The 140,196-nt window shown below is 47.3% G+C and overlaps 10 protein-coding genes, 4 long non-coding RNA genes, 1 other non-coding gene and 1 pseudogene across 19 annotated transcripts; 8 read left to right on the top strand and 8 right to left on the bottom strand.

Annotated features, from left to right (window-relative positions):
* Nucleotides 1–15,161: 15,161 nt before the first annotated feature.
* On the bottom strand, nucleotides 15,162–18,370 carry LOC120683377 (F-box protein PP2-A13-like). Its single transcript, XM_039965454.1, has 3 exons — nucleotides 17,484–18,370; nucleotides 17,169–17,287; nucleotides 15,162–15,884 (listed from the first exon to the last, which is right to left on the bottom strand). Exons 1-3 carry the CDS (start codon nucleotides 17,847–17,849, stop codon nucleotides 15,458–15,460), a joined length of 912 nt encoding a protein of 303 aa, XP_039821388.1. The 5' UTR covers nucleotides 17,850–18,370; the 3' UTR covers nucleotides 15,162–15,457.
* Nucleotides 18,371–21,326: 2,956 nt separating this feature from the next.
* LOC120683164 (E3 ubiquitin ligase BIG BROTHER-related-like) lies at nucleotides 21,327–24,994 on the bottom strand. The gene is made up of 8 exons (XM_039965193.1): nucleotides 24,812–24,994; nucleotides 24,090–24,245; nucleotides 23,313–23,538; nucleotides 23,159–23,223; nucleotides 23,041–23,085; nucleotides 22,574–22,698; nucleotides 22,124–22,232; nucleotides 21,327–21,764 (listed from the first exon to the last, which is right to left on the bottom strand). The coding sequence occupies exons 1-8, from the start codon at nucleotides 24,977–24,979 to the stop codon at nucleotides 21,726–21,728; spliced, it is 933 nt and encodes a 310-aa protein (XP_039821127.1). The 5' UTR covers nucleotides 24,980–24,994; the 3' UTR covers nucleotides 21,327–21,725.
* Nucleotides 24,995–37,096: 12,102 nt separating this feature from the next.
* On the top strand, nucleotides 37,097–38,098 carry LOC120681277 (tol-Pal system protein TolA-like). The gene is made up of 3 exons (XM_039962790.1): nucleotides 37,097–37,589; nucleotides 37,659–37,734; nucleotides 37,840–38,098. Exons 1-3 carry the CDS (start codon nucleotides 37,097–37,099, stop codon nucleotides 38,096–38,098), a joined length of 828 nt encoding a protein of 275 aa, XP_039818724.1.
* A 3,837-nt stretch (nucleotides 38,099–41,935) lies between these two features.
* Nucleotides 41,936–42,501, bottom strand: LOC120682171 (annotated as a pseudogene).
* A 5,395-nt stretch (nucleotides 42,502–47,896) lies between these two features.
* On the top strand, nucleotides 47,897–52,063 carry LOC120681898 (probable methyltransferase PMT15). Its single transcript, XM_039963555.1, has 6 exons — nucleotides 47,897–48,832; nucleotides 49,770–49,980; nucleotides 50,066–50,363; nucleotides 50,452–50,844; nucleotides 50,950–51,027; nucleotides 51,561–52,063. Exons 1-6 carry the CDS (start codon nucleotides 48,107–48,109, stop codon nucleotides 51,787–51,789), a joined length of 1,935 nt encoding a protein of 644 aa, XP_039819489.1. The 5' UTR covers nucleotides 47,897–48,106; the 3' UTR covers nucleotides 51,790–52,063.
* Nucleotides 52,064–55,238: 3,175 nt separating this feature from the next.
* On the bottom strand, nucleotides 55,239–61,463 carry LOC120682351. 3 transcript variants are annotated; one of them, XR_005678374.1, is made up of 5 exons: nucleotides 60,225–61,462; nucleotides 59,929–60,094; nucleotides 59,312–59,415; nucleotides 59,169–59,225; nucleotides 55,239–55,620 (listed from the first exon to the last, which is right to left on the bottom strand). It is a non-coding gene; the product is annotated as an uncharacterized LOC120682351 (long non-coding RNA). The 3 variants fall into 3 exon arrangements; XR_005678373.1 differs by having other exon boundaries at nucleotides 59,169–59,415; nucleotides 60,225–61,463; XR_005678375.1 differs by lacking the exon at nucleotides 59,312–59,415 and having other exon boundaries at nucleotides 60,225–60,945.
* LOC120682350 lies at nucleotides 55,701–59,554 on the top strand. The gene is made up of 13 exons (XM_039964199.1): nucleotides 55,701–55,769; nucleotides 55,859–56,323; nucleotides 56,414–56,529; nucleotides 56,604–56,685; nucleotides 56,775–56,913; nucleotides 57,023–57,177; nucleotides 57,248–57,542; nucleotides 57,618–57,743; nucleotides 57,832–58,284; nucleotides 58,362–58,616; nucleotides 58,694–58,981; nucleotides 59,057–59,245; nucleotides 59,334–59,554. Exons 2-12 carry the CDS (start codon nucleotides 56,262–56,264, stop codon nucleotides 59,243–59,245), a joined length of 2,160 nt encoding a protein of 719 aa, XP_039820133.1. The 5' UTR covers nucleotides 55,701–55,769; nucleotides 55,859–56,261; the 3' UTR covers nucleotides 59,334–59,554.
* Nucleotides 61,464–61,849: 386 nt separating the features above from the next.
* Nucleotides 61,850–63,983, bottom strand: LOC120682283. The gene is made up of 2 exons (XR_005678340.1): nucleotides 63,074–63,983; nucleotides 61,850–62,873 (listed from the first exon to the last, which is right to left on the bottom strand). It is a non-coding gene; the product is annotated as an uncharacterized LOC120682283 (long non-coding RNA).
* A 6,279-nt stretch (nucleotides 63,984–70,262) lies between these two features.
* On the top strand, nucleotides 70,263–72,905 carry LOC120681276 (ATP-dependent DNA helicase PIF1-like). The gene has a single exon (XM_039962789.1). The coding sequence runs from the start codon at nucleotides 70,263–70,265 to the stop codon at nucleotides 72,903–72,905; it is 2,643 nt and encodes an 880-aa protein (XP_039818723.1).
* A 3,683-nt stretch (nucleotides 72,906–76,588) lies between these two features.
* Nucleotides 76,589–80,105, top strand: LOC120682665 (cytochrome P450 87A3-like). Its single transcript, XM_039964643.1, has 9 exons — nucleotides 76,589–76,912; nucleotides 77,029–77,353; nucleotides 77,454–77,600; nucleotides 77,693–77,977; nucleotides 78,046–78,144; nucleotides 78,976–79,054; nucleotides 79,374–79,480; nucleotides 79,572–79,702; nucleotides 79,827–80,105. Exons 1-9 carry the CDS (start codon nucleotides 76,686–76,688, stop codon nucleotides 79,915–79,917), a joined length of 1,491 nt encoding a protein of 496 aa, XP_039820577.1. The 5' UTR covers nucleotides 76,589–76,685; the 3' UTR covers nucleotides 79,918–80,105.
* A 180-nt stretch (nucleotides 80,106–80,285) lies between these two features.
* TRNAV-UAC lies at nucleotides 80,286–80,358 on the top strand. The gene has a single exon. It is a non-coding gene; the product is annotated as a tRNA-Val (tRNA).
* A 6,882-nt stretch (nucleotides 80,359–87,240) lies between these two features.
* LOC120683186 lies at nucleotides 87,241–87,748 on the bottom strand. Its single transcript, XR_005678697.1, has 2 exons — nucleotides 87,551–87,748; nucleotides 87,241–87,450 (listed from the first exon to the last, which is right to left on the bottom strand). It is a non-coding gene; the product is annotated as an uncharacterized LOC120683186 (long non-coding RNA).
* A 166-nt stretch (nucleotides 87,749–87,914) lies between these two features.
* LOC120681275 lies at nucleotides 87,915–89,964 on the bottom strand. Its single transcript, XM_039962788.1, has 2 exons — nucleotides 89,587–89,964; nucleotides 87,915–89,501 (listed from the first exon to the last, which is right to left on the bottom strand). Exons 1-2 carry the CDS (start codon nucleotides 89,962–89,964, stop codon nucleotides 87,915–87,917), a joined length of 1,965 nt encoding a protein of 654 aa, XP_039818722.1.
* A 51-nt stretch (nucleotides 89,965–90,015) lies between these two features.
* Nucleotides 90,016–91,417, bottom strand: LOC120683187. The gene is made up of 2 exons (XR_005678698.1): nucleotides 90,587–91,417; nucleotides 90,016–90,471 (listed from the first exon to the last, which is right to left on the bottom strand). It is a non-coding gene; the product is annotated as an uncharacterized LOC120683187 (long non-coding RNA).
* Nucleotides 91,418–101,264: 9,847 nt separating this feature from the next.
* On the top strand, nucleotides 101,265–106,804 carry LOC120682218. Its single transcript, XM_039964025.1, has 3 exons — nucleotides 101,265–101,335; nucleotides 104,898–104,963; nucleotides 105,063–106,804. Exon 3 carries the CDS (start codon nucleotides 105,083–105,085, stop codon nucleotides 106,601–106,603), a length of 1,521 nt encoding a protein of 506 aa, XP_039819959.1. The 5' UTR covers nucleotides 101,265–101,335; nucleotides 104,898–104,963; nucleotides 105,063–105,082; the 3' UTR covers nucleotides 106,604–106,804.
* Nucleotides 106,805–119,130: 12,326 nt separating this feature from the next.
* On the top strand, nucleotides 119,131–121,886 carry LOC120680554. 3 transcript variants are annotated; one of them, XR_005677711.1, is made up of 5 exons: nucleotides 119,131–119,246; nucleotides 120,294–120,465; nucleotides 120,672–120,804; nucleotides 120,901–120,995; nucleotides 121,526–121,886. XR_005677711.1 is itself a non-coding variant. In XM_039962054.1 (4 exons), exons 1-4 carry the CDS (start codon nucleotides 120,452–120,454, stop codon nucleotides 121,806–121,808), a joined length of 525 nt encoding a protein of 174 aa, XP_039817988.1. In that variant the 5' UTR covers nucleotides 119,718–120,451; the 3' UTR covers nucleotides 121,809–121,886. The 3 variants fall into 3 exon arrangements, 1 of the variants encoding a protein (XP_039817988.1); XM_039962054.1 differs by lacking the exon at nucleotides 119,131–119,246 and having other exon boundaries at nucleotides 119,718–120,465; XR_005677710.1 differs by lacking the exons at nucleotides 119,131–119,246; nucleotides 120,901–120,995; nucleotides 121,526–121,886 and adding an exon at nucleotides 120,996–121,230 and having other exon boundaries at nucleotides 119,718–120,465.
* The last annotated feature ends 18,310 nt before the right edge of the window (nucleotides 121,887–140,196 follow it).

The following is a 140,196-nucleotide window of genomic DNA, read 5'->3' as shown; positions in this document are numbered from 1 at the left end:
ATCTGTTCCGCGGCGAACTCTTCGTCGAGAACACGCGGGGCGAACCGAAGCGGTTCGCGCGCGCTGGTGGCCTGACATTCCACATGCGTCACTCCTGGAAGAACCTCTACATCCCCAGCAAGATGACGACGAACAACGCCGGGTGGAGCCGAGGGTGGTTCTACCTTCGGAACTACAGCGGCGCGCTCTCGGCGTTCACCAACAGAGTTCTCCGGGAGCGACCGCTGAAGTGGGACTGGGGGGTGTCGCCCCCAGCGCAACAAGCCAGCTCGAAGTCCTCACCGACGCGCTGGCGCATCTGGCGAAGAAGGGGTTGACGGCGGCGGCCGTCATCGCAAACTTCCACCGGCAGATGGTGATCCCTCTCTTGGAGAGGGCCCTGCCGATCTACAAGCTCACCCCCGGGAGTCAGGCTTCGGGCTCGAGGACGGCGGACGAGCTACTTCCCCGCAACACCACCACCCGGAGAGCGAGGTACGCGGTGGCGGAGTTCCCCCACGACCCCGAGGATCTTTGGAGGATCAAGATGCGCCCCGAGGCGCGGTACATTTCTCTGGTGAGTTTCGATTCCGAATTTGTGGTGTCTTACATAGTCCCTTTCCTGGCCCCTGACTTCAACTCGGTCGCGCTTCGCAAGGGTTGAAGTGCCACCCCTCAAGGCCTCCGGTCCCTGAAGAACGCCAGATCAACTGCCTGCACGCAGAGAAGTTGAAGAGGCGGAAGGACGCGGCGGAGGCGAAGGCCGAGAGGAAGTGGAGGAGGAAGGCGAAGCACGATAAGGCGTACAAGATCGCTCGCGCGGAGGGGAAGCCGCGGCCTGCCACGCCCGAGTCCACGGACGAGGAGGAGGAGGAGGCCTCGGACGCCGAGGGCCACCTTCTGGGGGACGACGGGGCGGCAGCGGGTGCATGTTCCCCACCGACCTACCGGTGGGATGACGGCGAGGGGGCGCCGGCGGTGCCGGAAGAAACAAGGACCGCGGCGGAGTCGTCGGTGGATCCGTCCTTCGAGGGGGCGGAGCAGGAGTCGTCCCCTCCGGCGGCGAGTGAGGAGACACCCGCACCCCAGGCGCTGATCCGTGGCGACGAGTCTGCCGCGGGCCCGAAGAAGCGCCACGAGGAAGCAGAGCATGAGCGCTCGATCCGGGTAAGTAGACTTGGAATTCATCTCTGTTGTGTGTTTGATCGATTTCTCAATCCCGTTGTCCTCAGCTTTTGTTCCTCGATTTCCAGCCCCGGGGCCGTCGCCAAGGACGCGTTGCAGCTCGCCCCGACTAAGGCCCTCAAGACCGGGGCACGCAGTACGCCGCACACGGCGCCGCAGCCCCTGCCTGCCGTGGACCTCGTGGCGGAGACCGCGAAGTTGCGGGAGGTGATGGCTCGAGGAGCCCAAGCGGCCCAGCAAACTCGAGCGCAGGAGGAGGAGGGTGACGTCAGCTGTAGCGGTGCTGAAGCAACCGCTCCGGATAACGACGCTGAGGAGACCAGCCGGGGCGGTGCGGATGGCGCCGCCCGGCCGGACATCGAAGTTGAGGCCGGTCAGGGCGACGCGGCCAGCGCCGCCCGGCCGGTTACAGAAGGAGAAACTGGTGGGGGCGCACAGGAGCACCCTGCCGACCATGCGGAGACCCTCGTCCTCGAGTCCCCGAGGGCTGAGGCCGAGGGCGTCGCAGAGGAGGAGACGACGCTAGGGGCGCCGGGGGTGGAAGGAGCCCCCATCTCGGAGCCCACCGAGGCCCGGGACGAGGATATCGTCGCGGTGGTGCCAGTGCCGACGGCGCAAGGGAGCATGGTGGCGGTGGTGGAGCTGCCGGACAGCAGCGAGGGATACGGGGATTCGATGGAAATCGACCCTGCTGCTGCGGCAAGCGCCGCCACGCACATCGCCGAGTTCGCATCGGCCAGCGCGGATGTGCTTGAGGCGGGGACGTCCGAGAGGCCTCATCACGGGGCGATCATCCCGTCCGGGCTCCCCTCGGAGTTCCTCCGCAAAGAGCAAGAGGAGGAGGAGGCCTGGAACGCGCAGCTCGGTGTCGGCCACGAGATCCTACAAGCCCTCGACCACGCGTTATAGCTCCATTAGGGGACGGATTACCAGGTCAGCAAGGTAAATATTTTCCCTTGATGATTGCTTGGATTCGATTTGGCTTTAACATGCTTTTACCCACGCCCTCCCACTTGCAGCGGCTGAGGGAAATCTCGCGTGAAAAAAACGCCGAGATGACCCGGATGTACTCCCAGATGAGCCAGCTCGGACAGCACAATGCCGAGCTGGTGCTCAAGAACATCGAAGCCAACACGAAAATGGTGGATCTGGGAGCGCGTCAGCAGGCGCTGGAGGAGGATTTGGCGCGGGCTACCGGTGAGCGGGATGTCCAGAGGGCCGCAGCAGAGCAGAAGGCTCGGGAGGCCGAAGCGCAGGCTGCCGAGTTGCAACGCCTCCGAACAGCGCTCGAGGAGAAGGCTCGGGAAGCCGAGGAACAGAGCGCCGAGCTACGGCGCCTCAGGACATCGCTCGAGCAATAGGAGACCGAGCTCCTCCACAAGGAGGTGGCCATTGTCGCGCTCACCGGAACCCTTCGGGAAAAGGGCGAGGCCCTCGAGGAGAAGGAGGTGTCCCTCCAGAACGTGGGGACCGCCCTCAATGAGAATGAAGACTCCTTGTCCTTGCTCGAAGAGGCCGCCCGAGTCCATAGGGAGGAGGCGCAGAGGAGCATCATGGGTAAGTACCATCGAATTTTCGTTGGTTTGTTTCTTTTCGTAGCTTACATTGATTTCCTTTGCTCAGAGCTGAGGCAGAAGGTGGCGGACGAGTCCGCGGCGAAGGAAGCAGTTCACACCATGCTCACGGAGGCACAGGCGGAATTTGCTGAGCTGGAGCAAACCGCCGTGAGTGTGTGCCAAGGGCTCGAGGGAGAGGGTGCCGTCTCGGGCAGTTCGGTGATCAGCCGCCTGCACGCGTTAGGCGGGCGGATTGCCGAACACGCCAAGAGCACCTTCCGCCTTGGTGTCCTGCGGGCCCTCGCCGTGGCCTCGACACACTACCTCATGGATCTCCAGAGGGTGTCGTCGGGGTACGTCGTTCCCGATGACGCTGATGCGGACGCCGCGTCGACCATCATGGATGAAGCCGACGCAGCGGCGGAGGAGTTCGCCACAATCCTTGCCGAGAAGCTCGAAGCCGACATCCCTCCCATTGCTGAATTCGACGCCACTGAAGACCCGCAAGGGGGGGATGGTAGCCTGTAGGAAATCTGGGCCTCGAAGCCCATGTAATCGTATCTTATGAATATAAGAAATTTATTTTCGTTAAATCGACTGTGTGGCCCATCGAGGCCTTGTGCGTTCGAGCCTTTGTTTTCTTTACTTTATTTCCATGTTCTCGTATGCGACTTAGATAAACTTCTGCGAGGAATTTCGCGTTCATAAACAATGTAGTCGTGGGGTGGTGAGGGGGTGCCGTATCCCGGAGGCGTTGGCGGCCGCACGACTCGGCCGGCCCGTACCGTAGTTGCTTATGCCTTGCGTCCGTTTTTTCCAAGTATACGAGAAGCTTAAGGACGAGACGGAAATATTTCAAAAAAACATTGGCGATTTTTGGGGACGTTCGGGGGTTCCCCCCGTGGTAGCCCCCGAGGGAGGCTTGGCTTTGCCGAGGGTAAAGCCGAGCGTACCACGGTGTCTCTGCGCGTCCAGGCCCTCGAGGGTCTAGAAGGTTCCCAAAAATAAACAAGTAAAACGTACTTCTTTATTATTTCGGGAAATCGAAAATGCGAGTACAAATGATGTACAAATAGCTCGGAATTCTAAGGGTAGAAGCGACGTAGCTGTTGTATGTTCCAAGCGTTGGAGTGGACTTCACCTTTTTCGTTTGCCAGCTTGTACGTGCTGGGTTTGAGCACCTCGGCGATTATGTACGGTCCTTCCCATGGCGGTGAGAGCTTGTGGCGGCCCCTGTTGTCCTGTCGAAGCCTCAGCACCAAGTCCCCCTTGTTGAGGTCTCGGCGCCGGACTCTCTGCGCCTAATATCTTCGTAGAGACTGCTGGTAGCGCGCAGAGTGTAGGAGCGCCACGTCTCGAGCCTCATCCACTTGGTCCAGCGAGTCCTCGCGGGCTCGCTGGTTCTGCTGCTCTTGGTATGCCTTGAGCCTCGGCGACCCGTACTCCAAGTCCGTGGGGAGTATAGCCTCGGTTCCATTGACGAGGAAGAACGGGGTAAAGCCCGTGGCTCTGCTCAGTGTCGTCCTCAGGCTCCAAATGACCGAGGGTAGCTCCGTGAGCCACCTTCGGCCAAATCTGTTCAACTTGTTGAAGATTCTTGGCTTCAGTCCCTGGAGGATCATGCCGTTAGCACGTTCTACTTGCCCGTTCATCTGTGGGTGTGCCACAGCCGACCAATCCACACGTATGTGGTAGTCATCACAGAACGCCAGGAACTTCTTGCCTGTGAACTTGGTGCCGTTGTCGGTGATAATCGAGTTCGGGACCCCGAACCTGAAGACGATATCGGTGAAGAATAGAACCGCTTGCTCGGATTTGATTTTGCCGATGGGTCGAGCCTCGATCCATTTGGAGAATTTGTCGATCGCCACCAGCAAGGGTGAAGCCCCCGAGCACCTTCTGTAGCGGACCAAAGAGGTCCAGCCCCACACAGCGAAAGGCCATGTAATGGGGATGGTCTGCAGAACGTGCGCGGGGAGGTGTGTTTTTCGAGCACAGAACTGGCAACCCTCGCAGGTCCGCACGACGTCGGTGGCGTCGGCGACTGCGGTGAGCCAGTAAAAACCTTGCCGAAACGGGTTATCCACGAGGGTGCGTGGCGCAGCATGGTGGCCGCAGACGCCTGCGTGGATATCACGGATCAGCTCCTTTCCCTCGGGGATGGGAATGCATCGCTGCAGGACTCCTGAGGGACTGCGCTTGTATAGCTCGTTGTCGATCAAGACGAATGACTTGGCCTGCCTAGCGAGGCGCCGCGCCTGAGCGCGGTTCGAGGGTAGGACCCCTCGAATCATCCAGTCAAGGTACTGGACGCGCCAATCTTGCGAGGTGGGTGCCTCGTCGACTTCCATTGCTTCGATCTCATCCGCGGAGGTGGTCCCGAAGTCAATGTCCATGGGCTTGGCCTCGTCCGCCGGGGGATTCCCGCCGGAGGGCCCGGCGGACGAGGGGTCCGATTCCGTTGGGTGCTTGAATTCGACGGAGGGCTTGGTGATATCGCGAGCGAAGATGTTCGGGGGGACGGTGGTCCGCCCCGACGCAATCTTGGCTAGTTCGTTGGCGTCCTCGTTATACTTGCGCGGGACATGATTGAGTTTTAGGCCATCGAACTTGTCTTCGAGGCGGCGCACTGCATTGCAGTATGCCTCCATCTTTGGGTCGTGGCAGCTAGACTCTTTCATTACTTGGTCGATGACGAGTTGAGAGTCACCGCGCACGTCGAGGCGTTTGATGCCGAGCTCGATGGCGATGCGGAGGCCACTGAGGAGGGCCTCGTACTCCGCCATATTGTTAGACGCAGGGAAATGCAAGCGTATCACGTACCGCATGTGCTCCCAGAGGGGTGAGATGAAAAGGAGGCAGGCGCCGGCGCCGGCACCGGTTTTTATCACCGACCTGTCGAAGTACATGGTCCAGCATTCGGCCTAGATTTGCGGTGGGGGTAGCTGAGTGTCCGTCCATTCAGCCACGAAGTCAGCCAAGATTTGGGACTTAATCGCTTTGCGGGGGGCGTAGGTGAGAGTTTCTCCCATCAGCTCCACAGACCATTTGGCAATTCTACCCTCGGCTTCCCGGTTGCGGACTATCTCTCCCAAAGGGAACGACGAGACCACGGTGACGGGATGGGCCTCGAAGTAGTGGCGCAGCTTGCGTCGAGCCAAAACCACTGCGTAGAGCATCTTCTGAATCTGCGGATAGCGCGTCTTAGTTTCAGACAACACCTCGCTGATGTAGTACACCGGTCGCTGGACGGGCAGAGCATGACCCTCCTCTTGTCTTTCAACAATGACCACCATGCTGACCACTTGGGTCGTCACAGCTACGTACAGAAAGAGGGGCTCACCGTCCGTGGGTGGTGTGAGAATGGGGGCTTGACTGAGCGATGCCTTCAGCCTGTCGAGGGCTTCTTGGGCTTCGGGGGTCCACATGAAGCGCCCGGTTTTCCTCAAGAGTCGATATAGGGGTAAACCTTTCTCGCCGAGACGCGAGATAAACCGACTGAGGGACGCTAGGCATCCCATGACCCTTTGTACCCCCTTTAGGTCTCGGATCGGTCCCATCCGTGTGATGGCCGAGACTTTGTCAGGGTTGGGTTCGATGCCCTGCTGGGAGACAATGAAGCCCAAGAGCATGCCTCGAGGCACCCCGAACACGCACTTCTCGGGGTTGAGTTTTACCCCTTTGGCCCGTAGGCAATCGAACGCGATCCTGAGATCGGCAACCAGGTCGTCCGCCTTCCTGGATTTTACAACGATATCGTCGACATATGCCTCTACGTTGCGCCCGGGATGGTCCCCGAAAACGTGGAGCATACACCGCTGATATGTAGCCCCGGCGTTTCTGAGGACAAAGGGCAACGTAACGTAGCAGTACATGCCGAAAGGTGTGATAAAAGAAGTCGCGAGATGGTCGGACTCTTTCATCTTGATTTGGTGGTAACCGGAGTAAGCATCAAGAAAGGATAAAAGTTCACACCCCGCAGTAGAATCTACAATCTGATCAATACGTGGCAAATGAAAGGGAACCTTCGGACATGCTTTATTTAAACTAGTGTAATCTACACACATCCTCCAGTTTCCGTTTTTTTTCTTCACTAATAAAGGATTAGCTAGCCACTCGGGATGGAATACCTCCTTGATGAACCCGGCCGCCAGAAGTTTCTGCAACTCCTCGCCAATCGCCCGGCGCTTGAGCTCGTTGAAGCGTCGCAGGCGCTGCTTCATCGGCTTGGAGTTGGGTCGGATATCAAGGGAGTGCTCGGCGACCTCCCTCGGTATGCCAGGCATGTCTGAGGGGCTCCATGCAAAGATGTCTGCGTTGGCGCGGAGAAAGTCGACGAGCACCACTTTCTATTTGCTGTCGAGGGTGGCGCTGATCTGCAACGCCTTGTCGTCGGAACGATCCGGATCAAGGGGCACCTTTTTTATACCCTCAGCGGGCTCGAAGCTGCCCGCGTGTCGGTGTGTGAAGTCCAAGACCTCGCTTGCCATTTTGTCGAGGGTGGCTGCGAGGGCCTCGTCCTCCGCCTGAGCCTCCGCGTGCTCAACGTACTCGACGTTGCACTCATAGGCATGCTCGAACGAAGAGCCGACGGTGATGACGCCCTTCAGACCCGGCATCTTCAGCTTGAGGTAGGTGTAGTTGGGGATGGCCATGAACTTGGCGTAACAAGGACGGCCAAGAATGGCATGATAGGATCCCCGAAACCCCACCATCTCAAAGGTGAGTACTTCCATACGGAAGTTGGCTGCCGTGCCGAAGCAGACAGGCAGATCGATCTGGCCGAGGGGTTGGACGCGCTTCCCCGATGCAACGCCATGAAATGGCGACTTGCTGGGGCGAAGCTTGTCCAATCCGATCCCCATGAGCTCCAAGGTGTGGGCGTACATGATGTTTAGGCTGCTGCCTCCGTCCATGAGCACCTTGGAGAAGCGAGTGTTGCCGATGATGGGGTCGACAACAAGTGGGTACTGTCCCGGGTGCGGGACGTAGTCGGGGTGGTCCTCGCGGCCAAAGGAAATGGTATCCTTTGACCAATCGAGGTAGGATGGCGTGGCCTTGGTGACGGAGAAAACTTCCCGGCGCTCGCGCTTGCGCTGCCGGGAGGTCATGTTCGTCGTTGGTCCTCCAAAGATGAAGAAAGCGTTCTCCACTGGGGGAACTCGTCATCTCCACCTTTGTCGCCAGCATCCTTTTTCCTGTCCTCGTCGCGATGCGCGACGCGGTTGTAGTACTTCTTGAGCATCTCGCATTGCTCGAGGGTGTGGTTGACCGAGCCCTTGTGGTAAGGACACGGCTTCTTAAGCATGTCGTTGAATAGGCCACCACCGCCTCAAGGGGGGCCTCGAGGTCCTTTGCGGTCCGGGGCGGCAGTGAAGGCCTCCTCGGAGTCCTCTGCCCGCCCCGATGCGCGCTGGTTCGGTGGGACCGGCTTCTTTCCCTTCCTCCCCCGCTTCTGTTTCTTGGCGGGGGCGTTGGGCTTGACGTTGCTGCCCTCCGCGGGCGCATCGTCCTTGCGCTTGCTCGACTTGTCTTAGAAGATGGCACCAACAGCCTCCTCGCCGGCGGCGTAGTTGGTGGCGGCGTCGAACAACTCGTTGGTGTTGGCCGGTCGGCTTCTCGCAAGCTCGTGCACCAGGTTCCTGCACATCGTACTCTCGAGGAAGGCGTTGATGACCTCGATGTGGGTGACGCTGGGGAGCTCGGTGCATTGCTTGGAGAAGTGCCGCACGTAGTCGTGCATGGACTCGTTGGACTTCTGGCGACACCCTTTGAGGTCCCAGGAGTTCCCAGGGTGCACGTATGTGCACTAAAAGTTGCCCACGAAGATCTTGACTAAGTCGGCCCAGTTGTGGATCTGGTCCGCGGGCAAGTGCTCGAGCCACGTTCGTGTGGCATCGGCAAGGTGAAGAGGAAGGTTGCGGATGATGACCGCATCTTCCGTCGTGCCGCCTAGCTGGCACGCTAGGCGGTAATCATTGAGCCAGACTGCAGGATCGGTCTCGCCCGAGTACTTGACGAGGGTGGTGGGTTGTCGAAAGCGTGGGGGGGGGGGGAAGAAGCAGTTCGAATCTCCCGGCTGAACACCCGGGTGCCCGGAGGCTCCGGTGACTCACCCCTGCCGTGCTCGGGGTCGAAGCGTCCACCCCGCCGAAGGGTGTACTTTCTGCCGCCGATGATGTAGCGGGCATCGCCGTCTACGGCGTGCCCGCGTGTGTCGTGGAACCGTTCCCTCGCGGGAGGCCTTCCGATGCGGTCGTGCACCGAGGGTGCCTTCGTACCGGGCGCCACGGCTGCCTTGCCCTTCGCAGCTGGTGGAGTGTTCACCGAAGCCTCGTGGTCCTGGTGCGCAGTCCCACCGGGCTGCTCTGGGTCTTTCGAGCGCATACGAGACGCAGAGCTCTCGGCTTGCTGCACGGCAGCTTGCTCGACGAGTGCCTGTGCCTCGCGGCGCAGGTTGCTTCCCGAAGGCATCGATGGTTCGGGCATGGCTTGGAGTAGGTAGGCCGCAGCGACGAGTTTCTCGCCGGTCGTCTTCAGTTCCGGAGGTTTGTCGACGTTGTCGTCGGCCAGGATGCGCTCCCGGTCAAACCGACCGGTAAACCAGTAAAACCGGCCGGTAAACCGGTCAAACCGGCCGATAAACCGGTCGGAACCGGTTGCACGGGAAAATTTGAATTTATTTGAATTTGGATTTGAATTCAACCGGTTTCCACCGGTTACCGGATGGTTTTACCGGTTTACCGACCGGTTTGATCGGTTTACCGGCCGGTTTGACCGGTTTGATCGGTGGGCCTTCATGGGCCGACCCATTTTTTTTCTTTTTCTTTTTTGATTTAACTTTAAATTCTCACAAACTATACTAAATGAATGAATTTTTGAGAAAATTTGACACCATTAGATTCATCACACCTTGAAGTATTTTTAGGAATTTTTTGGGAATTTTTCATTTTTTGAATTCAAATTTAAAATTTGAATTTTGGCCGGTAGGGTACCGGCCGGAACCTGTCAAACCGGACCGGTTCCCACCGGTTAGGTTAACCTTGTGTGCACCACGTGCGGAGCGCTGCTGCTCGAGCGCGGTGCGCAGCTCCTGGGTCTGCCGACACTGCTCGTCGAGCTTGGCTTGGAGCTCTTTGAGCTACACCAGCTATGCTTGCCGCGCCGCCGAGCTTGACGAAGAAGAAGGGGCCGCAGGCAGCACCATCAGTTGGTTCGCCTGCGCGTCCACCCCGCCGTCCCCGTCGTCGCCCAGGGCGTTGTCGTTTTGCTCGTCCACAAGATCTGCCATGAAGCACTCCCGAGTGGGATTGTACTCCCCCTCACTGGAGTCCTCAGAGCAGGTGAGGCAATAAGGCGTCGCAAGCTGGAACAAGCGGAATGTGTCGGGGTCGCGGACCCCGGAGTAGTCCTCGGCCTCCTCGGCCGTGAAGTTGGTCATGAAGAAATTGATGTCGTCGGCGATTGATCTCACCGTTTCGGGGTAGGATTCGTCAGGAGACGACGCGATGAGGCTGCGGATCGACAGAAGATGATGACCCGGCAGATCCTCATACTCGGTGAAGCTAGTGCTGATTGAAGAGGCGTAGGTCGCAGCATTGCGCATCCCGAAGGGGAAAGGCGATGGCGAGGTCGAGCCCCCCTGGGAGGCACTGGTGCTGCAGCAGCTGATGGTGCTGGCGCAGATGGCGCCGAGGCACGTGATGACGAAGAGGTGGCCCCGTTAGCCATGATGCTGAGCTCCGATATGCCAGCCTCAACCCACATGGGGGAGCTGGGCGTGACGCACGGCGCCGGTCCGCGCGTGCTTGTCGCGAATGCTGGTCCGAGCGCCTGTTGCCGGTTGCTCTTAACTCGAGACTCCCGAACCAGATCACAAATCCTGCTGGGAGTGGATCCGAAACACCCATGGGGTATGGGTTGGATCTGCTCGCCATCCCTGGAAGTCAAATGGGAACAAGAGAGAAAATGTCACGCAGCGTGCCCCTACCTGGCGCGCCAACTATCGGTGTCCTGACCCGGGGGTCCGGATCCCAACTAGTAAATGCCGCGTGTTTCCTCGTCCCAGATATTGATGCAAGAGGCAACATAGTAACGCACATGTTTATCCTAGTTCCGGCCACGGGGCCGTACGTAGCAAAGGGGTGTGCGAGGGCACTGTATTATCTTGCACCCGGAGTGCTTGTAGTAGGGGGTACAAGCGAGGCGAGAAAGGGAGGGAAGCTCCCAAGTCTCCACTAGAAGAGGAGTCGGATGAGGTGAGAGCTCAGTGGTGCTGAGAGGTGACGACGATCGCGAATGTGGATGACTGTGTCCCTGATGTCCCGAACGTCCCCCCCTTAAAGGAAGCCCGCCTTCTACTTTTATAGTCACAAGGAGGGGCGGTATACAAGAGTAGGGAAACGTGGAAGTCGTCGTCCTCCCCCGAATCGCGGGGGTATAGTAGTCGGACACTGTAGGAAGTACACTATGGGGCGTGGCGGTCGTCCTGGATGTCGTCCATGATCTTGCGGAGATTGCGCCGGCGTCCAGCCAACTCCAGCAGGTGGTGTGGTCGTCACTTTGGAATGTTCAGTCCTCCGGATGTGGCATTCCGTGGGCCCTGCAGGGTCAGGGTCCTGCGTGCTCTAGCGGTGACGAGGCACGCGGCGGTCCCGGACCCCTCGAGGGGGGAGGTCCGGGACTCCGGCTGCGTATGCTGTGCGTCCCTCTCGGAGGGGCACGTGGCGTCGCCCGACCCTTTCCTAAGCAGGAGGTGGGTCCGGGGCCATACGCGTTATGAGGTGGAGTCCGGACAGCCGGAGTTGGCAGGATAGTACGGGGAGCAGTGCCGAGCACGCCCCGTCCCGCGTTGCTGGTTCCACAGTATCGCCACAGTACCTGGGATGGCGGAACAGTGACCGGAGTTGGCGGATGGGACTCCGGTCACAACCACTGTGGGGAATGGCGGTCTGACACCGTCTGTCTTGAGCACTGTGGAGGAGGGGTTGGCACTTAAAGCCTCCGTACGACAGGCGGGTGAGCGGCAGGGCCCTTTGTCCCTTATGCCGAGGGGTGGCCTCGAGCGAGGCGGAGATGGTTTGCCCGCCCGAGGGTAGGTTCGCTACCCTCGAGCGAGGCGGAGATGCGAGGCGCAGTCGAGGGGTCTCGACGGGAGCCCTCGAGCGAGGCGGAGATCGTCCCGCGGGCCCGAGAAGGGGGCTAATGGGCCGTATGCTGGGCTTCTTTGAGTTCTTTCATTTCTTTCAGATCGGAAGGAGGCCGTGGGCCTTCATGGGCCCAATTGCCTTAATCATGTGTTTGCGTTTTAGAGTGATCTTAGTACCCCGATTAGGGTGTCCCTAATTGTGGTACCCGACAATTTGCCACCTCCCTTGCTTAGAATATGCATTCATCATCAGTAGTACAACAAATGAACAAGAATACTGAAAAGGACAGATCCGAGGAATCAGGATGTCCGGTCATGCCTTTTTTTTCATTTTTATATTTTAAAAAAACAAAATTTCAAAAATATATGCCGAATAGGGAAATTTTCAAAAATGGGTGCTTGTCGCCCCCCTAATGGGCAACAGGGGGGCTGTCGTCCATCCAGTTGGCGACAGGACCTAAATGTAAAAGAAATTTACATTTAGGTCCTAGCGCCCAGGTCGCATTAAACAGTAAACTTGTAAAATTGATATAAAATCGTAGAAAAATCGGAAAAAAATATAAACTAAACTGTTCTGCATTCTATGAAATAAGATCTACAACTTTTGTCATATAAAGTTTTTTATTTGATCAATGTATCTTGCTCTATTTTAAATACCAATTTAATCCACTTTTATTTAAATCTCAAGATCCATCCTTTGGATGCATGTCATCTTTGGCCAGAGTGTTGCATGTGGTGAGTATAGGCTTGTGTAAAATTTGTAGGCCCAAAAAACACTTCTAGAATAAGTTTTTAAATTAGATCTTGGAATATATATAGTTTAAATGAGTTTTTTATCCATACTGCTATACTAAGTTTTACGAGCCATAACTTTTACAGTAGCCTTATTTTATTTTCTAATAGCTATAGAAAAAGTTTGGTAAATTTTAGATAAGCACAACTGGACCAAATGAATTATGACTAAGGTAAATGCACTAAATCAAGAAAAATAGTTTTTGTACCTAGAAAAATCTGAAATAATTCATTTGGTCTAGTAGTGCTTATCTAAAATTTACCAAACTTTTTTTATAGCTCTTAGGAAATAAAACAATGGTACTGTAAAAGTTATGGCTTCTAAAACTCAGTATAGCAGCATGGATAAATAACACATTTAAACTAGACATTTTGCAAGATCTAATTTAAAAACTTATTCTATATATGTTTTCTGGGCCTACTAATTTTGTACATGCCTATGCTCACCATATTCAATACTCTGGCTAAAGATGACATGCATCCAAAGGATGTATCTTGAGATTTAAATAAAAGTGCATTAAACTAGTATTTAAAATAGAGCAAGATACATTGATCAAATGAAAAACTTTATATAAAAAAAGTTGTAGATCTTGTTTCATAGAATCCAGAACAGTTGAGTTTGTATTTTTAAATTTTTTTATGATTTTATATCGATTTTACAAGTTCACTGTTTAATGCACCCTAGGCGCCAGGACCTAAATGTAATTTTTTTTACATTTAGGTCCTGTCACCAAGGGGGCGACAAGCACCCATTTTTGAAAATTTCCCTATTCGGCATATATTTTTGAAATTTTGTTTTTTAATATAAAAATGAAAAAAAGCCTCCGGGCACGCGCATTTGGCGGGTGTGCGGCCCAAAGGCCCCGACGAGGCGCCGGCCCACCAATGAAAGTGATTGGGTGCTCTAGCCTAAGAGGGGGAGGGGTGAATTAGGCACTAATAAAAACTTTGACCTATGGCCCCAACTAGTTTGCACAAAACTTAAACTAAAACATGCTATTTAGATGTGCAACTAGGTTGTTCTAGTGTGAAACCCCTATCCCAAAAGAGTTTAGCAACCTATAGCATTTTCTATCAAGAAACTATTCTATGAAAGTAAAGGCAGACAAATTGCTAGTATGAAATGCGGAAGCTTAATGAGCGGGATAGGAGATAGCAAACTCTTGACGCGGGTGTTTATCCCGTGGTTCGGTTAGCCACAAAGGCACACATACATCCACGTTGTTGTAGCACTCACTAAGAGTATTTGCTACTCGGTCACCAAGTCTATTCCGTGAACACAATCACGGTCACCTTGGCCTCGGGTTCCACTAAGGAGCTTCTCCACAAAGGATGGGGGTCTCCACGTCCCTCGCACAAAGATGTCGTCGCCGTTCCACACCAAGTCGGAGGGTCGATGACGTTGCCGGCGAGCTTCACGCTCCAAGGTGCCGGCGCACCAAGCTCTTGTTTTGGTTCGCTAATGAACCACAGCACAAAGGCTCGAAGCCTTGCAATCTCACTCACTAAGAGCTAATCCTTTACACAACACTCTCAAAGTGTGCTAAGGGCTAAGGATATGATCTTGATGCTTTTGTATGGCTTGGAGATGTTCTTGGGTGTGTGTGGGATGTCCAGCAACTCCAGCAAACTTCAAATGGCCGGGGTGAGGCGTATACATAGGCCACCAAGTCTTGTAGCCGTTGCTCCAACGGTCAGCTGAAAATCTGCGTATCACCGGATGAACCGATGCCTCTGGCTGGGGTAGCGTCGGTTCATCCGGTCACTCATAACCCGAAGTAGCCGTTGAACTCCTGACAGCTGACGCAGTGATCACCGGTTGATCCGATGCTTTGTACCGATGCATCACCGGTTCATCCGGTGCTTAAGGATCTTCTCCTAGGCGCTGACGTCATTACACCGATGGTATGCACCGATGCTTCACCGGTTCAACCGGTGCTGAAGACTTGGCTCTTGCGCGACTTGCATCGTCTCTGGAACATAGGACGCCCAATGCACCGATGCCCCTTTTTGACCCGTCGGTTCATCCGGTGCTCATAAGCTGACTTGGCTTTGATTCCCTTCTGCTATGGCGTCGGTTCTTCCGACAACCATCGGATGCACCGATGCTTCATGCGTCGGTTCTTCCGGTGCTTCAGACTGAAGAGCCTGAGAATGATCATCTTAACAATTATATTAGTTCAAGTGTTGTGTTGTCATTCGATCACCAAAATCACTCGAAATGGCATAAATCACTCGAAAATGGCATAAAATGTGCCATGTTGGTTACAACCAAGCGATCTCTGCGTCCATGGGTGAAATCGGTGAAGAGGGCCGGTCGGGGGGGCTTGTTTATTTGGAATTTGCTGCGTCCTGAATCTGGCCTGCCACGGGATGGGTAGTTTGGAGTGCTCCTTTTTTTAGACTGGAAACACCAGTCTACTCAAATTCCAATCACGTACAAACACAAGATCTCTGCACAGCTTACAGGGAGGATGTTTTTTTTTAAACAATACATATTATTGACCTGAACATCACAATTATAATTTCTAATGGATAATAAATGAAATTATTAAACACCTCTTTCTACATACAGGCGCAAAGCACTCGAATCACTATCGCTATACCTACATCCAGTCTTCCTCACCTCCCTACTTATTTGACTAGAACTACAAAATAGAAAATACACATAAAGAACTTGTGTTCATGCATAGCTCTCGGGAACATAATATGCACAGTAAGCTTTTGGACAAGAATGACCATAGCGAAGAAGAAGAAACAAGCTAGCCAAGCCATGCAAGCATTCCTACAAAATTTTCTAGCACAGTACGCATTCCTCCTCATATCGGTGATCTTTGGGGAATATAAAGACCGAGTCAACACAGAGGCCGCCTTTTGTATGTGTACAATCAATCTGCATCATAGAGAACTTGAGTTCCGTCACCTCATCTGAACTCGATACCACAAAATCCCCGACGTGGTAAAGGATCCATCTTCCCGGTTTAGATAGGTAACATTCAGACTCTGTGTGCTGATCATCTGAAGTTGAAAGCTGGAACCGTGTTGGTTTGATGTCCCAACCATGAATACTCTCAGAGCCATGGCCTCGGCGGCCCGTACACTTGTGTGGTCGACCCAAATGCAACCGGAAGAATAGGCTGTATGAACCAGCAGGAAAGCAGAAATCAATCTCTCCGCACACCTCAAGCCACCAAATCTGCTGAAGGTAGGCAACACTGTGAAACCTGCGATAAAAGCCATAGCAATTTAATCTGGTATTCAGTGACTTCAGAAATGATTGGATACAAAGATGATAGAGCTCAAACAAAAAAAAATGATAGGATGCACGAAGTTACAATACCAGATCATGCAAGGTGAATTTCCTTTTATGAAGATATCTGAGGTAACTGTGTTACCAATAAATCAGCTCTCAATAGGAAGTGTTTTGGATAGGGGGTTAGCAATTTTTTAGATTCAGTTCAGATGTTCCACTATGAATTAAATAATGAATATTTAAATTCAATAACCTGTATCTTGATTATAGACATGCTCTAAGTTGCAGTGATGGAAACCTATAAAGGTATCACTCAGATATTGTGGTAGATGACAGCAACTGATAATACTGCTGATTACATGCACGAAGCTTTGAAAAAGGACAACCGACATAACTCAGCACAATGTGTAAGCACAATCAATCAAATCACATCAAAACCAATATTCTGGATGTGCAATTTGCATCAGAAATTATCATGCTACTAAAGTGATTGGGTTTGGCTTTATGCAGCATTGCAGCATGATGACTATCATCAGGGTTTTATATGTCGCACAAATCAGAACAAAGTAGCATAGATGCTCAATTAAAGGTAACATCTGCCCAAAAAGATATTATAACCAATGAGCTTAGTAACGTTTAGCATATCACACAGCCTGAATATATATACATATATTGATCTCCACTCCTACATGAATCAACTACGAAAAACCATAGCTTATTCAACCACTGGTGTTGGCATGTGTCAACCAACCTCCATGTATGTACTTGACTGGCTTGCAAAGTTGTCAGTTTGCAAACAGTTTGGGTAAGTTATCTGGCACTACGGGCATTCTGAATTTGTCCCACGCCTATTGGTTGGGGAACCACACCAACAATCATCGCAAAAGTAGACCATGACCATGCATTTCTTCATGGGTAGGTATGCGAAAAAGAAAGATACATGTACTAAGCAAAGTCATTTTTAAGCTTGGGAAAACAAAACTTCAGGTCAATAACAAAACAGAAACATTAAAGGATCCTTAGAAAAGAACAACAAACATCAGGAGTCTATGAGATTATAAATGAAAATCAAGCGATTAACTGCAAACTTCTAATCAACCAGTGATTATGGACCATATACAACTATGACATGACAAGTATTACATGATTTTCATTTCCTCATTCTGCTAGCATTTTTATGGAATTCAATATTAAAGTTCCTGATTAGTGATTAGTACCTTTATTACTCAGAAAAATAGAAACAAGAGGGAAGTACCTTGATTCCTCCGTTGATAGGTGGCTCCAATACCTCCGATCATCTCTGCCAGTGATCGTCATAGCCCTTGAAGAGATGGACATGCAAAAACCTCCCTTGTCCTTCTCAATCCAAAATTCCTACTCACATAACTGCTTTCAATTAGATCGTTACAACACGGATAAAAACAAAAAGGAATGAACCAACTTCACTGGAGACAAGCAGGTTGTAGTGATCGATTTCTTAACTTTTCTTTTTTTTTCCTGCTAAATCCTCTTGACAAAAAGCATTCTAGTTGGTGGATATATTATATGATAGAAAAGAAAAAGGAGATACCTTGGTGCCGCCGTCGAAGGGGGTGGGCCGGCACAGGCGCGCGTATTTCTCCTTCTTGATCGTGGCAGAGGAGCAGCACCTGCCATTGCCCTCGGCCGCGCCGTCGCAGCCGCAGTCGTCGTCGGCCGCGGCGGCCAGCGCGGCGAGGTACCTGTGGTTGGCGGGCAGCTTGGCGGCCCAGATGCAGTCCGCGGAGGCCGCACCCCGGAACGCCCGGTTGAGGCGGGCTACCTGGCAGATCTCCAGCGGGTCGAGGTAGAGCAGCACCGCCGCCACGCAGCTCTCCGGCATGTCGCCCAGCGACGTCTGCTCCCACCCGCGGCCGTACCCCTCCGGCCCCACCATGCTCGACGCCCCCGCCCCCATCCAAATTGCAAAATTTCGACGCTGGCAATGCGGGGGAGTTGTGCCGTTTCCACGAACCCCGCTCCAATGCGTGGACGCCTTTCTCCTCTATCTGGTCGGGGGCGGTTGGATAACCGCCAGCTCCTCTTGAATTCAACCGACTTGCAGCCGCGAGAAAAATCAGAACCTCATCCCCAGAGCAGCCGCCGCGACCAGACTCCCTGCCAGCCCTGACATCACCTCCAGCCCAAAGACCAAGACCAAAATGCTCAGGATTTTCCCGCAGCTCGCCTCGGATAGAGCATCAGAGGCGGGGGGAGGAGACTTTTGGAGGGGTGGCCTGGCCTGCGACGGAAGAGAGAACGAACTCGGCGCCGGGTGCCTTGCTGACCTGGTGGTGGTGGCCGGATAAAATAGCGCGCTTTTCAGGGCGAAGGTTTTGGGCAAGCAAGGAAACTGGGTCAAGCGGATTATTTGTTGCTCCGGCACATCACGGCCACGTCGTCCGCGGCATTGTTTTGGCTAAAGATCAGGTGATGCAGATCCGAGCGGGAGTTGGGGGACAAGACTGATTAGGTGTAACCGCGCAATCAGTTTGGTGGCTCTGGTAGCTTCGCTACATAAGGTGGTTCGTATGAACAGTGTTCATAGCGTGGTGCCACAAAAATGCTAGCTACAGCTAGCATCATGGATATCATCCCTGAACAAAAATATCGTGAATGATCCAGTTCGGATAAGTTGGTACACACTCGTTGTCGTGCAAATAGCGTTGTGCCACATGATGTTAACATTGGTTTTGTTGTCACCGTGTAAGTTAAAAGTTCACTTTAAAGAAATGGGATCGCCTTATGTGACGTGGCCGGTATTGTTAGCACATCAAGGTTGGAGCTTTATACTTAACGCTGGCGTCCAAGGATTTTGAAAGCACGCACACACTTAAGCGTCTAGTGGAAAAGCGCATACCTGCCTGTGTTACGTAGGACGACCTTTTGTGCCTTTAATTACACACGCCTAGGAGGTGCACATCTTCAGTGTATGCTCGAGAAACATTCTGAAGTCTGTTCTTTTTAATTAAGGAAAAATGGCTCATCGTTTTGCATCATCTGGCGCATGCACTTCTAATAAAGGACAAATGTTTCATCCTTCTAGCGGGCAATATCAAATCATCTCACTCTCTCAACCCGTTTGCTTGTCTGACGTGGGCAAAACTTAACACAGACCGTGCCCCCCTTATTTTCAAACAAAGTTAGTGCACTACTACATCATAAATCAGCCCATTTTTAGCGACGACAACGCCATCATCGTTGATTCTTTTAATCGGTAAACAGTGGCCGCACAGTGGTAGCTAGCGACGAACTTATCGCTAGCTCGCACGCTTGCCGAGATAGCGCTCTCACGCGCGCTCTTCCCGAGCGTCTGCCGCCCTCCTCTCTCTCCTCCAAATCGCCGGCGCAAATCGCCGGACCACTGCGGACGCCCTAATAATAAAAACTTCCAGCAGAGCAGAAGAAAGGCGTCCACGTCGACACGCCTGTCTGGGTCGACTGCGCTTTGCAGTCTCAGAGAGCCCACTTTGGTTCCCCAGCGCTAGGGAGTAGCGTAAATTTTGACACACTACGCTACTTCGCGAGACGAATCTAATGAGGTCTTTGACCACATGATTACATGATGGTTATTATAGCATTACTGTAGCAAAGTATGGATTAATTACCATTATTAGATTCGTCGCGCAAAGTTGCACCGTACCCATCCGTGAAAGATTTTGCAAATAAATTTCTCTTAGAACTTCATGCATATAAGATTTTTATAAAAAAAAAAATTAGCGTGAGTAGCGAAAAAAAAAACCAAACAGGGGACCACATGATCTCGTCTAATTGAAGAAAGCCCAGATAGATTGGAAAATATCACCGGTCGCATCGCCATTGGCGCAGAGGGGACACTGTGCGCTTTTCGATTCGTCCGACTGTGCAGAGCAGCGACGACCAACAGGGGGTGTCGTCGCCTCGTAGGTCGTGTCGTCGTGATGCCCAACAGCTAGCATCGTCGAGGCCTGGAACTGGAAGGATCGGCTCGTGCGGTTTCGAACAGGGCGGCATCGAGCGGAGCCGGAAGTGGCGCGCTCAGAGGGGAGTGGGGAAACGGCTCGTTCTCGGACCATCGGACGGATCATGACGAGGGCACGAGGCTGTCGGTCGCCGCCGTCGGTCGCCGCGGGAGACGATAAGGCTGGAGGCGGAGCGGCGGCCGCATGCGTGTGCCGTGTGCGGACCTGGTGCCACTCAGGTGTTTGGTGCAAACTTCCCTTCGATTTTGTGGTGGTTTTTTTTATTTTCTGGATAGCTTCGGCCCATCTTCCCTTAGATTTATAACACCATATTATAGTCTAGTACTCCCTCCATTCAGTTTTGATAGATATATTTCCATATGACACAATGACCAAGGGCACCACAAGTGTGCTTATCAATCTAATAAATGTCACAGACTTTTTTGTTGGTCCTCCAATGTTTTAACTAGGAACTCCTTGTAACTAGTGCTATTTATTGCTAATACCCATGCTAATAGTAAATATAGCTATCATTTTTGAACATTTAAGTTTTTGAAATATAGCTATCAAAAGTGAATAGAGGGAGTAATATAGTATACTGGCCTGTTTGCGTCTGCTGTGCTGTTCTGTTTCCCTAGAAGTAGTTGAGACCACTGTCAGAATGAAAACTTGCAAGCCTTGCCATGTTTGGTTTTTTAAATTTAAGTCATAAGCCCCGTCGATATTTAAACATCAATTAAAAGCACTAAATATTAATTTATTATAAATCTAATTTCGTGACTTAATCACGAGACGAATCTATTAAGCCTAATTAGTTCATAATTTGACCACTAATTACTACAATAACCATCCGCTCATTGTGCCATTAATTATACTTAACAGATTCATCTAGAATCCTAATATTAAATTAACATCCGAATATTTGATGTGATAGTTACTTAAAAAAACCAAACGAGCTTCACTGGCTGCGGTTGAGTGATGAGATTGGTGTGGTGAGGCCTACATTTGGAAGACGCCCCCGCTTTCGTCATCTTGATAGAAGGCTAGAAGCCTCGTGTCCGAGATCCAGCAGTCGCCATGACAGTTCGGCAAGAGCACAGCGTCAGGATTTGCTCCAACACACCAACCATTCAAAGCCAACTAATTAACAAGCTGGTGTTTTGGTCACGATTAGCGTCAGTTACGTGCATGGCATCGGCTTTCAGATGAGCGTGACGCACACTTGAGGTTTCGTACCGGGCTCTCCTGCGAGCCGTTATTATTCAATGGGTTGCTTTGGTGTGTACTCACTAGTTTGTCCAAAGCATGGGCTGGTTGCTCGAGGAATTCCATCACCCGGAAGTCCGGAACGACCCGCCCAACCGAAGAAGATAAAACCCTGGTGCAAGTGCAACCATGGTCCAAAATGGCTGCTGGCTGAGGAAATCAGAAGTCAGGCTCGGGCAATCTGACCATTGGCTAATCACAGCGCAATTGCTTTATAACAATTCATCAGTGCCTAATTTTTCGTACCATTACTGATCCAATCCAAGTTGCAACATTCTAGAGAGTATGCCTGAATGAGGTGGAGCCAAGAATCTGAAATGAACCGGGCAATATGCACAATGAGATGATGAAAAGGACTACAGTGTCACATCAAGTCTGAATGTCCCAGTGACTCTAAGTTCAGAAACAGAGATCATATTGATTTTCCTTGAGACATCACTTGTTTGGGCGGCGGTACGATCCTTAAGCACTACAGTGCACTACCTTTCAGCAACCATGCATCATGATTATACCAATAATGCGCATCTAACTGCGGCAATTCAGATGATCGCTGGAGCTGGCCATCAGATGAATCTGCAATCCTCATTTTATGAGCCGAAAACCTCCTTATTGCAAACAGGGCATACCTGCAGCATAATGCATGCCAGTAAAGGCTTAGCAATGACCACACTTTCTCAGGATAACAAGTGTAAAACTGCAGACATGATTGCAAATATGGAAGTGCGGAAGCAGAATCCTTTTGTCTTAAAATTGACACATTTCCACAGGCTGAATTAAAGAGAAAAATATACCAGATGGTTATTCCATAGCCGTAAGGAATGTGTAATATGATTGCTCAGAAGTTCTCCCTCTCATTTTTACCTTCGTCATTTTTAATATTTTGTGAACTTGCAGTTGCTAAATCCATTAAAAAGCGAGAATAATGGTACAAATTCCCAATGCTAAATCCATTAAAAAGCTAATACTACTAGACTAGGTAGCTTACCTTGTTGATCTGTAACCATTTGGCGACACAAGCTTGATGATACTGATGTCCACAGGGCAATTGAGTCAGCCTATCTCGGTTCTTGTAAGCCATACAGCAGATCACACACCTGCATAGACACAAACAGAAATGTGTCAAATTTGTTTGTTACAAACATGCAACCATATACCGCAAACAAAATGAACTGATACTCGAGGAAAAACACCTAGTGGCACAATGTCAAAGGTTGCAACTTAAGATTACAGAATATTATTCTTCAAAAAACAACTTAAGATTACAGAATATTATTCTTTAAAAAACCTAGACTATAACTAATCAGTATTAACAGGGTGTTGCATATTAGGATAAAATTTGCGGATGACCCACGCACCACCACACTTACAAATATACAAATTTGTTCAGCAAGAAAAAGAAAAAGGCAATGATCTCTTAATCAGCTTTAAAACATACTCATCATGTTTTTCCTTTCTTGAGAATATCCTAATTTTGTAAGTTGAGGTCGGTAAGAGTGCTATGACACTTTCAGGCAGCCCTTTGCTTTCAGTACCAATGGCTTCCCCTAACTGTTGTAGTTCCTGAAATTATAAAGAGTCCAACAAACGAAATGCAAGTTAGCAAGCAGCACCCTAGTTTACCAGTGTATATTCCTGAACTGTTAATCACCTATAAGCACATCATGCCTAGACAATTTCCACGAGCAACCAATCTAACTGCTAGCATGTGGGTAAAAAAAGAAAAGTCCATTTCTCCAATACTCAACCATAAATCACTATAATTAACACCATTACCACAAGGCAACAATAAAATAGAACATGCAATTCCTATAAAAAAGCTAGTGGTTATTAGAAACAAAAGCTAGCTGGCACACACAACTGATGGAAGACCAAAATAAAAACAAACGACTTCATAAAACGCACCTCGTAAGTCATATTATCAGGATCAATTCCATCCTCCTCCACTACCTGTATATTGGTGCTTGGCACAATAAATCGAAGAGCATATTGATTGACAAATATTCCTGCCGGAAACAAATACCTGAGGAGGTCTGCTTGCAGAACTATTGCCTCTATCAGATGCTGAAGAGGATGTCGGCTTTCTTCCTAAACAGGTAATTTGAGACAACAGATTAGCACTTAACCTGAGAAAAATATCGACTCCGACACCAAAAGAATTAAAGTATGCAACTAACCATTATTGTCAGTAAGTGACGTTTTGGCTAGTTGGCCCTCCATTTCTTGCAACTCTCTAGCTAAAGCTTCATCAACCGCCAGTTGCAACTCAGAGTCATAGTTTACAACTCCTGATGGTTTTCGTTCATTTGATGTTCGATTATGACCATAGCTAGAACTGGGAATTGGATGAGTTCTTGATGAGCTGCTACCATTATTTCCTTGAAATAATTGATACAGTATTTCCTGAACAGTGTGCACAAAACAGGCAAGGTAATATAAGGTTTTGTCATATTTGTAAATAATGCTGAACAGTTTCACTACAAGGGAGAACAATGGTCATAAGCATCATGCATCAAAAGATAAGCAATTCACACTGTCACCAATTTCATGAAAATTGTATTCCGTACGATTCTAAGTTTGAGTTCAGATCTCAACCTTCCAGCTTATGGCCTAGTAAACCAGAAATTTATGAATCAGCCATGACAAACCTGAGTGAATACATATTATCTGCAAAACAACAATAATTGTTTTATATTTTCTCAGCCAGCCCATTACAGATCTAGAATTCAATAACATAATTAGCAAAGCATCAACTAACCATTTCTGATAAATGTAACCAACACTGGATTTTTTTTTTGTCCCAGCTACTTTATAGCGATAAAGTTCAGGAAAGTGTTGTAAGTTTTGACTAAGTTTGGTTAAGGCTTCCCATAACACATCAGAAGCACACATATGACTTATGAGGAACACAAGGTCAACCAAGTAATACAGGGAAAAAGGAAATGGCATCCAACCTGATCTTGAAGAACTTGTGCAAGATCATCGTCGTCATCAAAGAAGCATCCCCCATGATTCTCTTCAATGGCGTACGGTAGAGAGGCATTCATATAACAGACAGCCGCATCCTTCTTTCCAGTTGTGTTGGTTGGCGTGTACATGCTCACAACCTCCTAACAAAGAAACTCGCCGAGTATAGCTGGATCAGGCCCCCACACAAGCATACCACATTGCAATCACGCTATCCCACACATGTATACTAGAAAATACCCAGACTGCAAACTGAGTCCTTAGCCAATCTTGGCAACTTAGAGATGGACTCCTCATGTCCTCATAAGTCATGAGCATTGTTCTACAACTACAAGAAGGCTATTTCAAACTACTAGTATAAGAACACAGTTGATTGATCAGCTATAAGAGCACAACTGCAATCTCCTCTGAAGCTACCCGAGATCCCTATTTCCGGGGCCAAAACAGGACCGACACCAACGATGATTTTCCTACAACAACTTACGGGTTGATCTCTTCCTAGTTCCTATCAACAAAAAAAAACAATCCAGATTGATCCCTTCCTGTAAAAGAACAGACTAATCTACGCCTAATTCCTCTGATGAGGCACCACAAAACCACCCGAGTCGCGACAAGACACAGATCAAGCATCCGAACTCCATCTCACTCTCAGCACATTTCGAGAGCAAACAAATCTGTCAGAACTTGGGAAGCGGAAGAGGAAGCTAACCTTCGCGCGCAGCAGAGAGATCGCTGCACAGGGCACAGATCGGGGAATAGATTTGGCGAAGGCGCAGCCGGCCGAGCGAGGAGTGAGGAGGCGCGGTCCACAGCTTTGCCTTTGGTGGCTAATGGGCATGGCCGCCTCGCCTCCAGTCCAGTGGCGGCGTCGCGTCATCACGGTCTTGGTGGACCGACACCACCCGGCGTCAGCCCAGAGGGGCCGGCGTGCGGGCGCGGGGCCCGCAGTAATGAGTAGTTTGAGGTCCCACCTGTCGGACCGTTAGGAGTTGTCGCCGGACCCGGGCGGCTGCTTGGCGTTGTCCGCCGCGTCGTCGTGCACGCCGGCCGTTCACCAGTTCAGACGGTGATACCGATACGGGAGTAACGTTTGTAGTCCATGCCGCACTGGTAAGTCTTCGTTGATTTACGCTAGTCCCCTGATACAAAATGAGCACTGGAATTTTTTTTTTTGACTCGAGCACTGGAATTCTGGAAATGGGGAAACAGAAGGAAAATGAGAAAACATGGCCCGAAGACGCGCGCATCAACGAATTCGGCCCATAAGCATCTCTGCTCACAGGCCACGAAGCAGGCACCTAATAGAGTGGGAGTGTGGGACGCCGTCCTGGCCCATTACCGGCCCGGCTACCCACGATATTCGTCCGTCACGACGGTATCCGATCCACGATAATTCCCTTCTATGTTTGTCAGTTTGCAGGTGCAAGGCCGCAACGGTTGCCGCAAACTAATCACGTGGGTTAGTGGCTGTCCACTAATTTTACTGTCCGGCTCGTTAGTATTAGATGGGCTTTGCGGAAAATACATATTGCCCGCATGACCCGCAAACTTTCCGCTCGCTCCTCTGTCGTCTCCCTCTCCGAACTGCGGCACCATCCGCAGGGCGCAGGTGCAGGAGCCGTTGCGCCGCCTCGTGCGGTCGCCGCTCGCGACTGGTTGCTTGACGACTTTCCCCGCCTCGCGGACGCGCACGGCAGCTTCCGCCAGACGCTGGTCGCTCTCGCATCGCTCCAGGCCGTGACACGCGTCGCGCTGCACTGCAACACAGCGACCCCGCCAGGCTCCCGGCCGCGGCTGCCATGCGCGCCGGCGCCGTGGATGGCAGGGCCCCCGCGCCGCTGCCCATGACCGCGCATGCTGGGGCCACGAGCTCTGCCGCCGCCGCTGTTTTGGCGTTGGGGGCGAGCACCCCGTTTCCGTCAGTGGGACCCACGGTCCACCATCGTCGCCGCTCGCCGCCCATGCGGCCATGCCCCAGCAGCATCCTGCATCCCTGCGTCCGTGCGTGCATCATGGCGCGAGTGGCCCTGTCGTCGTAGCCGATTGCCATCCGCATCGCATCCGTCAGCAGCTTCCGCATCTAGCTCAAGCACAACAATCCCTCTAGCATGCCATCCATCTTATATTTTCCACTCTCCACCAATCCAAGCCTGCTCTTCAATTCGAGTCCCTGCGAGATGCAACAAGCAGTATCCGCAGAAGTAAGAACAGGTGCCAATGGGCAGGCAACAGCCGAGCGCACCTGGCAAGCAAGCTCACCGAAGATTTGGATATTAGAAATCCCACCATGAACCAATCACATTAGTGGGATCCAGATGAGCAGATCCAGCACTCACCTTGGGGGGAAGAGGAAGGGTGCGCCGGAGTGGAGACTTTAGATGACGACGAGAAGGGCTCCAGGGAGGGGTAGAGACATCCGGCGATGTGCGGCCGATGCTGTGGGTCACGGCTGGGGCGAGAGCAGCAGGAGGTCGTGCGTGCGCTCCTGGGAAGAGGACGGAGCGGCTGAGGGAGAGCGATGGCGGCGCGACGTGAGACTTTGCGGGTTCTTGCGGGTTTTTCTTTTGCCCAGCGGGCTTGGTGACGTGGACAACAATTATAGTTGGCCAACCGGGCTGGGCCCGACGGGCCAGCACGGGCCCGGTCCGAAGAAGCACGGCACTAACCTGGCCTGGCTCGTTACCCCGCGGGCCCGTGCCGTGCCCGTGCCAGAGGCCGGGCCGTGCCTGGGCCGCGATCCCGGCCCGCGGCACTAGCACGAGCACGGCCCGGCTAAAGGTCCAGCACGGCCTCGGCCCGGCGCCCGCCTCCCCCCTCCCATCCCTACCCCGTAGCCGGCTGCCGCTTGTCTCGCCTCTCAGTCTCTCACCTTCTCGCCTCTCGTTCTCTCCTCGATCTTCCTCTCCTCTCGGCCGTTCATCCTTCCTTCTCGGCTCTCGCGGCCTCAACAACCCCGGCGGCGACCGACGGCGCTCGCGTGGCGGGCGGCAGTGCTCGCGCGGCCTCGGCCACGGTGGCAAGCGACGCGCGGCCTCGGCCACGGCGGCGCGCGCCCAGCGGCTTCCTCGACCTCGAGCTCTCCTCTCCGTTTCTCTCAAGCGTGGGCGCGTGGCCGGCGGCCGGCGTCGAGCTGGCACGGCGGGCCGCATGGCACGGCACGGCACTGCGAAGCTGCCGTGCCTGGGCCGCGACCTCGGCACGGCAGCCCTACGCGGCACGGCACGGCAGTGCCGCCGTGCTCCGGCGTGCCGTGCCTCGCCGTGCCCGTGCCGTGCGACCCGGTTGGCCAACTATAACAACAATAGGTTGCAAATAATTTGCAGCTGAACCGCTTGCGTCACGAACAACAATTTTGCTGGGCAGATTTGCGGGTTCTTATAAGAACCCGCCCGGCCTGCAACCTGATTTGCGTCCGAACCAAAAAAAAAAAAAAGTCCTGCACAAAGGCACCACGTATCTCAGACATTCAACACGTACTAGGACTGGAAAAGGGCCTCTGTCGACAGTGCTAGGTAGGGAATTTTAGCCCGCGAAGATGCCCCGTTGCTTGTTCTTTGCCGGGCCCTGAAGCTACGTATACAAGCTCCGTCCCGTCGTGCCCTGGCGGCGAAGAAAAGTGAAACCTGCTTCATACTCCAACCCCAGGTTCTGTATCGCGCCGGGGGCCGCGGCGCCGCCGTCAGCTGGCGGTCATCATCGAGGCCCTGTTTGGTTTGTACAGTAGCACACACGTAGCACAAACAATGGCACTGCTCCGAATCAATGGCCAGAGTTCGTCGCCTCGTGAAATTCACAAAGTAAAAAATCAATCGCTCCCCAGCCGCCAGGCTGCAGCCGTGCTATCACGGCCTGAAGGATAAAAAGTTTAAAACCTATAGATGGACTTCTATTTTCTATCTCGTAGAATATTTTTTTATGAAGAAGTTATCGCGTAGAATATCTCATAAGCACATCGAGGAGAGCTGCTTTTGCACCAAAGCAGCAGGTGACACCAGGAAAGGTTAAAACAGCCGCGGACAGTGTTAGAGCTCCCTCCTCAAGTGAAGCACGTGAGCGCGTGCACGTTCAGGCCTTTCTCTGGGACCGTAGTTTCCTTGGTCTCATCATTTCCGGTGAAAAGGTCTGTATTTGTAGCAGTGCGCTGCGAGATCCAAGGAGCTAGAGCCTAGAGGGGAAGTGTGTACCTGCTGACTCCGGCTGGTGATTGTCCCTGGCCAACCTGACCAGCCCATGTGCCCCCTCGATCGAGCGCTCTTATCGTTCAGGAGCAGTGTTTTCTAGTGCTCCGGGGCCAGGCCATGGCATAGTCGCGAGTTGGTAATAGCACTCTATCACGTGGCATCATTTCATAGCACCATACACGTACTGAAGAACGAAAATGCAGAACCACCTCCTTAATTAGTAGTTTAGAGGCAGAATTGTTTCTTACCAGATGTCATGGACACTGTTAGCTATTGCGCATTAGTCTGTACTGACGAGAGCCTGCTTCACTCTAACAAAAAAAAACGATGGCGAAAGTTGCTGAAACAGGAGCGCGCCGACTAGTAGGCACGCATTTTTTTAGGTAGGCTGTTAGGTAAAGCCACAGCAGTACAGCACGCACGCTACTCAGACAGGATTATCTGGAACGCCGCATACCAGGGCAGATGATTACCACCGTATGTACGTCCGTACCCATTGCCTGCGGTCTGGCGCGGGGCCATCCCAGCTCTGCTCAGATCTCCTTTTTTTCGAACCTGTTCTTTTGGCGGGATGTCGTACAGCTGAATCAATCTACCCGCCACTCATCAGCACTTTCGCAGTGCAGATCAAGTCAAACCCAGTTGTGTACTTCTCGCCTGGGTGTCCAAGTCAAACCCCAGCAGCGGTAGGGGACTGTACCCCCAAACTGCACGAGTGCACGACAGTTGCAGTTGCAGGCTTGCAGAGAGGCATCTAGGATCAGTATTTCAAGGGCTGTGTTTAGTTCCTCTAAAGTTTTCAAACTTTCCGTCACATCGAAATTACATCGAAATATTAAATAGAGTTAAATACACCAGCGACCCTCGAACTTGTCCCCAGGTGCCACTTAGATCCACGAACTCGCAAAATCGAAATCTGGCTCCCTGAACTTGTTAAGTTGTGCCACTTAGGTCCATACCCTTTCAAAGATCATGAATATATGCAAAAAGGCCCTTGAGTTTTATCGTCTTCTATCTTCACATCCTTGAGGGATAGAAGGCCAGCCCCCATGGCGCTCGCGACCGGCGCCCTCCCTGCTCCCTCTCCGCGCGGAGGCACGACGCGGGCCGGCCGTCGGCGCTCCTCCCCCTCCCTCGCCGGCGCTCCCTCACTCATCGCCGGGGCCGGTCCTCCCCCTCCCTCGCCGGCGACTGGATCGGGGCGCCGCCGACCCTCTGCCCCCTTCCTCCCTCAGCCCCCTCCCTCCCTCTCCGCCCACCCTCGCCGACGCCGGATCTGGAGTGGCGCGCGGCCGGCCCCTCCTCCTTTCCTTCCATGGCAGGCGGCCGGATCCGGAGGCGCCACGGCCGCGCCCCCTCCCTGCTCCCTCTCCGCGCGGAGGCACGACGCGGGCCGGCCGGCGGCGCTCCTCCCCCTCCCTCGCCGGCGCTCCCTCACTCATCGCCGGGGCCGGTCCTCCCCCTCCCTCGCCGGCGACTGGATCGGGGCGCCGCCGACCCTCTGCCCCCTCCCTCCCTCAGCCCCCTCCCTCCCTCTCCGCCCACCATCGCCGACGCCGGATCTGGAGTGGCGCGCGGCCGGCCCCTCCTCCTTTCCTTCCATGGCAGGCGGCCGGATCCGGAGGCGCCACGGCCGCGCCCCCTCCCTGCTCCCTCTCCGCGCGGAGGCACGACGCGGGCCGGCCGTCGGCGCTCCTCCCCCTCCCTCGCCGGCGCTCCCTTACTCATCGCCGGGGCCGGTCCTCCCCCTCCCTCGCCGGCGACTGGATCGGGGCGCCGCCGACCCTCTGCCCCCTCCCTCCCTCAGCCCCCTCCCTCCCTCTCCGCCCACCCTCGCCGACGCCGGATCCGGAGGCGCCACGGCCGCGCCCCCTCTCTGCTCCCTCCGCCGGTGACCGGAGCTCGGCACGCGTGAGTGCGGGCGGGCCTGCGCGAGCTCGGCTGCTGGCGGTGGGGCAGCTGCGGCGGGCGGAGGCCACACGACGCGCGGCGTGTTGCCCTCCTCCTCCGGCGCGCATCCATGGCAGAGCGGCGCGGCGCGCGGGAGGCCGGTCGGCTGCGGGCGCTCGCCGGCAGCAGGCTGGGCGCAGGCAGGGCCCTGGCCCCAGCCTCCCGCGGTGGCTGCTCGGCGGCGGCGTGGCTGTAGGGCAGGTGATGGGGCGGCGCCGCTCTGGACGTCGGGGCGGGAGTGGTTGCCGGCGGTAGGAGCAGCGTGGCGGATTGAGAAAGAGGTGAAAGAGATGAGGAGGATCTACATATAGAAGATGATAAAATTCAAGGGCTTTTTTGCATATATTCATGCCACGTGGCGCCACATCAAGTGGTATGGACCTAAGTGGCACAACTTAACAAGTTCAGGGTGCCAGATTTCGATTTTGCAAGTTCGTGGACCTCAGTGGCACATCGGGACAAGTTCGAGGACCGCTGGTGTATTTAACTCTATTAAATATAACAAATGACGCATGCATGGAATATTAAATGTGGGTAAACAAAATAACTTATTGCACAGTTTGGATGTACGTTGCGAGATGAATTTTTTGAGACTAGTTAGCCCATGATAGGACAATATTTACCACATACAAACGAAAAATGCTACAGTGCTTTTCTGCTTCACTTTTCGCAAACTTTTCACATCTAAACACAGCTAAGTTGGTCACGAACATTGTCCTGTCCGGCTGTCCAGAGGAAAAGGCAAAAAGGCATGCCCCTTCCGCATGGAGCTAGGAGCTACTATACACCAAGTCATCACCGCCTGTCCGCCTAGGCAGCCAGCCAGCCGCCCGGCACCTGTTGAAAAGATATATTAAATTTTAAAATAATAAATTATGGATATTATAAGATCTAACATGAACAACTCTATCATACTAACGATCAAATATAACATGATTATGATCTTAGAAAATAACCTTGCTTGAATAGTGGATCGGATATATAGAAGAGTCACATAATCTCGCGGCGTGATCGTGATTTAAACCTATTAGGTTTCCATAACTTAGCTTGAGGCTAAGTAAAAAAAAAGGCAAAATAGCTAATATCGTCCTTGGACTATTAAGCTCGCTCAATTTCGTCCTTCAACTACCAAAAAGTTCAATTTAGTCCCTGAACTATACAAATAGGTCGGTTTTCATCCTTATGCTCAGTTGGCACACCATGGTGGATTGCCTTGTCAGCGACGAGTCAATTTAGGGTTGTATCTCGTAGTGAAATATGTATTTTACCCCTGGACAAATGAGTATAATGTAGTTTGAAGTGCCCAGTTGTCGGTGTCCTGACCCGGCGGTCTGGCACCAACTAGTAAAATGATGCGTGATCCCTCACCCTGGATGGTTGATGCAAGAGGTAACACAGGAACGCACGGGTTTATCCTAGTTCCGGCCGCGAGGCCGTACGTCCAGCAAGGGTGTGCGAGTGCACTATACTATCTTGCACCGGGGGTTCCTGTAGTAGGGGATACAAGCGAGGCGAGAGAGGGAGGGAAGCTCACAAGTCTCTGCTAGATGAGGAGTTGATTGAGGCAAGTGCCAATATCGGGGCTCAAGAGAGCGGGTGTGTGTTCTGCGAGTTACATGTGTGTGAATGATGATGAGATCGTGAAGATAGAGCCCGCCTCCTCCTTTTATAGACACAAGGAGGGGCGTAGTACATGTACGGGGAGACCTAAAGTCGTCGCCTTCTCCCCGAATCGGGGGTGCGCAGTGGGTGACTACTGTAGAAAGTACACTGTGGGGCACTAAAGAGCATGGCGCCAGGCGTGGCGATTGTCATGGGAGTCGTCCTTGGTCTTGTGGGGATCACGCCGGCGTCCTGACAGCTCCAGCAGGCGGCATGGTGGCTCCTGTAGAGGGTAGCGTCCCCTGCACTTGACGTGGCGGCGTTCCGAGGGTCCTGCAGGCGGGGGTCTTGATCGGGTCAAGGTTCGGGCTGCGCCCGAGGGTCGTGCCGATGCTATTCGAGGGTTCCACATCAGAGAAACTACGAGGAGTAGGCAGCACAGTGGAGGGACCAGCGCCGAGCATATCCGCACAGTGCGTCGCAGGTTCCCACAGTGTTGCTACAGTGCCGGGGATGGTGGAGCAGTGACCGGAGTTGGTGGACGGAACTCCGGGTGCTGTTGCTATGCAGAGTGGCGGCCTGACGCCGTCTGACCCGGGTGCTGCAGCGGAGTTGTTGGCATTTAATGCCTATGTACGGCGGGCGGGTGGGCGGATGGCCGTTTGTCCTTTCCGTCGAGGGGTGGCCTCGAGCGAGACGGAGTTGATCCGCTTTCCCGAGGGTAGGCTCGTTACCCTCGAGCGAGGCGGAGTTGGTGCGCTTTCCCGAGGGTAGGCTCGTTACCCTCGAGCGAAGTGGAGGTGCGGGGAGCTGTCGAGGGCCTCAGCGGGAAGCCCTCGAGCGAGGCGGAGATTGCCCCGCGGGTTTGAGGGGGGTGCGAATGGGCCGCACTGTGTACTTGGGCCGTGGATTGGGCTTCTTTGAGTCCTTTCCTTTCCTTCGGATTGGAAGGAGACTGTTGGCCTTCGTGGGCCCGTTTGTCTAACATGTGTTTTGCGTTTTAAGGGCGATTGGGTCCCCTGGTTAGGGTGCCCCTAATCATGGTACCCGACAGTAGCCCCCGAGCCTTTGTAGGGATGAGCATCAACCCTGCAGAGGCTTGACTCTTCGAGAGCGCGACTCGGGCGCCGATCGTGGGAATTTTAGTTGCCCGGCGGGGGCGTTCGAGCTGGTTTGCGGAGGATTTAGATCCTCGAATGTGTGAAATTTCCTCCATGGGGGCGCGTCAGCGCATCCGCTGGTGTAGCCCCCGAGGCCTTGGAGGAGTGCTTGCACTCGTCCAAGGGCTATAAACCTCGCCCTGCATGGTTGATCAATTGGGGTGACTGCCCAGCTTCCTTCTCAGCCAGCCTCGGCGTTCCTTTCAGCCGGCCTTGGTGTTTTTTTGTGCTGGTACAGCAGCCCGTCATTCCGTTGAGCAATTCGGCAGGCGCGTGTAAGCGCGGGAGGTTCGTTAAACACGTGGGATTTCACGATCGTCGGTGGCCGATTCATTCGAGGGTGCAGCTTGAGCCGTGGTACGCGAGGAGCCCCCGAGCCCTCGCCTACGTGAAGGCGTTCAGGGGACCCTCGACTTTTTATTACGACCCTCGTCGCCCTTCCGCAGGGAGGAGGGGTGAAGCGCGCCATGCTACCCATGCCCGGGCCGTGAGCCATGGCTGCTTTAGTGAGCTGTAATCGGGTGGTTCAAGTAGACGTCCGTGCCCCGTTCGATAAGGGTCGGCTTGCGGTCCGGGGACACGTCACATAAAGCACTCGCAAAGGTTCGCTAGGCGGGGCTCGGACCCGTTCGATAGGGTCCAAGGGCTCGATGCTCTCCCTCGATGGGATCCCCCTGCTAGGCACCCTCGGCCGACCTCGACACTGCGTGGGGCACCTCGAACTCCGTGTTCGAGGGTAGCTTGTGTAGCATGCCCATGCAGTCCCTGACTCTGGCGATCTGGCACGCCTGTCAAACCCTCGACGGACCAGGCTTCGAACCCCTGATCAGTAAGGCCTCGTAATCGAATTTCTTCGACGGTAAGGAATCCCGGAGGGAATATTCCGTAATGGTTCGCTAATTGGCGCGGAGTCGCCGGTCGTGCGCGCGGGTCTTCCGCTAGTCGTGGGCGACGTGGCCCGATACGTGCGGTGCAGTGCGGGCGCGCCTTTTCAGGCGGCTGCCTTGGGCAGGCGGAGAGGCGTGGGCGGCGGCTGGCGGATGGGACGGTGCCACAATCCCGCCGCGCCCCATTGGTTACCACACCGTAATTATCGCCGAGTGCGCGCGTGGGTGCCTCCGTGGTTGTGGGGCCCAGCTGTCGACGGCAGCGAAATCTACCGCATTCAATGCGGCAGATTCGGGGCCGCGGCGGCGAATCCGCTTGGCGTGGTGGATAAAAGCGGAGAAGGGGGAATCGATTGGCCTCACCTGGCCATTTTGCTCTCGCCCCCCTACCTTCTCCGCCTCCCTAGCATCCAGAGCCAAGAGCGAGAGGAGGAAGAAGAAGAGGAGAGAGTGCACCTTAGCCATCATTTGAGCTTGTTTCCCATGCTCCCCACCGATTCGAAGCGATGGAGCAGATCGAGGAGCTGCTGTCGTGGCGGTCTTGGAGCAGCTGGTCGCCGATAGGCTCCTGCCGCTGAACACCAACTCGTCGCAGCCGGTGTGGATCCCTCTGTGGCCGGAGGAAACCGAGCCGAATCCCTCCAGCGGCTACATTGTGAGCCTCGTGCGGCTCCACGAGCGGGGGATTCATCGTCCCCGTCGGCAGGTTCATGCGCGTGCTGTGCAACTACTATGGGGTGGAGCTGCACAACTTCGGCCCCAATTCCATCACGCAGGTGGTGGTATTTGTCGCCCTCTGCGAGGGTTACTTGGGGATTGAGGCGCACTGGGATCTGTGGATCCACCTGTTCCGCGGCGAGCTCTTCATCGAGAATGCCTAGGGCCGGCCGAAGAGGTATGCTCGCGCCGGCGGCCTCATGCTCCATGTGCGCGGGCATAGGGCGGACTAGTACATCCCCAGCAGGACGACCGCGAACAATGCCGGGTGGACCCGGGGGTGGTTTTACCTGCGCAACGATGGCGGGCGACTCCCGGCGTTCACCAACAAGGTGCTCCGGGAGCGGCCGAAAAAGTGGAATTGGGGGGTATCGCCCCCGAAGCAACAGGCCAGGCTCGAGGTGCTTACCAACACGCTGCGGCACCTGGCGAAGGAAGAGCTGACGGCAGCTGCTGTCATCGCAAATTTCCATCGGCAGAGAGTGATTCCTCTCATGGAGAGGAGTCTGCCGATTTTCGAGCTTACCCCCGAGGCCCCGGGCGAAGGCTCGAGGACATCGAACGAGCTGCCCTCCCATAGCGCTGCTGCTCGGAGGGCGAAGAGTGCGGTAGCGCACTTCCCCTCCAACTCTGAGGATCTTTGGAAGATCAAGATGCGCCACGAGAAGGGGTACCTCTCTCTGGTAAGTTTGGTTTTCAATCTTTGTCGGTTTTGTGCTATTTGTTTCCCTACTGCTTGCTCCTGATCTGGTCGCGTTTGCAGGGAGTAAGCCGCAAAGGCTATGTCTCGAAGCCCCCGGTCCCGGAGGATCGCCAAGCCAACCGCCTGCGTGATGAGACGGTGAAGAAGAAGAAGAATGCGGCGAAGGAGGCCGCCGCCAGGAAGAGGGACAAGAAGGAGAAGCACACCAAAGCGTGCAAGATTGCTCAAGCGGAGGGTGCCCCACGTCTGCCCACGCCTGAGTCCACCGAGCAGTAAGATTCCTCGAGCGGCGGGTTTAACTTCTCGGAGCTTGATGACTTCGAGGTGGTGATGGGCGCGAGTCCCACGCCGACCCCTCGAGGGGCTGGCGGCGAGGGCTCGTCGATGGTGCTGGGCGAGGCGAGGCTCGCGCCAGGGGCACTGGTGGAGCCGCCCACCGCGAGGACAGAGCGGAGGTGACCCACGCCGCCGGCGAGAGAGAGGTCGCCCACGCCGGCGGCGAGCAGGAGATCGCCCGTGCCGGCAGCGGGCAGGAGATCGCCCATGCCCATGACGGGGCAAAGGTTGCCCTCACCGGGGACGAATAGGCAGACACCTGCGCCTGCGGCATCGACGGCAAGGGTGGACACACCCGCGCAGACTGCCTCGGGGCCCCGGGCCGATCCGAGGGTGACGCCCTCGGGCCAGTCGTCGGGAGGCGTCAGCGTGCCACGGGCCCGGAGGAGTGGCACGGGCAAACGCAGCATGAGCGCCCGGTCAGAGTAAGTGATCTCAACTTTCTTCTTCGCATTCGTTTATCCGACTCTCCAATCCCGCTGGCTTCAACATTTTCCTCCTCATCTGCCCTGCCACAGGGCCACCACCAAGGATGCGGCCTGCCTCGCGCCGACCAAGGCCCTCAAGACCGGGGCGCACACAACGCCGTATTCGGCGCCGTAGCCCCCGACCGTAGGGGAGCCGACCCTAGAGACGGAGGCCGCAAAGCTCCGAGAGGCGGTGGCTCGGGGGGCCCTGTCAGCCCAACAGGCCCGAGCACGGGAGGGCGAAGATGACGCCAGCCAGAGCGACGCTGCGGCGGCCGCCCGGGCCGACGCCTAGGAGGAGGCCGGCCGGGGCGGCGTGGAGAGCGCCGCCTAGCCGGATGTCGAAGCCGGCGAGGGCGGAGCGGGCAGCGTCACCCAGCCGGAAGCAGGAGGAGGAGGAGGTGGAGAGGCGCAGGAGCGCTACTCCAGCCAAAGAGAGGGGGAGACCCTCGCCCCCGAGCCCCCCAGGGCTGGGGTCGAGGGGGTCGCGGAAGTGGAGTCGGCGCCAAGGGCGCCGGCGGTGGAAGAGACCCGCGTCCCGGAGCCCGCGAGGGTTGGGGCGGGGGTGCCGCTATAACGGCAACGGTGCAGAAGGCACCAGAGATCATGGAGCCGGTGGTGGAGCTGCCGCTGATCAGCAATGAGTACGGGGGCTCGAGGGACATCGATCCTGCTGCTGCGACCAGTGCCGCCGCCCGGATTGCCGAGTTTATTTCGTCCTCCAAGGATATCCTCATCGCAGGGACATCCGAGGGGCCCGGTCATGGTGCCAACTATGCGATCGTTAGGTCCGAGGTCCCCTCGGAATTTCTTCACAACGAGCAGGAGGAGGAGGAGGCCTGGAAGGCACAATACGACGTCGGTAGTTAGATCCAACACGCCCTCGACCGCGCCTTCTAGCTCCATCAGAAGACGGATTTCCGTATCAGCAAGGTAAATACTTTCCCCAGGGAATTGCTCGTTTTTTATCTTGTTTTTGTGTGTTCCTCTCATGCTCCTCCGCTCGCAGCGGCTGAGGGAAATCTCGCGCAATAAAAACACCGAGCTGGCCCGGTTGTACTCCCAGGTGTGCTGGCTTGGGCAGTACAATGCCAAGTTGGTCGTTCGAACAATTGAGGCCAACACCTTGGTGACCGACCTAGGGGTGCGCCAGCGTGTGCTGGTGGAGGAGCTGGCACCGGCCGCCAACGAGCGCGACGCCCAGAGTGCTGCGGCGGAGCGGAAGGCCCAGGAGGTTGAGGTGCAGGCTACCGAGCTAAAGCGGAAGGAGGCCGAGCTCCAGGGCAAGGAGGCTGAGCTCCAACGCGAGAAGGCGACCATCGCCACGCTCTCCGTGACCCTCACTGAGAGGGATGCCGCCCACGCTAAGCAGGATGCGGCCGCTCGTAGCACGGAGGCTGCCCTCAAGGAGAAAGAGGACTCCTTGTCCACGCTCCAGGAAGCCGCACGGGCCCAGGAGGAAGAGGCGCGAGGGTTCATCGCGGGTAAATATCCGAGATTTCATTTTTGTTTGATTATAGTTTGCCGCAACTCATCTTTGTTCCCTCGTTCAGAGTTGAAGAAAGCGGTGGCGGACGAGACCGCGGCGAAGGAGGCTGTCAACACCGTGCTCACGGCGGCGCATGACGAGTACGTAGAGCTGGAGTAGACCGCCGTGGCCGTGTGCTAGGAGCTCGAGGGGGAGAGGGCCTTACCTGGTAGCTCGGTGACCAGCCGCCTGCGATCGCTGGGCAGTTGGATCACCGAGCATGACAAGAGCACCTTCCGCCTCGGTCTTCAATGGGCCCTCGCTGTGGCCTCGATGCACTACGACCTGGACCTCGCGAGGGTGTCGTCGGGGTACGTCGTTGCGTCCGGTCTCGATGCAGACGCCACGTCGGCTGCCATGAATGATGCTGATGCCGCCGTCGAGGAGTTCGCCACCGTCTTAGCCAAGAAGCTTGAAGATGACATCCCTCCCATAGCCGAATTGGATGCTGTTGAAGATCCGTAGGGGCGGGAAGGCAACTTGTAGGAGGTCTGGGCCTCGAGGCCCATGTAAATATGTCAGTACTTTGTCTTAGCCGTGACTCTGTGTGAGGAAACTATTGATATGTATTGACAGTGTGGCCGATCGAGGCCTTGCGTGTTCGAGCCCTCGTTTTTTCTACTTTACTTCCATGTTCGCGTATGCGTCTTAGATAAGTTTAGGCGAGGAAGTTTGCATTCACAAACAGCTTAGGCATAGGAAGTGAGTGGGGATGCCGTATCCCGGAGGCGTAGGCGGTCCCACGACTCGGCCGATCCTGTTCCGTAGTCATTTATGCCTTGCGTCTACCTTTCAAAGTATACGAGAAACTTGGATACGGAAATTTTTCGAAAAAATGTTGGTGTTTTTGGGGACGTTCGGGGGTTCCCCCCGTAGTAGCCCCCGAGGGAGGCTTGGCTTTGTTGAGGGTAAAGCCGAGCGTACCTCAGTGTTCGTGCGCGTCCGAGGCCCCGAGGGTTCGGAAAGTTCCCAAAGATAAATAAGTAAAGCATACTCTTTATTGCTTCGGGAAATTTTAAATGCGAGTACAAGCGATGTACAAACAGCTTGGAATTCTAAGGATAGAAGCGACGTAGCTGCTGAATGTTCCAAACGTTGGTGAAGACTTCGCCATTCTCATTCGCCAGCTTATACGTGCCGGGCTTGAGCACCTCAGCGACGATGTATGGGCCTTCCCATGGTGGTGAGAGCTTGTGGCGTCCCCTATTGTCATGTCGAAGCCTCAGCACCAGGTCCCTTTTGTTGAGGTATCGACGTCGGATCCTCTGCGCTTGATATCTTTGCAGTGATTGCTGATAACGTGCTGAGTGTAGGAGCGTCACATCTCGAGTCTCGTCTACTTGGTCTAACGAGTCCTCGCGGACTTGCTTGTTTTGCTGCTCCTGATAAGCCTTGAACCTTGGCGATCCGTACTCCATGTCCGTGGGGAGGATGGCCTCGGCGCCATAGACGAGGAAGAATGGGGTGAAGCCCATGGCTCTGCTCGAAGTCGTCCTTAGGCTGGCCAAACTTGTTCAACTTGTTGAAGATCCTTAGCTTGAGGCCTTGTAGAATCATGCCATTGGCACGCTCCACTTGGCCATTTGTTTGTGGGTGTGCCACAGCTGACCAATCCACACGTATGTGATAGTTGTCGCAGAATGCCAAGAATTTCTTGCCCATGAACTGAGTGCCGTTGTCAGTGATGATCAAGTTCGGAACCCTGAATCTGAAGATTATGTCGGTGAAGAACAGCACAACCTGCTCGGATTTGATCTTGCTGATGGGTCAAACCTTGATCCACTTGGAGAACTTGTCGATCGCTACCAACAAGTGGGTGAAACCCCTGGGCGCCTTGTGCAGCGGGCCGACGAGGTCCAGTCCCCACACGGCGAACGACCACGTGATGGGGATGGTTTGCAGAGCATGTGCCAGGAGGTGCATCTTTCGGGTGTAGAATTGGCAACCCTCGCAGGTCCGCACAACGTCGGTGGCATCGGCGACCGCGGTGGGCCAGTAAAAGCCCTACCGAAACGCATTGCCCACGAGGGTGCGCGGCGCGGCGTGGTGACCGCAGATGCCGGCGTGGATATCTCGGATATGCTCCTTGCCTCGGGGATGGGGATGCACCATTGCAGAACGCTCGAGGGACTGCGCTTGTACAGTTCATCGTCGATCAAGACGAAGGACTTGGCATGCCTAGCAATGCGCCGCGCCTGAGTGTGGTCCGAGGATAAGACCCCTCGGATCATCCAGTCGAGGTACTGGGTACGCCAATCTCGCGGAGGCGAGGCCTCGTCGATCTCCATCGCTTCAGCCTCGTCCACTGAGGAGGTCTCGATGTCAGTGTCCATGGCCTCGGACTCTTTCGTCGAGGGGTCTTTGGCTGATGGCTCCGTGGTCGCAGCCCCCGAGGGTTTGGGTGCTGCTCCGATGGCTTCTGCAGGATTCTTGAAGTCGACGGATGGCTTGGTGAGGTCACGGGGGAAAACGTTCGGGGGAACGGTGGTCCACCCAGACGCGATCTTGGCCAGTTCGTCCGCTTCTTCATTGTACTTGCGCGCGATGTGGTTAAGCCCGAGCCCATCGAACTTGTCTTCGAGGCGATGCACTGCATTGTAGTACGCCTCCATCTTCTCATCGTGGCAGCTAGCCTCCTTCATCACCTGGTCGATGACGAGTTGGGAGTCTCCCCGAACGTCGAGACGTTTGACGCCGAGTTCGATGGTGATGCGGAGGCCGCTGAGGAGGGCCTCGTATTCCGCCATGTTGTTAGACGCCGGGAAGTGCAAGCGCACCATGTACTGCATGTGCTTTATGAGGGGTGAGACGAATAGCAGGCCCGCGCCCGTACCAGTCTTCATCACTGACCCGTCGAAGTACATGAGCCAGCATTTGGCTTGAATCTGAGGCGGGGGCAGCTGAGTGTCGGTCCATTCGGCAATGAAGTCTGCCAAGATCTGGGATTTGACTGCCTTACGAGGGACATAGGTGAGAGTCTCTCCCATCAGCTCCACAGACCACTTGGCAATCCTACCCATGACCTCCCGGTTATGGACTATCTCCCCGAGGGGGAAAGACGAGACCACGATGATGGGATGAGCCTCGAAGTAGTGGCGCAGCTTGTGCCGTGCCAAGATTACTGCATAGAGTAGCTTCTGGATCTGTGGATATTGTGTCTTGGTTTCGGACAACACTTCACTGACGAAGTATACCGGCCTTTGGACTGGCAGAGCATGTCCCTCCTCCTGTCGTTCTACAACGATGGCTGCGCTAACGACCTGAGTCGTTGCTACCACATATAGGTAGAGGGGTTCGCGTCCACTGGCGGTGTTAGGATCAGAGCACCGGTAAGCGATGCCTTGAGTTTGTCGAGGGCTTCCTGGGCCTCGGGGTCCACGAAAAGCGTTTGGATTTCCTTAGGAGCCGATACAGAGGCAAGCCTTTCTCACCGAGGCATGAGATGAATCGGCTGAGGGCCGCTAGGCAGCCCATGACCTTCTGCACCCCCTTTAGGTCTCGGATTGGTCCCATCCGAGTGATGGCCAAGACTTTCTTAGGGTTGGGTTCGATGCCCCGTTGGGAGACAATGAAACCCAAGAGCATGCCCCGAGGGACTCCGAACATGCACTTCTTGGGGTTGAGTTTCACCCCCTTAGAACTAAGGCAATCAAACGCGATCCTGAGATCGGCTACCAGGTCGTCCGCCTTCCTGGATTTCACAAAGATGTCGTCAACATACACCTCTACAGTCCGCCCGATATGGTCTTTAAACACGTGGAGCATACATCGCTGGTATGTAGCTCCGGCGTTTCTAAGGCCAAAGGGCATCGTGACGTAGCAGTACATGCCGAAAGTGGTAATAAAAGAGGTCGCGAGATGGTCGGACTCTTTCATTTTGATTTGATGATAACCGGAGTATGCATCAAGAAAGGACAAAAGTTTGCATCCCACAGTTGAATCAACTATTTGATCAATTCGTGACAAAAGAAAGGGAACTTTAGGACATGCTTTATTTAAACTAGTATAGTCTACACACATCCTCCATTTCCCACTCTTTTTCTTAACTAGGACAGGATTAGCTAGCCACTCGGGATGGAATACCTCCTTGATGAATCCGGCCTCCAGAAGCTTGTGCACCTCCTCGCCGATCGCCCGTCGCTTGAGCTCGTCGAAGCGCCGCAGGCGTTGTTTGACCGGCTTGGAGTTCGGCAGGATATCAAGGGAGTGCTCGGCGACCTCCCTCAGGATGCCAGGCATGTCCGAGGGGCTCCACGCGAAGATGTCAGCGTTGGCACGGAGAAAGTCGACGAGCACCACTTCCTATTTGCTGTCGAGGGTAGCGCTGATCTTCAGCGCCTTGCCGTCGGGTGTCTTTGGGTCAAGGGGGACGTCCTTGGTACCCTCGGCAGACTCGAAGTTGCCTGCGTGCCGCTGCTTGGAGTCCATGGCCTCCTCGGCCATTTCTTGCAGCTGCGTGGCGAGGGCTTCGTCGAGCGCCAGAGCCTCGGCGTGCTCGACACACTCGACGTCGCACTCGTAGGCATGCTCGAACGAGGAGCCGATGGTGATGACACCTTTCGGGCCCGGCATCTTCATCTTGAGGTAGGTGTAGTTGGGGATCGCCATGAACTTGGCATAGCAAGGACGCCCAAGGATGGCGTGGTAGGTTCCCGGAACCCCACCACCTCGAAGGTGAGCACTTCAATGCGGAAGTTGGCCGCCGTGCCGAAGCAGACGAGCAGGTCGATCTGGCCGAGGGGTTGGACTCGCTTCCCCGGTGCAAGGCCGTGGAACGGCGACTTGCTGGGGCGAAGCTTGTCCAGTCCGATCCCCATGAGCTCCAAGGTGTGGGCGTACATGATGTTGAGGCTGCTGCCTCCGTCCATGAGTACCTTGGAGAAGCGGGTGTTGCCGATGATGGGATCCACAACGAGTGGATACTGTCCCGGGTTTGGGACGTAGTGGGGGTGGTCCTCGTGGCTGAAGGAGATGGTGTCCTCTGACCAGTCGAGGTAGGATGGCGTGGCCTTGGTGACAGAATAGACTTCTCGGCGCTCGCGCTTGCGCTGCCGAGAGGTCATGTTCGCCGTCGGCCCTCCGAAGATGAAGAAAGCGTTCTCCACCGAGGTTAACTCGCCGTCGCCACCCTTGTCGCCTGCATCCTTCTTCTTGTCCTCGTCGCGATGCGCGACACGGTAATAGTACTTGCGGAGCATCTCACACTACTCGAGGGTGTGGTTGACTGAGCCCTTGTGGTAAGGGCATGACTTCTTGAACATGTCGTCGAACAGGCCACCACCGACTCGAGGGGGTCCTCGAGGGCCCTTGCAGTCTGGGGAAGCGACGAAGGCCTCATTGGAGTCCTCCGCTTGCCCATATCTGTGTTGGTTCGGTGGGACCGGCTTCTTTCTTTTCTTCCCCTGCTTTTGTTTCTTGGTGGGGGCCTTGGTCTTGTTGTTGCTGCCCTCTGCGGGTGCATCCTCCTTGCGCTTGTTCGCCTTGTTGTCGAAAATGGCACCAACTACCTCCTCGCCGGCGGCATTGTTGGTGGCGGCATCGAACAACTTGTTGATGTTGGCGGGACGGCTTTGCGCAAGCTCATGCACGAGGTTCCTGCACGTCGTGCCTTTGAGGAAGGCATTGATGACCTCAACGTCGGTGACGCTAGGGAGCTCGGTGCATTGCTTGGAGAAGCATTGCACGTAGTCGCACAGGGATTCGTTGGGGTTCTCGGGGTGCACATAGGTGTCCTGGAAGTTGCCCACGAAGATCTTGACTAGGTCGGCCCAGTCGTGGATCTGATCTGTGGGCAGATGCTCGAGCCACGTTCGTGTGGCGTCGGCAAGGTGAAAAGGGAGGTTGCGGGTGATCACGGCGTCATCCGTCGCACCGCCCAGCTGGCATGCCAGGCGGTAATCGTTAGCCAGACCATGGGGTCCCCTGAGTACTTGACGAGGTTGGTGGGCTGTCGAAAGCGTGGGGGGAAGGGAGCGGTGCGAATCTCCCGGCTGAACACACAGGTGCCCGGAGGCTCCGGTGACAGTCCCCTGTCGTGCTCGGGATCGAAGCGGCCACCCCGTCGAGGGGTGTACTTTCTCTCATTGATGATGTTGCGGGCATCGGCGGCAGTGGCGCGTCCGCGTGTGTCGTGGAGGCGCTCCTTCGCAGGAGTCCTCTTAACACGGTCGTGCACCGAGGGTGCCCTTGCGTCGTCCACCGCGGCTGCTTTGCCCTTTCCTTCCGGCGGAGTGTGCACTGAGGCCTCGTGGCCCTGGTGTGGGCCTTCGAAACCGCCGAGCGCATGCGAGACGCAGAGCTCTCAGCCTGCTGCACTGCAGCCTGCTCGATGAGCACCTTCGCCTCATCGCGCAGGTTACGTCCCTCGGTCGTAGAGGGCTTCGGCATGGCTTGAAGTAGGAAAGCCGCAACGAGGAGCTTTTGGCTGGCCCTTTGCAGTTTCAGCGGCTTATCAACGTTGTCGTCGGCCAGGATCCGCTCCCGAGCGACATGCCCCGCTGCCTGAGCCCGCACATCACGCGCGGTGCGCTCCTACTCAAGCGTGGTACGTAGCAATCGTGTCTGCCAATGCTCCTCTTCGAGCCTTTTTTCGAGCTCCGCGAGTTGCGCCAGCTGCGCCCGCCGCGCCATCGAGCTTGACGAAGCGGCGGGGTTCGGAGGGGGCGCGACCACTTGGTTTGCTGGTGGGGGCTCCTCGTTGTTCCCGTCGTCGCTCGGCACTTTGTCAACCATCCCATCCGCCAGCTCGACCATGAAGCACTCCCGGGGGGGATCGTAATCCCCCTCGCTGGAGTCTTCGGAGCAGGTGAGGCAGTAGTCCGCCGCGAGCTGAAACGACCGGAAGGCGTTGAGGTCACGGACCCCAGAGTAGTCCCGCTCCGTGGCTATGAAGTTGTCCATGAAGAAATTGATGTCGTCGGCGATCGATCCCACCGTGTCGGGGTAGGAGTCGTTGGGTGATGATGCAATGAGGTTGCGGATCGAGAGGAGGTGGTGACCCGGCAAGTCCTCGTACGTGCTCATGCTGGTGCTGACCGACGAAGCGTAAGTCGCAGCCGCGTTGCGCATCCCAAAGGGAAAGGGCGACGGCGCAGTCGCGCCCTCCTTGGGAGGTTCCGGGGCCGCATTCGGTGGTGGTGTCGGCACAGGTAGCGCCGGAGCACGTGGTGACGAAGTAGCGACGCCGCTAGCTGCGATACTGGGCTGCGACACGTCAGCCTCAACCCATGTGGGGGAGCTGAGTCGTGCCGCCCTGCGCCGCTCCATGCGCGCTTGCCGCGTGCGTTGGCTCGAGCGCCTGTTGCAATGGAGTTGATCCGCTTTTCAGAGGGTAGGCTCGTTACCCTCGAGCGAAGCGAAGGTGCGGGGAGCTGTCGAGGGCCTCGGCGGGGAGCCCTCGAGCGAGGCGGAGATTGCCCCGCGGGTTTGAGGGGGATGCGAATGGGCCGCATTGTTTACTTTGGCTGTGGATTGGGCTTCTTTGAGTCCTTTCCTTTCCTTCGGATTGGAAGGAGACTGTTGGCCTTCGTGGGCCCGTTTGACTAACATGTGTTTTGCGTTTTAAGAGCGATTGGGTCCCCTGGTTATGGTGCCCCTAATCATGTTACCCGACACCAGTTCATAACACAACTTTATGGACACATGGTTATAATTCACTATGAGATGTTCAGGGGTAAAAATGAATATTTCACTACGAGATGCAACCCTAAACTGACTCGTCGCTGATGAGGCAATCCACCGTGGCGTGCCAACTCAGCATAAGGATGAAAACAGACTCATTTGTATAGTTCAGGGACTAAATTGACCGTTTTGATAGCTCAGGGACTGTAGCATTACTGTAACAATTTAGTGTCTAATCACGTCCTAATTAGGCTCATTAGATTTGTCTCGCGATTTACAATCCATTTGTGTAATGCGATTTATTTTTTTACTATATTTAGTACACCATGCAAGCGATTTAAAAAATTTTGCATTTTGCGTTTTGGAATCTAAACAAGGCATAATCACAAAACTAATTACAGATCTCGTCTGTAAACTACGAGATGAATCTAATGAGTCTAATTAATCCATCATTAGAGCATGTTTACTGTAGCATCACTGTAGTAATTTAGTGGCTAATCACGTCATAATTAGACTCATTAGATTCGTCTCGCGATTTACAATCCATTTATATAATGCGATTTATTTTTTAACTATATTTAGTATATTATACAAATAATTTACATTTTGTGTTTTGAGATCTAAGACAAAGCCCCCAATCCACGAGACCACGTCCACGACCCACAAGAAATGAAAACCTCGAAGGCAAGAGAACAAAGCCAACCCACGAGCAAAACAGTCTCATGTCGGCCTCACCCTTGCTATAGAAGCAGAATATAAAATTCCACCGCCCTAGCTCAGTTTTAAAATCCATCCTGGTGCGTCACTTTTTTAGCGTTATCCTCGGATGAATCATGCCCGAAATGACCAAATTGGACTAATGACACTGCCTGTCCATGGCTGCCTCTCTAGTTTAAGGCTGACCACAGCGGAGGGAGCAAGAGCAAATTTGTTCCCTCCTCGTTTCCCACACCCTCTCTGTCTACAGTGCCAAACAGTGCATCTACAGTGCCAAACAGTGTATTTGCTCCTTCATTTCCTCCTTCCACTGTGGACGGTCTAACCCACGCCGCGATGCTGGCAAAGCGGCATGTTGCCCAGCGCTGGATCTTCGTCTAACTATACTGTTTTCCGAAACATGTAAAAAAAAATAGAATAAGGCCAAAATATCACTGCCACAAAAAAGGAAAGTCTACGGATGCAAATATGCAATGCAAGTTCACAAAGTAAATGGACAAATCATTGAGCCGTTTTATGGTGTACAATTCACAATTTGCAATGCATTTCAAATGATACCATATAGGCGCACTGGAGATTTTTTTTTGTTAATTGAAACAAATGGAGTACCCTAGAGAGTTGATATGTACCTAAAAGCCAAAAATGTCAAATTGTTGACAATATATATCGGCAAAACATACATCACTCAACAATGTCAATTGTAGAGGATCCATCTAGGGATGAAAACTAAAATGGTAATTTCTGATTTTTGAGAATCTTTTTATATATTTTTTTTACTTTTAAGGCCAAACGAAAATGAAAATAATTATCAACAAAACAAAAACGAAAATGGTAAAATAATATGAAAGTGAAAACGACAATAGTTTTGAGCATTCTCCGATCGTTTTCGAGATATTCTACCGATAGAAATACTGTATTTTCAGATATTCTACCGATAGAAATACTATATTCACGTACAATGCTAGTAGCCTAGCACCTGCTAACTATATTTTTAGAGTCATGACTTATTTATCCTAACCCTAAATCACAACCCATCGACCTGAATTCATAGGACTATGAATAGTTTCTTAGATTGTGGGATTATTGCCTAAATTTTTAGTACTATGAAATGAGATACATGTTATGTATGGATGGATACTTGGATTAACATTTTAACCATCATTATTTGTGCACGAAATGTGTCAAGTTATATGGTTAGAGTTGTGCTATATGTTTTGACATATTTATCGTCTTTCAAAATATCGTTTCAATATGTTTCGATCATTATTGATATGTTCTCGATAGTATATTTTTATTTTCAAAATTACTATAATACCAATGTCGTTTTCGATTCCGACAACTATCATTTCCATTTTCAATGAAAAATGTGAAAGTAAAAGTGAAGGAGACTTTGACCATCGTTTCTTAGTTTTGATCCCTCTCTCTTTCGAAACTCCTTATATGCTTTACTCCTGCTGATAGGATATGAAGCTAGCTAGTACCACCACAAAATCTTTTCACATCCCCGTGATCTACTGATCTGTCCAACATTTGCACGACTAGGCGTAGTTCGTGCCCTGCCATTTTGATCCAGCAAAGCCAGAAGGCGATGATTTGGATCCAGCTAGCAAAGCGGAAGCATTGCCATTTCTTACGTTGCGCCAAACGAGCTACCACTGTAACTCCAGCGAGTCCTTCAATGCTTTACCAAGAAACCAGCACGGCACAACTGTCACGCTCCCCCGCGTCGACACCCTGGGAGCCCAGCCTCTGAGCCACGCTCCAGATTTTACCCAGGGAACACCGGACCAGGGCAGGCGTTCCCAAGGCGCGACCGTTTGCTTGCCAGAAATCAACCGGCCGCCGCCGCTCCGCTCCATAAACACTCCTCTCTCCATCTCTCTCGTCTCCACCCCGTGGTAATCAAACCGGGCGAGCGCACATGCGCCTCCCTCCCCCCGTCTCCACCTCCACCTAATCCCCCGGCCCCCGCGCCCCAATCCGAGGCGACCGCCCGGCGCTTTAAGCGAGCGCACCACACGGACGGACGGGCGCGGCGCGCACGCAGGGACAGGGGCGCTAGTGCGGGAAGCAGGCAGGGAGGCAGCCAGCGCTAGCGGAGACGGAGAGCGGCCGCGGCTGCAGAGGAGGTTCGCCATGGCGGCGGGTGCCACCGCCGCGAAGCTGCACCTCTCGTCGGCCGCCGCAGCCGGGCGCCGCCCCTCGCTGCTCCACCTCGCGGCCGTCGCGGTCCTCTGCTCCCTGTCCTACCTCCTCGGCATCTGGCACCACGGCGGCTTCTCCACGGCCCCCACCGCCGGCGCCAGCGCCGCCGTCTCCATCGCCACCGCCGTTTCCTGCGCCTCCCCGACCCCGACCGTCTCCGCGGGCTCCTCCTCCCCCTCCTCCGCGGGGCCGCTCGACTTCGCCGCGCACCACACCGCGGAGGGGATGGAGGCGGAGGCCGCGCCGCGCCAGCGCGCCTACGAGGCCTGCCCCGCCAAGTACTCCGAGTACACGCCCTGCGAGGACGTGGACCGCTCCCTCCGCTTCTCGCGCGACCGCCTCGTCTACCGGGAGCGCCACTGCCCGTCCTCCGACGCCGAGCGCCAACGCTGCCTCGTGCCGGCGCCCAGGGGCTACCGCAACCCGTTCCCGTGGCCCGCCAGCCGCGACGTCGCCTGGTTCGCCAACGTCCCGCACAAGGAGCTCACCGTCGAGAAGGCGGTGCAGAACTGGATCCGCGTCGACGGCGACAAGTTCCGCTTCCCCGGGGGAGGCACCATGTTCCCGCGCGGCGCCGACGCCTACATCGACGACATCGGGAGGATCATCCCGCTCCGCGACGGATCCATCCGCACCGCCCTCGACACCGGCTGCGGGGTAAGCCCACTCCGATCGCAATCGCACATCAACACTGCCCATTTGCTTCAAATGATCGCATGCGCACAAAAAATCAATTCGTGCCTCGCGAAGGCATGGACGAATTCGTGGTCAATTCCAGTCAGAAGATTTGAGAATAGCAGACGGAGATCTCGGGAATGGCGTTTGCTAGCTTTGCGGGTGTCGGAAGTTTCCGATCCCTTCCGCGATTTCGGGTCAGAGGGGGGGTGTCACTGCAAACGGGCATGACCCGACTAAAGCTGGTACTCCAACCCGATAGGAGGGGCATTGGCTGGGCCGCCGCTTCATTTGGTAAACGGAATCTGGCTGCAGTGCACAACGAAAAAATTGCAATATTAAGACTGTAAACATTGATCACTCGTGAATTTGACAACTCCCAGTGAATACACTGTGGGACCATCTTGCACAAGACTGGCTTTGGCAGAGATTTTGTCTTCGCCCGGGGGATCACTGCTGAAGCGTAGGGGAGTAGATAGAGCTGTAATCTTTGCAATAATGCTGATGTTAATGATTTGATGTCTACGTGCCTGTCCTTTTCTGCAAAGTAGCATCCCACGTACAGCAAACATATCTTTTTTTTAGAACTATACAGCAATTATATCTGTATTTGCGATTGGGTTCTCATCAAATTCTTGATAGGACGTCAGGAAGGCGTATCTGTTGTATACTTGTATACACCAGGTACGCCGTGGAAATGGGTGCCTTTTTTCTGTAGTGCCATTGCGCAGGATAGCACTCCAAACAGTTGTGCTTGTTGCCAATTTGAACATGGCATTTTAGTCCGATCGTTTCAGGCATTGCACCTGGAGGAATTGTGAACTTTACTATTCTTGCACCCCTGGATTTGGGCAACTACCTTAGCGGCAAAACTGGATTTCTGATTTGACGAATGAGCTCATTCTGCTGCTCTGTTCAGGTTGCGAGTTGGGGAGCCTACTTGCTGTCGCGCAACATCCTGGCCATGTCCTTCGCACCGCGAGATTCACATGAGGCACAGGTGCAGTTTGCACTGGAGCGTGGTGTGCCAGCCATGATTGGGGTGCTTGCCTCCAATCGGCTCACCTATCCGGCCCGTTCCTTTGACATGGCGCATTGCTCCCGCTGCCTCATCCCATGGCAGCTCTATGGTATGCTGCATTATGGACAACCAATGCTGCAAGTGTTCAGAATTCAGTTGATTGCCATATACTTATTCTTCCCATTTACATGCAGATGGTCTATACCTGATAGAGATCGATCGCGTTCTGCGGCCTGGAGGGTATTGGATCTTGTCCGGACCACCCATCAACTGGAAGAAGCACTGGAAGGGTTGGGCCAGGACTAGAGAGGACCTGAATGCAGAGCAGCAAGCTATTGAGAAAGTTGCCAAAAGCCTCTGCTGGAAGAAGGTCATGGAGGTCGGTGACATTGCTATCTGGCAGAAGCCTACTAACCACATTCACTGCAAGGCCATTCACAAGGTTATCAAGTCCCCACCCTTTTGCTCTAGCCAAAATCCAGATGCTGCCTGGTAAGTATAGCACCATGTTAACCATTTTCAGTTCAACTCAATGTATTTTCTAGTAAATCGCTAATCATATTCACGTGATTGATTTTAGGTACGACAAGATGGAGACTTGTATAACTCCACTCCCAGAGGTCAGTGACTTAAAGGAGGTTGCCGGTGGCGAGTTGAAGAAATGGCCGGAAAGGCTCACTGCAGTACCGCCCAGGATTGCCAGTGGCAGCATCGAGGGGGTCACGGAAGAGATGTATGTCGAAGATACTGAGTTATGGAAGAGGAGAGTTGGACACTACAAGTCCGTGATCTCTCAATTCGGGCAGAAGGGCCGGTACCGCAATTTGCTTGATATGAATGCGAAGTTTGGCAGCTTCGCTGCAGCATTGGTGGATGACCCTGTGTGGGTCATGAACATGGTCCCGACTGTGGGCAACTCGACAACCCTGGGGGTAATATACGAGCGTGGCCTTATCGGGAGCTACCAGGACTGGTACGTATTAGTACTGCAAACATGGGTGCCTCGTAGATTGTCAGGACTCAGGTATTCATCCTTGCCTGGTCTGACGTCCCCTTCTGAAATCTGAATTCACTGCAGGTGTGAGGGCATGTCTACTTATCCCCGGACCTACGACCTCATTCATGCTGATTCAGTGTTCACGCTATACAATGGCAGGTAAATATACAAAGGCTGTGTTTAGTTCCCCCAACTTCCTCCAAACTTTCCAAAATTTCCATCACATCGAATTATTAAATGTACCAAAAGACGCATGCATCAAGTATGAAATTTAGGTAAACAAAATAACTAATTTCACAGTTTAGATGTACATTTCGAGACGAATCTTTTGAGCCTAGTTACTTCATGATAGGATAATATTTACCACAAACGAAAAAGTGCTACAGTTCGCTACAATGCCAATTTTGCAGGGTTTTGTAGGATCTAAACACACCCAAAAGTGCAGTAGGTTTCAGTCTGGCACAGCAGCTTTTGTCCTATTTAGATAGTTGTTTCTGTACAGTTCGTCTGGTATACGTTTTAGCCGAACTGGCTTGCCTCAGCTTAATAACTTATTAAGGGTTATGGCTGCATTATGTAAATCAGTCCCACATGAACTCTTAATCTAAGAACTGTCGATTGTAATTGCTGCAAGTAAATTTCAAGATAACGTGTAAACCTCAGTAAGACTGACAATTCCTCTGCTTTGCAAGGTGTGAGATGGAGAACATTCTGCTGGAAATGGACAGGATCCTGAGGCCGGAGGGCACGGTCATCATCAGAGATGACGTGGACCTGTTAGTGAAGATAAAGAGCATCGCGGACGGGATGAGATGGAATAGCCAGATCGTGGATCACGAAGATGGTCCGCTCGTCCGCGAGAAGCTCCTCCTTGTTGTGAAGACATACTGGACATTGGGGGACAACAAACAATGGGAATAACGTGGAATAAAAGAGTTAGAGCAATTGACATGCTTGGCAAATCTTGTGACTGGCTTTACCCTGTGAATCTGGAGTTTGTTTTATTTTTTTCCTTTTGGGTATTCTTTTGGAAGAAATAGTCCACAAAAAGGAGATGCTCTCCTTGTTAAGCTATATGAGAGAGGGAAACCCAGCACAGATTTTGACATGAAACAACAGAATTGTGCCAAGTGGGTAAATAGAAAGTATAATATTGGGTCAATTTTTCCTCCGGGAGCACATTGTTTAGCTCTAATTGTTAGATGTTCATTGTGTGATCCTTTTTGTTCAAATGTCACCGGATCAAAACCCTGAACTCGAACTAATCATCATAACCTTGTGACTCTGATAAGAATTCAGAAGTGGTCTTGTTTCCACTGAACAGGTAATGCAGGAATCATGCTGACCTATCGTCTAACTGTTCTGAACTTATGCCCTGATCATGAAATGCTCGCCGGCCGTGCAGAATGCATCGACGTCATTTCTTCCCCAGCAAAGCAAGCAACTGTATGCCAACTAGACGTGTTCTGATTTGATCGCAAATTTGGTTGCAAGTTGGGTGCTTCACACCGAACGCATCATGGGTGGAACGGTTCCGACGGGTTTTCCTAGCGCCTTCGACTCTGTACTTTCTGCCGGCGTATGTGTCGGTGCCGAAATTACAGGAGGAACACAGGCCAAGCAAAATACTCTCTGATCGCAGTGTCAGATAGGCCCAGAAAAAAATAGCCGAAACACTCGAACCACTTGATTTCAGTGGGAATCCGAAAGCGATTTTTGCGCAAATATAGCACAAATCTGTCACCTTCACGCGGCATTTTTCTGGAAAGGAAAATATTTATTTTTTGAAAAGGTCACGCTGCATGTTTTGTCTAGTGGCCTTAATAGCAATCACCAAACGACTAATGGCTTTCTGGTAGAACAGTGTTTAGTTTATGAAATTTTTTGAGTTTGGGTACTGTAGCACTTTCATTGTTATTTGATAATTAATATTTAATTAGAGACTAATTAGGCTTAAAAGATTCATCTCGTCATTTCTAGTTGAACTGTGTAGTTAGTTATTTTTTTCAACTACATTTAATGCTCTATGTATATGCCCGAAGATTCGATGTGACGGGTACTGTAAGAAAATTTTTGAGAAGGGCGAGTTGGGCAGCAGGTACCGTGCTTTTGAGTACAGTCGGTGCCCTAAATTGTGGTCTCAGTAACGGTTCGGGAGCATCCATTTGCCCAGTGACCATTGCCGGCTCATCTCCAAGATCAGAGAGTGGGGATAGGGATACGATAGGTACCTTTCAACAACGGCGACGAGCGATCGTCTTCACCGGCATGCACACACTGACACACAGGAACCAGACAGCAAGTGCAACCGCCCAAGGGCGGATTGGTCCCGGACAGGAGGAGCAAGAGAACAAACACTGGTGGTCAAACGTGGCACGTACCGAATCGAAAACCGATACAGACACGCAACAGATATACAGAAAGAACAACGTGAACAGGAGACCCGTTGGTATGGTCATGTACTCATGTAAGATTTTTTTTCTCTTCCCCATTTTTTTTCAAGAAAGAGTGCACAGAGGTGTCCCGGTTTTTAGCAGCTAGTGGCTAGCTGTGGTGCTGCTAAACTCACCTAACTCTGCATTATAGAGCTCGGGTTGGAATGATGGCCTCTCTAGATCTGCATGTAGTAATTGGCTGCCTGTTAGTGGCTGGACAATCGCTAAGACCTAGCACCAGGGGTGCTAGTCTGATTTAAAAAAAAGCACCAGTGGTGCTAGTAGTGGTTAGGAATCTCTGTCAGAGACAGCTGTCCAAAAGGATCTATGAGAGGATGTCATTAGCGATGCACATGAGGAACACTAGCAATGGCAATGAGCAGCTCGGCAGTTGGATAATCCTGCTATGCTAGTGGGTAGGAGTAGTGGCATTGCCATTTGGTGATTTGAAGCCATGGTAAATTCATGTTTCACCATGATACTGCAGTGTTTGGTGCTCCAGCTTCTGCAGATACCGTGACTGGCACTGGATGATACTGAGAGCCTGAGACGAAGACGAGAGGTAGGGGACTGCAGGAGAAAGTTCAGTCGATTGTCCTATGCGCATGCCACAGGCTCCTTCCATGTGGGATGGGCTCAAGTGCAGCTTTTGCAGCAACGCTTGTGCTCGTACTCCGTAGCGCGGAGAGCTTTCTGCCAGAGGCGTCCCTCCCGTCGCGTCCTCGGTCCTCCTCCTCGTCCGGCGGTGCGTTGCTTTCCCAACGACCCCTAGTAGAAAGGCTGCCGATAGGACCAGGACCACGCGTGCAGGCAGGACGGGAGAATCCTCTAGCTGTGCAACTGCAAGGGAACCTGACATTTGGATCAGCCAGCCGGTGGTTGTTCACCGTTCACGTGCTGTGCGGTAGCACAACTGAACTGACAGTACGTTGCTGACATTTGGATCTGCTTCGACGGTTGTTGCCCGGCAGCGGGGAGAAAAGAAAAAGGCTACCCGCACCGGCAGGAAAAGCGAGGCAACGCGACACTCCATTTTTATTATCCATCATTTGATTAGTTTTATGCCTCCTCTGCGTACAATAATCTGCAGCACTCAACAACCATCACACTAACCTGAAGATTGAGTTCGTGACCTCGTGCAGCTGTTCAGTTCGTTTCAGTTGTGCTAGGGTCCATGGCAGTGCAGGAGCAGTTGCAAGGAGATATCTTCGTCCACAGGATCCTCTTGTTGCCGGGCTGGATTACTCATTCATTCCGCTCATTCATGGTAGTATATTTTTCTTAAATAGGTGCGGCGCTTCTGAGCATTTCAACAGCAGAGGAGCATGTATTCTCATCATATTTTGGGGAACCATTTCTTTTTCTTTTTTTGCAATTCTCTGTAGGCCTCATCCAAATGTGAGTACATGTGTCTGAGGTAGCCACAGGTGCTCCAGAGACGCTTCTGATCACTACAATTTTTATGTCAACATAAGATCCTCATACCAATATGAGTATCTATCTATCTATTATATTAATAAGGGAGTGTTAGAAGAAGCTAAAAGAAGCCACCACGTTCGCCGAGAAGGTTAAGAAATTCCCACGTTAATCCTAAAAAGAAAAGAATTTGGACCATTAGATTTTATAAAGATCTAACGGTCTAGAATAATCATACGAGTCCATGTCAATCAATCATCAATGTATTGAATGTGATAAGGAATATAAATTAATAGATGGCAAACTGCACGTACATGTATGAACGTGATAAGGAAAAGGAGTACTACCATGACAAAAGAACACGTATAAAACTCCGACAAGAAAAAGAATTGCAGCTTTATAAAAAAATCAATGTATTGAACGTGATAAGGAATATAAATAAATAGATGCCAAACTGCACGTACATGTATGAACGTGATAAGGAAAAGGAGTACAACCATGACAAAAGAACACGAAATAGATGCCAAACTGCACGTACATGTATGAACGTGATAAGGAAAAGGAGTACAACCATGACAAAAGAACACGTATAGAACTCTGACAAGAAAAAGGATTGCAGCTTTATAAATAAATAGATGGCAAAATAGCAGATTCAAACAACAATTACTACGGGCTTATTTTCTGCGTGTCAGCTGCCGGAGATAGCTTCCCTCCTTCTTCAACATCCCTTCACGCTGAGGCAGCGCCTCGACGCCGGGGGGCACAACGAGTCGGATACTCCCTCTGCCAACCTGTTGCTTGCGACCGAGGTATTAACAATCTGATTACTTCTACAACCTATCTTTTGTCCATCAAGCTCAGGTATTACCTCATGCCACCTCTTCTTCATGTCTTACAGGTCCTAACAATATGACATACAAAAAAATGAGACAATTGACAACAGTTGGGCAGTCATGGAACATTAAAGTGAGAGTTATAAAAATATGGGAATCAATTAATTTTGCAACAGACGAACTTATGAGCTTAGATATGATTCTTATGGATGAACAGGTATTGTTCTTTGTAACATAATTTTTTCAGCAATAAATCTTATCACATGTTTAAGTACTCACTGTAAAAGCATTTATTGTCTTTTACAGGGTGATACAATTCGTGCTACTATTTGGAAGAATCTTATTGACAGTTATAAGCCAAAGATCATTGAGGGCTCTATCTATGCACTTAGCAATTTCAAAGTCCAAGAAGATGCCAGATATCGTCCAGTAAAGAATTTATTTAAAGTAGTTTTTGTCTATAACACAAATGTTCAGGCATTGGATGCAGATTTAGTCAATTTTAAAAAATATTACTTTGAGTTTGCTTCTAGAGATACACTGCTAGAGCGAAAAAATATAGATAAACAATGCTCAGGTATGTCTATGATAAGTGTCTTAAAATTATATCTACATTCTAGATTTTTAATATATTAATCTTTTTTCTTTACTGTTTGCAGATGTTATTGGATTACTCACAAAGATTAAGAAACTTGAATCTAGGATCATAATGAAAAATACTGCAAATCCACGCAAAAGGGATATTCGAGAGATTGAACTTCTTATATCAAAGTAAGACTTTGCATTTGCTTCAAATTAATAAGGACCATGAAATAATATTACCATCATTTGATCTAATAAAGTATTTTATGGCAGACTCAGGGATGATACAGTCAGGATAACTCTATGGGGACATTTAGCTCATTCTCTGAATGAGGATGTTGTTGGAAAACACACTGTCGTGATTGTTACATCAACAATGGTGGAAGGTTTGCAAGGTAAATTATTATTTTAAATATACACAATGATAGTTACATTCATGAAAATTAATATACTTTTATGAATTAAATAGGTACACTATCTCTAAAGTCAACAAATGGCACAAGATTATATATAGACTTAGATATACCTGAAACCTGGAAGCTTATTGACAGGTATGCAAAACATTCATGTCTTTATTCATTATTCAAAGTTCAAATTCAGAACTGACTTTTAATGGTACCCTAATAACACATATATGTAGTGTTCCATATGAAGAAACTGTACCAAAATTAATGGATGTAGATAAAAGTACAAAAGGTACCATTCAGGAACAAATGTTTTATAACAGAAGAACTTTACAAGACATTACTCAGATGAGACACGATAACCCAACAGATCAGGTACAATACACTATTCACATATATGATTATTTAGTTGAAAATTCATGATTTTAATTTTTTTAATGAGCACTAAGCCTTTCTTATCCTTAACATGATATTAAAATTTTAGGATTTTGTGTTCACATCGAAAGCTACAATTGAACGACTAGAAAATTCTTCTTGGTGGTACATGTCATGCAATGGTTGCAACAAAATGTGCACTAAAGTAGACGGCAAGTATCATTGTAGAAAGTGCAATGCATGTCCGGAAGCAACAACTCCTAGGTAAACTTTTCATTATTTCAAATATTGCCTATATATTTACATTTTTCCGCTTACAAACACGTTGTAACAGGTATTGGATTCGACTCCAAATTAGTGACCACACAGCAACCACTACATGTAGTATATTTGATGATGAAGCACAAAAAATGCTCAAGATGACCATCACAGATCTGCTAGATTCACTTAATGGGAAATATGAAGAAATCCCTAAGGTTATTCAACAACTATGTGGGAAAACACTTATCTTCCGTTTCATGCTAAAGGAGCAAAATTTGACTGAAGGGAAAGAATACTATCTGGTGAAGAAAACATTTGAGCCAGATGAGAAGCTAGAGTTTCAATATTCAAATCATCAAGCGGAGAATGTAAGGTTATTTTCATTACAACGATTAGTTTATTCTTTTGTACAGAACCAATTATCCCTATAAATTTGTTTGCAGGATCACAACATCGAAGATACACATGACAAAAAAATATCAGATTTATTTGATGAAGAAGAATTAAAACATAGCAAATACAAAAATGGAAATTTTGAGTTGAAGCATACAAGTGATCCCATTCTGGAGGTAAAGTTATTTTGTGTAATTTGAAAACAATATTTTTTCTCCTACTTTCATGCTAAGTTACCAAACCATGTACAATATCATTTGATAGGAATGTAAGATGAAAGCTTCACTTCGCAAAAATACATCAAAATCAATTGATTTGGAAGATAGTGGCGAAGATATCAAATGTAGAGAAAAATCTCTAGCATCAAGGGAAGACAACCTTAGCAGTAAAAGAAGGCACAGAGCTATGATAGTAGTTGATGACTCAGACGAAGATTGCATAGCAACAATGCAAAATAAAAAAAGGAGTAAAGTTTCCTGGAAGAAAGTTAAAAGAGCTCATGCCAAATCAAGAGACATATCACAAAGACCAGAAGAAGATGCCGATGTTGATTACAATCATACCCAACAGATGAATTGTGATGTCCCAGAAATACCCCAAAAGACTAAGATACTGAAAAGAGCTAACAAAAGTTTTAAGAGGTCAGAAGAAACAATTGCCCATGGAAAAAGAAAAAGAAGAAAAAATACCCTCAACATGGAACTTTCTACTAAACAGGTATCAAATGAATTTCAAATATTATTTATTTTTAATTAACTACCTGAGTTATGTCCTAATTATTTATCTAATAACAGCAAAGTTCACCTGTTTCAAAAGAGATAGATGTTGATGGCAACAACGATATCAACTACGACCATACCAATAGGAAATCTATTCTCAGGAAAATCAAGCGGCAAAAACGTGATGTAGCAGTCAAACAAAGCGAATCTAACGTGTTAAAGGATGGTGTCAAAGGTTCCAAAAAGCGAACCCAAAAGTTGAAGAAAAAATCCTACAGAAAAAAGAGTGGCAGCATAATTGTGATGGACACAGAAACTATGACTGATCTGGTACTACAGATCCACAGGTTTCATATTCTATATTGATTATATTGATATTAGAACTAACAAGCTTTTCTCTTATGTAGCAAGAACAACAAACAGGTACTTCAGAGCAAGAAAATGATCATAGCGACATTGGTATCAAAATTAGTCCAGCAGAGGAGATTTATGAAAGCAACAGAGATATGAAATCTGATCCATCAAATAAAAATGCTGAAAATAACATGGAATTCGATTCTGTCCCTTTGGATGTAATTGTTCAACACAATAGTGACAGAGATACAAAAAGACCAACAAGAAAGTTGAAGAAATGTTCCTACAGAAAAAAGAGGGGCGAAATAACTATGATGGACACAGGAATTACGACTGATCTGGTACTGCAACAATCACATTTTTCTTCTATATTGATTCAATAGATATTTAAACTAACAAGGTTTTTTCTTATGTAGCAAGAAGAGCAATCAAATAGTTTAGAACAGGAAAATGATCAGAGCATTAGTCAAATCAACCTCATTCCAACAGAGGAGAATTCTGAAAGCAAAAATAAGGTCAACAACATACCCCTGCATGGAGATGATCGTCCAACTCTTTACAGATCATCAAGAATTAGAAGAATTCCTGCAAGATATAAATCTTAGGTATATAAAAATTTATGCAATATCGATAATTTATCATTTATTACAATGGTCAATTAACTACCATACATTGATTATTTTTGTTGTGTAGGTGTGCACACATAGCAGTCAGAGAAGATGTGAAGAATTAGATCAAAGAATCACTCCCGTGCAAGCTACGAGTAAAAGCAGCACTACAACGGTAGTATAGAAAATATCAGGATATAGTAATAAGCATCATCATGTATGCCTTCTTACAGTGCCATTATAATATATATTTCATAGTTTTCCAGAATTGTAAATTTTTTAGTTATCATAAATAATTAACTCGAACACTGCATGACGGCGAAACAAGTATTGTAGAATCAGTGTTTGGCAATGTTAATTACCTAACACAATGAAAATTATTCAATCTTCAACACTATTTACCAAGATACAGTACAGTAATAAAAATATTCAAGTTATATCTATCGTCATCTCATCTTTTATGGTATTAAATGGAATTGCAACTTAAAGAATTAGATCTTATACACTATTTACTAAGAGATAGTGCCTTAAAAAAATTAAAACTCTAGCAGTGAGCACCTCCTACATTGCGTCAAACCCGTTTATAGTCACCAAATTTCCCTACATAAAAAATAAAATTTATTGCTTTCGAAGAATCAAATTACCAAAGGTAAAAATAATTAGAAAATAAACTACTCAACCATTAATCATGCGTGCGGGAGCGGAGCGACTGTCAAGATGCCGTAGCCCTGGGCTGACCGTCGCCTTTTGTTGCCGGAGCCGACACGCTGTCGCCGCATTCCCGATCACCTGCTGCTTCCTCTCCACCTCCGGCGAGTAGGGGCGGGCCCAGGATTTTGGGGCTGGCTATTAAAAATTTTGTACAAGTGAATTTTTTTAGCTGCCTCAAGTATGGATTCATAATAGACAATTCAGTACCAACATCACAAAAAAGATCATAACTTGAAACTGTTGAACATAAAGATAATAGATGTACCTCAAATTCAAGAAATGCTCACTGCCGCAATGCAGAGAATTGAAATCTCTGATCGCATAGAAATGAAATCGCTCACTGTAGATAAATGCTCACTACTTCCGTGGGCCTAGGCATGCAGCGCTGCTCCGCTCCGCTCCGTCCGTCCGTCCGTCCGATGCTTCAAGCCGAGCTGCAGTCGCCACACGCAGGCCACCGGACAATGCGCCCTCGCCGCGAGACTCCACCTCGCCGTCCGCCCGGTGCCCACTAGACCGGCTGCCCACTGAGCCGAGCAGAGCCGAGCCGAGCCGAGCCGAGCTGTGCCGCGCCGTCGCTCGCCGGCCGCCGTTAGGGTTCGCCCGCCGCCCGGGCGCTGTTGTTGCTGCGCCTCAGTGCCGGCTGGTGCGGTCGGGAGATGGAGAGGCCGGGCCTCCGGACTGGGCCAACCGGTGGGGATTGGGAGGCGCATAGGCGTGCCGCGCGCTGACGGGATCACACCCGGAGGCGAGCCGCGGATACCCCATGGATGGGATCTCGGGGGAGAGTCGGAAAGAGGAAGCCAGGAGGGGGGCAGAGAGCGTAGAGTTTTGGTGGATTCGCACTTTCGTAGGTATCTCAGCCATCGGATTCTAGGAAGCCTGATTCGTGGACTCTTGGAGTGTGTCCATACGGGGTGGTAAAAACAGTCTCTTTTGATATTTGCATTTGAATTTTACGGGGAAATTTTAAGAGCGCAAAAGTGGCATAGACTTAAAAGGTTTGGCAAACTAGAGTCGCACCATTGAGCCAACCACAGCTAAACATAGTGTCACCAACAAGATGCTCTAAATTCTGGCAATTTGAATTGAACCGTGCCACTAGATTATCATGGCCAAAAGCGGACACAGATCCTAGCCACACTTGAGAAGTCATTTTAACTTTTCGGCGAAAGAAAGGAAAACACCATTGCATTGCAGTTGGTCCATCGCTAGCAAACCCCTCCATACTTGCCGGAGCCGTCGCCAAATCGACGCTGCCATTGCCTCCATCTCCAGCCCAATCCTCACAGACGCCACCAACCGTCAAGATACGCAGCTGCGGCGCGAGCGATAGAAAGAGGACCATTCAGTCTGCTTGCTTGCGTTCGGATGCGGAGGCTTGAGGGCGAGTAACACACGTCCTGGGCGCCGGCCAGAGTGCCGCATCCCCGCAGGCGTGCGCCGCGTGTCCAGGCCGCCGGCCGGAATAGACACGCAAGTGCCTCAGCATGCGGCCGCAGGACACCACGCCTCCTGGTCAGCTAGCCGGAGACGACGCGTGTCCTGACCACATCCGATGCACCAATCACACGTCATAAGTTGGTTCCTAAAGCTAGGAGGATATAATCATATCAGTAACGGATCAGGATTAATTATTTTGACAAAAGATGCACACGTTGGGCTAACAACACTCTTTGAAGTCAATACGTGTTCGAAACGGAAAACTTTATATAAAGTTGTAAACGAAACAGATACAAATCATTATTATAATAGAAACTATATAACTCAAATCTCAGTTCATGCTTTCTCCAAATATTTACATATACTAATCTAATTCCGTAGCCTTTTTGAAAAAATAGATTCAACCATCAACAAACGATCAAAGACAGGTATTTTCCATCGTTCATCTTCTGCTCCAAGAATCAAAAACCATATTCTTTACTGGCTGCTTATGCGAACATATTTATTTGTAGCATTACAATTCATTAAAAAAAGCATCGGGAAACACAACAGTTCGTGGGAGACAAAAATCTAAACTGGAGTGTACTTCTCGCAAGTATCATGCGGACCTCTTCTCTTTCATGCCTTTAGTGCACTGCATATACATATCATGCATAATTTTGTTAGTCAGCCTTCCTCTTCTGCCACAGCCTGTCCAACGAGCTGTCAGCGTCACCCTGCCAAAACAAAATAACAAATCAAAACCTCCTAATATAAAGCTCGGATACATCCGGATAAATAACAGGATACAGGAAATCTTTAAATCCAGCAAATTAACCAATTTACAGACATAATTAAAAAAACAAAAGATTACACGAGCACTAGGCTCTAAGTTATAAACATAATAATAATAATATTGTGTTCCAGTGTATCTGGGTCCACGCAACCACACATTACATATTCAATAAAAAATTATGAATCTACATGGACAAGTTAGGATAAAAAAGCTTAAGAATTAAATCATGATTATTATCAGGCCAGTCCTTAGCTGTCAATGTGAAAGCTCTGTTAGCTCAGTTAGCTCTGGTACTTAGTATTTTTACAAAATCTAAAACAGGTTAAAGAAAATTCTATTAATACCTTGGCGGCAACTGCTAGAAGTCTATAACAAGAAAATATTTACATGTTCTCTTTCATGTTGCCTTAATTTTACATCTGAAATCAATTAAGAAACAGTCTTCATTAGAATCCTTGCAACCTGCAGGTATCACCATCAGAAGGCTGCCTATTAATACACCATTAGCCAAAATGTAGTAGAGGCAAAGGCAAAAACCGCTTCTATGGAATACAATATGCCGTGCCACACATACTCAACCAATATGTCTCCTTTATAAGTGCATGCAGGAACATAGACGGCAAATAATTCAGGAAGCCCACTGCTGTTCAAGTAACCATGTCCACCATAGAGCTTTCTGCATTCTTCAATTGCATCCTGCATAACAGAGAGGAGTTACCATAAGGACAATGAATTGTCAAACATCCTTTATTATACATTCTGCTCCAAGAATCAAAAACCATATTCTTTACTGGCTGCTTATGCGAACATATTTATTTGTAGCATTACAGTTCATTAAAAAAAGCATCGGGAAGCACAACAGTTCGTGGGAGACAAAAATCTAAACTGGAATGTACCTCTGGCAAGTATCATGTGGACCTCTTCTCTTTCATGCCTTTAGTGCACTGCATATACATATCATGCATAATTATGTTAGTCGAAACAATAAAATTACTACATATAAATTTAAAATACATGAAAATTTAATTTTCTTTAATGCCTGCTACTACACATTGAAGTCTATAACAAGAAACATGTTCTCTTTCATGTTGCCTTAATTTTACATCTGAAACAGGCAAAAAAACTAATGGAGAACCATCGAAAGGAAGAAGCATCGTAAAACAGAAAGAGGAGGAAGGAACAACTAAACCTTAAAAGGGGCAAAAAAAGAGCATGCACTATAGAGGAAACGACCAAGATGAAATATCGACTGGCAAGACTGAAGAGAAAAGAAATACTTAAAGAAAAGAGAAAATCAAAGCGTTCAAGAACATGCAATGAAGATGCAAATCAAGATAACAGTAGCAATGCATCTGGCGAAACACAGAAGAGGGGCGATGCTGAAAGTAATATATGGAACTTCGGAAAGCCAAAATACAGATGTGAACACTGCGATGCTCTCCTATGGTACGAGGAAAGACTAAGACCCAAAGTCAAAACTAAAAAACCAGCTTTTGGAATGTGCTGCAAGCAAGGAAAAATCAGACTGCCTCCACGCAAAAATCCACCGAATTATCTTGACAATCTTTTGAATGGTGAAGGAGAAGATTCTAAAAACTTCAGAGAAAACATCCGGTCTTACAACTCAATGTTCTCATTCACATCCACAGGAGGGGTTGTAGACAAAGAGATAAACAAAGGCCATGGGCCATACGTATTCCGCATGCATGGCCAAAACTATCATCATATTGGAACTCTACTGCCAGAAGAAGGTAGCAAGCCACGCTGGGCACAGCTATACATCTACGATATAGAGAATGAGGTACAAAAGAATGAGGTACAAAACAGGATAGACGCATCGAGAAGTAACAATGGAAAAACACCGATTAACCCTACTATTGTGGCTGGTCTTCAGAGCATGCTAGATGAGAACAATGTCCTAGCTCAATCATTCCGAATGGCAAAGGAAAGATTCAAAAACCTAGACTACCATGATTACACTCTAAAGCTAATAGCAGATCGAAATAGAAACGGGACACACGGTTTGCCAGGAGCAGATGAGGTTGCAGCACTGGTCATAAAAGATCCAACAGATGAAGCCAAAGGGCGGGACATCATCATTGAGTACAAAGATATGGGGCCTAAACGGATATCAGAAATCCACCCAAAATTCATGTCTCTGCAATGCCCACTGCTATTCCCGTACGGAGAAGATGGATTCAACATTAAAATACCATATCAACAAAAAGATGGAATAACATACAAAAGGAACAAAGTATCTATGCTTGAATTTCACGCATACTACCTTCACCATCGCCCTAACCAATCTATGTCATTGCTGATGTCTGGACGCTTATCTTTGCAATTTTGGGTCGATGCTTACACATGCATCGAGCAGAACACTCTAAACTGGATAAGGCACAATCAAGGGAAATTACGTACTGAACTCTACAGCGGATTGCAAGACGCAATCGAAAGGGGTGACACCAGAGCAGAATATGTTGGAAAGAGGATACTGCTACCTTCAAGTTTCACAGGGAGTATACGAAACAAGATGCAAAACTTCCAAGATGCGATGGCCATCTGCCGTTGGGCTGGATACCCAAACCTATTTATCACATTCACTTGCAACGCAAAATGGCCAGAAATCCAGTACATGCTAGATGAAACAGGAAGCAAACAAAAACTAGCTGAACGGCCCGATATTGTAGACCGAGTGTTCATGATTAAACTAAAGGAGCTACTACGGGACATAGTGCAAGGAAAAAGATTCGGAGAAACTACATCAGGTGAGATCCAATAAAATATTAATATACTACTATGTTTTATGTTATCTATATAATTGAATGTTCGAAAACTAACAAAAATTTTAAATTCTAATGCAGTCCTGTACACAATTGAGTTCCAGAAAAGAGGACTCCCGCATGCACATATATTGATATTTCTTAAGGACAAAAGCAAATGCCATGATCCATCACAGATAGATGATATAATATGTGCAGAGATACCAGACAAGGATGAGGACCCTGAAGCATATGCAGCTGTGGAAAATTATATGATGCACGGACCGTGTGGAGAGGCAAACACAAAATCTCCATGCATGGTAGAAAACAGATGCACCAAACATTTTCCAAAAAAATACAACTCAGAAACAACAATTGATGAAGAAGGGTTTCCGGTGTACAAGAGGAGAGACAATGGGAGACAAATCAAAAAGGGAAAAGCTACACTAGACAACAGATTTGTCGTACCATATAATAGGGATCTCCTGGTCAAATTCCAAGCTCACATTAATGTGGAATGGTGCAACAGATCTAGGTCTATCAAATACCTATTCAAGTACATTCATAAAGGAGTTGACTATGTAGTTGGATTACTCAAGGAAAACACGTCAAAAAATGAAACTGACGAGATCAAGAAATACTTAGAGATGAGATACATATCAGCAACAGAGGCATGCTGGAGGCTATTCCGATTTGATCTCAACTATCGAGATCCGCCCGTTGAGAGGCTCAATTTCCATCTCGAGAATGAACAACAGATTATCACACCCGGAGGCGAGCCGCGGATACCCCATGGATGGGATCTCGGGGGAGAGTCGGAAAGAGGAAGCCAGGAGGGGGGCAGAGAGCGTAGAGTTTTGGTGGATTCGCACTTTCGTAGGTATCTCAGCCATCGGATTCTAGGAAGCCTGATTCGTGGACTCTTGGAGTGTGTCCATACGGGGTGGTAAAAACAGTCTCTTTTGATATTTGCATTTGAATTTTACGGGGAAATTTTAAGAGCGCAAAAGTGGCATAGACTTAAAAGGTTTGGCAAACTAGAGTCGCACCATTGAGCCAACCACAGCTAAACATAGTGTCACCAACAAGATGCTCTAAATTCTGGCAATTTGAATTGAACCGTGCCACTAGATTATCATGGCCAAAAGCGGACACAGATCCTAGCCACACTTGAGAAGTCATTTTAACTTTTCGGCGAAAGAAAGGAAAACACCATTGCATTGCAGTTGGTCCATCGCTAGCAAACCCCTCCATACTTGCCGGAGCCGTCGTCAAATCGACGCTGCCATTGCCTCCATCTCCAGCCCAATCCTCACAGACGCCACCAACCGTCAAGATACGCAGCTGCGGCGCGAGCGATAGAAAGAGGACCATTCAGTCTGCTTGCTTGCGTTCGGATGCGGAGGCTTGAGGGCGAGTAACACACGTCCTGGGCGCCGGCCAGAGTGCCGCATCCCCGCAGGCGTGCGCCGCGTGTCCAGGCCGCCGGCCGGAATAGACACGCAAGTGCCTCAGCATGCGGCCGCAGGACACCACGCCTCCTGGTCAGCTAGCCGGAGACGACGCGTGTCCTGACCACATCCGATGCACCAATCACACGTCATAAGTTGGTTCCTAAAGCTAGGAGGATATAATCATATCAGTAACGGATCAGGATTAATTATTTTGACAAAAGATGCACACGTTGGGCTAACAACACTCTTTGAAGTCAATACGTGTTCGAAACGGACAACTTTATATAAAGTTGTAAACGAAACAGATACAAAACATTATTATAATAGAAACTATATAACTCAAATCTCAGTTCATGCTTTCTCCAAATATTTACATATACTAATCTAATTCCGTAGCCTTTTTGAAAAAATAGATTCAACCATCAACAAACGATCAAAGACAGGTATTTTCCATCGTTCATCTTCTGCTCCAAGAATCAAAAATCATATTCTTTACTGGCTGCTTATGCGAACATATTTATTTGTAGCATTACAGTTCATTAAAAAAAGCATCGGGAAACACAACAGTTCGTGGGAGACAAAAATCTAAACTGGAGTGTACTTCTCGCAAGTATCATGCGGACCTCTTCTCTTTCATGCCTTTAGTGCACTGCATATACATATCATGCATAATTTTGTTAGTCAGCCTTCCTCTTCTGCCACAGCCTGTCCAACGAGCTGTCAGCGTCACCCTGCCAAAACAAAATAACAAATCAAAACCTCCTAATATAAAGCTCGGATACATCCGGATAAATAACAGGATACAGGAAATCTTTAAATCCAGCAAATTAACCAATTTACAGACATAATTAAAAAAACAAAAGATTACACGAGCACTAGGCTCTAAGTTATAAACATAATAATAATAATATTGTGTTCCAGTGTATCTGGGTCCACGCAACCACACATTACATATTCAATAAAAAATTATGAATCTACATGGACAAGTTAGGATAAAAAAGCTTAAGAATTAAATCATGATTATTATCAGGCCAGTCCTTAGCTGTCAATGTGAAAGCTCTGTTAGCTCAGTTAGCTCTGGTACTTAGTATTTTTACAAAATCTAAAACAGGTTAAAGAAAATTCTATTAATACCTTGGCGGCAACTGCTAGAAGTCTATAACAAGAAAATATTTACATGTTCTCTTTCATGTTGCCTTAATTTTACATCTGAAATCAATTAAGAAACAGTCTTCATTAGAATCCTTGCAACCTGCAGGTATCACCATCAGAAGGCTGCCTATTAATACACCATTAGCCAAAATGTAGTAGAGGCAAAGGCAAAAACCGCTTCTATGGAATACAATATGCCGTGCCACACATACTCAACCAATATGTCTCCTTTATAAGTGCATGCAGGAACATAGACGGCAAATAATTCAGGAAGCCCACTGCTGTTCAAGTAACCATGTCCACCATAGAGCTTTCTGCATTCTTCAATTGCATCCTGCATAACAGAGAGGAGTTACCATAAGGACAATGAATTGTCAAACATCCTTTATTATACATTCTGCTCCAAGAATCAAAAACCATATTCTTTACTGGCTGCTTATGCGAACATATTTATTTGTAGCATTACAGTTCATTAAAAAAAGCATCGGGAAGCACAACAGTTCGTGGGAGACAAAAATCTAAACTGGAATGTACCTCTGGCAAGTATCATGTGGACCTCTTCTCTTTCATGCCTTTAGTGCACTGCATATACATATCATGCATAATTATGTTAGTCGAAACAATAAAATTACTACATATAAATTTAAAATACATGAAAATTTAATTTTCTTTAATGCCTGCTACTACACATTGAAGTCTATAACAAGAAACATGTTCTCTTTCATGTTGCCTTAATTTTACATCTGAAACAAGCAAAAAAACTAATGGAGAACCATCGAAAGGAAGAAGCATCGTAAAACAGAAAGAGGAGGAAGGAACAACTAAACCTTAAAAGGGGCAAAAAAAGAGCATGCACTATAGAGGAAACGACCAAGATGAAATATCGACTGGCAAGACTGAAGAGAAAAGAAATACTTAAAGAAAAGAGAAAATCAAAGCGTTCAAGAACATGCAATGAAGATGCAAATCAAGATAACAGTAGCAATGCATCTGGCGAAACACAGAAGAGGGGCGATGCTGAAAGTAATATATGGAACTTCGGAAAGCCAAAATACAGATGTGAACACTGCGATGCTCTCCTATGGTACGAGGAAAGACTAAGACCCAAAGTCAAAACTAAAAAACCAGCTTTTGGAATGTGCTGCAAGCAAGGAAAAATCAGACTGCCTCCACGCAAAAATCCACCGAATTATCTCGACAATCTTTTGAATGGTGAAGGAGAAGATTCTAAAAACTTCAGAGAAAACATCCGGTCTTACAACTCAATGTTCTCATTCACATCCACAGGAGGGGTTGTAGACAAAGAGATAAACAAAGGCCATGGGCCATACGTATTCCGCATGCATGGCCAAAACTATCATCATATTGGAACTCTACTGCCAGAAGAAGGTAGCAAGCCACGCTGGGCACAGCTATACATCTACGATATAGAGAATGAGGTACAAAAGAATGAGGTACAAAACAGGATAGACGCATCGAGAAGTAACAATGGAAAAACACCGATTAACCCTACTATTGTGGCTGGTCTTCAGAGCATGCTAGATGAGAACAATGTCCTAGCTCAATCATTCCGAATGGCAAAGGAAAGATTCAAAAACCTAGACTACCATGATTACACTCTAAAGCTAATAGCAGATCGAAATAGAAACGGGACACACGGTTTGCCAGGAGCAGATGAGGTTGCAGCACTGGTCATAAAAGATCCAACAGATGAAGCCAAAGGGCGGGACATCATCATTGAGTACAAAGATATGGGGCCTAAACGGATATCAGAAATCCACCCAAAATTCATGTCTCTGCAATGCCCACTGCTATTCCCGTACGGAGAAGATGGATTCAACATTAAAATACCATATCAACAAAAAGATGGAATAACATACAAAAGGAACAAAGTATCTATGCTTGAATTTCACGCATACTACCTTCACCATCGCCCTAACCAATCTATGTCATTGCTGATGTCTGGACGCTTATCTTTGCAATTTTGGGTCGATGCTTACACATGCATCGAGCAGAACACTCTAAACTGGATAAGGCACAATCAAGGGAAATTACGTACTGAACTCTACAGCGGATTGCAAGACGCAATCGAAAGGGGTGACACCAGAGCAGAATATGTTGGAAAGAGGATACTGCTACCTTCAAGTTTCACAGGGAGTATACGAAACAAGATGCAAAACTTCCAAGATGCGATGGCCATCTGCCGTTGGGCTGGATACCCAAACCTATTTATCACATTCACTTGCAACGCAAAATGGCCAGAAATCCAGTACATGCTAGATGAAACAGGAAGCAAACAAAAACTAGCTGAACGGCCCGATATTGTAGACCGAGTGTTCATGATTAAACTAAAGGAGCTACTACGGGACATAGTGCAAGGAAAAAGATTCGGAGAAACTACATCAGGTGAGATCCAATAAAATATTAATATACTACTATGTTTTATGTTATCTATATAATTGAATGTTCGAAAACTAACAAAAATTTTAAATTCTAATGCAGTCCTGTACACAATTGAGTTCCAGAAAAGAGGACTCCCGCATGCACATATATTGATATTTCTTAAGGACAAAAGCAAATGCCATGATCCATCACAGATAGATGATATAATATGTGCAGAGATACCAGACAAGGATGAGGACCCTGAAGCATATGCAGCTGTGGAAAATTATATGATGCACGGACCGTGTGGAGAGGCAAACACAAAATCTCCATGCATGGTAGAAAACAGATGCACCAAACATTTTCCAAAAAAATACAACTCAGAAACAACAATTGATGAAGAAGGGTTTCCGGTATACAAGAGGAGAGACAATGGGAGACAAATCAAAAAGGGAAAAGCTACACTAGACAACAGATTTGTCGTACCATATAATAGGGATCTCCTGGTCAAATTCCAAGCTCACATTAATGTGGAATGGTGCAACAGATCTAGGTCTATCAAATACCTATTCAAGTACATTCATAAAGGAGTTGACTATGTAGTTGGATTACTCAAGGAAAACACGTCAAAAAATGAAACTGACGAGATCAAGAAATACTTAGAGATGAGATACATATCAGCAACAGAGGCATGCTGGAGGCTATTCCAATTTGATCTCAACTATCGAGATCCGCCCGTTGAGAGGCTCAATTTCCATCTCGAGAATGAACAACAGATTATCTTCCCAGACTCTACCGATATAAGAAACATAGTCAGAAAGGAGGGAGTCAAGGAAACTAAGTTCACTGAATGGATGAATGCAAATAAACATCACGAAGAAGCAAGAGAATTGACATATGCAGATTTCCCTAATAGATGGGTATGGAAAGCAAAAGAAAAAAAATGGGAAAAGAGAAAACAAGGATATGCAATAGGAAGGATCTACTATGCACATCCAACAAGTGGAGAAAGGTACTACCTCCGGATGCTGCTGAACACTGTCAAAGGATGCACGTCATATGAAGAAATAAGAACAGTGGCTGGAGTTGTACATGCAACATTTAAAGCAGCATGCCAGGCCATGGGTTTTCTTGATGATGACAATGAATGGATCGAGTGTGTGAACGAAGCAGCTAACTGGGCTACTGGAACCCAATTAAGACTGCTATTCGCGACCATTTTGTGCCACTGTGAAGTAACTGAACCAAAAAGATTTTGGGAGTCAACCTGGGAGGCATTATCCGAAGACATACAACACAAGAGAAGATTAATCCTAAACTTCCCGACACTGCAGTTAACTGCATCTCAGAAAAAGACATACACTTTGATTGAAATAGAGAAGCTGATGCAACAAGCAGGAAGGTCCCTAAAAAATTACCCAGATATAGAATTGCCAAATGCAGATGAGCTACAAGAACTTGGGAACAGATTGATAAATGAAGAGCTAAACTATGACAGGGACAGCTTGAAAGAAGAACTACAAACAATACTCAAAAACATAAATCCTGAGCAAAAAAAAGCATACGATGCGATAATGGAGTCGGTAGAAAATGGACTTGAAAAGCAAATATTTGTCGAAGGCCACGGTGGTACAGGAAAGACATACCTATGGAAAGCCATTACAACAAAGCTACGATCTGAAGGAAAGATAGTACTTGCTGTGGCATCATGCGCTATAGCTGCCTTACTAATACCAGGCGGAAGAACAGCACACTCCAGATTCAAAATTCCACTTAACATAACAGAAGAATCCACATGTGAAATCAAACAAGGAACCCATCTCGCAGAGCTGCTAAAGAAAACCTCAATAATTATTTGGGATGAAGCTCCAATGGCAAACAGGAATTGCTTTGAGGCACTAGACAAAAGTCTGAGAGATATACTCAGATTTACAAACCAGAACAGCAATGAAAAGCCATTTGGTGGGATGACTGTTGTGCTGGGAGGAGACTTTCGACAAATCTTGCCGGTAGTCCCCAAAGGAAGGAGAGAACACATAGTCAGCGCTTCAATCAAACGTTCATACCTATGGAACTATTTCGAAATAATCAAACTGACAAAAAACATGCGGCTCACCTGTATGCCTCACAACACAGAAAAACAAAAGGAAGTCAATGAATTTGCTGAGTGGATACTGAATATTGGTGAAGGCAAAACAACATCAGATGAAGGAGAAGAGTGGATACAAATTCCAAGGGACTTGATTCTAGAGAAAGGAAATGACCCAAGAGAGACAATCGTAAACAGCATATATCCAAACTTGCTGTCCAACTACAAAGAGCCAAAATTCCTAGAGGAAAGAGCGATATTATGCCCAAGGAATGAAACAGTCGAGGAGATAAATGAATATATAATGAACCAAATAGAAGGTGAGGAAGTAACATACCATAGCTCGGACAGCGTGTGCAAAGCATCTACAAACAACAGGAGCATGAACCAGATGCATCCTACAGAATTTCTAAACAGCTTGAAGTTTCCTGGTATCCCAAACCACGAGCTTAAGCTCAAAGTAGGCATGCCGGTCGTGCTCCTTCGAAACATCAACCAATCAGCAGGTCTATGCAATGGTACGCGAATGACAATCACTCAGCTTGGAAACAAATACATCGAGGCAAAAATAATTACAGGAACTCATGTGGGAGAAAAGGTATACATACCCAGAATCGTCATGTCGCCAAATGACTCAAAGTGGCCGTTCGTGCTGAAAAGAAGGCAATACCCCCTGTCTGTCTGCTTCGCAATGACAATCAATAAGAGTCAGGGTCAGTCTCTTAACAAGATGGGCATATATTTATCTAAACAGGTGTTCTGCCATGGTCAGTTATATGTGGCATTATCAAGGGTGACAAATAGGAAAGGACTGAAGGTTCTAATCAATGACACAGAATGTCCAGGAGAAAATAAAGCCAAAAACATTGTCTACAAAGAAATCTTCTAATGAGTAATAGATACACGCTCTGCATATTTACATTACTGTCAGGCATATCTCTCGGGTGAAATGTAATCTCAAACATATGTAGCAAAAAATAAGGATGAACTGGACAGTGATAAAGAACTGTGTGAACTGATAGTGAAAATCATATTGCTTATGTCATTAATATCTGCCCAATAACATAAATTCCAAGGGAATCCTGGAGGGCGGGAATTCCATAAAACTACGATTGAACCCCTACCAGTGCTGGAAAAAACCAAAGACCACTCTATCAATGACCATGTCTCCAAAAATGCGAAAACTTACATTCTTAAATGCAAATAATTCCTGCAAAACAGTTTGATGGATCATATTACACCACAAATATGATTCTATGAGGAAACATGTAGTCAAGGTACAGATAATAGAATGCTTGGATGTCATACAATCGATGCATTTCTGGATCAAATATTTCACATAATGGTCAAAACATATCTGATCAATATCTGACCAAGCTCCATGACCATGACAGATTTGTGGTCGTGATTTGCTACTTCAAAAATGTTAAGTCACTTGACAGACTTATCAAAAACATATATATGATGAACAGTACAAAACGGAGCATTAGGCCATGTAAAGCGTATCTGAATCTGAGTTGCTAATAAAAGAATATTCTTCAGTTCATCTTTTGGATGACCCAGAAACCATGCATATGAAGGCGCGACCTTGCCGGATCCGACGTGATGCTGCCACAGACTCGCGGACGAGATCAGCGAGTCCTGCTGCCGCGTTGTGGACGAGCGAAGCGCGTCCCAGCCGGAGACGACATGATGCAGTCGCAGCCTCGCGGGAGAACGCCACGCAAGCCGCCACAGCAGCACGAGCAGGCGGAAGCAGGGCGCGCCCGGAGGCTCCGCGCCTCAAGCATCTTAGTGGCGGCCGGCGCATCGCCACGGGCGGGCGGACGGCAGCAGCGCCGCAGGCAGCATAAGCAGACCAAAGCGGAGGCTCATTCAGAAGAACAGGAATCCATCGCGAGGGCAGCCGCTCACGGAAGCAGGGGTAATCCGGAGGGCCGCCACGCGCCGGAGCAGGACGGACGGAGCAGCAACATGCGGAGGCCGGCGGCGGCGGGGGTTCGATGGTCTGGGGATTAGATGCGGCTGGGGTTGGGAACTTGGGATAGGAATAGCTAAAGGCGACATGGATAATTGGTCATTTACCAATCATTTCCAAATAATCTAAATAAAAAATAAACTACAATAACATGTATCAAACTGAAATGATTGAAAAATGTCTCACGACAAACAAATGTTTTATTAGTGGAAATGGTCCAAAAAAAATTTCACCAAACTCAAACGACCAATTAGCCAAACAAACAACATTAGCCAGAACGGAACAAGATAATATGGGGTGGACACAAGCTAGAAATTTTTAGATTTAAAAAAAAACATTCAATGCGGAAGACAAAAATGAAAGAGGATCAAATCAGCAAAAATAGCTAGATAAATTAAAAAATATATCTATATCTATATCTATACCTATTACTAAAGCGAGGAAAAAAAGGTTCTCACCCAAATTTTTGGTTTGATACGTTGATTTGGTCCGTCTGTGTCATTGATAGGTGGGCCTTATTCCATCCCGTATGCGAGTCGGACCAACTCTCTCCGTCCACGACTCAATCACGAAGATCCCTACAAATTAACACACGGCCATCAATGCGCATCCGATACTTTTTTAAACTTTGTCCATAGCAACGCATGGCATAATTGTCTATAAAAAATATAAACAACAAAACTAAATAAGGTTATATGCTATTACCAATGCAGGTAAAACTTCTTTGCAAATTTTTAATGCTAAGTAAAAAAACTAGCTAAGCACTCGATGGAGCAGAGGCAAGACGGAGGTCCGCCGCACGCCGGAGCAGCACGGAGGCCTGCAGTTTGGATATTCTGGAGATTCGATGCGAATGTAATTGGGATGGTTTTAGGCTGCGGAGGTAATTAGTCAATTCCCATTCATTTCGATTTATTTTAAAATAAAAAAACAAAGAACAAAAAAAAGTGGGAAAAACGGGTAGGCAAAATAAAAAACTACATCCACAAAAATCAAAATATTATTTAATATTTGTTCACGTAAATTTATTTAAGCTGTGTTTAAAAGTATAGCTTCAAAACAAAATGCTAATACTAAAAAATTATACTTGAAAACAATAATTTCATTTAATCAAATAGATGTAGAATATGATTATATATTTTTAAATTCAAGTTAAAAATATAAGAAATGCAGTTTCTTTAAATTTTGAAGCAAATTACTTAAAAAACATAGATAAAAATATTTTTTATGCTATTACTAGGTACAACTTTTTTGCTGCTTTATTACTATTAAATAAAAAAACTAGCTACCCGCGCTATTAGCGCGGGCCACCTTGCTAGTTATCATATTATTTGGCCAACAAACGGAGCCTCCACATTCGCTCTCAAAGCCTAGAAATTCCCACATTAATCTGAGATAAATAGAAAAATAAAAATTACCCACCACTGCCATTATGATAAAAATTAGCCTAAAATACCCCTGTGCCTAATTAAAAATCGCCCACCAATGCCATTATGAAAAATTAAATATATATACTATTAATAAAAACTAAAGCTAACAACAATTAATCAAAATAAAACAAAAATAAGAATAATTATATGCATAATATTATTAAAGCTCAACAAATCAAATTGTTATTATAGGTAGATTATATTTGAATTGTTTTAACCAGTAATAAGACATAATTTATGATAATAAATAGGGTGATGTATGGTAAAAAAAATAGTATAATCTTAAGTAAGGATACATCGACATGCAAATTTTTGATTTTTCAATACTAGCCGCGCAAATGCGCGGGTTATATGTCTAGTTATCTTATTATTTAGCCAACAAACAGAGCCTCCACATTCGCTCTCAAGGCCTAGAAATTTCTACGTTAATCGGAGAAAAATAAAAAAATAAAAAAACCCACCATTGCCATTATGATAAAAATTAGCCTAAAATACCCCTATGCCTAATTAAAAATCACCCACCAATGCTATTATGAAAATTAAATATAAAATACTATTTAGCTATGTATCAGTTAGAAACATATACTTTTAATAAAAACTAAAGCTAACAACAATCAATCAAAATAAAACAAAAAATAAAAATAATTATATGCATAATATTATTAAAGCTCGACAAAACAAATTGTTATTGGTAGATGATATTTGAATTGTTTTAATCAACAATGAGACATAATTTACGATAATGAATATGATGATGTATGGCAAAAAATAATATAATCTTTAAGTAAGGATACAACGATATGCGAATTTTTGAATTTTCAATACTAGCTGCGCAAATGCGCGGGCTATACGCCTAGTTCTTTTGTAATGTATGTATTGTGCCTTGTCATCCTGCTTGATCACATTTCAGATTAATAGCAGGAAATTGTTGGTCATTTCATTCTATAACAAGCGAATGGCCTGCAAACACACCCACAAAGTGGCCGGCAGAGCCAATTTTCTACTGAAGAAGAAAAATGGGAAGACCAAACCATAGAACATTCGAATCTGCCACCAACTGCAGTCTTCACAGCCTTTGCATTGCCTGATTCACCAAACCGTGGTCAACATCCGAGTCTCCGCGCCGTGCTCTTTACAACACCGGCAGAGCTTGCTACCCCAGCTGGCATCCCCGTGCTCTTAAATTTCCGGTGCAGTGTCCATGTGGAAGCTTTCCAACGCGCGAGCGTAGCAAGCAGAGTTCTCCCCCACGTCGCCGGCGATGTGCGCGTACGTGCGGCTCCCAGGCGCGGCGGCCTTCGCCGCCCTCGTGCTCCTCATGCTGCTGCTGCTGCTGCTGTACGCGGTGCACCGGTGGAGGAACCCTCGCTGCCGCGGCCGCCTCCCGCCGGGCTCCATGGGCCTGCCGCTCGTCGGCGAGACGCTGCAGTTCTTCTCCCCCGACGCCTCCTTCGACGTCCCTCGCTTCGTCCGCCACAGGCTGGCGAGGTGACCCCGTACACCTCATCTTGGGCCGAGGCGGCCCAACTAAATTGGCAGATGGGCCGAACTTGTGTAGCATATCTGAAATGTGTCCCCCGTTGCTTTTTCGAGTGCAAGCTTAGGTACGGCCCGATCTTCAAGACGAGCCTGGTGGGCCACCCGGTCGTCGTCTCGGCGGACGAGGAGCTGAACCACATGGTGTTCCAGCAGGAGGGGCAGCTGTTCCAGAGCTGGTACCCGGACTCCTTCGTGGAGATCCTGGGCAGGGACAACGTCGGCGAGCAGCAGGGCGCCATGTTCAGGTACCTCAAAAACATGGTGCTCCGCTACTTCGGCCCCGAGAGCCTCCGGGAGTCCGTGCTCCGCGACGTCGAGCGCGCCGTCAGCAGCTCCCTCTGCACCTGGTCGACGCTGCCGGCCGTCGAGCTCAAGGAAGCTGTCTCCACGGTACGTCAGAGCTGGGCACACCATTGTTCGCACCAAATAAACACTGTTTCCAATTCGATCTGCCGATTATGATACCTGTCTGTCATCTCTCCGCGCGCAGATGGTGTTTGATCTTTCAGCGAACAAGCTGCTCAGCCTGGAGCCGTCGAGGTCCAAGATTCTGAGGAGGAGCTTCTTCGACTTCGTTCGAGGTCTCATCTCGTTCCCGCTGTATTTGCCAGGAACAGCATACTACTCATGCATGAAGGTAGACAGTGATGCTCGCTGCACTCTAGCTCCTGCGCGTATCGCGAATTAAGTCTGCACAAGCTTGGCCCTTTTGTTGCATGCCATTTTCAGGGGCGTCAGAGTGCAATGGAGGTGCTGCAGGAAGTGCTGGAGGAGAGGAAGAGATCGGCGGAGGCGCCTGGAGGAGCAGGAGGCGACGAAAGGCCACGGCGCCATGGCGACTTCTTGGACTGCGTCGTCCAGGAGATCACGAGGGAGAAGCCGCTCGTGACGGACAAGATGGCGCTGGACCTCATGTTCGTGCTCCTCTTCGCCAGCTTCCACACGACGTCGCTGGCGCTCACCCTGGCCGTCAAGCTGCTCGCCGACCACCCTCACGTCCTGGAGGAGCTCACGGTCAGGAGAACAAACTGTCTTTGGTAGGCACCGATGCGATTACGATTTGATTTTTAGCTTGGATGCAGGTGGAGCATGAAGCGATTCTGAATGACCGTAAGACGGGCCGTGAATCCGATGATGGAATCACATGGATGGAGTACAAGTCTATGACATTCACATCCCAGGTTCTCGATTAGGATAAAATTTTGGTCGAAAATAACCGAACAATTAGCGTCAATTTTTTAAAACATGTACTACTACAAAAGTTGATCGTCAAAATAATAATAAGGAAAAAGAGCTGGTTAAACCTTTGAACTATTACAAAAGTCCGATTTTGAATCTTTACATGGAAAACTAGATAACAGAGATCATCCAACTATTAAAACTGGTCAAGAGACCATCCAACTGTTGAAACTGGTCAAGTTTCGCCGTTGTTTTAAAGGTGGTAATTCATTTTATGAAAAGTCAAAATGTTCAAATTAAACAAAAAATTCATAAGAAATTTATTTTAAATTAGAAAAAAAATAAAACTAGTACCAAATTTTTTCTAAAATTGTAACCTATCTATTGGCACTCTACTTCTTAGCTATTTGGATCCAATTTTTTCATATTCCTAGTATTTGTTTGTTTATAGTTATACCTATTATTTTTGAATAAATAAGATTCAAATAGATCAATAATAGATAGGTTACATTTTAGAAATTTTTGGTACACATTTTGTATTTTTCAGATTTAATAATGAATTATTTTATTTTTTAGATCTAATTAGAATTTTATTTTATTAAATTACAAAACCACCTTAGAAACAACTCTAAGAGCCAAATTTGTCCGGTTTTAGTTGATGGTCCTCATTATCCGATATTGTAGTTCAAGGCCGAAAAACAGACTTTGTGACAGTTTGAGGATGTAAAAATGCATGCTTGCTTGCTTGTCCCAAACATTTCACGATGGTACAAAAGTTTAGTGTTTAAGCTACAGGCTACAGAAATGACATGAAGATTCAATCTGTTTTATAGGTTATCAACGAGACTGTCCGATTAGCCAATATTGCACCTGGCATCTTCAGAATGGCTCTGAAAGATATACAGTTCAAAGGTGGCACTTCCTGTTTGTTTCTTGAACCGATCACACTCTAAACCAAACATTTTATCTTTGGTGTTACTCTCCCCGTTTTATTATATGACGATTATGTCAAGCTAATTAGTTCGTTTGAACTAACGAATTTAGCTTTTTTACAGCAAGACTAATGAATTAACTTATCCTAAACATCATTTATTTCAAAACGGATGATGTAGTATAAAGCACTTTCGACGGGACTAACAATCTAGAAAATAATACATGCTGACAAGTTTTCAGACAGGAGAGGCAATAACTGAATTCCTTTCTTTTCCCCTTTGACAAACATTGGTGACAGGGTACACAATTCCAGCTGGATGGGGAGTGATGGTCTGCCCTCCAGCAGTGCACTTGAACCCGGGCATCTACCCAGGTCCTCTCACCTTTAATCCTTCAAGGTTTAAGGTTTGTAAAATGAATCCATCTTTGTGAGATACATCAGTGCTCAATAGTGTGCGTATCTGGCAAAAATGTTTCTGAGGATGCTCACGTACAGGATAAACCGGAGATAAACCGTGGATCAAGGCACTTCATGGCATTCGGAGGCGGCCTCCGGTTCTGTGTTGGAGCAGACTTCAGCAAGCTGCAAATGTCCATATTCCTCCATTTTCTTGTCACCAGATACAGGTACTTTTTTTTTTCATAAACACAGTTTGTCTGGGCGTCTGAACTCAACCTAAAAAAAGAAAGAAAATTTCATTTTCCAAGTGAACATTTTAGCACCCTTTTAGTTTTTTCTTTTCACTGACAGGTGGAAAAATCTTGGGGGAGGCAAGATAGTCCGAAGTCCGGGGCTAGAATTTCCTGATGGCTACCAGATTCAAATAAGACAGTGCGATTAGCCAAGGCCTTACATTCTGCTTGTAGTACGAAGTCGTAGAATGAATTAGTAGTAGTATTATTTACAGCATAGTTTTTTTTAATGACATGAGAATGTCCCTTCCCTTTTACAATTTAGTGACTCTAGTTCACTCTCTTTGTGCATTCAAGCCATGAAATATACACAAGGAACAATTACGTACTGTTGGTATAAAAGTACAATGTAATTTTACAGTATGAAGCTTGAAATGTAACGGCCATATTATGTTGTCGTTGAAAAACAGAAGGCCTCCGAGTTGTAAACAGATCCGGTTCCGTTCTACTGTAAGGTAAGGTGGAAGTGGTGTGGTGATATGTACATATCACTTGAACTCAGACATTAATCGTTGAAGTTGCTGTGGTGTAGTGGTTATCACGTCAGTCTTACACACTGAAGGTCTCCAGTTCGATCCTGGGCAGCAACAAGAAGCTGGGCCTCCCGCATCGACGAAACAACACGGCCCGGCCCAATATATTCCTCGGACAACGATTCACGCTGCCGCAGCAGGCAAACTTTTGCCTGACACTTGGGTCTTGGGCTTCCCAGGTTGTGCAGCCTACAGCCTCGCATCTATCTATTATCTTATTATTTAGCCAACAAATGGAGCCTCCATGTTTGCTTTCAAGGTCTAGAAATTCCCACGTTAATCGGAGAAAATAAGAAAAATTTAAATTACCCACCACTACTATTATAATAAAGTTAGTCAAAAATACCCCTTATAGAAATCTCAAAGGAGACAAACTCCCTTTGATTGCCGTTTCCAACTAGAAATCATGTCCCGCGGAGAAACATGAAGTCTCCAACCATTACCCGCAGCAAATCGGATCTAGCCTTGCCCTTTGCATTGCAGGCCTGCATCATCGCCGACATCAGGATTTGCCGTTGGAATTCCACAACGTGGCTCGCCTCTGCGATCTCTACGGCTTGCCGCCGAAGATCCAAAACTTGCCTCTGCGATCTCTGCACCTCGCCGGAGATCTTGAAAGCATTGAACATCAGATTGCTCGAAGCTCTTAGTCTCTCCATACGCTGCAGCATGAGCGTAACAAACCCCCCTGCAAAGGTACTCTCATGTTTGCATATTCGTCCATAGGTCATCATGAATATACGGGGATGAGTTAAGTAATAAAATTTATTAAAGCAAAGCATCTTTGTTGATGAAACTCTCAAATTCAGTGAACGATCTGTGCAAGGTGGCATCAACCAGAGTAGCTACAATTAATTATAGCAGGCAGCAACAGAGTTAAAGCTAGCTACAATTAATTACAGCAGGCAGCAACATAGGTAGCGCTACATATTTTTTTGTTTTAACTTTATAATAGTGTAACACCCCGGTGTTAATTTTTGATTTAACTCGCTAATCTCAAGCCTAAATGTGTCATTAGCGTTAACTGAGTTGGAATGGTGTACTCCACTTTAGCTAGGTTCAATCGTGTTTTTCTCCCTAATTGAAGCTTCAAATTAAGTTTTGCCCAAAACAAAAGTTGTAGATTTTCTCTTCCTCTACAACTTCTATTTTAGCCAAATTTCAAGTTACAGTATGAAATTTTGAGTTTTGGGCGGTCAAAATTTTGTTAAAATCGAGTCAAACGAATTTCCTGTGCTCGCCTGCGACGCCGTACGCGCCCATGCCGGTGACGGCAACAGCGCCGGCGACCGCCACGCGTCGGCCGTCGCGGCGAACCTCGTCCTCCGCTCGCTCCGTCCTTATCCCTCTGCGAAGCCAACTCGTCTTTCTCCTCTCCACTCTCGCCCTCTCCCCGAGCCGAGCTCTGCTCGCACGCCATCGCCGGCCGAGCGCCACCCCTGCGTCACGCCTTCGCCTCTCAAACCCCAGGCCCTTTCCTCGAGCCCAGGCGCTCGCTCTCCCTCCCTTTCCCCTCTCCACTCCTCCCAGAGCTGGGCCGAGCTTCTCTGCGCACATAGGGCCGCCGCCACCCGCTATTGTCGCCGCCGAGCGGAGCTCGCCATGGAGCCCCTACCTTCGGCCTCCTTCCTCCCCAAACGACCATCCAGCCGCATTCCCCACCTTCCAAGGAAGTTCATCGACCCAGCCGCGCCCTCCCTTGCTCGCCGGAGCGCCGCCACCGCGGAGCACCGTCGCCGCCGCCCCCACCTCGCAGCGAGAGCCCCTCTCCGGCCGCCCCCAACCCCGTCCAAACCCACCAACAGATAGAGCTCGACCTCCTCTTGCTCCTCCCCCTCTTTACCCTCGCCGCCGGTGAGCATCGTCGCCGGAATCGAGCTCCCCGTGCGCTCCTCTGTTCCAAATCGCGACCAGGGACCTCGGGCAAGAATTGAAACAAGTTCAGGGGGTTATCTGCATGGCTATAGACTCAAGTGAATAGTGATGCGAAGGGTTGTTTTGTAATAATTGGCTGAAACTTTGGAAAATCGTAGTAAATTATAGAAAAATCAGAAAAATACAAACTAAAATTTGTTGGATTCCTTGTTCTAAGATATACAACTTTCCTTACAGGTTGATCTTCAGTTTCTAAATAGTTTTTTCTCTATTTTAAATGTTATTTTAAGTGGTTGCAAGCTTTGAAAATTCTTAGTAAATAGTAGAAAAATGGTAAAAAGGTAAAATTAGTTGGGTTAGTTTTTTTGGCATGTAGAACTTAGGAAAAATATTTAACCTGCTGTTTATTTAATGTTTTTATGATGTATTGATTTAATCATGAGTAATGCTTGTTTTAGCTTATTTATTTAATATCTGCAATTTGGAAAGTCGGAAAATTATGAAATTTATGCAGTAGATTACTCTATACATGTTTAGTTCACTGTAAAAATTTCATAACCAGAAGCTATGTGCATGTTTGTAAATCTATTTTTGTTCAGTTTGTCTTGTTGAGGCTAAAATAAATGCTTTATGTTATCAATAAATGTTGGTTAATTGTTTTTACACTTATTCTTAGTAGCTTATCATGTTGGTAAAATTTGGTTACCAGTTTATGATTGCAATTTAATTTTTTACTTTTTGTTTGGTTCCTAGTGTTAGTTTTCCCTGTATGCGGTCACTAGGAAATGCTTTGTTGCGTGTTAACTCATTTGAGATCATATGTGGTTTGCTTTATATTGCTTGATTCAGTTTACATTTCAGGTGATTGCGTTTAGAATCAGAATATGGGTTACTTTTATATCGCTTGGTTCTATGTGCTTTTTAGTTGAATAGAAGTCCCTAGTTATTTCCATTTTGCTTATGTTGGCTGGTTAAGCTAAATGAAAACCTTAGTGTGTTCTTTTGCTCATACTTGCTTGCTAGTTAATGAAGTTCTAGTCTAACCTTTCCTGCTTTACGCTGTGTCTTACCTTTTCCAAAATAAGTTTATGTAATGCTTTTTGGAAGCGAAACACTTTATTTATATCGTCTGCTAGTTGTGTACCATGATTGCTGTACTTGCTATCTCTACGGTAGACTTGTGTGATGTTTAATTAACCTTCACTTCTTTAGATGCTCATGCCCATGCAATAGCGACCTTGTGCTTATCTTGCTTGCCCTTTTCGATGCATTGTCCATGCATTCAGACATCCGCATTGTTGCATCTCATTTAGGTACGCTAGATGTGTGACGCGTGGAACTGAAGGGTGATGTTGGAGTCGATCTAGAAGATGGTGTACTGATGAACCGACCCAGAAGATGGAAGGAACGACTGAAGTGCAAGCTAGGACCGGAGATGCTATCAAGCCGGTGCAAGCTAACTAACTGACTTTGTGTCAAACCTCAGGCAAGCCCCGGAGCATAACCCTTAATTTCAGTATTCAATGTTATTATTTAAGTATTGTGCATTTACGTTGTTAGGAGTTGTATGGAACACTAGTATGCATGTTTTTCCCTAGGTACCTATGAGTTTTTACTAGTATGCAGGTGTCGTTAGAAATTCTTTGCTAAGTAGGAACTCGGTAAAAGTCGAGTGATTTTCTGTCACTCGCGAGATATAGGTCTTGTTACTTATGGAAATGTTACCAGAGAATGAATTAATGAGGAAAGAAAATGGAGACCGGGCGGAGGAAAGTTGGACATGATTATGGATTAAAGAAAAGTTGAGTCTCCACCTGTGTCGATTGAGGACCGTTCTGTTGTTGGCCCTTTGACTGAGGATTGAACAGTACTAACCACATGCCGGAAGTAGGAGGTAGTCGATACCGGTAAGCTAATTACCTAAATTGCGTCAGAATCTGATTCTCGACCTGCGGTGCTGGGTAGGGATGACGGATGAGGTAGTCGTCCACGGGTTCACGCGGTGTTCGCACGTGTAGGGCTCCTCATCCGGGTGCTGGCGGGCTTGATTCAGGCTTCGGGGTAATCATGGGAACAGTTGCTCGGTGTGACTCGACGGGGTCGCACTTGGTGTGTGAGTTAGGTCCACCTTGCAAGGTTAAATCGGATCGATTCGCCGTGACTCGCGGATATGAGAGCCTTGGTCACTGCGTCACATCGTAGTAAAGAAGTGGAATAAGAATTGAAAGACGAGTATGGAATATATGTTTATGATACTCTTGGAAAATATAATGTGATGTACCATGTTTGCTCTAGATGTTTATGCAAACCTAGTTGATATTTGTACATTAAACTTGAGCTAAAACATTGAAAGCAAGGATCTAGTATTAGTCGTTTTCCAGCAAAAATAAACTCCAGAGCCAAAAGCTTGCATGTCTAGATAGTGGGCTAAGTATACCCATGTCGGGTAAGCCTTGCTGAGTATTAGTATACTCAGGGTTTGTTGTTATCCTGTTTTCAAGTAACTGATGCTGGTTGGAGCTAACCAGGATTCGCATCGGTGGGCTCGATGTGACATCCTCCCGACTTCGTAGATCTCGTGGTTTTCAAACTGAACTTTCTTTCTAAATTTCCGCTGCACTTTTAACTTTGATAACTTTTATTTAAACTTAATTGTAATACTTTGCTTTGTAAACTTAATTTTGAGAAATTTTGTCTGCTTGTAATCATCTGCGCTCGCCTTCGGGTGAGACTTCCAGTGTTTTCGATCCTTAACCCAATAGGCTGCCGGATTATACCGTTTTAAGTGCGTGTTTACTTGATTAACGCTTAAGATGATAGTTAGCGCACTTACGCCAGTTTAATTTGGGCGGTTCTGTCACAAATAGGCAGATTGATTAATGCTACATGTTCGTCATTTAGTTGTTAGATCACTTGATAAGCTATTATCACACTTTCATGCAAATTTCTTTCATGAAAAATATTTGCAAAAATAACTATTAAAATATCATATCTTTTCATCTAATATGAATTAGCAGCTAATATATATGGTTTCTTTATAAGTAGGGTATTGACGATATGACATAGAAAAAATTGAGTGATCGTACAACTAAAGGACAATCGTGGAGCATTAAAGTGAAAGTTATCAGAGTTTGGGATTCAATCAACAATGCAACTGATAAACTTATAAGCATGGATATGATTTTAATGGATGAACAGGTAATTTTTTTACCAATTTTTTTGTTTGTGTATATTATCCTGATTTTGCTTAACTATTGTATCTTTGAACATAATGATACAATCCATGCTACTATATGGAAGGGTCTATTAAATACTTACAAGCCACAAATAAATGAGGGTTCTATATATGTCTTTAGTAACTTCAAAGTAGAAGGATCCATTAGGTACCGTCCATTGAGCAATGAGAAAAAAATAGTTTTTACATATAATACAATGGTGAAGGAAGTGAATGAGCCATCAGATAAATTCAAGCAGCATTACATTGAGTTTGTTACAAAATATTTACTGCTAGAATGAGAAAATAAAGATCATCAATGTTCAGGTAGCTATTTAGTTGTACTGTTATCTATTTTATAATCATGTATACCATTTATTAACTTATTCTCATTTTCAGATGTTATTGGACTACTCACCAATATATGGCCAGTGCAACAAAATCTAATAAAGAAGAACACCCCCAGTGAGCAAACGAAAGATATTAGTGTCATCGAACTTATCTTATTCGAGTAAGAGAATCCTATTCATTTAATTTATGATCAACTAAAATAATTTCTTGCATAAAGATTCAATATTAAAATATTGTACATCAAATTTCAGTGGAGACTGTTATTATTGTTACATCGACAATGGTTGAAAGTTTTAAGTTCCAAGGTAATTCAAAGGTTTATATATTTAATTGTGTGATTAAGTTCTCCCTATCAATCAAAGGTAACATATTTGTGTGTGTATATATGTTTGATATAGGTGTAACTTCTCTTTTTTTTAATAAGGTGTAACTTCTCTTAAAACAACTAGCGCTACAAGATTGTATAAAAATTTGGACATACCTGATACCTGGAAACTTGTTCAGATGTATGCAATATATTATATTTCAAATAAAATAATAAATTACTAATGAGTTATTTTCTTAATTGATATAATTATTTGTACACAATTAATTTTCTTTTTTATAGGTACTCACACGAAGAAAATCTACCCAAAATGATGGAGGTAAACAAAAGCATACAAGGGACACAAGAGGAGCAAATATTTACAATAGAAAGACATTACAAGAAACTACTGAAATGAGACATGAGAACCTATTATACAATGAAGTATGACATTTATATAACATTAGATTACCATATTAATTTTTTATACAACAAACTGTTACAATTTTTCATTCATAATCCCATGGTTTTTATCTGTATGAATTTATTTTTACATCAAGAGTTAATATAGATCAGCTACAAAAAAATACTATGTGGTGGTACATATCGTGTAACTATTGCAATAAAATGTGCAGTAAGGTAGATGACAATTACTATTGCAACAATTGTGATAAATATCCTAAAGGTACAACACCAAGGTAAGCGTGGATTGTTATCATTTAACAATATTGTTTTAATTCTATGTATAATATTTTCATTGTTGTAACAATTTTAATAGGGCCATTGGCGTTTTTGCCCTCGTTTTCATGTGTAATGGTGATTTTGCCCCTTTTTTTCTAACTTTGTGAATTTACCCCTGTTATTTGAAACTGAAGACACAGTTTGCCCCTACTCTGTCAAGTCCTTTTAACGGTGTCAATTTGCTCGCAAAAAGACCATCGTGTCCATGTGATTTTGCCCCTACTTGTTTTCACAATTTGTGTTTTTACCCCTATTAAGAATGAGATTATGAATGCAATATACCCACGTTTGAAAGGGATTTTCACATGAAATAAAAACTGAGATGAGTTGCATATATTTAGAAACATTACGAAACGGCCAAATTTGATAAAAATTTGGTAGCATTTTGACACAACTTCCATAGATTCAAACATGGCAGCATATATAACATTGTAACACATCAAGGATGTCAATATGAGATCCCAACCTACAGTTTTGCACACCAACTTGCATAAGGATCCAAAGTACAAGTCTGCATGACATGTCCAACAAAAGAACCTAGTAATAGTGAGTTTTTTACTAGTCTAGGTGTCAAACAGCACATATTTAAGCATCTAAACCTAACAAACTTGCTAGCCTCCCTGGTGTCCCTCCTCTTCCCCTTCGCTGTCCAGCCGCACTTGTGCTTCAAATGAAAGATTGTACAACATGTTACCAATTAGTGACTGAGAAAAAAATGGGGAAAAATAGGAATGGACTGCAATGATACAATGAACATGACTTACTTTGTTTCATTGGCACCCCGTGCTGCACCTCTTCCTCTTCCTCTGCCACTTCCCCTTCCCCTTCCCCTTCCTCTTCCCCTCACAGTTTCACTTGCACTTCATGAAAATAATACAAATGAAATGAGGAAATTAGCAAGTAAATCAGCTAATTCATGCATGAAACTCACATTGGTTCATTGTTGCCATCTGCAGGTTGTGTTCCCCTCCCCCTTCCTCTTCCCCTTCCCCTTCCCCTTCCCCTTCCCCTTCCCCTTCCAGTTGCACTACCACTACCACTTGCACTTCATATGTAGGAAAAAAAATGAGTGAAATAGCAATGAACAGAACGACCATGAATAGACATCAATGGCAAACATAACATAACTTACACATAATCGTTGCAGTCCATCGCAGAACCATCTTGTGAAGATGTCTGCCTCCTCTTTTGACTAGCAGTAAGGCCTCCTTGACAATGTTTAGCTGTATGGCCCAGTTCATTGCATTCAGTACATGGTCTCCTTTTTTTACTAGTGCTAATTTCATCATAAGCCTTTATCCTAGACTTTCTTGGTCTCCCAGGCTTCCTTCTCAGTTTAGGCTTTTGGATTTTGTAGCCCAAATCAACTTTTGGCCATTGGTCCTTGGATGTCATTGGAGTGAAAGTACCATCATATGTCTTTCTAAACCTATCAACAGAGAAGTATTCATGTACAAACTCATCCATCTGTACCTCCCTACTAAGCTTTGCAATGAAAGCTAGAGCATGACTACAAGGCTTTCCAGTGACTTGCCAAACTCTACAAGAACATGTTTTCAACTCCAAGTTCACTGCATGTCTAAATTTGTTCACAGTTACTTCAGCTGTCCCAGCTCCACATATTAAGACATCATGATCTTTGATAGTCTTTGTTTTAGCATTCAGAGCATTGGTGATAGCTAGGATTATGACTCCTGACATATTTCTACCAATCTTGGACCTCACCAAAAATTTCTCAACAATCATTTGCCTAATCTTGTCATGCATTTCTACAATTTGAAAGTCTTTGGTTTTTGATACCCAACTATTGAAACATTCAGAGAGGTTGTTATTGATGTAATCAACCTTGCAATCTTCAAAGAATTTGCTTCTGCTCCACACATATGGATGATTCTCATCCAACCATTCAAGGGCCTTAGGATCCTTCTCTTGTATCTTCCCCATAAAGTAGTTAAATTTGGAAACTGTGAAGCTCTTGGCTGCACACCACATGTTCTTGCCATATAGTTCTCCACTAAAACTTTTCTTCATGTTCTTCCACAAGTGCCTCATGCATTCTCTATGTTCAACTCCTGGGAACACCTCTTCTACTGCCCCTTCTATTCCTTTGCCTGCATCTGTACTAATGACCAAACCTGGAGGAGAACCAATTGCCTTCTTCAAGTTATTAACAAACCAAGTCCAGCTCTCCTTAGTCTCGGCCTCTATGACTCCATATGCAACTGGGAATAACCAGTTATGACCATCCACTGCAACAGCTGATGCTAACTGACCTCTTGATCTCCCTGTCAAGTGTGTTGCATCCATGGCAATATAGGGTCTACATCCTTGCAAAAATCCATCAATGCATGGTTTGAGAGCTACAAAGAACCTCATGAAACACACTTTTTCATTGTGCTCTTCAGTTTGTAGGTCAACAATACTGCCAGGTAGTGATCTCAGAAGCTCAGCTTGATATGTAGGTAGGAAGTCATAACTGTCATCCCATTTGCCATATATCATATCTAGTGCTCTCAACTTGCCTCTAACAACTCGATCATATGGCACTTCAATTGAGTACTTCTTCATTAGAGTTTCCTGTAACTCCGTTGTTCCTATTTCAGGGTCATCCCGCAACAAGTTGACAACTCGATCAGCTACCCATTTGTTATTAGCCATTGTATCACCACACTTGTTGAAAGAACCACAAGTGTGCTTTGGTCCACTGGTTTTAACCTGCAACACGGAAAAAAAACATCATGTCAGTAATTATCATCACCAAATAAATGAAGGAAAGAAAGAAAATAGGTACATCATTTACCTTGCATCCAATGTATTTCTTACTTGTAGATGCAAAAAAAGTCCATTTGCAACCCCTATTAGCTCTCTTGCATTTGGCTCTAAAACGTGTCTTGTCTTTTTTCACTATTTCGAAAGCATGGTCATTCAAGATAGCATGGTGTGTAACTGCTGACTTGCACTGATCCACATCTAGGAACACCACATTTACATCAATACAAGGATCATCAACATCATATGAGAAGTCGGGAAGATCATACTCATCTTCCATATCAACTATCTCCCCATCAGGATCAAACTCAATATCAGAGCAGTCATCATCAGAGTCAGATGATGCAGCCAAATCAGTGTCATAGCTTCTATCACTCAGTGCTGCAAGTGAATCTGTGTCAGAGAACATGCCCTCATCATTGGATTTTTTAGACTTCTGGATTTTGGCAGCCTTTTTTTTAAATTGGTTCTCTCATTAGTGGGGATCTCATTTGTGGGTCTCTTATTAGATGGTGTATCATTATTAGTTGGTGTCTCATTTGTGGGTCCTCGATGAAAAGGGTGACATCTACGTTTTGTTGGTGAACATTGTAATGCCCCCTCAAAATCATTCATCTGGACATTGATACACGCAACCCCTTTGTCTAGATTGAGTAGAAACCAATCAAGCAATTCTTCATCAGATTTTATCTCACAAGATATATTCTCCAAATCACGCCATAAAGTGCACAACTGCTTAGAACCCCATATGTAATGTTCAGCTACGAAATCAACTAGCTGCTGCAGACCATAGTTATGTATGTCAATAAATTGTGTTGGCAATGTTTTACCCTGTCGCCATAACTTTGGCCCCCCATCTGGCATACTGAAAAATGACCGAACCCTAACTACAAGTTCAAAATCCTTGTGATTTGGCCTACAAATCACAACAATGAATGTAGTTATGTAAGCCAATCTATTCATCAAAGCTATTACACACTACTGATCGAGTTAGATGCTGCTTAATGCATTTCAAGAACATAAGAAATTACCTATCAATATCCATATCGTGACCTCAAGCCGACCACCCACCACGGGTCAAGCCGCGCTTAGTTTATCAAAGAATGAGGAAGCTGCAAATATCAAAGAATATCAATTTGACATGGAAGCAAAGGGCAATGTTAACTACCAAGCCATTTGGGCTAATCCACAGAGGGATATGCTCACTGACCACTGGACAGAACAAGCAGAGAAAGAAAGATGCTGAGGAGCGGAGACCGAGAGACCCACCACGCGAAATGCTAGTGCTTGTGGAATAAACAACACCATCCCGATGCAACCAGATCTCGCGCAGATCGAGGGACGAGACAGAGAGGAAGGGGGGCGAGAGGTTTGGCGAGCTCACCTCACGAGGAGAGGAGGCGGTGGAGCAGGGAGGCCGAGGCGTCGCGGTGACGGCCAGCCGCGTCACCTCACGCTGGCCCGCCGCGCTCGCCCTCCGCGCACGCCTGGCGCCGTCCTCAAGCGCTCGCCCTCCGCGCACGCCTGGCGCCGTCCGCAAGAGCTCGCCCTCCGCGCAGCCTGGCGCCGGCCCGCTGCGCTCACCTGCCGCCGTTCTCGCGCGCTCGCCTGCCGCTGGTCTAGGGTTTGGATGGGTCAGAATGTGTCCGGATTTGGTGCGTGCGACTGAGAGGAGCTGGTTGAAGTTGGATGGATAAGGGGTATAGAGGTCTTTTCGCATACGATTCTATTAATTTTCAATTTGTTTAATTTGTTTAATATAGCACCTTCTAACGGCCGTCCAAAGTAGGGGTAAACGGGAGCTTCGTTTTCAAATCGCAGGGGCAAAATCACAAAGTCGAAAAAATAGGGGTAAAAACACAGTTCACTCCCAGAGTAGGGGTAAAATCACCAATTCCCCATTTTAATACAATAGATATTGGCTTCGACTCCGAATAAGTGACCACACAACAAGTACAACGTGCACTAAAGAGACTGCTCAAGATAAATGTCACTGCTTTGTTAGAATCACTCAATGGGAGAACTGAAGAAATTATCAAGAACATACATAATCTTTATAGAGAATCATTTATCTTTCGATTCAAGCTGAACAACCAAAACTTGACTGAAGGAAAGCCGGGTTATTTAGTAAAAAAATTTTATTCCTGATGATGAACTTGAAGCAAAATTCTTGAACGACATAAAGGTAACAAACTTTTATTATCTATTCCGTAAGTTAGTATATTATATTAACATATTTGAATTTAAATAATATATTATGTTATGCTATAATTTAATATTTTGAATTTTATATCTAGCCGTGTAAATGCACGGGCAGCCCGTCTAGTTCCACTTCAAAATGCAGGTTTGGAGAACTCCCAGCATCTCCTAACCCAAAAAAAAAGAGAGTGTGTACAACTTCCAAGCCGTACTCGTTCATCTCAGTACAAGGGCAATCTCGATCGAGCACACCGATCGCACATTCGCACTGCTCAAAGCATCAAACCCGCGGCTAGCATTGCTCGCACGGCCTCGGAAGCAGATGGCTCGGATCAGCACGATCAACTTCGTCGTCAGTGTCCTAGCTAGCTAGCTGCTTACTGGCTTAGACCACTTGTGCAACTTGTATGTGCCTGTTGCTGATCGGTGGATAAGCTAGCTAGTTGGCTGTCTAGCCTGTTCTGGAGGCTTAGCTTAGCTTCCAGCGCTTGGACATGTCGCAGCCACTGCACGGTGTCTGCGCAGGGATCGATCGATGTGGTGTCAAGTGTCAACCCATTGCCTCAGCGTCTCCAGGACCATCACCCCGCGCTCGCCTGCAACTTGCGCCTAGCTCGTCCTCCACTCCTCCGAGGTTTCCTTTCGACGGCCTTTTAACACTTCCAAGCTTCAACAAAGTGAAGAGAGGCTGTCTGTGTGCTTCTAAAAAGGCAAAAAAAAAAAAGAGCAGTCAATCTGCATTCAAATCTTTCGACTTACCTCTTGTTTAGATGTCTTCAAAATTCCAAAACTTTACAAGAATTCTCATCACATCGAATTTTTGAACGCATGCATGAAATATTAAATGTAGCTAAACAAAATAACTAATTACATAGTTTGTCTATAATTTGCGAGACGAATCTTTTGAGTATAGTTAACTCATAGCAGGACAATAATCACCAAATACAAACGAAAGTGCTACAGTGTTTTATATCTAAAATTTTATGCATAGGTTAAACAGGCCTTAGGGTGTGTTTAGATCACTTTGCATTTTTGCGTTTTAGAAGAGAATCTTCAATATTTGAAGTATTAAATGTAGACTAATCACAAAACTAATTACAGATTTCATCTGTAAACTAAGAGACGAATCTAATAAGCCTAATAAATTCATTATTAGAGCATGTTTACTGTAGCATTACTGCAGCAATTTAGTGTCTAATCACGTCATAATTAGGCTCATTAGATTCGTCTCGCGATTTACAGTTCAATTGTGTAATGCGATTTATTTTTTGACTATATTTAATACATTATACAAATAATTTATAAAAAATTTACATTTTGTGTTTTGGGATAACAAGACCTTAGTTCGCATCGCAACCCACAAGCTACATTCCTCGGTTCTGACAACACGCATGTCGCTACACCTGCACACTTGTCTCAAATCTCACTTTGGCGAGCAGCCTAGCCTGGCAGTCTTGTCACATTGGCCATTGCAGCTCTGACAACCCTTAGGATCGGATCGGATGGCCATGCCACCATGGTGTGTGGGGACGCCGCGTGAGGCGTGTGATCCTCGAGCCTCTGCTCCAGTGGCCTACATGTACGTCTCAGAGGACGCAACCCTGTCCCCTGCAGACACCAGACATCTCTTCTGCGCGGAGCTCTGAAGGCTTCGATGCAGGAGAGAGCCGCGTGTGTCGCCCTTGTACCCGCAAGCTCCAAGCCTCGCCAACGTAGCATGTCAGGCGCGCCATTGTTCCCCGCGTTGTCAGGGTCGCCTTTTATCCAGCGCAGCCTTGGCTTACTAGGCCCTGTTTGGGGGCGGATCCAAAATTTTGGATTGCCATTTAAGAGTGCTAAATAAAGTTTAATTATAAAATTAATTGTAGAACTCTAGGGCTATTTTTCGAGACGAATCTAACAAGATATATTAATTCACGATTAGTAAAAAGATACTATAGCAAATCATGACTAAATTAGGTTCATTAGATTCGCCGCGCCAAATTACACTCATCTGTGAAAAGATTTTACAAATATACTTTATTTAATATACCATACATGCAAGATTCCTTGAACCAAAATTTTGGATCTGCCCATACAAACAGGGCCAGGGCTCCACGAGCGGCTCCGGCCGGAGCCCTGCCAAACGCCCATTTTGCTGCAGCTCCAGATGAGAAGCTGGTGCTGGAGCCGGTTGCGGCTTCCATACGGGAGGCGGAGCCACGTTTTCGTGGCTCCAAGCGGCTCCGCCCCCCACCGTCCCAGATTGCCCCTCGACCGCCCCTCGACCGCAGCTAGCGCAGCCAGCAGAGAGGAGCAAGACGGCGGCGAAGGTAGCTCGCGGCGGTGTCGTCCCCCGAGGCGGGCTGCAGCGGAGGGAGAAGGGCGACGATGGAGGGAGCTCGCAGCCGAGGTGGGGCCTGAGGTGGCCGGCGGCGTGGTGGAGAGGGCCGACGGTCGAGGCGTCGCGTGGGGTTGCCGGCTGAAGCGTGGGTGTAGGCGGAGGGAGAGGCGCGCGTGGTTGGCGGCCGTGGTGTGGAGGCCGGCGGACGGGCGGCGTGCGGGGCCGGTGGCCGCGGCGTGGAGGCAAGAGGACGGGGCGGCGAGCGGGGCTGCCAGCCGCAGCGCGGAGGCAGGCGGACGGAGCCGCAACGAGGTAGAAGGGTGCGGCGGGGGGCCTGAGGCGGCCGGCGGGGAGCTTGCGGAGGAGGAGAGGAATGGAGGGGAGGAGAATGTTCTGAATGGATAAGGAGAGGAAAAAAACGGGAGAGAAAAAAGAAAAAGAGAGAGAGAAATAAGAAGGAAAAAAGAAAAAAAAATATAAGGAAGGGTAATTTAGATATTTTATCACCTCAATTCAATAGGTGAAACTGTTTTGCCAAATATTTTTCAAAACGACTCCAACTTCACCAAAGAAGCCGCTCCACTAGATGAGCCGGAGCCCGAGCCGTTTTTTGAAAAGTCAGAGCTCTGTCAAACAGTCCTAGCTAGCGACAGGCATGGGCCGTCCCCGGCCTTCAGCTCGCCATGCCGATGCGTGCTGCACGTATGCTTGTGCTAGCTAGCACGATCTGGCTGGTAGCCTGGAACGGCGACATCGCGAGCCCTATGCTATCGCGCGTCGCATGAGAGATCGAGAAGAGATCGGGCGGCATGCTCGAGTGCTTGTCCGTGCCGCCTGTGTCCTGTGTGTACTCGATCTTGGTTGATCTTCAGGTCTTGGGTAGCCGATTTCTGAGCCAGCCAATAATAATGGATCGAGCAGCGTATACGTATACTATTTGCATGTATAGTCAAGGACTGCTGGAAAAAAATATTCACGAAACGTTCCCAAGAAATACTGCTAAACACTTCATAGTCTTCTGAATGATTAAAAAGATTTTCAGATTTGTTTGGAAAACATTTTAGAATGTATTTGTTTGAAAACTTTTCCAAAAGTTTTCAGATTTGTTCTAGAATGTATTTTAGAACATTAGAACATTCTAGAACTTTTCCAAAACATTAGAACATTTCAGATTTGTTCTAGAATGTATTTTAGAATGTATTTTCAGAACATTTCCAAAAGTTCTGAACACATTGTATTTGTTTGAAATCATTTTAGTTCTAAAACATTCAAGACTTTGTTTGGGAACATTTCAGAGTGTTTCGAAACATTTTTATTTATTTGGGAGCATCTCAGAATGTTCTAAAAAATTGTTTACACAAAAAATTGTTCTGAGAAATTTTTGACACGAATTTTTTTTCAATAATGTGTTGTTAAACACTTTATAATGTTCTGAATGATTAACAAATATTTCACAGTTGTTTTGGAAACATTTTAAAAAGTTCGGAACACTTCATGATGTTCTTGAGGGCACCCGCAATGGGAGGTAGGAAGGGGGTAAGAAGGAATAAAAAATATCATGCTGCTGGCAACAAGTATTGTGGGCATTGCCATTAACTACTACCAGGTAGTAGTCTTACTACCAGGCAGTAAGTAATAAAAGATTCAAAGATTCTCTCTCTATTGATTTCCTTTCTCTCCACACACCATGTGGATGAAGCAACAGACAAATTTATTTTTTATTTGCTAGGGAACCCGTCTTATTACCTGCTTTTGCATGTTGATATTGTAAAACTTTTAACAATAACTACCTACTTTTACAGTGACCCACCTTACTTACTGGTTTGTGAAGATACATTGCTGATGCCCTAATAATTAAAAACAACTCAGGTTTGTTTGAAAACACTTTAGAGTGTTATGAAACATTTAGATTAGTTTGGGAAGATTGTGCTGAAAAAGATATTTACAAGAAAACTTCCCAGTAAATAGTGTTAAACACTTTATAATGTTTTGAATGATTAAAAAATATTTCAAGTTTGTTCAGTGTTATTCTAAAAAAACGGTAAACAGTCGGTCATCTGCCGTTTAGCTCATTATCGGAGTAAAACGGATGTTTAAACAAGAAACACGACCATTTAAATGGTTGAAATAACCAATTAAACGGAAACGGTGTACCACTGTGTAGTGTGTAAACAGGCTAAACAACCGTTTAAGCGAACAATGGGTTTGTTTGAAAAATATTTCATATTGTTCCAAAACATTTCATATATGTTTGTAAAATATTTCAGGATTGTACTGGAACATTAGAACATTTAAAAAAGTTCTGAATAGATGTAGTTAAACATGTCAAAATGTTTTAGAATTATAAATGTTGTTAAACAAGTCAAAACGCTAAAAGGATTGTACGTGTCATTTGTCCACCCTAATCGATTTTCAAAATTAAAATGATGGTGAAATTAGAACTGCGAATCCCATATCATCCCCTATGTAGAAAACCGAGAACTGAAGAGCTGGCGAATAGATACGACAACATATGTTTAATTAATACAGACCGACCTAATGGAAAGTGGAATAGTACTAGATGAGGCCGGATAAAAAAAGACAAAGCCACCGTCCAGCGCAGCTGAATAGCCGAACAGCACAGCGGAAAGCTTCCTCCTGCGCTTCTCGGCTTCTGCGACGCGATGGCTGGCAGCCACACGCGCGATAAATAGAATTGCCCCTACACTTCGCCCAGAAGCAGAGCAGGGAACCGCCATGCCGCCCGACTCAGAAGCTCCACCGTCGCCGCGCTCTGCATCGCGTTGCACCTCATCACACATGGCATGACATGAAAATTGTTTTTTCTCCAACACATGGCATGAAAATTATTGTCCCTGCTAATTTCTGATATATGACTAGTAGTTGCTTCATCCACAACAAATTGCTGGGTAGTCTGAAAGTGGTCGCACCTTCTTCGTACTCCCTCCTTCCATGTTTATAAGGCATACTATAAATAGCATGATGTAGCGAAAATGGCCTCTCATGCCATATTTCAATATAATGTTTTGGTGATTGATATAGACAACACAACACTTGAACTAATATGATTGTTAAGATAACCATTCTTAGGCTTTTAGGTTCAAGTAATCACAAAGAGAAGATAGGCGTAGCCGCCCCTCACGGGTCTCAGGGCAGCGCCCTGAAACCTCTTCGGTCCAAAGGATTCGAAGATTGAAGAGACCGTGAAGAAACCAAGTCAAAACAATCAAGACAGAGATATTTTAGTATCACCGGTTGAACCGACACTAAGAAAATTACATACGTCGGTGCATTGACTTGGAGCACATCTGGGAGTTTTGGTAACACCGGTTGAACCGACGCCAGGAAAGTTGAATACATCGGTGCAATGAACTCAGCAGCTGAGGCAAAATCTATACACTGGATGAACCAACACTAGATATTGGTGAACGTCAGTGCAGTTGTCCAGAGAGTTAGTTTTTCAGCAACTACACTCACCGGTTAAACCGACGCTGCATCGGTTGATTACGTCGGTCGATTGAGGTAGCCGTTGAAGTATAACGGCTAGTTGGAAAATGCACTCACCGGTTAAACCGGTGATGACAAAAACGGGAGCATCGGTTTAACCGGTGATAGCGCTTTTTGTCAGCCTTTTTCCAACGGCTAGTTTGAGGTGTGTGGGCTATATTAATGCCACCCCACGGCTCATCTGAGAGTGCTGGAGACCAAGGAAGTATACAAGAGCCAAAGATCATCTCCAACCACCTTAGAGCTTCATTGTACATCATATAGGCTTAAGCACACTTGTGAGAGTGCTTAGTGCTTGTAATAGGGATTAGTTCTTGCAAGAGCTCCCTTGAGAGAAGTCTTGCTACGGCAAGCAATCCTTGTGATCCGTCGTGTGACCCTCCGACTTGGCGTGGAGTGGCAACGACACTTTGTGCGGGGGAAGAGGAGACCCCCTCCTTGGTGGAGAAGCTCCGTAGTGGATTTCGGCTGGGTGACCGAGAGAGACGGTGGCGGTGCACGAGACTCGGTGTCTTGTGGGCACTTGCCTTTGCTTGCCGACATTGCCTTGGTGGCGTAGAGCAAGACGGTGATCGGAAGAGTCTCGGTGTCCCGTGGACGTAGACGTTTGTGCCGAACCACGTTACATGACCGTGTCTACTCGGGAGTTTGCATCCCTCTTGCACTTACCTCTTTACTTACCATATTACGTTTCCACATTTACTTTATCTTGCGTGCCTTTACTTTCCTAGTTAGTTTGCTTAGGATTGGCTATAGGTTGCAAGTATTTTGGGGTAAGTAGAGAGTAGCAAAGATAAACCTTAGTCATAACTAGTATGTATAGGACGTGTTAGGTTTATCTTATGCAAGTAGTTTGAGCCCTAGGTTAAAAAGCGATTAGCGACCCTATTCACCCCCTCCCCCTCTAGAGTCGGACACCCCGGTGATCCTTACACATGATCTTCCAAATAACACTTTGACCATTCATATATCATATATTATATTACTTACCGTTATAAATTTATAATCATGATAAAATATATTTGATTACGAATCAAATCATATAAAGTTTACATTCTAAAATAAAAAACTAATAGTCAATTATTAGTCAAAGATAGCAAAGTTTCAATCTTAATAAGCGTGTGCACCGTATAAATGTGGAAGGAGGGAGTATTATACAAAGACCAAGATTTTTCTTGAGTTCCTTGTCCAACCCTACATTTGATTTTTCGAACAAAACATTCACCACAAAAGTTCTAATTTTGTCCACTCTCATGGTTAACTAGGTAAATTTCCACCACACCCCTCATTATTGGACCTGTTGTCTACCTCGTTTCCACCCCAAAGTCTTGGACAATACTTTGGTATGATCTTGTCCTCAGGATATCTCTATGACTCTATACACAGGATAGCTGTCCTCAATGTCCATGCTAAGAAAAATAATCAAAGGGTAGATGTAGGTTTCGTGGTGCCCTAAGCTAGGGGCTGTTTGGGAGCACTCCACTCCACCAAAAGCAGCTCCACTCTCAAAACTCCACTCCACCAACTCCAACCCATTATGTTTGGGAGAGCTCCACTCCAAAAAAAAATCCTATCAGCCCAGCACACAAGCAACAGCCCAGCTCGGCCCATGTTCTCTCACCTCACTTCCACGCGGGCCCCACTGGTTCTTCTACCCCCAACATGCTTCATTCCAATCCCGGGCGACGGCAAGAGCCCCCGGCGGGAGGGGCCCCAGGCTAGGGAGCGGCGGACCGACCATGGTGGCGGTGGGCCTATGCGGCGGCATGTCCGGGCCATGGTCGGTGGCGGCGGTGCCAGAGGAAATTGTAGGGGGCAGCGGGTCTATGCTCTTGCTCTGTTCCTGGTTCCTTGAGGATGGAGCCGGCGGCGCGCCCTGCAGCTTCGCGTGCGCGACACAACAAGCTAGCCGCGTGCGTGTGCGAAGCACGAAGCCTGTTGTTCGGTTATCGCCGTCGGAGGATACCTCGCCGGAGTTGGTGGACACAATCCGCCGTGTGTATGGTTTCGATTTGGGGCGAGGCCGCGAGCTTCGGAGGCAGAATCCGATGGCGCGAGCCCTGGAGGCGGCGACCCCGAGCCCCGGCGCCGGTGCGAGCCCTGGAAGCGGCGGTCGCGAGCCCGCGGGGGCGGGGGCGAGAGCCACGAGCTCCGTCGGCAGTGCGAGCCTGTAGGGGCGGCGGCGAGGGACGCGAGCTTCGGCGGTGAGGGCTGGGAGCTTCGGTGGCGGCGGCAACCCCGCGGGGCGGCGGTGGGGCCATGGAGGGCGGCGCGTCAGAGCTATGGCGGGCAGCCGGAGGGAGCACCAGTGAGGAGAGTCCTTTTGACTTTTTCTTTTTTTAATGAAACGGTATGGGAAGTATATGTAACTGGTGGCATGGTGGGTAATTTTATCCAACTCCACCAGCTCCAAGAATTGGTGGAGCACCTCTTGAGGTGCTCCACAAAAAAGATGGAGTGGAGCTAGTTTTTTGTGGAGTGGAGTGGAGCTAGTTGAGGTGTTTGGGTAATTTTTTATGGAGTGGAGTCAAATCTTTGCTTGTTATCCAAAGTTCATATATCTAGCAGGGGCGTCCTGACAAAATCAGGGGCTAGTGTGAAATGCTAAGACGAGGCCCTAGTGGCATAGTAAAATCAAACAATAGTAACAAGTAGCATATTAATGAGATATTTCGAAAATTGCCGTACCTATTGTTCACTTGAAGAAATTTATTATTTAGCCATTCATTGAAATAAAATCTTTGTTTTTGAGATTCAATTGGTTCATCTATTCTTTGTTTCTTTCTACGCTTTTGATAGCCGGAATCATATTTCCTATGTTGTTTTGTCGAGGACAAGACTTGCATTTGCAATGGTAAGAATAAAATTAATAGATGTATTTTAATCCACACAAATGATGAAAGAAGAAAAATAACACAAAATTAAGTCTTACTCTTGGCCTAGCTTTCTGCCTTGGCGAGTGCCACTGCTATAGTGCAGTTGCAATTGCAAGTGACCAGGCGTGGGGCGATGATGGCAATTGGAATTGGATGGGCGAGGGTGGTTGGGTGCAAGTCCTGCTCCTGCTCGCCAGGGGCCTGCTGGTGAACCGCGAGGCGGAGGCCACGACGTGCGGCGCGGCGTACGCGACCGTGAGAGGAAGGGGAACACGAAGCGACGTCTGGGGGTTTAGCCTCGCGATTGTGCACCGAGCCGCCGAGGGAAATTGGAAGGCCGGGCGTCGGGCCGATCAGTTCAACTTCTAGAATTTGGGCTTAGTTTTGGTAGAAAATGGACTGCAAACTTATAAAATTGAAGTCTTCTATACTACTATGTATTAAGGTACACTTCATATTTCGGGGGCCCTTCAAATTCGAGGGCCCGTGCGATCGCACGGCTCGCACGGGCCCAAGGACGCCCTGTATTTAGTCTGATATGTGTTGTATTTCCAGAGCAGAGAAGAGATTACAGATTTTTTTTATTTTTGAGAAATAGAAGAGATTACAGATGCTTGAATCCGAATGGAGGAGGTTGTCAGTTCTGCAGTCGTCCAGGAGACAGTTAGCCCAAGATAGTGTAAGATTCACCGTGAGGACTGGGCTGAGGTAACAGGCCCATACGGTGTTTGAATATTGGGCCATGCTTTACAAAGTGATTTGATAGGCTATGATCTGGGCCACCGTGAGTATGGGCCTCCATGGACCGTGCTCCTTGGTTGGTCCAGTGGCAGCCATCAGCGGCCATGGGGGATCCATCTCCGGCGGACACCAAGGTTCATACGTTCGGCTGATCCATTCCCCTATATATGCAACTTCATTTAGGTGCTCAGTTTTGCTTATTGCATCTGTGTTACAGTTCACTGCAAAATTGCGAACCACGAGCGATTGTTGTTGCTTTATGCCTTTAGTAACCACTGAACCGGAGGAGCAGATTCTGAAATCGTCAAATCATAACCAATGCTGTTTAGTTGGGGCCTTGGAGGTGGGTGGGATTTATCACCATTACCATCTCTGAATGCTACTTCAGTCATTATTCGTTCTCAGTCACTACTTTTGTTGCAAATTCAAAGTTTGAAATTTGAACAAGTAAAATTAGGACCTAATGATTTGCTTCCGAAATATCTAATTGAGCGATCCAACAGATGAGGTGTCTTGAAGGTTTCTGCTGAGATCAAGTCCATGCAAATAATAGTAAAAGAAAATGATCTTTGACTCATGGACGGTGCCATTTCATTTTTCTGTTAGTCTTACTAGCAGCCTAGGCTGAACCTGCTGCTCAGGAGTGCAATAAGTGTGCCATTTCATTTCATTTCATTTGCAAGCAACGCACCCAGGAAGAGGAAGAAACAAGGCAGAGAGTGAACGTGTCCTCATTTGCCAAACACATTGCTCATGCTTCCAATTTGCTCATATCATCATTTGTTGGATCTAGTAATAATGAGTTGAGATCTAACTTGACTTATATCCGAAGATTCGAGAGACTTGCAGATGGTGCAGATGAATTCCTGAAGCTCGTTTAATTCGGAAGGACCCCATGACAGCACATTTTCTTCAACCCTCTCATCACCTCGGAGTTTCTCAGGTATCAAGCATTGTGCAGTAGCAAGTTTTACTACATTATTCAACAACCTGTCAGCATTGCAGAGCGTGGAGGCAATACTAAGGCCCTGTTTAGTTCCCAAAAAAATTTCTACCCGTCATATCGAATCTTTGGACACATGCATAGAGCATTAAATTTAGTTGAAAAAAATAACTAATTACATAGTCCAACTGATTTGCACGAGACGAATATTTTAAGCCTAATTAATCCATAATTGGACATTAATTGTCAAATAACAACAAAAATGCTACAGTATCAAAATCCAAAAAAATTCACGAACTAAACAAGGCCTATGTTTTTCCCCAAGACTTAAACGAGCCTACAAAGAGTTCCAGTTTAGGATTCATGTTACATCTCTCTGGTAGTACTGACATACTTGGTGTGATAGTAAAGTGCATGCAGGAAGTTGGACATCACTTCAAGCTTGCAGGTGAAGATGTCAGTAGAGAACTCAGCATCATTAAGGCACTCCGGATAAAATATGCTACTGGACAAATGGAAAAGCTTATGACCTGAGAGTCAAGTTTTTCGCGCATTGAGCACGTCTGATTTTAATTTCAAGCTCGATGTGATGAGTTGTTGCGAATAAGATCATATTTTGTACTACGAGGTACACAGTGAACTTTATCTTCAGGTAATGTCCTTCAGTTAATTTCTTATAGAAGGATTTCAGCATAGAGTAGTTACTAGCAAGGCTTCAGCCTGTGACCATATCGATCATGCATCCTATTCACTGCACAAGATTATTTTCATCATAATTCTATTGTAATTTATGTAGTTGATCCAGCTTCCAGTCCTGTAGATTTTAAGATTTTTGCTAACAGCAAACTGAACTTGTCTTTTCATCTAACACTGGTTTGACCGATTTCAGTAGTCATCGCAACTTGATAGGTCTTTAAGAGTACCTTGTCCCCATGTACCTTTTCAAAACGAACTAAAGAGCCATCTCGTGTTTTCCAGTTGCAACCGTCTAGAAATTGTCAATCTTAGGTCACACGTACCATAACTGCATGAAGAATATATATATATATATATATATATATATATATATATATATATATATATATATATATATATATGCTTCTTCATTGCCTGAAAGAAGAAAAAACTTAGCTGACCATTTTCCACATGTGCTGTCCAATGTCTGTGTGCATGTTTATGCGCATTGAATCCATTGTATTTGTTAGCGAGTACTTTAGGCTGGTAGCAGGCAGCACCGGCCCTCTGGCGTTGGTAGCAGGCAGCACGAGCCCTCTGGCTGTGCGCCTCCGGCCTTCCCCTTCAGGGGATGTATAGATGGATATGGATTGGGCAAGGATCTCCTTTGGTTAGGTATTGTTTCATAAACCCTAGGCCATTCTAAATGCTACCTCAGTCATTATTCATGCTCAGTCACTACTTTTGTTGCAAATTCAAAGTTTGAAATTTGAAAAAGTAAAATTAGGACCTAATGATTTGCTTCCTAAATATCTAATTGAGCGATCCAACAGATGAGGTGTCTTGAAGGTTTCTGCTGAGATGAAGTCCATGCAAATAATAGTAAAAGAAATGATCTTTGACTCATGGATGGTGCCATTTCATTTTTCTGTTATTTTCCCAAGCCATATTTGCTTTCAGTATGCATAACAGGGATTACTTCTCAATATAGTGATGGGCAACCCTCAAGCCCGTTTAAAGAAAAAAAAAGTTATATGGTACTGCATCTCAAGTCTTAATTAAAATCCAGCGGCCTAGGAAATATTGAAATGGAACTGATTGAGCCTACTAATTCAAGTCCTTCCTTTTAACTAAATCCCCTTCCTTTTCTAATGAAGTCTAACATTCTTGCTAGTTACACTTTCCTTTGACTTTCATCTTCCTCCTAGATTGTTAGACATCCTATTTAATTTTCTGTGATCAGCTTACATCTGGTTATAAAGATAACAAACATTTTTTGGTACCTGCTAATGAGCATGATCTTGCACTACTAAATCTTCACCTCTTCCCTACCAGCAACTACTACAACCACGGTACTACATTAATCTTTTCTAGCAATACATGCACTCCCAGATCCACTCATGTATATTGATTTATTAAGAGTGATGTTAATCCTCTTCCAAGTGCAGATTTTTCATACATTGTTGAGCCCATCATGGCAGAGATGGTGACTTCTTCCAAGTTCCTTGTCCACTACTGTGTAGATGAAATATTTTCAAACTTTAATTACCCTATCATTGATAGTTACTGATAGAGATTGAAATCACGCAAAATGTTCAATGCATTCAACTGAGAATTCAGGATTACATATATAGCCCAGGATCAAGGCAATCTCAACCACCTTGTTCATAGAAACAGAATCAAGGGGGGGGAGATTGCCGATATGGGCCCATGCGTGATGAACGCAAGCAACAAGCCAGGCAACAGCCGTGGCATGCAAGCCTAGCTAGGTTGCTAACAGACTAACAGTTACCACACTAACACCTCCATTTTCACATGACTTGACACACCTCTTCGTCTTTTTTTCCACATGATGGCGTTGTTGGCCAAGTATATTCACACCTGTAATGAAGTGGAAAGTCTCAACATTGACTTAAGGCCGACTTATTGACTAAACAATCTCAACATTGACTTAAGGCCGACTTATTGACTAAACAACATCCCTTGGAGAGACCAAAGCTAAACCCCTCACTATTGAAGTCATCTAACATGGCCATCACTTTCTTCTCGCTCTTTAAGTTCTCAATCTTCCCTTGCAGTAAGCAGGTTTACTCTCAAGAGTACACTGGATAGCTGTCTACCTCCTCCATGCCATTCAATTAAAGGTAGGTTCTTGCAGCTGCTAAGTTAAAACTTACTTGTTGTCTTAAGTTCGTATATCTCATCTCTCATACATTTTTATATGTTATATATTTTCTGAACAGGGAAGGAATACTGCTTGAACATGGCAGAGATAGTCAGTTCTGCAATTGTCCAGGAGACAGTTAGCCAAATCCTATCTGGTCTTGCTCAAAAATATGAGGTGAAAGAGGAATCTAATTCTAGCAGAAACTTGGAGAGGCTAGAGATGGCACACATCAAGATGGAATCTGTGCTCCACGTGACCGACAAATGGCAAATCACTGATGTGCCACTACTACGGTGGCGGAGCAAGCTGAAGCGTGCTGCCCAGGAGTGTGGTGATACGTTGCAAAGGTGCAAGCAGCGTGCCATAGAAGAGCAAGAGATCAGGCAGCGGGTGAGTCAGTTATCATATCCCAAGCGGATTGCTTATGCTACCAAGTCATTCATCTCATCTATTACTCGATCTAGTAATGACGAGTCAAGAAGTAGTTCTACTGATGTTGTTCAAAGATTTGAGAGGTTTGCAGATGGAGCAAATGAATTCCTTAAATTTGTTGAGTTCAGTGCAACCCCACGGCAGTACATGTTCTTCAACCATCTCATCAGCAACCTTCTTAGAGGGAAGGCTCTTAGGTACCAAGCATTTCAAGGAAGAAGATTTTACTTCCTAGGCATACGACCCATGAGCTCTCCAGATCGTGGAGTAGAGGCGATGGTAGGCTTTGTTTGCCATGACTTCAGGGAACTTACAAAGGGTTTCAGGCTAGGATTCATGCTACGTCTGTCTGAAAGTACAGATGTATTCGGTGTTATAATCAAGTGCATGCAGTCAGTCGCACCTCACTTCAAGTTTGCAGCTGAAGGTGTCAAGAGAGAGCTCATCCAGTTGCCTACCCAGGATTTTTCTTGGGTAACACAATCTCCTTATGGTGAAAGTGCATACTGGTTCAATGTCCACAACACTTTGACTCAATGGTTTCGTCCAAACCCTCTCTGCTGCAATCAGCATGAGCAGAATTTGAGCGTTTCATCTAGAACCAACAAGACAGCAGCTTCATCGTTGAGACTATTGTCAAGTATATTTCCAGAGGAGGTTATTTCAATGTTTTTGCAGTGCCATGTCTCACTATCTTATGATCATAAATACATTCGAAGTTCTGGTGTTGAACACAAAGGAAGTAGTTCTGTGAATTCAGATATGCCTCTGTTAAAGCTAGGAGTTTTGTTCTTACCACATGACTCCCTAGAGGATGTAGAGACTGAAACCGAGAGCTATGCTTTGGAAGTGATTGGTGAAGAGGTGCAGGAAATGGTTCACAAGAATGCATGCCTACAAGATATCGATGAGAAGTTGCTGCCAAAAGCCATAGATTACCTCTATCAAAACAAAGAGTCAAGGATGTATCAAATGTGTCTGAAGTCTAGCCATGGCACTGCAAACCTTTGTGTGGAGAAGACAAGAAGGCGTCGAAGTAAAGCCTCCAGATCACTGATTTTGGATAAAAGCGTAGTCCAACAGCGAGATAATTACAGCATAGCAGGATGGAAGGAGGTGGCCAAAGAGGACCTACTTAAGCTTTGGGTTGTGCGTTCATCTGACAAGATGGAAGGCTCGATCTGATCCTGCGCCGGCCATGCATAACTTGATGGGTCAGCACAAGTGAAAAATATAGCTGATCATTTCCACATATGTGTATGTCTAATGTCTGTGACCCTGTGTATGTTCATTGCATCTTGTACTTGTCCATGTCATGTAAGAGCTCTGTATGGTGTAATCTGTTTTCTGATATATATACTTTCCTCACGATTGTTGTGCTTCCATCATCTACCAAGATATGTTACTCGAGCAGCTTGCGGAGCTGAAAATAATAATAATAAAAAACAGAAGATGAAGGTCAACAACTTCAATTAGCGCATAGGATTACCATTACGTGTGGAATGCTCAGGTTAGGCAGCTTAGCACACCTCAGCAACTTTATTTATTGTCCATGTTACAAAAGCTCTTTATTTGATCTCATCAAAGCTATGAATGAGTTTTATGGCTGCCATTAGAAAAAGAAACTGATGTTCTAAATGCCTAGTCTTAACTCTTAACTAGGTTGTAATCTCCCTATATAAAGGGACCTTGAGATCAATGAGAAAATTGGCTCCATTCACTACATTCTTGTCCCTACAATTTTTATTCTCTAACACGTTATCAGCACCCTGCTCTACACTGAGCAAACTGAGAGGAGGAGGAGATCGACGACATTAGCAATTGTAAGATGCCGAAGCACTCACCGAAAATGCTTCAACTCCGTCGTCTTCTCCGTGAGCAGCTCCTTGAGGCTCTGCTTGCTCCAATGCGCCGTTCTCGCCGTCGTGGTCGCCGTGGCATAGCTCCTGCCGATGGAGCTCGCCGCGTCGATGACCTCGCGGCTTGCCAGGCCCCCCCGGTGACGCCTGATCACTGCACCGCCGAGGGGCGCATCCTCGTGAGCTCCCCGCGCCACTGTCTATCCCATGGATGGACAACCAGGGTGCGGGTGGAGTCCGGAGGGTCGCCGGCAGCGTCAGCCACTCATGGCGTCGCCTCGCCACGCCGGTCGGTGATGCCGCGACGGTCTTCCTCGCCGGTGTACTCGCCGATCCACATGCCGGTCCGCTCTGCTTCGCCCAAGTACTCGCCGGCGACGCCGCAGTACACCCCGACGCCCCTGGAGCCGCCGGGCTTCGAGCTCCCGCGCACCAGGGCCGCGCGCCGGGGCGCCCTCCCGTTCTACGACGAGGGGGAGAGCTCCTACGTCGCCGACGAGGTCGTCTTCGACGAGCCGGAGCTCGCCCCACCATCCCCACCTCAGGAGCTGGCGGCCGTCGACGAGCTCGGCATCGCCGAGCCGGCCATGGCACCTCCGCTCCCAATCCCGCCTCCACCCCCGGTCCCGGCGGACCGCAACGCGACGGCGGCAGGGCTGCGCAGGTTCATCCCGATCGGGTATGTCCCAGCCGGGGCGACCTCGCGCGGCCTCGAGGGGCGCCCACCTCGCTCCGGCGAGGGGGAGGCCTAGGCCGGCAAGACCCGAGCAAGAAAAGGGCGGGAGGGGGAGATCCGGTCGAAGCCCGGCCGGATCCGGGTGGACGGGACGAGGAGCATCGCCGGCAGCAGCCGGACTCTGGGTGACGGCAGCGAACAGGGGCGGCGGCGCATCGGCGCTCGCGGCGAGGCGGGCCGGCTTGGCACGGCGCATCAGCGCGGCGGCGAGGCGGGCTGCCCTGGCGGCGGCGCATCAGCGCGTCTCCCAGGCGCGGCATCGGCGGCCCGGCGGCGCCTCTGCGCTCGCTGGCGACGCGGTGGCCCGGCGCGGCACCTCCGTGCGCACCGGTGGCGCGGCGACGGCGGCTTCAGGCGCAGCAGCGGCGGCCTTCAGGCGCGGCGGCGGCTGGCGATAGGTGCGGCGGTGGCGGCCGCCTGGCACGCGGCGCGGCGGGGGTGGGGGCTCCCCCCCAACCCTAGCCCAAGCCGGCCTTTAGGCCACTGGCTTCTGGGCCGGCCTGAACGGCCCGATAGGCCGCGCCGGCCTGCGCGCCAACCCTGCCCCCTGGACCCAAAGCGGCGGTGGGCCGAAATCGAGATTGTCTCGGCCCACCGCCCAATAATATTTACTATTTTCAGTATTTACATTTCGGCAAGGATTTAAATTCAAGTATTCGAACTTCGAACAATTTAAATTCCGCAAATAGCCCTCAGGTTTTAACAAGATCTATAAAGTACTATATTTACCCCATGTAAATATAATTATGATGCACTATATTTACCTCATGTAAATAAATATTTTTGTGACCATATGTCAACAGAAGTTGTATCATAATATGTACTATAGATGAGTTTACCACAGTAAATTCATACATTCGAGTTCCTATTTCTATAGGAATTTCAGTTACATGGTACAAAATGTTTGCCTACGGCAATTCCCAATCAAATGTACTCTTATGTTGAGTATATTGTTCAAAGTGTTGTCCTCATGACATCCCAATAATAATGTATTCCATATTATTTTTCTATGCAATTTACTTTACATGCAATTCATTTTTCTTTTTAATTAAGTCCATTAGCTTATATCGTAAGCCCAAGTACTTAATTTATTTTATGCAAATATTTTATGTGATTACCTTATTATTTATGGATAATATTTTAAAACTTAAAATATTGGCCATACACGAGATCATACCTCAGTACTACTATAGGATCTACACTGTGTTACACGTGTTGACTATCCTCAACGTGCATACACAATATTGAGTTTTAACAAATGACCTTCACCCTCACGGTGATAATTTTTCTTCATTTTTCAAATTGGTCATACACAAGGTGTACCACATTATACCATGGGATTTCATCCACAGTGTGCATATCCAATTTGAATTGAATAGTAAAATGGTCTACACCTTCGGGTGATTATCATAATCCATCCTTCGGATTGGTCTTGGTAATATTTACTATTCATTATGATTTTCAATCACTTATCCAATATGAGGTAAACACTACATGTGATTCAAGACTCATCTTGATTTTTACAATATTTGCATATTCCAATTCAAGACACATCTTGAATATGAAGTTATTTAAGTATCATTTGCTTAAATAAATATCAATATATGGTACATTATTTTGGAGGTTACACATAGCCTATGTTTTGGCAACGATTTTACCTCACCTATTCCCACAGGAATGGATCCAACATATTGGTAACGCTAATCAAGTATCAACTTGAACCCAAAATTTTGCCTTTATTGCTATATAATTTACTAACAAGTAAATTCATACATGATCAAATTATGTAGGACATGGCTAATATTTCTACTTTTGAATTTTTCCAAAGTCGCATTGAATGAAATTTATTTTTCCTATCATGAGCATTAAGATACCAACAATATCATTCAGGCATATGGCATCACTGCTATTGTTGCTCCATGCCAACAAAATGCTCACTCCATTCTGGATATTGCCACACTTGTGCTTTGCGTCTTTTATGCAACTCCAACACTTGGATTTTACAAATCTGAGGAAAAGACATCCATCTACCTTTTGCAAGTCCCTCATCAGGATTTCAACAAAGGATGTGATATTGCCAAAATCATAAATGATTGTTCACTCATTCATTTATCAAGGATCTTCGTTCTATGGCAATTTATATCAGAATGGATGCTCTTGAATGTGGCTATCATTTTCCATCGGAAAATGATCAAGTGTGACAAATATCACATTTTAACAAAAGTGTGATTGTACAAATCCATGAACACAGAAACGCCAAATCAAACATTTGGCTCAACTATACCTCCAACTCATTGGAGACAAGCGAGTTCTTTGGAATATTTTGAAGTTCACTTCAACAAGCAACGCTTGCAAAAGTCCAAATTTCCATCGGAAATAATATTAGCCTAAATTCATACTACCACATGTGGTATGTTGTCCATTACAAAAATATCATGTACCTCAGACATGATATACATATTCTTTTGCCTCGCTTATATATGGGATTCAACCAGATGGAAATGAAACATGTATAGTGTACCACTATATTACTAACACAATTGTTTGATGATCCAAATAGAATTGCAATTTAACAACATTCAGTTGGTTGTATGCGGATTTACACAACGCAACATAGATCCAAATCTATCAAACTGCAATCATACGACTCCCTCCGTTGCAGTCAGTACGTGGAAATTTGGTTACAACCAAATCATTTCCCATCTGCGAATTGGTAATGTTCTGCAGTACCAATATCACCACCGCAGCATACATCAATGGGCATTGGAGATTTACGTGAGGTACCATTATCCGTCATCCAATAGTACCTCAGATCTCTAATTGGGGACTCATTCATGCCCATGTGCTGGACACATCTTTGAGGAAGATTCCAGGCATTAGGGAGAGATACTTACCACACATCGAATGCCAGGAATCAGAAAAGGAGAATGCCATCATTGATGTTCGATCCTCATACCCACGTACCAAAGATTCTGAACCAACAGTTCAGACCATCTAATATTTGCAACACATTGCAAATTGTCTGCCAAATGCATTTACTTGTCACCAAATCCTATTCCCGTTTAATGTGCCAGAAAGAGTGGAGGTACCTAACAAAACCACTCATCTCCCGAATCTGAACAAGAGGGGGAGAAGTATGGCCACATGGGGAGACGGCTTTTTGCAAGCATTCTTGGATTAGGGGGAGAAATCCTCCAAGACAATACATTCATATCAACCTCATGTTGATAGACAACATATGGATATTTACTATCCAAAGCCTATGGATGTTTAACATCCAAAAGTCCAGCACAACTTGTGCACAAATATAGGCGCTGGGTCATTGGAATGCCCTAACTTTGTTATTGTGGGAAATAACATGAAGTTCAAAAGGGTCAATATTTCCACATGCTAAAATTGGTTCCATTGAATCAATCATCCAAAAGACTACAAAATGTCGACATACTCCTCAATATTGCCACGCATCTTATCTGGATCCAGACCAAAAGTCCTAGGCAGAGTGTTCCAGCACTCATCATATTGGGTCAATCAAAGGTGGCAATTAAGGAGAATTGCTTTCACTCAAAGTGAGAAATCTTTACTTTGTTAATGGTTTCTCCTAACAATGCTTTCTCAACGGAAGCACTATGGATTCACAAATCCATAAGGTGGTGAAATAGTGAGAGCTTGTAGCACATGGTTTCACGCAGAGACCTAGCATAACATACCTATTGGTATGTGTGGAAATTATGTTTCTATATCAATAACTGGCAAATCAAATTTGATTTGGATAGATTTGGATTACAGGTCCCAATGCACTTTGTATTCTGAATCAAAACATAAATCGCAACATACGTAAGTCACGCCAAGACTTGAAATAGTCAAGTTGATTGTGGTACAACTGACTAGGCGAGTTCCTTCCACAGAAGGATGTCTCCCATCTTGATGATTCCACCTGTGTACTCATAATAGAATCCCATGGATTTTATACATCTCATATGACACATCAAAACAGGTAGTCATCATATAAGACGGATTTGAGATGAAATATTTGGGTAAAACCAAATTATGCTTGAGTCCATAACTTAAGCACACGTCAGTCTTCCAATATTCCATTGATATTGTATACCAATATCCAAATAATATTGGACAATCATACTACCAACAATATGGTCATTCAATCCCTAAATATGGATCACTATCCATGATGACCCTTGGGATTGCAATCTTAGTGCCATCAAAGTGCTCATGTATCTTGCATATCGCAACAGGCCTGATATTGCATTTGCAGATACTTACTATAGCTCAAAATAGTGCTACTTCTACACCACAGAAAGGTGGGAGTCAAAGTAGATATCCACAGATATCTATAGGCACAAAGGATCTTGATTTATTATTATCTAAATTAAGATATGATCATGTGGGGTATCAAGATATTGACTATTTAATCCCCTATATTGACATATCACATACTGATGTTATGGTGGTAAAGTTCTCATAGGAGTCATCAAACTTGGCTCTAACGGCTACTTCCACCCCTCATTCTAAAGTATTACATGAACATGTATAACTTCATCGAATGGCCACATTTGATTCCATCGAATCACTAGCCATTATCTTTAAGATAATGCAACTTGTGTTGCTTGAGTGTAAGCAGGTTACATAAGAGCAATATCATTATATTGCCTTTCAGAAATATTTATCGCACTCTTTTCTTTTATGAGTTTTTCCTCTCAAGGTTTCTCATAGAAAGTTTTTAATGAGGCAGTAATAACATAAACATATGTCATATCTCTTGTTTTCCCCACAGGGGTTTTTGAGGTGGTATCAAAGACATATAATTACAATTATGATCCTCAGATCATATTTATTGTTCTCTAAACTTTGTCATGGGTTTTCCTTCCAAGGTTTTTCCCATATGAGTTTACAATGAGACAATAATCAACATATGCCATACCAATTTTATCCTTATTTTTCCCACTGGGTTTTAAGGAGTTTTTAATGGCATATCTACACATATTTCTTCCTTTTTTTCCTAAAGGGTTTTTGGAGGATTCAAGATAAACATTGATCTTAAAGGAGAACTCGATCAAAAGGGGGAGTGTTGCAAAAGCTCTTTATTTGATCTCATCAAAGCAGCTATCAAGACCATGGTAACAGCCATGGTTAAGGATATAAATTGAGTTTATTGCTATGCTATGAATGAGTTTTATGGCTGCCATTAGAAAGAGAAACTGATGTTCTAAATGCCTAGTCTTAACTAGGTTGTAATCTCCCTATATAAAGGGACCTTGAGATCAATGAGAAAATTGGCTCCATTCACTACATTCTTGTCCCTATAATTTTTATTCTCTAACAGTCCACACCACTTCACACGCACTCTGTCACTGACCAGCTGACTGCATCTTTTTCCAATGGGAGACTTGGACGATGATGCCACTGAATTCTTCTCTGCTACTGCCATCTTATTATGTTCTTGCAGGACCAGGTTACCTGGCCTCCAAGAGATGATCTCGACGTACTCTGGGGACACCTTTGACCAATGACCAACAGTACCATTCAGATTCAATGAAGAAGCGAAGATCGGAAGGCTGGTGAACCAAATTACACAGCATCAAGTAAGAATAAGAACTGTATTTTGTTTAACAAAACTTCCTTTGCCTACCCTTTGCAGGGAATCTATCATGAAAGGACTAAAGAGTGATTTAACCCCTCTTTATTAGTGCGCCTAACTGACTAGGTGCTGCAAGTTGTGTATCGTTCTATCTGCACATTCCAAGCTGCTCAATGCAGGGTAGTGGAATATTTCCAAGATGCATATTTCACTTTTTCTTTCGCAGCCGTCTGCTAGTTATCACACCAATCTTCATTTGAATTTCCATGCAACTTGAACGCACCTGTTCCACTTTTCAACACTCAATGCATGTTTACCAGTTGAGTATTAAACACGTACAAAGCGGTGACTCTCAAAGTCTTCTTGAGATTCAGTTAAAAGGTAGGTTCTTACATCGCTAATAAAACTTTTCTTGTGATCTCCGAAGTTGATATCTACAGCCTCTCCTGTATTATGTATACTTTACATGTTGAATTTCTTGAGCAGGGAAGGGACAGCTAGCACATATGGTTGAAACCTAATGGCGGAGATTGTCAGTTCTGCTGTTGTCCATGAGACAGTTAGCCAAGTTCTATCTGGTCTGGTTCAGAAATATGAGGAGAAAGAGGAATCAAATGCGAGCAGAAATTTGGAGAGGCTAGAGATGGCAAACATCAGGCTGGAGGCTGCTCTTGAGACATCAGAGAGGTGGCTGATCACTGGTGCCAACACAACATTTGGCCATGCACAAGAAGGATTCAGTAGTGATGACAAACACTGATAAACCCAGCATGTCAGTAAAGTTCAACAAATGCAGTTACAGGTCCTAGGACTGATCGGGGAATGGAAAGCCAATGTGCAGTATGCTCTAAGTTAGGAATTTATGCTTTTGTAACACATAGCTCTTGATAGGGTTGTTAATGTGTGTTTGATTTGTAACACATCATTCTTGGTGTTTGATATGCTCGGTATTACTATACATGGTCTTGCTTCACCATAAATGTAAATTGAGTTGGGGTTTGTGATAAAAACTTCTATAAATATTCTGTACCATTAGCGACTAAAGAGGATATCAGAATGTCATGTTTAGTTTCAGTTACTTCAGGACTTGTCTCTGGTCGACAATTACATCTGTGGACTTTATGTCTTCAGGAAGATCATATGCAAGTTTCTGCACTGAAGTGCATCTAGGCCGATAGATACTAATGGTAAGTTTCGGTGATTAATGACAACCGTATGCGACTAACGTATGTTTTGAAGGAAATATTAATGATTAGTTAAGTCTCATATGGAATGTGAAAAGAGACCCCTCAATTCGAAACAACCATGCGTGCCAATGACTCATTTTCAAAGATTAAGGACCTTTCTAGTCTCAAATGTCACAAGGAGATGAAAGACACTTGATTTAGATAGGGTTTATAGTTTTTAGTTCTTGACCGTACTATTAAGAGGGGTTCATGAGTTAGTAGCTTGATCAAAATTGAGTTGGCCTTAGAAATCATGCATACTCGCTCAAAAACAGCCCAAGATGGTCAATAGAAGTCAACACAACGCTTGGAAGAAGAAACAATCGAAGTTACATTCGAATCCAAGTCAATTCAGCTGAAAACAAAGAAAAACAGCAGCACCGGTTGAACCGGTGCCCTAGCATCGGAGCATCCGATGCTTGGCGGAAGGACCGATGCCCTGTCGGTCTATCTTCTCTGGATACAGGCAGAAATCAAGTCAAAACTCTATAGACTCTATAGCACCGGTTGAACCGACGGTCAAAAGATAAGCTCCGGTGCATTGGATGTACCATGTTCCAGAGAGCATGTTTTGGTGGACTTCAACTTCTCTTCAGCACCGGTTGAACCGACGCTTCAGAATTAAAGCACCGGTGCATTAGACGTCCTATGTTCCAGAGAGCTTGTTTGAGTTGGTCAGTGAACCTCTTCAGCACTGGTTGAACCGATGCCCCTACGGAGCATGCATCGGTGCAATGACGCAAGCCTGGATACTGTGTCAGAACCCCAACAGCTACAATTTGGACACAGAGACACCGGTTGAACCGACACCTCAAATCTGACACCCATCGGTTCTTCCGGTGCTCACGGTTTTTCTGCAGTGGACTTCCAACGGCTATGTAACTCTTTCCACTCTATATAAGGGCACCCCATGGCTCATTTCAGTTGCCTTTGATACCCTGAATACTTGAGGCCACCCTTGAGAAGAAGAGAAAGTGCTTTGAGCAAACAAGAGAAGATCTAGCACTTTGTGCTTCAACCTTGAAGAATCCATCCTTTGCAAGTGTAGCAAGTGTGCTTGAGCTAGGGCCAACTGAGTGTAGGTCAAGTGAAGGCTTAGGAGCTTGTTACTCTTGGTGTTTGACGGCACCTAGCCGGTCTTGGTGATCGGAAGGTTCTTGGTGAGCTCTTGGTGTTTGTGGGAGCCCCAAGACAAGAAGATTGTACACGGTGTGAAGCTCGCCATTCCGGAGATGGAGAAAGAGCATTCTTAGTTATCACTTGCTCCTTGGTGAAGCAAGGGAGCTATACCCTTGTGTGGGTGCTCCAACGTGGATTAGGGGGGAGCGTCAACTCCTCGATACCATGGGAAAAAATCTGGTTGTCTCGTGTCTCTTACTTTTATTTCAAGCAATTAAATCCTTTTGTTGTTACTCTTGTCTTTGATTGCTTGTAGTTTGACTAGAACAACTTGCATGGTAGTGTGATCTTTTGCTTAGGTTTTGATCTTGCTAGTGTGATATCTTTTAAGCAACATGATCATGATAGTGTGTTTACCTACCTAAGGACCTTGTGCTAGCATGCTCTAGTGACTAGGTTTCAAATTTATAGATTGGGCAATACTAGTCTAGGTTAAGGACTAGATAGAAATTTGAAAAAGTCCCAATTCAACCCCCCCTTCTTGGGCCACGATCCTTACAATTGGTATCAGAGCAAGGGCTCTCTTTTTAGGCTTAAAATCCTAGAGTATGGCCGGGGGAAGTGGTGGTCCACCCAAGCTCGATGGGGGAAACTATGCTTATTGGAAAGCTCGCATGGCGGGTTACCTTGAGGCTATTAATCCCATCGCTTGGGCGGTCACGGAGAAACCTATAGTCGGTCCTTGGAATGAAGACCAAGTTAAATATGGTGCTAGAGCAAAGAATGCTTTATTTGATGCTCTTAGTGAGGAGATCTTTGCTCGTGTTCATAGCAAAAAGACCTCTCATGAAATTTGGGAAGCACTTGAAGCTATCTATGTTGGTTCTAAAAAGCTTCGTGAAGAAAAATATCAAGTGCTTAAGGAAAAACTTAATGAATTCAAAATGCTTCCAAATGAGTTAGTTGAACAAATGTTTGCTCGATAGAATGTGCTTATTGAGGACATTAACGCTCTTAAAATTTCTCCTTTGTCTAATAGTGACATCATCCGGAAGATCCTATATTGTCTACACAAGCCCAAGTACAACATCGTCACCTCATTGCTCTATGAGTAGGATCTTGAAACGCTTGAAGTGAGTGATGTTGTTGGGAAGATTCGGTCTCATGAGATGTTCCTCTTGGGAGAAGTTGATCCACCGCAAGACAAGAGAGATCTTGCACTCAAAGCTAAGAGTGATCATAAGTCCAAGAAAAAGAACAAGTGCAAAGTTCCATCACCAAGCTCAAGCGAAGATGAAGCTAATGAAGATTCAAGTGATGAAGATGGTGATGTTGAGCTAGCACTCCTCATGAGGAAGACCTCCAAGATGATGTCAAGGTTGAACAAGAAAGGGTACAACTATGACCCCAAGAAAAACAAGTTTCGTACCCGGAAGAGCAAGGACAATGTCAAGAAAGTTTGTAAGGGATGAGGCGACACCAACTAGAGCGAGGGAGGAGGCGGCAGAGCTTTCGGTTGTAAGTTTTTTGTGACCTGCGGGGCACACCCTCTATGGTTTTGTTAGGGTTTCCCCCTAGACCCCCCTTTGCTTGTGTAGCTTTTTGATTTTGTACACCATTTCATGTCATGTCTGTGGAAGGGATGTGGAGGAGCACGAATCGCTGAGTAACGAACTGGCGGAAGTTGCGGGGTGTCGCTGACCAGGGGGCCGATGTGGAGGAGCACGAATCGCTGAGTAACGAACTGGCGGAAGTTGCGAGGTGTCGCTGACCAGGGGGCCGTGATTTGAGTGTGTGTCTGTACTCCATTTCATGGATGGAGGGGAGGGATTTGGAGGAGCACAAGGAACGCTGTGGGATGGATTTGGAATCCCTGAACTTTTTGGAATGTATTTTCATGTTTCTATTTTCGGGATTGGGTGATGGACTCCATGGGAAGGTATTATGGCTGCGCGCACTGGGCAAGCGCCAATCTGAGCCTGCGTGGCCGGTGGCGAGAGCTCAGGGCGAGTAGGCTGCCGCAGGTCACACGAGGTTGGAGGTGATTGGAGCCAGCACAAGCCACGTAGGATGAAGGAGCAGCAAGCTGAGGATGGAGATAGCAGCAGGCTACGAAGGGGATGTTGTTTTATGTGCATGTGTGAGGGAGTGGGCTGGGATTTTTTTTGCTTTTTCTGGTTGCGAGACTAGGTTTTGGCTTAGGTTTACGGTATACTGTGTGTGCTGATCTACTGTCTAGGTGCAAGGTTTTTTAGTTCATTTTTTTTGCTCCTCGTTGCAAAAATCAGTTGCTTTCTACTATGGAAAAATTTACCTTTTTTACCATGTTTTGGTTGTTGAAATGGAATTTTTAGGCCACACACCTGAATTGGATTGGTGGTTTTGTTGGCTTTAGCTGGGGGACGGTAGTCTTTGTTTTTGCAACGTTTAAGCATGTTTTATATCTTGTGCTAGATTGATTAGAGAAATGATCATGAACCAATTTTGTTAGTTTAATAGTTTCTTATGAATCTATATTAATTATTAGAAGTACTCCCTTGTTTATTAGCAAGTTTGACTAATTGAATTTTACATGGGAAGTCTGACACCATCCTTTTTGTTAGTGAGAAGTAGTAGTAAGCCAGTAGAAGCGCTGTCTGTTTCTCAATTTTGTTCTTGTCTTGTCTGTTCTTTTTTTTCACAGAATTATAGCTGTGAAATGCTGCAGCATACTAATTGTACACTGAAGACCTATAAGCTAAGGATCTATTAGAAACAAACTTAAAATAATGGTAGTAATGCTAAGTGCCAATGTAGAGTTAAGCAAAACATGGTAGCTCGTTGTTGTCTGCTGTCCATTGTAAGTAACTTGTAAATCACATTGGCTTCAACATGCATGGTTAGACTGTTACAACTTACAACATAATATCATTATATGCTAGTGTTATCTAACTTATAATTCAATATACATTTTTATTCTTTAAGTTTCATTTATGTCCAAAGAGTTTTTTCATTTTTGTTTTTTCTAGTGTAATCTAGTTCAAACATGCTTAATTGTAAACTGAGTTTAAATTAAAATTCAAAAATAATTTGTATCAAAATTATACCAAGAATCTTGTAATTAAATTTTTAATTTCGTTATAATTTTCTATTTAAATTAAATATATGCTTAATGATTTATCTTTTTACTGTTATACATGCTAACTATATGACTCTTTCATTTTGATAGGGGGAAAGTTCTTCTTTTGCTTCTTTTTCAGCTTTGAAAGCAGCATATCCGAGACAGTAGTATTTTGATTTGCTTTACAATGGTGATGTAAGACTTTTTGTAGAACTGTTTATGTTCCTTTTCTTGTTTTTTTGTACAGGTAAACCATGATATAATAAGTTTTTTTATTTGTGCACTATGACCCTAGTGTTGCTGGTGTATGAGCATAGCAGGAACTAGCATGATCATCCTAGAGTTAATATGTTTGTTCTAAGGGGTGTTGAACCGTTGATTCTTGAAAATAATATCTTTGTATTTGATTTGATTGCCAAGACGCTTTTGTATATGATTTGTTTTCCAGGATTTCAGTTAGTACATTTTCCACCCAAGCATTACCGTTTTTCATTGTATATGATTTAAAAATTAAAAATTATAGTCTCACAAAGTTGATATTATATGGCTCTAGATTGCTATAATTTGGTAAACTCTCTCTCTCTCTCTCTCTCTCTCTCTGTGTGTGTGTGTATGTTTGTGAGTAGTGCTATTTTTTTTCTAGATCACTGAACTCTCCCTCCCTCCCTCCCTCCCTCCCTAGTTTTGTGTATGTGTCTTTATGGATCACCTAGACCGTAAACATAAATTTTACACAGTTAGGTGCATAGAATTAGTCAGTTAGAAGAACTAAATTTATACTACTCCAGGATGTGTCATATTATGTTCTGACATTCAAGCAAATTATTTTTTCATATAATGTGTGTTGTAGCAAAAAAATTTTATGACTATGCATGCATTTTGCGTCATAATGGTTGAATCACAGTATGTTGATGTATGTGTCCCCAAACTGATATAGACTGGTGTATGTTGTACTACCTTATTTTTGCTGCTTGTTTTGCCACATGAGTCAACCTGCACGTGGTAATTTCCATGATGATGTCCAAGATGACCATGAGTATTTAGACTCGTCTGTAGAGATACTGATGATGAAAATTATGAGCAATGCACACAGTCATAGTTCTGGTTTTGGCCATTTGAGTTCACTCGAAGTTATCTTTTTTTTAGATTAAAAATGCTCTCTCTTTCATGATATCGGTTTTTTTGGTTCCTTGTTTTATATTGTAATTTCTTTCTCTTTTCTCTCTTTCTCTCCTGCATTAGGTGTGCACTTCATTGAGGCACTTCATTTCCGAAGCATCTGGTCCAAGTTTTTGAACTGGCCAGCAACAACTACCACCAACGCTCCCACGTATTTCTATTTAGAAGGGGGGACATGATCAAAGATATGTCCAAGTTTGATTGCGTACAAGGACACACATATGGAAAATGCAATGTATGTTATTTTTCCATCCTTTTTTCTTAATTTTCCTTGTATTTTTGTTTTAGTTACAATGTTATTTTCTCTTCAGTTTATATATTAGTACAAATTTGGTGTTATTTTCTCTTCAGTTTATAGATTCGTACAAAGATGGTGTTATTTTCTGTTCAGTTTATAGATTCGTACATAGATGGTGTCTTAGTTTAATATTATTTGTGCAGGTATTACCTTTCAAGTCAACTTGTTGTTACAAACAAACTAGGGGTAGAACACCATCTCCAACTTGTGTTATTGATGGTGCCACTTTTCAAGAAGACACTCGTTGAAACTGTTCATGAGAATATGTCTTCTGAGGTATTTTTTTACATTTTTTAGTTCTGCTACAGTTCTTATATTTTTTTCATATCACGGTTACATTATGCTCACACATGAAGCTTTTTTTTTCCGTAGACGCTGAATGATGTCACTGAACTGGACACAAAGTATGCAACAGGGAATATTCAGCTCCACAAACTGCTCACAATATTATTATTGATGTCTTGCAGGTACAGATATCAACCTCTCAACCCCACAGCCCGTGTCTTTCACCAATCCCTGCAACTGCATTTTTCTATGATTTAGTGATGTAGTCATACAAACTTCATGCAAAACAATTTTCAATCAGAGTTGTTTATTTTCTTCTTTTATTGTATCTTCATTACAATCAGATGCATACCTCACACCCAAATGGATAGCCACCCATTATAAGCTTGTTTGAGTTGTCCATAGAATTGCAGGACATCTCTGCTACCATGTTCTCAATATTTTTCAATGCCCTATCACTAGCCTGCAGGCAAACAAATTTTTTCTTATTCAGCCAGCATCTAAACTTTAAGAATACATGCATAGCAATTCAGTTATTTTCTGTTTTTAATTTACACTGTGTCTTTTTCAAAATTACATTGTTTTTTTTCAAGAGTACTGTCTACAAGTTTTTTTTCTCAGATCTACAAGGTTAATACTCTACGATTCTGATTGGATATTTCTATCATTCCTATCTGATTGGATCTCTTTTTTTGTTCTGTGTGTGATCTAGGAATGGATCTGCACGTCAGAAACAAACAAAAAAAAACCAGTGGATCGTAGGGGAGAACAAGGTTTTTTACTTCCATCACTGTAGCCTGAGGGTTCATACTATAGTTTTGTGCCCAGATGTGCTCAATCCTTTGCCTTCTTTTGCTTTTGGGAAAGGGATCCTCCATGCCCCACACGTGAGATCTGGAAGAGAGGGTTGGGGATGGGAGGAGGATGAACAGATCTGTTCTCTCTTTCTTTTTTTCCTCCTATTCTGTATCTTTTTTGGTAGGATAACGATCTGACTTGAGATTTATATATGGACAGTCAGTCATCGGGGAGCAAACATGCAAGCCCTTTTTTTGGGCGGGCTTTCATGAAAATATTTCCCACCACAAGTGTCTCCTTGTTTTCCTGTGTTTTATCATGTGTTTTTAGTTGGGCCTCTTCTTTTTTGAAGTTGTTGGGCCAAAAAACTTTATATTTTTTTTTCATCTATCCAACAAACATAAGGCTGTAATTTTTACTTGTCTAGTATTAAATAAAGTCCACAGCCATCCGGCACAAAAGACAAGGCCCACAGCCGGCCGGCGCAAAAGACAAGGCCCACAGCCGGCACAGAAGATAAGGCCCACAACCAACATGCACAAAAGACAAGGCCCACAGTACATGGACAACAAGTGATTGACAGATATCTAAATATCAATCGTTTGACAAGGAGTCAGCTCCTAAGTTTATTGGTTCACTTCTCCTTGAAGCAGAGGAGAGCAAGAAGGCTCCATGCCCCCAGCCTCACCCTCCTTCCAAGCAGCCTGACACCTGAACGCAGCCACCACGATCCGTTCGGCTGCCTACTTCTCCCTCCACCACAGCTATGCATCCGTCGTGGACGTGGCCGCCCCCCGCTTGCGGCACATTACTCCGAGCACACGCCATGACCACTGGCCGGAGTACACCTGCAGGCGCCGCGCGCCGGGCGCACGGCAGAGCGGGCGAGCGGCACGGCGCGCGCACAATGGAGCAGGCAGAGGCTGCTGCGCTTGGTGCCGATGCAGGCGGCGGCGGATGCCTCGCCGGCGCTCTCAGCTTCTATTCTTGAGCAGTGTCCTCGTCGTGCCCTCGCTTGCTGGCTTTCGGCTCGCCGGCGGGCGGCCTTGCCGCTGGACACGGCCACCAGGGGGCGGACGGCATCCCAAATACCGTCCGGTTACCGTCCACCCCCTAGGCAGACGGCCCTGAGCCGACGGTCACGATACACCCGATTCAGACTTCCCTGGAGCCAACAGGCAACATGACTCTTCCCGGCGCTGGCGCCCCCTCGTCGAGTGGTCGTCCTGCGGCTCTGCCTCGCCGGCCTCCGGCGAGCTCTCCTGAGCCCTGCATGCACGTTCGTTTATTTGTATGGCTGATTGGGTGCATCGTGTTCTTCTCGTCGCCGCCCAACCTAAAACTCCGGCGGCAGTTCGGCGCCACCCCACCGTCGCCGCGCTCTGCATCACGCTGCACCTCATCACATCACGGACACAGCCGGCAATGGCCCAGATCGCCGCCTCGCCTCCTGCCAAACAACCTGACACCAGCAGGCAGCCACCGTCCATGGCCTGCCAGCCACCCGGCGCCAGTCAAACATCACCGCGCAGCCAATTTCTCCCACGGCCGCCACGCCACGTCTGGCTGTGGCTGTGCTTCCCGACGGCCATGGAGGAGCACTCGGAGCACGCGCGGCATAGTGCGGCACTTCGAGCACGCGCACCCTGCAAAAGTACGCCATGGCGGCCGGGCTGCCACCGCCCACCGGCGGGCGCGCAATGGGGTAGAGAGAGGCTGCCTTGCTTGCTGCCGATGCAGGATACGGTGGGTCGCACGCCGTCACTCTTAGCGTTCCCCCACAGCAGTGTCCTTCCTGGCCTCGCCGGCGGGTGGCTTTGTCGCTGGACGTGACGACCTGGGGGTGGACGGTATTCAGCTGAGACCCGTCCAATCCACATCCGACGGCCAGGATATACTCGACTCGGATTGCAGGGAAGCGAACGGGGCTCTTCCCCCTCCCCCTCGTCGAGGCCGAGATCCCACGGCGCAGCCTCGCCGAACTCCGGCGAGCCCCCAAGCCTTGCTGATCAGTTGATTGCAAACATGTGTCATTCAGACTTTCAGAACGTTTGCGGCCACCAAAGTTGGAGTGCCAAACAGCGATCACTGTTAAAGATCACATAACGTCGGATGGAGCTCAACTGGTTGGTGGACTATTTGCAGAAGCTGAACCCAGTTAGATATTCCAACGTCGAGCTAGATCTCCTGAGGGTAAGCAGCAGTATATTCTTTTTCTGCATTTCCTGAGGGAAATATTCAGAGTAACATTTACATCACACCTGGCTGAATGATCCATGCTTAATTGAACAACTTTTGATTTTTTTTCTTGGTTTGAAAACTTGATTTAATTAGCAGATTTACTATTACGATTGCACAATCTGACAGATCAGGGCGTGTGCCATCTGAAATTTGTTACCTGCCACGCCATCTCTAAATTTGTTCAGCTTCTACGAATGCAAAAGAGAGGCAAACAATTTGATCTTATGACAGGGTATCAACCAGATAGTTTCCGTAATTTGGTAATTGATTGATACCCTGTTTTTTGGCCTAAACTTCGTGAGGGACCGAAACTGGCAACCAGAGGGGGTGAATGGGAGCCGATCAAAATTTCTCTCGAAATCGATCCGTCGGCCTATATCCCGAAAATCACCACAAACACTCGAACCTAGGGTGAGAGAGTAGCTATGGACTAGCTATCTCTAAGCAAAAACCCCTAGGAAGAGAAACGGAAGCAATGCGGAAAACTTCCCCAAACAGCAGCTCTGCTGAGTCAGACCGGTCTGACCGCTTGCTCAGACCGGTCAGACCGGTAGGGCGGGAATTCAAAAACTCAGACCGGTTACTCAGACCGGTCAGACCGGTCTCTCCCAGACAGCCCGCCAACAAAGCTCCAAATGGCAAATCTCGAGCAAACAAAGTCCAAATTCGATGAAACTTGGAGGATAGCTTCGCATCTACCCCATGAACATATCTCCAAAAGATCTTTCCCAAAAGATTAACAGATCGTGAGTATTCAAGAGAAGATCAAGGAAGATTGGGGTTTTCTCAAGAATCCAAAAACACCAATTCGTGAGAACTCTCGATTCTAGTAGATTTAGCACTAGGCTAGAAGGATTAGAATCGTCACAAAGAGTCCATCAAACCATGAATTCAAGGGTTTGTCTCCTCCGAACACAAAACACTCCAAAAGAGGAGAATTGAAACCCAAAACGCAATAGAGGAAGGGGAGGACGAAAAACTCATCACACACGAGTGAATTTCAAACCAATTTCATTCATGAATCTCAGAGGAATTCACCTATACAAGGCTAGAGCCATCCGCCCATCATCCACCCCCTAGATTTGAGAGATTAGCTATACCTAACTCTCTTTTGCGTTGGAGTCCTTGGCCCTAACCTGGAGCAGGGGCAGGGAGAAGGAAAAACGAAGAGAATACTAAAAGACTCAAGAGACTCCGCCAGCCACGGGCTGGTGGGGGTATTTATACCCAGCTGCTGCGGCCAGACCGGTCAGACCGGTCGGGTCTGCAGCAGCCCACTGTATAGACTCAATCGACGGCGGAGTTTCTTTCTTCGACTCGAAGTCTTTGCTGCGATGCCGCCACATCGTCGAAGTACCGGTCCGCGGTTTTAGAGGGTCTGCGAAACCCGGGTAGGTGGCCGGTTTTGAGAAAACCGCCAAAACTCCTCGCGCGGGAAGATTCCCGCCTCCACGCCGTGTCCCTAGACGCCGTTCCCACCTCGGCTTTCTGACGGCCCTAGACGCCGCCCGACGCCCGTCACCTCCTCGCCCGCAGCGAGGCCCTAGACGCCGTCGACGCCCGTCGCCTCCGTCAGTCCCGAGACCGACGCCCGTGCCTCCATGACTTGGCGTCTTCAACCGCCGTCCACCTCCTTGGTTTTGTGGCGCAAACCAAGAAACCCGCCTTCCGTCGCCGCTTGCGCCCTCGATCCAGGAGTGGACGCCACAGCTGCCGCCCGGCCTGAGCTCCTCCACGGCAACTCTCCGTCGACACTCGACGCCCGTGTACCTGCAATCCAAAGACCAAGCGCACGATCACACCGCACGATTGACAATTCACTCATCACAGGCAGGATAGAGTACTCACATTCCTCAATCTCCCCCTTGATGAGTGCATTGTCAACACACCACAAACGAGCCAGAGAAGTGATAAACAAAGAAGCAAAAAAGCGAAGAACTCAAGCAAGTGACAAAAAGCTCAGAAAGGCAAGAATAGTCACTTACTCAAGCACAGATCGATCCCCTAAGACAAGGGCAACGGCTCGACGCAATCGATCAAAACCCAAAACATGACTCCTCAAAGACAGAGGTAACGCTCGACGCAGTCATGCTGGAAGAGAAGGAAAGACGAGGAAAACTCAAGAGCCAGAAACAAAGCAGACACTCCCCAAGCAAAGCTTTTCCCTCTCACAAGTGCAACTCTCCCAAAATAATGCACTTTCAAAGCCCTGTGCACAACAATTTTTTCAAAAATCAAACACGTCTCCCCCTTGTTCGATCACTTCTCCCAAAAATTCTCCCCCTTGTTGGCACATGCACACATCAAGCCTAAAAAGACCGAAAGCTCCCTCTGAAGCTGAGACTCCCCCTGAACAGATGCTATTCAATGAATGCAATGCAAGACGTGTAAGTGAAAGCATTCAGGGATACAAAGATATGAGCAACATCTAGTCACAAGCACGTGTGCATCCATAAACAAGACCTGCATCTAGCTCAACAGGGTATATCAAATCAGTCTAGAGCTAGGCAAGTTCAGTTTAGGAGAAATAAAAGCATCACCGATGATCTAGCACTAACAAGTAGGGAGTGGAAAGCAGTGCTAATCATACTCATACAGGTGATCCAAACTCAGCCAAAAACAAGTTGCAAACATTCATTTTTCAATCAAATTTATATCAAGCAAATCTTAATGCCAGGGGTTGAAAGCTTGTCATGCTTCACTTAGCAATGAAACCAAGCCTATGCGAAAAGACAATCAGAAGCTTAAAGCACTCGTTTCAGTCATGCACAGCCTTGCCCGGGTTCTCACAAGTGCAAAGTGAGCCGTCCCGAAAGCTCGATCAGTGCGACAAGCAATCCCACCTGGATCTTTTCAATCCATTTCAAGAGCCGTTCAAGCAATTTTATCAGATTTAGATCATTTCAAGTATGAATTGCTGAACGAAAGGCTACACTAGCAATAATAAGATAGCAAAGCACATCAACACGCCCTAACATGCTAGTAGCCAAAACAGGGTGATCATGTTTTCAGATTTTCAAATCAAAATAGCTTAACTCAGATGATGTCATATACACAGTGGAGCAAGCTATACATGATTAATTTATCAACTCACACTAGCAGGCACTAGAAGATCATAGCAATATATATAAGAATGCTAGTGCAAGTGAGGCAATGCGAAATGCAAACATGTACAATGCATATGCACAATGCAACTACCAAACCTAGAAATCAAAGAGAAGCAAATAAAACCTACAAAGCTAACCAAAGAAAAGTCAGCGATCAAAAGGGGTAACAAACCCCAAGCTCCCCTCGCAAGCGTGCAAAGGTGTCCTTCTCTAGCGGTTTGGTGAGGATATCTGTGGTTTGCCTCTCCGAAGGGACATGGATCAGATCTATGTGTCCTCTCTCATGGTTGTCTCGCAGGAAATGGAATCGGATATCTATGTGCTTGGTTCTGGAGTGTAGGACAGAGTTCTTTGCAATGCTAATGGCTGACATGTTGTCTACAAAGATGGGAACCCTACCGAAACTCAATCCATAATCCTGCAAGGTTTGCTTCATCCAAAGTATCTGGGAGCAGCAGCTAGCAGCGGCAACATACTCAGCTTCTGTAGAAGAAAGCGCTACACTAGCCTAATTGCGAGAGGACCAAGACACCAAAGATGTACCGAGAAATTAACAAGTGCCGGATGTCGACTTGCGATCCAACCGACACCCACCGAAATCGGCATCAGAAAAGCCAACCAAGACCAGAGAAGAATCCGCAGAATACCAAAGACCAAATTCAGGAGTGAATTTCAGATACCTGAAGATGTGTTTCACCACCTTCCTGTGGGAGGTGCGCGGAGAAGCCTGATAGCGCGCACAGAGGCAGACGCCGAACTGGATGTCCGGTCGCGTCGCCGTCAGGTACAGGAGAGAGCCAATCATGCTCCTATACTCCTTCTGGTCCACCGCCTCGCCTTCCAAGTCCTCATCAAGCGCCGTCGATGTGCTGATCGGAGTCGGCTGAGGAGACAGATCGCTCATGTCGAACTTCCGCAGCAAGTCTCTAGTGTACTTGGCTTAATGAACAAAAGTGCCCTGAGGAGTTTGCTTGATCTGCAGCCCGAGGAAGAACTGCAGCTCACCCATCATGCTCATCTCAAACTCCCTGGACATCTTTCCTCTTCCATTATCCCCGAACACAATGTACTCCTTTGAGCGCATCGGGGTGAGGCTGGAGAACCATTTGTCATTTTCGGTCATGTGGCGCGAACAACCGGAGTCCATGATCCACCTGTTCTCCAAGCCTCCGACCTGCACATCAGTAGTGAGACAAAGGGTGAGCAAATGTCTCAACACTGGGGTTAGCAAAGTGAGAAGCAAACCAGTATCGAGCCATTTGCTCTATAGAAGGGTTAGCAAAACCAGGCAAAGCGTATCCCCCGTCCCGTCTACCGCGTGACTGACGAACACCACCGCAAGGAAAGCGTAGTGCCTCGAAACCTCCTCCAAAGCCTCAGTCCCATGGTCCATAGCCGTACTGGAAACGACCAGGAGCACGACCGGCAAAGCGACCACTAGCTGGAGCCCGGTAACCACCACCGTCTCCCTAACCTCCACCTACACGGCGCGCCCTAGCATCTTGCCTACCACCACGCCGAGAAGGACCATGCACCCGCGCAGAGTACATGTCCGCGTTCCGTCTCTCCTGCTCTCGCCTCACAGCCCGCTTCCTCCTGAAGCAAAACTCCTCCAGGTGACCTTCACTGTCACAGAACTCGCAGTGGTACCTCACCTCACGTCTGGGAGGTGGAGGCCTAGCCTGCGAACGAGGAGGAGCAGCCCCCTTCTTCTGGGCAACCTGGGCTGTGGCAGCAGGGAGCACATCGAGGGGATTCCTCAGCTCATTGGGCTTTGGAACCCAAATCTGCTTCTGCGGAGGTGCTTTCGGTGGTTCTTTAAGCACACCATCCGCGGGGTCAACAAGCGAAGGCTGCGTGCTCGTACTAGCAGTGTTTCCAGCAGCCTTGCCAATCTTACCATACAACCTGTCAAAGTTTGACTTCGTGTATGTGTAACCGACCCCAAACCCATCACCACACTTGAACTGCTTAATCATCATGCCCAACTGCGGCTCACTGCTAGAAACCCAACTCAGAATCGCCCTAAGATAGGTATTCTCATTCTCCAAGTTGGCTTTCTCTACCGCAAAACTATCCAAATCAGCAATCAAACCAGGGCAAACAGAGCAGTCAATAGGTGGGCTAGACTCTACGACCTTAGTCTTCCCAAAAGACTTGATCAAGGCGTTCTTCTCATCTAGCTCCGACCTAAGCGTGGGATAAAGCTTACAAGCACCAAGCAAAACTGGCCTAGACTTCATCTCCTCTAGCTCACAAACGACAGTAGCAAACTTGGACTACAACGAAGCTAGATCGGACTTAAAGATAGGACACTCATCGCATTCAAGCACATCGCTAACAATTGGAGCGTCCTTGACCAGTTCTAGTTCATGCTTGGCCTAGAGTTCTGAAAGCGAAGTCTTAGCAACATCTAAGTTCATGACGTTCTCATCATGCTTGGCACGGAGAGCAACAAGATCGTTCATGTGAGATATGCAGCCAGTGCACTTATCCTCACTAGATTTCTCCCTAGCACAAGCCAGCTCAGCCCTAAGCTTTCTACGCTCTCTAGCTGCTTCCTTAAGCAGCCTCTTCTGGTTGTCGAGAGCGGCGTACAACTCCCTAACATCTATATCTAGCAGGTCGATCGTGGAGTTTACCTCTGAATCACTCTCGGATCCAGGAGAAGAGTCGGCGTGCGTCGGTGTAGCATGTCCACCTGAAGACGCACGAGCACCGTCGGCTTTGCCCGCCATGGTGCAGAAACCCTTGCGCCGACCGGCCACCAAGCAAAGGCCGATGAAGCCGATGGCCTCCTTGTCCTGCTTCTTCTTCTTCTTGTTGTCGTCGTCGGAGGTCGGTGAAGAAGAGCGGTCAGTGTCGGAGCTCTTGTCGAGGTCGCTGAGCTGTGCCAGGAAGGCCTTCTCCTGCTTCTTGGCCTTGTACTGGAAGCGCTTCTTGAGCGACTCCTTGTCGAAGCGTCCTCCCCGGTCACGACTGCGGTGCTTGTGGCGCCGACGCTCCTTGATGGAGCCTCCCTCGTCGCGGTCACGATGGCGGTAGTAGTCGAAGTGGTTGTTCTGGCCACCGTCGGACTTCTTGGGGCAACTGGCGATGAAGTGGTTTAGGTCGCCGCAGTTGTAGCACCCGGGGTTCTTCTTCCTCTGCCTGTTGTGGTAGACGCGCTGGAACTTGCTGATGAGAAGGTACAAGTCGTCATCGCCCAGCATCTCCAGCTGCTCATCTGTAACAGAAGGCAAAGAGGCAAGAGAAAAGCCTAGAGCAGAGTTAGCGTTAGAGCTCGATCCACCTGGGCCAGTCACAAGAGCGATGCTCTTGGAAGTAGGGGCACCATTGAGCTTGGCTCGTGTCTGGTTATCCACCTCCGTGGCATTGAGCTTGCTAAAAAGCTCGTTCACGGTCAGAGTCTCATAGCGAGCAGACTCAATGATCGTGTTCACCTTGAGATCCCACACAGAGCGATCAAGTGCGTAGAACAACTTGAGGGCCTTCTCGTGCTCTGTGTACTCAAGGGCATCAGCAGATCTGTTCGCATTGACTTTGTTCTCAATTGATTGAAACCTAATGAACATGTCGCCAATGCTCTCACCCGGCCCCTGTGTGAAGTTCTCGTATTTACGCCGGTGAGTCTCGAACAGTCTGGCCTTCACCTGAGGTGTGCCCTCGTGGTAGTTCTCAAGGCATGTCCAAACTTTGTGGGCTTCCTGAAAACCCTGGACGTGTGAGAACTCCGCACGAGAAACGCCAACGAACAAGGCATTGACAGCCTTGGCGTTAGCCTCGTGCTCGGACACCTGAAGAGGTGTGGTACGAATGGCAAGCACCTCGTAAGCCTGGTTCTTGGTAATCTCCCAGACCTTGGCTCCCGTGCTCTGCAAGAAAGCTCTCATGTGAACCTTCCAGTAGGTATAGTCCTCGCCGGAAAACACCGGGATCTTCCCAAGACTCGCCATGGTCGCCAAGTGGTTTTCGAACCGGTTAAGGTACTGAAAACCTCAACCAAGCTCTGATACCAATTGAGGGACCGAAACTGGCGACCAGAGGGGGGTGAATGGGAGCCGATCAAAATTTCTCTCGAAATCAATCCGTCAGCCTATATCCTGAAAATCACCACAAACTCTCGAACCTAGGGTGAGAGAGTAGCTATGGACTAGCTATCTCTAAGCAAAAACCCCTAGGAAGAGAAATGGAAGCAATGCGGAAAACTTCCCCAAACAGCAGCTCTGCTGAGTCAGACCGGTCTGACCACTTGCTCAGACCGGTCAGACCGGTCGGGCGGGAATTCAAAAACTCAGACCGGTCAGACCGGTTACTCAGACCGGTTAGACCGGTCTCTCCCAGACAGCCCGCCAACAAAGCTCCAAATGGCAAATCTCGAGCAAACAAAGTCCAAATTCGACAAAACTTGGAGGATAGCTTCGCATCTACCCCATGAACATATCTCCAAAAGATCTTTCCCAAAAGATTAACAGATCGTGAGTATTTAAGAGAAGATCAAGGAAGATTGGGGTTTTCTCAAGAATCCAAAAACTCCAATTCGTGAGAACTCCACGAATTCAAGGGTTTGTCTCCTCCGAACACAAAACACTCCAAAAGAGGAGAATTGAAACCCAAAACGCAATAGAGGAAGGGGAGGACGAAAAACTCAGCACACACGAGTGAATTTCAAACCAATTTCATTTATGAATCTCAGAGGAATTCACCTATACAAGGCTAGAGCCATCCGCCCATCATCCACCCTCTAGATTTGAGAGATTAGCTATACCTAACTCTCTTTTGCGTTGGAGTCCTTGGCCCTAACCTGGAGCAGGGGCAGGGAAAAGGAAAAACGAAGAGAATACTAAAAGACTCAAGAGACTCCGCCAGCCACGGGCTGGTGGGGGTATTTATACCCAGCTGCTGCGGCCAGACCGGTCAGACCGGTCGGGTCTGCAGCAACCCGCTGTACAGACTCAATCGACGGCGGAGTTTCTTTCTTCGACTCAAAGTCTTTGCTGCAATACCGCCACATCGACGAAGTACCGGTCCGCAGTTTTGGAGGGTCCGCGAAACCCGGGTAGGTGGCCAGTTTTGAGAAAACCGCCAAAACTCCTCGCGCGGGGAGATTTCCGCCTCCACGCCGTGGCCCTAGACGCCGTTCCCGCCTCGGCCTTCTGACGGCCCTAGACACCGCCCGACGCCCGTCACCTCCTCGCCTGCAGCGAGGCCCTAGACGCCGTCGACGCCCGTCGCCTCCGTCAGTCCCGAGACCGACGCCCGTGCCTCCACGACTTGGCGTCTTCAACCGCCGTCCGCCTCCTTGGTTTTGTAGCGCAAACCAAGAAACCCGTCTTCCGTCGCCGCTTACGCCCTCGATCCAGGAGTGGACGCCACAGCTGCCACCCGGCCTGAGCTCCTCCACGGCAACTCTCCGTCGACACTCGACGCCCGTGTACCTGCAATCCAAAGACCAAGCGCATGATCACACCGCACGGTTGACAATTCACTCATCACAGGCAGGATAGAGTACTCACATTCCTCACTTCGCCCAGAAGCAGAGCAGAGCAAGGAACCGCCATGCCGCCCGACCCGGAAGCTCCACCGTCGCCGCGCTCTACATCACGTCGCACCTCGTCACAATCGACACGGACACGGCCGGCGATGTCCCAGCTCAGTAGCTCACCGCATCCCCTCCCTCCAACTAGCAACCTAACACCAGCGGGCACAACCACCGTCCACGGCCTGCCTGACGCCAGTCGAACGCCGCCATGCCGCCGACTTCTCCCTCGGCCACCGCGCTCCGTCCGACGTGGACGTCGCCACGTTCTCGCACTGCGGCGCTGCTACCCGGAGCACACGCGCCTGAGCGACGGGACGCCATGGCGGCCGGCCGGACACCTGCGTGCAAGCGCGCCTGGTGCACCGCGAAGTGGCACGGCGCGCACGCAAGGGGGGCAGACAGAGGCTGTCGTGCTTGGTGCCGACGCAGGCGACGCCCGGGTGGCACGCCGGCGCTATGCCAGAGCATTGTCCTCTTTCGGACCTCACTCGCGGGCTCTCGGCTCGCCGGCGAGCGGCCTTGCCGCCGCATGCTGGAACTAGGGGGTGGACGGTATTTCGTTTACCGTCCACCCCATGGGCAGCCGAGGGCCGTCCGATGCGCATCCCGGCCCGATACGGACGGTAGTCAATCGAACGGAGCTCTCCCCCGCGCCCCCTCGTCAAGTCAGCGGCGCTGCCTCGCCGAACTCCGGCGAACTCCTAGTTTCTCTTTGATCTCCGATGCATCTCAGCCCATTTCTGTGTCCATGGATGCACATCTCAGAATAAATGGTTCTTGTAGTACAGATGTGCTATCGACCCTGTCACGAATAGTGAGCACGGATGGCATGGCATGAATTTTTTTTTTCTCTCCAACACATGGCATGAAAATAACTGTCCCTGCTTCATCCACAAGAAATTGCTGGGTGGTCTGAAAGTGGTTGCACCGTACCTTCTTCATCTGATACAAAGACCAAGACTTTTCTTGAGTTCCTTGTCCACCTCTACATTTGATTTTTCGAACAAACGTTTCACCACAAAAGTTCCAATTTTGTCCACTCTCATGGTTAACTAGGTAAACCTTCTTGACTAATTAATTAACTTCCACCACACCCCTCATTATTGGACCTGTTGTCTATAGTATCTCGTTTCCACCCCCAAAGTCTTCGGTCAATACCTTCTTCTCTTTAAGTTCTCACTCATCTTTTCTCGTGGTATGACTCTATACACAGGATAGCTGTCCTCAACATCCATGCTAAAAAAAATCAAAGGGTAGGTGTATGTTCGTGTGGTGCCCCTAAGTTAAATCTTTGCTTATTATCCAAAGTTCATATATCTAGTCTCTCATGGTATTACTGATATATGTTGTATTTCCTTAGCAAAGAGGGATTACAGATGCTTGAATCCTAATGGAGGAGATTGTCAGTTCTGCAGTTGTCCAGGAGACAGTTAGCCAAGTTATGTCTGCTCTAGTTCAGAAATATGAGGAGAGAGCAGAATCAGAAGCGAGCAGAAACTTGGAGAGGCTAGAGATGGCACACATCAGGCTAGAGGCTGCTCTTGAGACATCTGATAAGTGGAAGATCACCGACACATCCATGTTGCATTGGCGTCGGAAGCTGAAGCGTGCTGCTCAAGAATGCGACGACATGCTGCACAAATGCAAGCAGCAGATACTAGAAGATGAGCAGATGGAACAAAGGGTAAGGAATTCCTCCTTTCCGAAACGGATCGTGCATGCTACCAAGTCATTTGTCTCCTCCATTATTAACCGTGACAACAAGAGGTTGAGGAGATCCACTGTTCAAAGATTTGAATGGTTTGCAGATGGTGCTCGTGAGTTTCTGAGATTTATGGAGCTTGGTGGCACACCACGCAGCCACATATCATTATACTCCCTTGTCAATAACCTTTTTGCAGGCAAGGAACTTGTAACACCCGGCCCATCTAGGCAGATAGGTGCTATGGGCCGTCATGGCACTCGTAACCAAGTCTACAGCCCAAGTGGGAGAGAAACACCTCTAAAAAAGGAATGGCAACACAGGAGGGGATAGATGAGAAATCATTCAGAATTGGGTTTTCCCCTTTCTCAGTCGTCTTCCTCACGAAGGAGCCTTCCGACGAGCTGTTCGTCCGTCTCGCTCGGCAGCGACACCCTGTCCGCGTGCTCACCTCCCGGCAGTAGCTCGCCGGAGGCCACGGGTCGTGACAGTTGGTATCAGATTCAGGCTCCTACCCGGCACATCATCCTCATGGTCGATCGCCATTATCGGTTCACTGCTATCCTTGTTGAGTTTGTTGTTCTTCTCTGTCTCTCTCGGAGTTCCTTGTTCTTCGCATCTGGATTTTCTTCATTTTTCCCTCGATCCCATCCAGTCTGGTCGCCGCCACGGCAATTTTGACCTGCTCCGCCGAGTGACCGTTCGACCTCGGTGTCCACGCCTCGTCACCAGCTCCCAGTCGGCGGCGGCCACGCAGACCGCCGGTTAGCCGCTCCGGCGCCGTCGCCCACTTCCATCGCACCGCTTAGGTTTCTATTTGGGGATCGATTTCTCTCGCCACTGGGTTCCTCGATCTGGGGAAGTTTTGAAGGTGATTCGCGACGACCGTTTGGTGGCTTGGATTTCGCACGGATTTCTCTCGGCTTTCGCACGGATCGGCTGCTGCAGGTGTTTCACTCTGGACGCTCGCGGGATTTGCTCTGGTGAGTCCGATTACCCCGTCGACCTTGAGCTGATCAACGGATTGGGTTTGGGATCGCTTGGTTCTGGTCGCACCTCACGCTAGAACCACTCCCTGTCATTCCCGTCCACGATTGGTTTGGTTTCCGGCGTGATTCACCACGGCGCCCCCAAAGCCATCCGCGCAAACACAGATCCTCCTCGAAGCCATGGAATCATCAGAATAGTGGGGGGATGCGCGTTGGGCTCCTGGCGGTGGCGTGCTCACTGGTAGAACCGACCTTGATGGGTGCGGCCATGGCGGCAGCGGGGCGAGCTACGACGGAGATGGCAGCCTCGACTGCGGTGGTGGTAGCGGCTACAACGGCTGCAACGACTATGAGTTCTACATCCGTGACGAGAATGGTGGTGCTCCTCCGATGCTGTCTGAAGGTACGGCACTCCCTATATTCTATGAAATGCGTCCCTCAGTTGTGGTTTGGGATGGGGACATCGAGCATGACGTCAACTACCATGGTGGGCTACTGGATCTGCTAGCTCATGGAGAAGAGCACTTGGTTGATAAGAAAATGATCTCAATTGCCAATCCAGACATCCATCACGAGCCACCTCATGTAAATGGCATCCACTTTCCTTTTGAGCTTGGTGTGGATGCTGCGTATGATGGGTTTGAGGGAATGTCCCCTTCACATATGGTACTGAATGATGAGATGCCGCATGACCGAGACTTGCATGATGGCTTGCTGCAGCAGGGGGTATGGAGTGGTGAGTGTAAGGGTGACGAGGTTGTCAAGTGGGATGATGAGTTGCAGCACGACCTTGAACCACATTGTTTGCTGCAGCACTTGGATCAACATGGAGATTATTTGGTTAGTGAGGAGAGGAAGCTAACTGCTGAAACATTCACCATTAAATTGCTTAGTCAGAACCATGGCATGGTGTTAAGTGATGCTACACAGGAGGTGCTTCAGCAAATGCCCAAGAAGATTGTATGGGATGAAGATCTGCTATCTGGCCCCGATGTGGGTAGCAGCTTACTGCAGAAAATAGCCTTGGACGGACAGTACTTGGATAGTGAAAAGGCAGAAATCAAATCAAAAACTGAATCGGGTTTTTCCCCTTCCGTGTTCGTCCTCGGCGGCGAGCATCTCACGTCGCGGCGTCCATCATCGGCGGCCACGGGAGCATCTATCGGTGAGAGGTAGTCCATCTTCCTCACGTCCCGGTCCTCACCACTGGCGGCCAAGAGGCGGGTCGTGACAATTGGGTTGAACCGTGCAGAACAAAAGTTTGAAGTGGTGTGGGATGATGGCCTAGCACCTGGCCTTGGCACGCATAGTAGTTTGCAGAAGCAACTTGCAGGGAAGTGCAAGAAAATTTTTCAGTTCTATGCAGTGAGAGCCTTGTGTGGAACAACACAAACTGGACGGATCAATATCAACCAGTTAGTACTTCAAAAATCGCAAGAAGGGGTGTTAGGATGTTTCAGCCCATGGAAGGATGGCACCCTACCAATGCCGAAGGACATGCCTATATGGAAGCATAGCAACATTGGTTCAGCAGTAGGTGAACATCAATTTGCATTATACACGACTGCTATGAGACGGTGGGATCCAGGTATCCATAAGTTCACATTGTTTTATGCTAGTGTTATCTGGAGGTATATTACCATGGCATTTGCATTGGGTGACATATCAATGTTACTTCAGTTTATGCAAGTGTTCAGTCTGCATATTGTCTATCCTGCTGATATGAAGAGTCATTTGGATCAAGATGGCATGGCTATATTAACAGTCAGTGAGGCTTGTGGACACCAATGAGATATAGAAGTTGTGAAACCGAGGAGCAGCAGCAGCTCAGCAACCGCTCACTCCACAATTCTTCATTATAAGCGTATAGTTGTTCCAAGTAGAGAAGAATCAGAAGGTACCATGTGCAAAAGAAGATTACACCTTGTTGATGACAAGGATCACTATTTACACATTGTTATCTTATCAATGATCCAGCCATGGGATCCATCTGTTCCTGAATTCAGAGTACAGGTTGTCAATCCTAGCAGCATGATTAAGCAACCTATTCTGGAAGAAATGCTGACATGCAAGTTTGATAGTTTTATTCTGGTAGTGCTTTGCAAATTGATCCATACATGAGGAGACAATGGGATCCTGGTATTGAAATTGGCAGGTTAAATGATGTTGTTCAAGACAGCCTGCTCACACAGGTTCTTGAGACAAAGTCAGAATGAGAAAAGATGGTATGCAACCTATTGGCGGCAAGCATATTGTTGCTTGGGGACAAGCAACATTTCGGCGGGGCGGTAATGTAACACCCAGCCCATCTAGGCAGATAGGTGCTATGGGCCGTCATGGCACTCGTAACCAAGTCTACAGCCCAAATGGGAGAGAAACACCTCTAAAAGAGGAACGGCAACACAGGAGGGGATAGATGAGAAATCATTCAGAATTAGGTTTTCCCCTTTCTCGGTCGTCTTCCTCACCAAGGAGCCTTCCGACGAGCTGTTCGTCCGTCTCGCTCGGCAGCACGCCCTGTCCGCGTGCTCACGTCCTGGCAGTAGCTCGCCGGAGGCCACAGGTCGTGACAGAACTACATCACAAATTCATTGGCGCAAACCAGCATCCTCGTTCTGAACTGTGGTTGGCGCCCTTTGGTACTGTAGAGCAGGGAACAGAGGCTAGTCTGATTTTTATCCAGACAGATGATTCTCCAGCAGTGGGCAATATCTACTTCAGCATAGTATTACAGGTTTCGGAGAGTACAGACATAGTTGGGACCGCAATTCAGTGCCTGCAGTTGTTTGCCCCTTATGTCAAGTGTAAAGTTGAAAATATTATGAAAGAACTTACTCAGCTACCAACTCAGTGCTTGTCGTGGGTGCCATATGTTCATTCCAACCAGCAAGATCGGGTTCGTGTCCAACACCATGCATCTCAATGGATTCGCCCAAACTCATTATGTTGCAAGAAGCATAATCAGCATGAGCTTCAACGTACTAGCAACCCGGACATGGTAGGTTTGTCAGATGCTTTCTTGGAACCAGTAACTGAAGTGAATTTGCAGTGTCAGGTCTCTTTATCACCGTACAAGTACAACAAACAGAAGACCTTGCCATTTGAAGACATACTTTCTCTGCAGGATTCTAGTTGTCTGAAAGCTGGAATTTACTTTGCACCCCATCGCTCTTTACAACACATGCTGCCTGCAAATAGAAGCTCTGAGATAGTGGCGGTAATCGGCGAGGATCAACATTGCTTGCATGTAGACGTTACCTTGGAACAACTGGAAGATATCATACTGCCAAGGGCGCTAGATTACTTCTACCAGAATACTGAAGCATCAATTTACAAAATGATTTGGAAGTCTAAACATAGCTCTGCACTTATTCAGGTTGAGAAGGCAAGCATGAGCACACAGAGAAGTTTTGGAGGGGCTAGGAAAAGAAAGCTGTTACAAGGACATGATAAGGAGTTTATAAGTAGAAAATTTATGATCTCTCATTTGTTCGATTTATGGCGTGCACATGTGCCCGTTCAGCTAAGAAGCGCGTTCAAGGACTGGCTGAAGAAAGAAAAGTTCATAGCATCGCAGCTGTACCTGAAATTCTAAATCATGTAACATAGATCAATTAGGGGGAAAGGGATGGGATAGAAGAAAATATTGGAGTTGCTATTCATAGTTGAGGACAGTCCACGAACGCATCATAGTATAGGTATTATCAGAGAACAAATATGAGTCAAAGGTTTGAAATTAATACAGGGGCAATTGGAGCAAAGCTAGTGTAGTGTTACTATCCATATTTGAAATACAGTATCATGGTAGTAGTGTTACATGTCAAATGTTTGTATCATGTTGGTTTTTAGAAGTATGTTGTATGTTAGGAATGCTAATTTAACACTCACTCTTTTGAGAATTTGAAATATCACTGGTTGATGGGCTGTTTCCAGACTCTGAACACGGCTGGCCATCTGTAATGCCATTTTTTAGCACTCCACCATTTCATGAACCAGAGCAGTTCTCTGAAGTTCATATCGAGGTGACGTCAAAATGCTGCTGATTCCAGTGCCACATTTTGTAGAGTAGCGTCTCAAAATCGCCTAGTTCATTCATTTGCCATAGGATAAAAACAGTGCCCAGAAAGAAAAGGTGTGGCATACAGTAGGGTATTCTTTTTTTTCCTTCTGAATTTCCTGAGGGAAATATTCAGAGTTACATCACATTTGAATAATCTATGTCCGACTCTTATTGCGTTGCTTTGATATTTTTTTCCTTCAAAATTTCGATGGAAGATTTTTACTATTACCATCGCACAATCTCACCGACAGAGGCGTATGCCCAAGTAAACTGAATTTCAGCATGATGTTACTTCTGAGTTCTGTTAAGTGTTAACTGAGGGATGTGTTCTGTTCTTCTCTCAGAAGACCCTCCTGAGCACATTTCAACTCGTTTTCGCTTTGCATTCATGGCCGTCAGGTGGGGATACTGCCGCCGGGGCAGAGGGAGAGCAACCTCACGGCACACATGGTGGTTTCAGCCGCCGTCCAGGAGACCGTGAGCAGAGTACCAGTCACCTCCTACCTGTTGAGACAGAGACAGGAGGGTAGATATGGGGGCAAATGCTTCTTTTCTTAAGAGATATCTGTGATCATAGGGCCGGCCTTATCTAAATTTTTAGCTCAAACCGATAGATGCATTGAGATTTTGGAGGTTCCTAATAGAGATTTTTTTAAAGATAATTGGTCCTGAATAGATGCATTGAGACTTAATGCACATCATTTATTCAGACATTCAGAACTTTTACAAGTACTAATGTTGGAGTAGGAAATGTTCTAACTGGTTAATTGTTCACTGCTAAAGGCCACAGAACAATCAATGGTTGGACTGTTTGCAGACTCTGAACTCGGCTAGCCATCTGTAATGCCATTTTTGTGGACTCCACCATTTCATTTCATCAACCAAAGCAGTTCTCTGAAGTTCATATCGAGGTGACATCAAAATGTGGTCGATTCCAGTTCTAC

Source organism: Panicum virgatum, chromosome 7N (genome assembly GCF_016808335.1).
Source record: "Panicum virgatum strain AP13 chromosome 7N, P.virgatum_v5, whole genome shotgun sequence".
In the NCBI taxonomy this organism is placed as follows: Eukaryota; Viridiplantae; Streptophyta; class Magnoliopsida; order Poales; family Poaceae; genus Panicum; species Panicum virgatum.
Note: the sequence above shows the minus strand (reverse complement) of the source record. Positions and strands in the feature narration are given on the sequence as shown.

Bases quoted from the DNA above. Each gene is read 5' to 3' on its own strand.
- LOC120683377 (XM_039965454.1), bottom strand. From the start codon at position 17,849: ATGGGGGCGGGGGCGTCGAGCATGGTGGGGCCGGAGGGGTACGGCCGC. The intron at 17,288-17,483 runs GTATCTCCTTTT...TTATGTGAGTAG, and splicing joins CCTTCGACGGCGGCACCAAG to GAATTTTGGATTGAGAAGGA. The intron at 15,885-17,168 runs GTACTTCCCTCT...CTTTTATCGCAG, and splicing joins CTATCAACGGAGGAATCAAG to GTTTCACAGTGTTGCCTACC.
- LOC120683164 (XM_039965193.1), bottom strand. From the start codon at position 24,979: ATGACGCGACGCCGCCACTGGACTGGAGGCGAGGCGGCCATGCCCATT. The intron at 24,246-24,811 runs GTTAGCTTCCTC...TTTCTTTGTTAG, and splicing joins TCTCTCTGCTGCGCGCGAAG to GAGGTTGTGAGCATGTACAC. The intron at 23,539-24,089 runs GTTGGATGCCAT...CACACTGTTCAG, and splicing joins CACAAGTTCTTCAAGATCAG to GAAATACTGTATCAATTATT.
- LOC120681277 (XM_039962790.1), top strand. From the start codon at position 37,097: ATGCTCCTCCGCTCGCAGCGGCTGAGGGAAATCTCGCGCAATAAAAAC. The intron at 37,590-37,658 runs GTAAATATCCGA...TCCCTCGTTCAG, and splicing joins GGCGCGAGGGTTCATCGCGG to AGTTGAAGAAAGCGGTGGCG. The intron at 37,735-37,839 runs GTACGTAGAGCT...ATCGCTGGGCAG, and splicing joins CTCACGGCGGCGCATGACGA to TTGGATCACCGAGCATGACA.
- LOC120681898 (XM_039963555.1), top strand. From the start codon at position 48,107: ATGGCGGCGGGTGCCACCGCCGCGAAGCTGCACCTCTCGTCGGCCGCC. The intron at 48,833-49,769 runs GTAAGCCCACTC...TGCTCTGTTCAG, and splicing joins CCCTCGACACCGGCTGCGGG to GTTGCGAGTTGGGGAGCCTA. The intron at 49,981-50,065 runs GTATGCTGCATT...ATTTACATGCAG, and splicing joins CATCCCATGGCAGCTCTATG to ATGGTCTATACCTGATAGAG.
- LOC120682350 (XM_039964199.1), top strand. From the start codon at position 56,262: ATGAAAAATACTGCAAATCCACGCAAAAGGGATATTCGAGAGATTGAA. The intron at 56,686-56,774 runs GTATGCAAAACA...ACATATATGTAG, and splicing joins ACCTGGAAGCTTATTGACAG to TGTTCCATATGAAGAAACTG. The intron at 57,744-57,831 runs GTAAAGTTATTT...ATCATTTGATAG, and splicing joins CAAGTGATCCCATTCTGGAG to GAATGTAAGATGAAAGCTTC.
- LOC120681276 (XM_039962789.1), top strand. From the start codon at position 70,263: ATGGTAGAAAACAGATGCACCAAACATTTTCCAAAAAAATACAACTCA.
- LOC120682665 (XM_039964643.1), top strand. From the start codon at position 76,686: ATGTGCGCGTACGTGCGGCTCCCAGGCGCGGCGGCCTTCGCCGCCCTC. The intron at 77,978-78,045 runs GTCAGGAGAACA...GCTTGGATGCAG, and splicing joins ACGTCCTGGAGGAGCTCACG to GTGGAGCATGAAGCGATTCT. The intron at 78,145-78,975 runs GTTCTCGATTAG...TCTGTTTTATAG, and splicing joins CTATGACATTCACATCCCAG to GTTATCAACGAGACTGTCCG.
- LOC120681275 (XM_039962788.1), bottom strand. From the start codon at position 89,964: ATGTTCTCTGACACAGATTCACTTGCAGCACTGAGTGATAGAAGCTAT. The intron at 89,502-89,586 runs GTAAATGATGTA...TCCGTGTTGCAG, and splicing joins AGAAATACATTGGATGCAAG to GTTAAAACCAGTGGACCAAA.
- LOC120682218 (XM_039964025.1), top strand. From the start codon at position 105,083: ATGGCAGAGATAGTCAGTTCTGCAATTGTCCAGGAGACAGTTAGCCAA.
- LOC120680554 (XM_039962054.1), top strand. The intron at 120,805-120,900 runs GTATTTTTTTAC...TTTTTTCCGTAG, and splicing joins ATGAGAATATGTCTTCTGAG to ACGCTGAATGATGTCACTGA. The intron at 120,996-121,525 runs GTACAGATATCA...TGTGTGATCTAG, and splicing joins TTATTATTGATGTCTTGCAG to GAATGGATCTGCACGTCAGA.